The sequence below is a fragment of the Rousettus aegyptiacus genome, unplaced genomic scaffold, assembly GCF_014176215.1.
Source record: "Rousettus aegyptiacus isolate mRouAeg1 unplaced genomic scaffold, mRouAeg1.p scaffold_m13_p_12, whole genome shotgun sequence".
NCBI classification, from domain to species: Eukaryota; Metazoa; Chordata; class Mammalia; order Chiroptera; family Pteropodidae; genus Rousettus; species Rousettus aegyptiacus.
This window is the reverse complement of record NW_023416287.1, coordinates 56,916,161-57,060,339: the sequence shown is the minus strand read 5'-3', so window position 1 is coordinate 57,060,339 and position 144,179 is coordinate 56,916,161. Positions and strand designations below refer to the sequence as shown.

Sequence of the window (144,179 nt, the reverse complement as noted above, 5' to 3'; positions counted from 1 at the left end):
GTTTCCTTCAAGACTTTTACTTCTACCACATTTTTGACTCTTTGAAACTTCAGGTCTCTTCTGTGCACTCTATTCTTCTACATTAGCATTTTTTAGAGAATGTTCCTTGAATTCCTCTGAAGATGATTTCTATACATAATAGATTTTGGAAGCAACTGTTTTATTTTTGTCTTTATTGAAATATAAGACAATTAGTTGCTTGTATTACATTGTATAATTCAATGAGGATTTTTTTCACTTATAGTTGGCATACTATTATATACCAGTTTTAGTTGTATAGCATAGTGATCAGAGATCCACATAATTTGCAAAGTAATCACCCCACTAAATCTAGTACCCATGTTCCCCCTTACGTATTTATTACAACATTGTTAACCGTCTTCTCCATGCTACACTCTACATCACCACATCTATTCTGCAACTATTCATTTGTACTTTTTAATCTCTTTGCCTTTTTTTGACCTCAACTCCCTTCCCATCTAGTATCCCTCTAAATATTCTCTGTATCTATGAGTTTATTTCCTCCTTTGTTGTTGTCATTGTTGATTTTGTTCTTTAGATTCTACATGTATGCGAAATCATGTGATATTTGTCTTTATCTGACTCATTACATTCAGCGCAGTACCCTCTAGGTCCATTAAGGAAATACCTTTTTCCATCCCCTTCCTTTTAGCCTGTGTGTCTTTTAATCTAAAGTGAGTCTCTTGTAGGTCTTTTTTTCTTATCCATTCAGCTACTCTATTTTTTGGTTGGAGCACTTAATTCTTTTCCATTTGAGGTACTTGTTAATAGGAATGTAGTTATTACTATTCTTTATTCCTGTTTTTGATACATGTTTTTTCTTCTTAAAGAAGTCCTTCCAACATTTCCTGTAATACTGGTTTGGTGGTGATAAATTCCTTTAGCTTATTTTTGTCTGGGAAGCTCTTTATCCGTCCTACTCTAAATGATAGCTTTGCTGGATAAAGTATTCTTGGTTGTAGATCCTGGGTCTTCATCAAGTCAAATATTTTGTGCCAAGACCTTCTGTCCTGCATAGTTTCTTTTGAGAAATCAGCTGCCAGTCTTGTGGGTGCTCCCTTGTAGGTAACTATCTGCTTTTCTCTTGCTGCTTTTAAGATTCTCTCTTTGTATTTAAACTTTGGCATTTTAATTATGATGTGTCTTGGTGTGGGTCTCTTTGGGTTCCTCTTTCTTGGGACTCTCTGAGCTTCCCGTGGTTTTATGTCTATTTCCTTCACTAGGTTAGGAAAGTTTTCCATCATTATTTCTTCAAATATATATTCAACTTCTTGTTCTCCCTCTTCAGGTACTCCTATGATAATGGATAATTTTACTTTTAATAGTGTCCCATAGGCTTCTTAAATTATTATTATAGTCTTGGCTTTTTTTTCCTAGCCATTTTGATTGAGTGTCCTTGGCTTTCCCATCCTCTGTATAGGTCATTTGCTCCTCTTTTTTATTCACTTCGTTTATTCCATTTAATATACTTCTCATCTGAGATAATGTGTTCTTCACTTCTGACTGGTTCCATTTTATAATTTCCATTTCAATTTTTATGTTTCTTATCCTTTTTTTGAAATTCTCATTGAATTTATCTACACTTCCCATAAGTTCATTGACTATCTTTATAACAAGTGTTTTGAACTCTGCCTTTCTGTGTCTGTTTCTATGTACTAAGCAAAGCTCCTAAGTCTCCCAGTCTTAATAGTGTGGTTTTGTGTAGTAGGTGTCCAGTGGCACAGTCCTGAGAGGAGTTCAGCTGCAGGTCAAATTTAGCCCAAGCCTGTGCCCCCTCTGGAGCCACCTGTTAAGATTCAGCAAGCAATCCACAGATCCTGTGCTTATAGTTGCCTCAAAAGTCCACACCAGAAACTGAGGCCAGCTGCCTCCTCCAGTGTGAGTCTCAGCAACGAGCACCTGACTTACAGAGGATATATGGCTTGAGTGGGGCCATGAGTTGCGGGAGGTAGAGTTTCAGGGAATTGTTTAGGTGGAACAACCTTTGTTATCCAATTCGATGATGTCTCTGCTATGGCAGTGCTGAGTCCACACACTGGGAGAGAGGAGAGAGCTCAACAGAAGAACAATGGATACTGCTGGCACTTTTGTACAGAGTAAGTCATGCCTTGGCCCTCGCTCTGACAATTCGGTGTCCCCCTGTAAGTGTCTGGTACCTCTTGCGCTTCCAAACCAGCACTGGTGCTCAGAGCAAGCAGGTCCGTCACTGCAAAAATACACTCGCAGACACGGCTCCTTTAAGAGGCGTCTCTAGCTGCTGCCGCCTCCTCCGTCTCTCTCAGCTACCGAGGACCAGGCAGCCTCGTGTCCTTGCCCCATCCTACCTTCCGCTGTTGCAGGGTGATTTCTTAGATTCTCCCTAATTATATGGCTTGTTCATCTAGATCTCAGGCAATTTTTCCTTGCTGTTTGCTCCTTGTGTATGTCACAACTTTGATTTGGTTGCCAGAGGGATGAAAGAGCCTCTATCATCTACACCATTTTTTATTTCCACCTCCTGGAGCCTCTGTTTGATTTATATGGTCCTTCCGTCTTCACTTCTTTCCCCACCAGGCCTGGATTTCACTGATAATCCTAGTAATGCACTCAATTCCTTTCACTCTTTGCATGTTCATCACATTTACCCAATCGATCTTTCACTCTAGGTGCATCCTTCCTCCAGTGTTGGTGTTCTGCTCCATGTCTTAAGAATACTATATAGAAAAAACTATATGACTAACCAGACTGGTATTAATACAAACTTCTGCCAGGCCTTCCGCATAGCTCAGAAAATTTCTTACTTGTCTTTAGTAAGCTTGTGTTCTTTTTCCCCACAGCAGCTATTTTAAAATGTACTACTTTCTTTAGGAATATCCCTTTCATTCTTCTCATTCTCAGCCAGCAGTGTGTTCATAGTCTTTCCCTCTTCAAAGAGAAAATAGGGACCATCATCAGAAAGGCATTCTCTTCCTGTCTGCCTTAAAACTTTTCTATGGCAGATTGGATCTGTTCTCATAGCCTTATAGGAGGGAGGGCTCTCTATTATCTTGAGGTAAAATTCATCACCCTCTCATTCCCTCCCTCTTTCGTATCTTTCATTTCTTTCTTCTACTGGTTCTTTTTCCTCTAGATGTAAAAATGTCTGCAACTTAAAAAATATCTCTCCTCACTTTCACTATTTTCTGCCACCACTTTCTTTTACTTTCTCAATTCCCTTTGATTCCTTAATTCAATATAATTCTACCTCCAATGCAATTATTCTTAGTTTTATTTGAAAACTACTGAATAATCTCAACACTTAGAAAACATAAAACATGAAACAATTGTTTCCCTCTCCATTCATATAATATTCCAGAAGTGGATGGATTATATTAGAAATATTAACTTTTTGTCTCACTCTTTTACAGTGTTTTTACATTGTTTATGGTTTCATTTTCTATAGGGAAACTTCTGATTTCTATGTGGTCAGTATTCTCTTTTTCCCCTTTATGGCGTCTGAGTTTCTTGTTTAGGAAGATCTACATCTTAAGGCTATAAAAATATTTTACTATTTAAAATAGATAGTTTTTTTTTCTCATTTACTTCCTTATACATGACATATACTTTAGGATTTAACATTATTTTCTTCTACATGACTAACCACTAGTTCCTACTCCAACTTTTTAAAATAATCCATCTTTTCCCACTGAATCAAAGTGCTGTTTTTGTTAAATGCTAAATTTTAAATATACTCCAATTTGTCCTGTTTTCTGTTCCACTGATATACAGGCATATCTCAGATATATTTTGATTTTGGTTCTAGATGACCACAATAAAGTGAACATCAAAATAAAATGAGTCACATGAATTTTTTTGTTTCTCAGTACACATAAATATTATATTTACACTATACTGTACTCTTTTAAGTGCGCAATAACATTATGTCTAAAAAGTGTATATACCTTAATTAAAAAAGACTCTACTGCTAAAATTTGCTAACCATCACCTGAGCCTTTGGTGAGTCATAATCTTTTTGCTGGTGGAGGATCTTATCTTGATGTTGATAACTGCTGATTGATCGGGGTGGTGGTTGCTTAGAATGAAGTAGTGTGATAATTTCTTAAAATAAGGCATGAAGTTTGCCCCATCAGTTGACTCTTCCTTTCACTTGCATATGGCTTAGAGGCCATTATAAGGTTATTAATTGGCCTAATTTCAACATCATTGTGTCTTAGGGAATAGGGAGGCCTGAGAAGAGGTAGAGAGATCGGGAAACTGCTTTGTTTGTGGAACAGTCAGGACACACACATTTATTGATTAAATTTGCTGTCATATGATCATGGTTTATGGTGTCCCAAAACAATTAAAATAGCAACTTCAAAAATCACTGGTCACAGATCACCATAACAAATATAATAATAATGAAAAAAGTTTAAAATACTGAGAGAATTACCGAAATGTGACACAGAGACATAAAGTGAGCTGTCGAAAAAATAGAGCCGATAGACTTGCTTGACACAGGGTTGCCACAAACCTTCAGTTTGTAAAAATGAAATATCTGAGAAGAGCATAAAGTGAAGTGCAATAAAATGAGATATGCCAGTACTTGGTGTGCTAGGACTATAATTATTTGCTTACATAGTATTATGGTAGATTTAATATTTGGTAAGTTAGTCCCTTCATCACTATTCTTTTTCAAAAATTTTTAAGAAAATTGTGTACTTATTTTTTTCTGATAAATTTGAGTATTATTTTATCTAGTTCCAACCTCTACTTCATCCTCATATTTTTTCTAGTTCCAACCTCTATCTCATCCTCAAAACCAAAATCATGTTTTGGGACTCTAATTATTATTACATTAAATTTATGGATTTCAGAATGACAAATTTATTAATGCTATTAATTTTTTCTCCCTTCACATCCCAGGATTACAATGTTTTTCTTCACTTATTATATATTTTAAATAGGTCATATTTTTAATGTTAAATGTATTTCTAGGTTTTGTCATTATTTTAAATAGATTCTAATACCACCCCCATCCAACACACCATTTTCTTTTTGAACCGATCTCTGCTAATATAAAAATAATTAATTTTTAATATATTTATTTTCTATCTAGCTAACTTACTAAATTCTCCAATTAGGGTCAATAGCTTTTCAGTTGAATCTTTTGTATTTTTCAGGCATGTGCCAATTCTTCGGCAAATAATTATTTTTGTCTTTTCCCTCAATATTTATTGATTTATTCAATATATTTGTCATGTTTTGAAACTATTCTTATTTTTTAGAGTTTTTATTTTCAAACTCAGGAATCTCTGTTCCAGAATCTCATTTTTTTTTTTTTTTGGCATGTGTTCATGTGATCACATATATTAAACATTTTTTTTTTAATGTAATAAATTACACTAATATGTTTCTTAAAATTGGGACATCTTACTTTTCTGGAATAAACTTTACTTTGTCATAGAATATAAGTATTTCAACACATTACTAGATTTGACTTAATATTTGATTTCCGATTTTAATTTTTATTAATTGCAAGTGTTCTAGTTTTCTTTATTGGAGTATTTTTATCAAGTTTTGTCATAAGTATTATCATAGAATTGTAAGAAGAGTTAGGAAGCTTTCTGTTTTTTTTTTTCCCTCCATACTCTGAAATAGAATAACATGGGGAAATATTATTACTGAATTTAGAGATAACTTACTTGCAAATCTCCTGAATCTGGTGCCATTTTTAGCAGTAGAGCTTTAGTATACATTTTTCAAATTCTACTAATGTTGGATTCTTTCGGTATTCTACTTACCATTGAGTCAATTTTGGGAATTTATATTTTGATAGAATATCATCTGTTTCCTTCAGATTTTAAAGTTTGTTGGCAGAATAAAGTAGTAAATACAGTTTGTCAGTAACTTGTGGTCACAGAAGACATTTTGTGAGTAGAAAAATTTTCCATATATAAATGAGAATAATTTTTAAAAATGTAAATTGGATCATTTTGCTCACCTGTGAACTCTTCATTGATTTCGATTACTCATAAAGTAAAATACAAACACCTAACCATGGCCCTCAAGGCCTGTATGAGGTCCGGCCCCTGCTAACCTTTCCAAATCTCATCTTGTGTCACTCTCTCCTATCTTTCAGTCACAAGGGTCATCTCTACGTTCTGCCAACACAAGCTTTAAAGCCCCTTATGACATTTATCCCCACAGTCCCTTTTTTTTATCTGATTGTTCAGAATAAATACAATGCTTTGTTGGAGAAAAACAGTGGGAATCATAATTTAGACAGGCTCTTCTAAGGAGGAGACATTTAAGTTGTCATCTATAAGATGAGCAGACGCCAACTATGTAAAGGTCAGAAGAAAAAGGAATGCTTTCTAAATTATGATTCTCCATTGTTAGTCTCTAGGAAAGCATGCATACCATTCAATTTCCTTTACAGCAATTGTCACAATATTTAATATTTATTTATAATATTTAGTAACCTACAGAAATGCTTACTAATACATTTGGTATATTAATATATTCAGTATATTTGCTAAAATGTTTCGTAAACTATGTCAATACTTTCTAATCTCGATTTCCATATGTATAAGGTGACAGGTCAGATTTCCCTGGTTTTCCTAGGCTTTCATGTAGTAGGAAAATGGGCCATGCGGCTATTTCAGAAAACAGCAGGAAAGGTGCAATTAACAGTGCCATGCTCCACCGTTAAGGTTATATCCAGAAATTTACTGAGTTTTATATTCCCACTCGTAAATACATTTTAAAACCACACATTGTAAAATTCTGTCTTGTTTCCTTGTATCACTATTTAACTTTTAATTTTGTTTTCCAGGTAGACTGTGAGTTCCTCAAATGTAGAGATTCTCTGCTACACATTTTTACTCTCTTCACAGTGCTCAGCATCAAGTCAGAGTAAAAAGAACACTCTATTTGAAGCCATAGTAAAAGGAACACTACATTCAACAGACTGTATTGAAAGGCAGCTTCACTATGAGCTATGTGACTTTGGGCAAATTGGACTCTTTGGGCTTCAACTTCTTTTCTATAAATGGGGATAATACTTATTCTATTAGGTTTTCATATGGAACAAATGAGATAATAATCAAGAAATATTTTGGCAAAGAATAAAATGTATAAATGCAAGCTGTCATTATTATGTCCTTCAGGAATAATTATTGATTATATTGATTTAATTTAAACACTGCCTGCACAGTGAACACATGGTAGAGAATGTAGTGCAAATTACGTTTTTTTAGCCATAGGGCTCAAATTATATTTTTAAATGTAATAATCCTGGTGCCAGCTACAAAATGCCATTATTCTGCACCATAGTGGGAGAAATCCCTGGGCTCCTCCAGTGGTGAATGAGGAGAAAATTTTTTCACCACTTGAGACATGGTTATGGCCTGGGTTTTGCAGCTCTCATTAGTTCCCTATTGGTTTCAGATCCTGTTACTGTTTATCTCTGTGCTATTTCTGAAAATAGTCATCACAACGGCCATCTCAATATTTTAGAAAGTTACAACAGTACAAGGTTTAATGCAGTCATGAAGCCTCTACCTAAAGAGGGATCCAACAATAACATTTTGTTTTTATGTAAGCTTCAAGTTAAGCTTAAGAGTAGGAGTGAGGTGACTCTAAGGAGATAAAGAGAAATATTAAGAGAAAACCAACTGGAACAAAATGGGTAGTAAGAAATAATTTCATAGCACTTATTATGTGTCAGGCCCTATTCTACATGCTTTGCAAATATTGATTCATTTAATCCTCAACAATCCTATGTTGTCGTTTTAATTTTCATTTTATAGATGAGGAAACTGAGGCACAGGGAGGTAAGTATACAGTTACTGGGATAATGAGGATTCAGACTCAGACAGTGCGTATTTAGACTCCATGCTTTTAACCCCCATCCAGTGAAAAACATCTAAAATCAAGACTGCAGATGAAAAAACAAACAGATGCTGAGTCTCCACAAATCCCACAGCTACACATTGATTTTTGTGTACTAATAACCTTTTTATTTCATACCAATGCAAAAAATTAAATTAATTGGCTGAATTGGATAACTGTCTGGAAAATACATATTTTTTTTCAAGGACTATGAGGGAACAAGAAACCACTTACTCTATATTTGATCCTCAACAGAGTCAGAGGAACATGAAGACCTCTGGAAAATAGGTGTAATTATTTGTAACTTTTTCATGATTACACTTGAGCTTCTCATTCTCAATCTTAGGATGGGCTCTATGGAACTTAGAAGAGTGAGAAATGAAAACACGATACAAGGTTATACAATTTTTTGGGTCCAGTAATTGATTCGTGGGTGGGTTCTGTGGTTTATCAGTTCCTGGATCCTTTGTACATAGGTGAAGCAGTCACATAAAAGTGATTATCAAGTTGAAGATAGTGTGAGTAATGGCAAGTTCCAGAATGGCTGATGGGTTTTAACTGATGCCAACTTGGAATTGTTTCCAGCATTGTGGCAACCCTGCAACGGCAGCCTGGTGTGACATTCCAGAACAGAGCGGGCAGATCCTGTGGGTCCTTCCCAGTCCTATCCACATCTCCTGGATGGCACTGCTAACTTTTTCTCTGCATCCTCTGCAACATTTGTTATTACTTGTCCTGTTGATTATTTCTATTCTAACAGGTGTGAGATGGTATCTCACTATAGTTTCGATTTGCATTTCTCCAGTAGCTAGCGATGCTGACCATCTTTTCAAATATTTGCTGGCCATTTGTATGTCTTCTAGGGAGAAGTCTGTTCAGGCCCTCTGCCTATTTTTTGATTGGATCATTTGTTTTTTTTGTTGTTATTGAGTTGTATGAGTTCTTTGTATATTTTGGATATTAAGCCCTTATGGGAGACATTGCTTGCAAATATATTTTCCCATTCGAATGGTTGTCTCTTTACCTTGTTGACAATTTCTTTTGCTAAACAGAAGCTTTTTAGTTCGATGTAGTCTCATTCATTTATTTTAGCTTTTACTTCCCTTGCCTTTGAGGTCAAATTCATAAAATCCTCTTTAAGTCCAAGGTCCTTGAGTTTAGTTCCTACGTTTTCTTCTATGTATTTTATTGTTTCAGGTCTTATATTCAGGTTCTTAATCCATTTTGAGTTAATTTTGGTGTGTGGTGATAGACAATAGTCTAGTTTCATTCTTTTGTAGGTGGCTTTCCAGTTTCCCAGCACCATTTATTGAAGAGGTTTTCCTTTCTCCACTGTATGTTTTTAGCTTTTTTTTTGTCAAAAATTATTTGCCCGTGTAAATATGGGTTTACTTCTTGACTCTCAATTCTGTTCCACTGGTGAGTGTGTCTGTTTTGCTGCCAATACCATGCTGTTTTGATTACTATCTCTTTGTAGTATAATTTAAAATCGGGCAGAGTGATGCCTCCAGCCTCATTTATTTTTCTCTTGGGATGGCTTTGGCAGTTTGGAGTCTTTTGTGCTTCCTACAGATCTGAAGATTTTTTGTTCAGTCTTATAGTTTTCATTATATGGGTCCTTCACATGTTTTGTTAAATTTATTCCTAGGTATTCTATTCTTTTTGTTGCAACTAAAAAAGGAATTATTTTTTTCTGCTTCTTTTTCTGACACTTCATTATTAGAGTATAGGAACGCTATGGATTTTTGAATGTTGATTTTGTATCCAGAGACTTGATTATATTTCCTTATTGTTTCTAGTAGTGTTCTTGTGGAGTCTTTATGGTTTTCTATATAGAGTATCAAGTCATCCACAAATAGTGAGTTTGATTGCTTCATTTCCTATTCGATGCCTTTTATATCTTTCTCTAGTCTGATTGCACTTGCTAGGACCTCCAATGTTATATTGAATAACAGTGGTGATAGCGTACAGCCTTGTCTTGTTCCTGACCTTAAAGGGAAGGTTTTTAGTTTTTCAACATTAAGTATAATGTTGGCTGAGAGTTTGTTATATATGGCCTTTCTTATGTTAAGTTACTTTCCTTCTATACTGAATTTGTTAAGCGTTTTGATCATAAATGGCTGTTGTATCTTGTTGAAGGCTTTTTCTGAATCTATCTATATGATCATATGATTCTTATTTTTTAATTTGTTTATGTAGTATATCACATTAATCGATTTGCGTATGTTGCCTATGCCTCTGGGACGAAGCTCACTTGGTCATGGTGTATAACCTTTTAAATATGTTACTGTATTTGGTTTGCTAGTATCTTATTTAGGATTTTTGCATCTGTGTTCGTGAGAGATATTGGTCTGTAGTTTTCTTTTTTGTGTGTTATCTTTATCAGGTTTTAGTATCAGAGTAATATTTGCCTCATAAAATAAGCTGGGAAGTATTGCTTCCTCTTTGATTCTTTGGCAGAGTTCGAGGAGAATAGGTATTAAATCTTCTTTGAATGTTTGGTAGAATTCACTGGTGAAGCCATCTGGTCCTGGACTTTTCCTTTTTGGTAGGTTTTTGATGATTGTTTCAATTTCCATGCTGCTGCTCAGTCTGTTTAGAGTTTCCACTTCTTGATTCAGTCTAGGAAGATTGTATTTTTCTAAGTACTGGTCCACTTCTTCTAGGCTATTGGTGTTATATAATTTTTCATAGTATTCTTGTATGATCCTTTGTATTTCTGTGATGTCAGTCATGATTTCCCCCTTTTCACCCCTGATTTTGTTTATTTGTGTCCCTTCTCTCTCCTTTTTTTTTTTCTTGTGAGTCTAGCCGGAGGTTTCATTTGTCAATTTTATTAATCATCTCAAAGAATCAGCTCTTTTTTTTTACTATTTTATTTTATTTCATATTTTATTTTATTTTTATACACCTATAGCACCTAGTCTTCCTAGGTGGTCTCCCTTCCAAGTAATAACCAGGCCTGACCCTGATTAGCTTCCAAGATCACATGAGATCAGGTGTGTTCAGGATGGCATGACTGTAGACCAAAAAACCCAGCTCTTTGTTGCATTTATTTTTTCTATTTTTTTCAATTTCATTTATTTCTGCTCTAATTTTGATTATTTCTTTCCTTCTGCTGACTTTAGGCTTCATTTGTTTTTCCTTTTCTAGTTTTATAAGATGAAGCATTAGGTTGTTTGTCTGGGCTTATTCTTGTTTTTGGAGATAGGCCTGTAATGATATTAACTTTCCTCTTATGACTGCTTTTGCCATGTCCCAAAAGTTGATATGCTGTATTATCAATATCATTCATTTCTATGTATTGCTTGATCTCTCTTTTTTATTTTTTCCCTGACCCAGTTATTCTTCAGTAGCATGCTGTTTAATCTCTATATATTTGTGGTTCTTCTTGCTTTCTTTTTGCATTTGATCTCTAGTTTCAAAGTATTATGATCAGAGAACATGGTTGGTATGATTTCAACCCTCTTATATTTGTTGAGACTATCTCTGTGTCCCAGTATGTGGTTGCTTCTTGAGAATATTCCATGTGTACTAGAGAAGAATGTATAAACAGCTGTTTAATGGACCATTTTTCCACCTGGCTTTCAGCTTTTTTTCTCGAAAGAAGATTCATTATATAAAGCTCTCTCGTTAGCCTGTTGCAAAGGAGGCACTTTTGTTTTGGATTCCAGCAGGTGACATCTAAGCCTCTTGGATCCCTGCTTTATATAAAGCTTTAATCGTACCTTTTTATTTTCTTATAGATATTTAATCATGCTCACTACCCTGAGTTTCAGTCCCTGTCAGTGTCAGTCACAGTCTCGGCTTCATTTGCTCAGATTCCCCTGGAGCTGTGAGGTGTTTGGTCTTGGAGGGCATGGGGGAGGGAAATCCCTGGATTGGGAGTTGGGAGCTGCCACTCCACCTCGGTTTTGCAATTGGGGCTGGTAAATATCAGCTGTTGTTCTCTGCCGTCCTGCTTCTCTGCTTTCTGACCTGATAACTAGACCCTGCCGCCGGCTGCATGGAACTCACAACTCTCCCAGGAAGGGCTGTTCAGGGAACTTGCTGCACCTTTCCCCCTTCCCCTTCCTCCTACAGGGAGCTCCAGTGGCTGCTAGAGGCAACTTGTTTATTTTTCCCAGGTCACCACCCAACAGCCAGGATCCTGACCTGTGATAGCTGTTATGTGCAGATCCCATTCTCAGACATGCTGGTGTGCAGTTTGGTTGCTTTTTTTTGTTGAGTTTTAGATGTTCAGTTTATTGTTGTTTCAAGGGGAGAGACTGGGGACATCTCTCACTCTGCCATTTTTCTCTACCCTTCCAGCACAGGGTATTCAAGTCATTAAAATGGATTGGTTTTGTGGATAAAAGTGAGGTAAGACTTTTTCTCCCTATTTATGTTATCTGAGAGGGACTAGAAAAGTAAACAGACTTCTCTAGATTCATCTAAAGAGCAAAAAAGAAGAGAATCATCCTCACAGAATGGGTTCAAATGGGCAGTGAGAGGAAATGATAAAGTCGTTCTTTTTTTCTCGTTCTTTGGAGTCCCCCTCTTGCAATGCAATGCAAATTCAAGCCAGCAGCACATCTGAGGAAACTTTCTTCAAAATAAATTTTACTCAGAGTACTGAAGATTCAAAGCAAGCAAGAGCAGGCCTTCTTTTCTTTGCCTATATAAATCCACTACCACCCATTCAACTGTGAATCTGTTCTTCCTATATGTGTTTTATGTCTTTAGCATTGAAAAGCAAACTATTGATGGCAATGATTATACCAATCCCCTGCTTCTCTAGCAATCCCAGTTGATTGGGATGTTATAATGGCTTTTTGGGCTTCTAAAGATATCTCTAGGGAATTTGGGACCAAGATACTCATTATGTTTCTTTGTCCTTGACTTCAGTTACCTTCTTTTTGTGCTAGTTAGGTTAATACATGTTTGAGTACTCTGAGGCCCCACATTTATCCTTGGGTTCATTTAACTATAAGAAAGCTCTTAACTGAGTCAAATAATAGCCCCACCATTCACCTCTTGGTAGAAGAAACCCTGGATTTTTGAAGTATAGTAGCCTTTTCCTTTCCTTCTAGTTATTCCTCTCATGGTTTGAGGAAGATACATTTCCATGTTTCTGGCTGTTAGTTCTGCAGTTTTGAGAGTGGTCATGATATCGAGTATCAGAGACAGCAATTTTCTCCGAAAAAAAAGAAAAAATATGTTCACAGAATTAGAAAAATACCCACAAACGAAACCCGAAAAAAGAAGGACTCTAGGTTTCACTGCATTCCCCATCCCATCCTATATTAGAAGTGAAGCAAGACATCATGATGGGTTTTTCTTTTACTGAATATATCATAATGGAAATCCAATTATTAAAGATACATGGTCTGAAAACTTTTTAGGTAAACAAATTACCAATTTAGTTTAATCTCTGAAGCTTCTGTCTTTATAGGTCTTTGTATTCTTTGCTCTGGCTAATAGATCCTTGGATTTTTGTTTAGGGATCCTGCGTTGGGTTTGTTCTCAGCACATCATTTTTCTGAAAGGCCTAGTATGGCATTACTTCACCCTACAGTCCCCACAGGGTCTGGCCAATGTTCTTGGAAACATCAGGATGATCTCACCCAGTCGGAAGAAGGGCTTCATAATAGAATAATGGTACTTCTCTCTCTCAGGCCACTGCACACTGCTAAAATATATTGCTTCTTGACCTTTTGGCTGAGATCCTACGTAGAACAACTGAAATATTAGCTTCCTGTCAGCCTTACCACACTTGAGGCTATAATTTCTGACAGCTGTAAGAGATCTTGTGCTTTGTGGGGTCCCAGATGAGCCCCCTTGTGATAGCAGAGTTTGTCCAAATAGGTTGAATCATAAACTATCTGGTTCAATAATCCATGCTACGCTCAAGTTCTTACTATGATGTTGGCTGATTTTCCCCTGACTGGGTTGTCCAGCCCAGGCTTGTATACCACCAGTGAAGGTTAGGGAACTTGGAGGCAGATGATTTCATCTTTGCTATTTGAATGACTAGAAAAAATTCTTTCTCCTGTTGAGCTGAAATATGCCTCCCTAAAACACACTCATTAATCTCACTTCTTCCCCTATGAGTCTGAACAGAGTAGAAAGTCAAATCCCTTTTTAACTATTTGAAGATGGCTACCATTTTTTTCCCAAGTCTTGTCTCTGGGTTAATAACCTAATCCCTTGAACACATTCTCTTGGAATTTTGATTCAGGATTTTTTACCACGCATATCCCAGACATACTCTAATATGTGTACCCAGAGTTGAATTCGGTACTGAGTTATCCACTTTCTCATTCTCAATATTATTTATTTATGAAAACACCATAAAGAGCATTAGGTTTTTAATTGAATTATAACACACTTTTGACACATGTTGAGTTTATTATTAATTAAAATTCCTGTCTCTTACATACTTACTGCCACTAAACTTGCACAGTTAATTTTTGAACTCATGTTTATGATTTTGTACTTGTTTGTTCTAAGTTTTATTTGTTAGACTTGGTTCATTGTTATAGCCTCTCATTCTCTTGCTAAACCTTGATTCTTTTATCGAGAATATTTGCTGTCCTTCTTGGATATTTACCATCTGCACATTTTTGAACATGCCATCTATATTTGGGTTTTACTCATTGGTGTTAGAAGGGCACAGCTAAGTACAGAGGGAAAGTGAAAATGGAAATTACAGTCTAATATCGAAGTAACCTTACTAATCATTGAAATAATAATGAGTTCTAGGTGTAATAAGTGGAACAAGCCCTTGTGTAGTGGACCTGGTGTGGTGGGAAAGATCAATAATGTCTCCATAATCTATATTCCTTATCAGATTACTTCTTAATTTAAAAAAAAGTAAGAAATTAATGACAGCCTTTAAAGCAGAAGCAAAAAATATCCAATGGTGCATCATATTTTTTAAAAAAAGATAGCCCACCATTTCATTTGAAGCTCTGGTCACTTCCTCAAACCTCAACTGTTATTGTATTCAAAAAACAAAAATAAACAAAAATCTTTTTGCAGAATACAGTAAACTTTTCAAAGTTGAGTTTCTAGATCATCTGGTTCAGTTAATTGGTGGCTAAGGATGTGGTTTTGTTTAAACAACCCCATATGTATGCTTTCAACCCCCTCCCTTAAAACTAATTTCCATAATTCTTAACAATGACAGAAACATGCATGTAAGAAATGGAAAGAAACTCAATCTCAGTTGGTACATTCAGACTGAATAAAAAGAAAGGGTGGGCTTCAACTCATCCTTCAGGAGATACACTTGAAGGATGAGTTGAATTTTCCAATTAGGAATGGATGCCTCATGACTCTTCATGTTAAAGATTTCCAGGTAAGTTCAAGTAGAAAACAATTGGAGCTGAATTCCATAAGGAAGTAATAATTCCCTTTCTGATTAACGACTGTCTGTAGGCAACACTGCCAGGACAGACAAATTGTTGTACTTGATTCCAACTTCTAAAAAAAAAAATCTTTTCATCAGTCGGATACTTAAACCTATTTTACCTTAATATAATTAATGAAGTGCATGCCTGTATGAATGATCAGTAATGGGATCACTGTCCTTTATTTTCCTTTTGTTTATGCAGTGTCATAGCTACATTTTTGGCAATGTTTTGTGATGTTATGACTTAGATGACTGCAAACAAATTCCTAGTCAAACTGCTGTGGGTTATTTATAAAATAATTTTACAGTCTAGTTTGTTTTAACTTCCAGTCCTCCTCTGCTATATGTCTGTCTGTCTGTCTGTCTCTCTCTCCTCCCCACTCCACATACACCCCATCATCATCGTCGTTGTTGTCTTCGTCATCGTCATCATCATCATTATCTATCTCTCTCACATAATCATGAATAGATTTTTCTAGCACAAATATTTTAATTATAATTTATTCATGGCTGAATATTGTATTTTTGAAGCACTATCTATCCTTGAAGATTTCCTACTTTTAAGGCTTGGCTCATCAATATAGCATACAGATGGGTCAAAGTCATTCCTACCCTTGAATACTCTCTGCTTTAACCATAGTGAACTCCGGGTTTGTCTCCAAATGTGTTATTATGATATAACCTCCTCCAAAGCTTTGCATATGCTCTTCCCTTTGACTGAAATGTACCCTTTCTCTGGCTCAATAATTCTTACCTATTAAAATGAGGCTGAGTGCTTTCTAGGAAGATTTCCATAATTTCTAGTACTTGTTTGAATGCTCTTGTGCTTATTTTTATATATTGGGTGTTGCCATGTACTATAAATGTTAATTTCCTTTCATTTTTTAAGTCAATATGTGTACCTATAGATTATGTCATATGTAATAGGTGCTTCTACAAGTTGAGACATAATAGATGCTCAACAAATATAGTAAAGATTCTTTTTAAAGTAGGGGGCATTCCTTATTGTCCAGACTAGAATCAGTGCTTGTACTGTATTTTCTCATAAAGCACTGACCTTCTCTTTTGCAGAACTTTTATTTGTAACTAGGTACTCACTTGTGTAATTGTCTGCTTCTCCCCTTGCTTATAAACTTGAGGGTAGGGATCACCTTTCTGTTTTTTGTTTTAATATTTAAAAAATTTTCAGTTACAGTTGACATTCAATATTTTATTAGTTTCAGGTGTACAGCATAGTGGTTAAACATTTATATAATTTATGAGGTAATCCCTAACATCTTTTTTCCTTATTGTCCTATTCATATCCCTGGCACAGTGCCCAGCATAGGGTTATTTGCTCAGTAAGTATGGATTAAGTGAATGACCAGTTGAATGGGTGGATCTCTGTGAGAGATTTCTTAGGTTTTAGTTTAATGTCAGGGGTTGCAATGGCCAGGGGTAGGGAAAGTATGTTCTAGAAAAAGAGTAAGGATGTAAGAGGGTTTCTTGAAAATTGTAATACTAAAAGACAGAGTGGGGAGAAGGCAGCAGAAGTGAGGATGAACAGGATGGACAGGGCCCTGATGAAAAAAGTAATATAAAGAGAGGGTTTATACCCTAAGTTGTGACTGTGGGCCGCTGTGATGAAGGTCACGGGGAAGTGGGAGGTGGACAGAGTGGAGGTAAGTTTGAGATTATAAATAAGTCTTTGACTTAAAGACTTTTTTCATGGACTTAACAACTCCTCCTCCAAAGGCAGAATGGCACTGTAGAAAGAATTTTGATTTTGCTATCAGACGAAACTGGTTGCAATAGGCAGCTACAGTATGTACTAGCTGTCTGACTTTGAAGAAGACATTTGACATTTCTGAGCTTCAATTTCCTCATTCATAAGAAGAGGACAATTGTATTCACCTTGAAGAATTATATGCAATGAAACGAGAGGATGTTCATAATGCATCTAACTCAGTCCCTGACTCAGAACAATTACTAAACAAATGATAGTTGTTGTTATTAACCAGACTTAATTTTTATAGAACTTTGAAACGGTTCTGTTCTTGGTCCCAAATTGTTCAATATTCTTAGTCAATGAGTTGAAAGCATTGTTATCAAGTTTAAAGATGGCACAAAACAGAAAAACAGGCTAACAAGCCATAGACATCTCAGCAACTAAGAAGGATAGGCTAAAACTAACGTGATAAAATTAATAGGGACAAATTTAGATTCTTGCTTTTGTGTTTAAAGAATTATCTGAAACAAGAACAAGGAAGACATTGCTCAATAGTTTATAAGAGAAAAGCCCAAGGGTTTTAGCTGATTGTCAGCTTAACATAAGCCAACTAGGTGAGGGCTGCCAAAAAGCTCATGTGATCTAAGTTCATGTGACAGAAATAGAGCATCCAGAAGAAACAAGGTAATTGTCCAAGTGTCCTCGTGTTGGGAAGATATCAGGGCAATATACTCAGTTCTTGGCCTGTGCTTTAAGAGAGATAGATCCAGAAGAGGGTTAACAAGAGGGTCAGCATTCTGGAAGCCATGGCATATGAGCAATGGTCAAAGGAACCGAGATGTTTAGTCTGGAAAAGAGGAGACTGGAATAGTGCACGTTTGAGAGGAGGGAATGGATGGCATGGAGCATGCTGCACCCTTCAAATGTTTGAAGGGCTTTCATATGGATAAGAAATAGACTTTCTACACAATGTTTCAAAGGATGGAAGAAATATAATTGGAAATGGAAGAAAGGAAAATTTTGGTCGATGTAAGTCAAAGTATATCCATTGTAGCTGTACTCACTAGCATTTATAAACTCACTATATGCGAGGCGCTCTGCTAAGCTCTTCACATATAACTCTTCTTATTTATTACTTCTTTCATTTTTACATCAATTCTGCCAGATGGGTATTATTATCCTCATTTTATAGGTGAGAAAACGGAGGCTTAGAATGAAGAACTGATTTGCCCAAAACTGCATAACAGGTTAAAATATAAAGCAGGGGCTCTAACTCAGGTTGCTTATGACTACAAAGCCTGTGATTTTTTTTAGCCCTATGGCATATTTCACCTAGAGTTTCCTGGGGCACAGGACTTTTAGTGCTAAAACCAGGACAGTCTAGCTAGAATGGTTGATCACTTTAATTTCTTAGTATTTCCCTGCACCCAAGTTGGAGGAGCCTTTGCTTCCTAGAAAGCTAGGATTATAGCTCAGTGCCTAGTTTTGGCTCAAGTTTCAAAAGCACTTTCAGAAAATTTTCAGTGTTCAGATATGGAAACAATCTGCCCTAAGTGGCAATGCATACCCACTTCCTGGATATAGTCAAACAAAGGCTGGATGCCATCTGTCAGAGTTGCTGAGGATGAGAATTCTCTGTTGGGCTTGTTGTTAGTAAAGACCATTACCACAATCTCTTCCACCTCTGTCATTCGGTGATTCATACGGAGAGGGCTCCCTGCTTGGACCTTGAAGTGGTTCCCCAGGCTCTTTTTCTATAACTGAGACCATACTTGTAGGGCAGGTTTGAGATGGTGTCTTAAGAAGCCAGGAACGTGGACTCTTGCTTCTCTTCCCATAGTCATTACTTCCTGCTAAATGTAGCCAAAAGCTTGTGTATTAAAGTTCTGAGATCTTTGCCCTCAGAACACACATGCTTTGGATTTTTAACCCAGAGCTCTTCCAAGAAAGGTCCAGACGCCAATTTATTATGTATAGGTCATTGATGTGTTTATGCATTTAAAAATCATTTCAAACAGGAGAAACAAAACAGGTCTCAGTCCATCCTTTGGAATGCACTCATCAGTGAAATTTCATTTCATCAGTAGTCTTTAAAGGCTGTATGGCTGACTGTTTGGGAGCCCATTAGTATTCTGAGAAAGATTAAAAACTTTTCTAGACCCTTGAAATTAGTCCTGTGAGTATCTGTGTAGTGTTACCTTGGAAAAGTCATCTTTTTTTCTCGTAGCCTGCAGTGGAGTAAAATTGACGTAGCGTAAGCAAAGTGGGCAACATAACACATTTGCCCCCACATGCACAAGGACATCCTTGTTGACTGCTACATTACCTAGAGAACCCAGGGAGCTGTAAGATTGCATTTTCCATTGGGAGACCTTTGTCACACAGTGAGTTTCTCTTGTCAGTCGAGGGAGATGTCCTCTTGTCCCTGATAATTTTGTGTGTGAGGCAGGCTAACACAGGTGGTCAATACAGTGAATTCTCAATGGATAAAACTGAAAACAGAGCAAAATTTATAAAGAAAATATGGAAAACTACAGACGTCCACATTTTATTCACGGTATGTTCTTATTCTATGTATACCTTCCCTATACATAGGCCTAAGCAACATACACCAGAGTCATTTTTTATTTAAGTCTAACACTGCTTATGCTTATTTTCTTATATGCTTTGCTATTTTTTTCTTCACCAACAGCCATTTTTATTGAAGACTTAATACAGTCAAACACTGTATTAACTATCTTACATTATTTTCTTATTTATTCCTCACAACAACTCTCTGAGGTAGGTAATGCCATTCCCCTTTTATCAATTAGAAAAGTGAGACTCAGGAAGGTTAAATATCTTGTCTAGAGTCATACAGCCAGTAAATTAAAGAGTTTAGATTTGAACCCAGGTCTATCTAAAGCCCATTTCTGTTCATAATTTTACTCTGTTTCAATATGACCTGAATCTGACCTGCCCAAAGCCTACTGTAAATCTAAAATTTTTTCAAGACTTCTATCCCCTAATACTTGTGGTAGATCATTACCATCTTTTCCACAACTTACTGTCACTAAAATACTCTAATCCTTAGACCTCTGAAAAGCCTTCTTTCATACCAGAGCCTGGATCCTTACTGCCTAAAGACCTTCGCTCCTTGTCTACCATGCAACAGTGCCAATCCAACCAGATGTTTTGTTGTACTTGTTGTTTTTTAATATTATCCTCAGTTTCCTCTTTATTTACAGAAATCTTTTTAAGCCACTTGTCCATTTTCTGAGGACTAGTTTAGTTAAAACCCTAGGTAATGTGACTTGTAAGTTTACTTCTTGAAGCCTACATAAATTGAAATATGTGGTCAGTTAGGGAAAACAAGTAAACAAATGAGCATGTCCTGAAAGCATCTTTCCTTCATGGAGTTCACATTCTTCCCTTGGGATATCTCTTGTGGTGTATGTATGTGACACATGTCCAGTCAGACCACATGTGGGGGCCAACAGGTAATACGAATAAAATATAATTACTCTTTCATAGAATAAATGTAATAATGAATAGAGGTGCTAAGATATTCTTAAGGTGGAGGTAAGAAGAATTTATCTGCCAGCTCTCATCTCACTGGTCAAGGTTTACCCTTGGTCTTATGGGTTAGGTATGTGTGGCATTGAGCAGGTGCCTTGGTATCTCAACCTCCCAATGGCAACAGAAAAGCCACAGGGTAGGAGGCAACAGGCAACTGCCAGGTCTAAGATATGATTAACATGACCAACAGAGGCTGAGACCAAATTTCTTTAATTAATCTCATACAGAATTTAATTAAGATTTTATCTGTCTACAGGACTTCAAGCAGCAAGATAGGGCCAACCTGCAGCACTCCACAGGGTCCTGGACTCGGCCGAATGAGCAATTTCAACAAACTATCAGAGTCTACTTCAGAAAGCCTGGAGTAGATGGCTTTCTTCTGAAGTCTCTGTATTGACCTTTCCACTTGGCCCATGGCATTAGTGCAGGAGTAATAGGATGTATTCGGGATCGACAAGCTCTGCTTTGGGCTGTGAATAGGAAGTCTAGAGTAAATCTCATCATTAATAACTCTAGTCAGGGAGCTGAGGCTGACCTGAATGCCTTCAAAACTCAAAGTGGTGTCACTGATCTCTTCCGCTAAAGCCAGGGGGCACATTTCTTATCACCGTTTCTAATTGGATGACTCCTATTGGAGGGATAAACACCTACAGTATGTGGATAAACAATGAGTCAGTTATCCCTCTGGAGACCTTCCCCAAGTAACTAAGGGTGGTTATGTTTTCAGAGAGATCTCCCAGATGTCTAAAGATAGCATGATATATTGCTGATATTTCCTCAAATCCTTGAAGATGCTTATGACCAACTCTAGGGTGTATGTTGCTGTGGCCTTTGGAGGCAGACTGATTAATGTCTGTTGTCAACATAGGTATAGTCCTGGGGACATAATATGCTGCCTCTGTAAAGAAGGTTTATAATTATTAATATCCACCAAGTGGGACCTAAATTATTAATGGACATAGATTAACAGTGCCTTCAAAGTGGCTTCTCAGCAGGCTGGTAAACATTAGAGCATTCAACTCATTTTGGACAATTGAATGCAATTCTTATCTTTGGAGGGACTACCTGTGGGCAATTAGTCTGACCTGTTCTATTTGTCCATACTACAAATTGTGTGATGTTTGTTTGTCCCAGGAAATTATTGAGTGATGGCTATGAAAATAGGTGTGGGAGAGACATCCAGAAGTGATGATAGATGTTTTGAGTGGAAGCGGGAGCTGGGGCTATCCCCTGTTTCCAACTGACTTCTTATTATGTGAGCTTAGGAAGACTTATCCACTGGTACCATGACCCAAGGCTGAAAAATGGACAGAATAATACAAATACCAGGGTTTGAGGATACATATGCTGTGTTCTTTCTATTCTTTGTTTTCCCACCCTGTTTTGCCATGGATGTTGTTGTATTGACAGGAAGCATGCAAACATTTTCTGAAATGGTTAAAGCATTAGCTCAATTCATTTCCAACTGCCTCTCTGGAGTGTGTTCTAACTGACTTCTTTAAAAGCATTAATAAATGTTTTCAAGTTTATAACTTGTGGAAAAGGAGGAACAGAATGAAATGTCAAATAATATCTTGAGTTTTATGAAACTTTAGTCTTTGGGAGTTACCGTTACTTTGGATACAACATTCTTACTCAAGTGACATACTGAAATCCTACACCTTCTTTCCAGGGAGCAGCCTAGGAAAACATTCTGTGATGCAATAGGCTGTTTTTTGCTGAAATGTAGCCCAGGTTTTGGGAAATATGTTGTATATTAAATAGCTGGGACTCCTGGGATGGTGATGCACCAGACCATCTGTGAACCAAGACTTATTCAAGTATGGCTCTGAGAGACTCAGTTTCTCAATATGAACAGCCTAGAAGATAGTAATTTTCTACAAGCTTATTTTCCTGACTGTATTTGTACATACTATTTGAAATTTTACTCTTTTCTTTTATTTCAAGTGCGTTCATAATTGTCCATTGAAGCATTTTTATAATGGATGCTTTAAAATTCTTATCCGATAATTCCAACATCTGTGTCATTTCGACGTTGGCCTCTGTTGATTGTCTTTCCTCATTCAAATTGAGATTTTCCTGGTTCTTGGTATGAGAAGTCATTTTCATCTGTATCCTGGACATTTTAGGTATTGTGTTATGAGACTCTGGATCTTATTTAAATATTCTGTCTTAGTGGGGGAAGGAGGTCCTGCCTTATTACTGCCAAGTGTTGGTGGAAGTTCAGTACCCCACTCCCCTCTGTTGACCGTTCCAGAGGGAAGAAGACTCTTTGTTATTACTGGGGGTGGGTGGGGTCTGGCTTCCCCATAGGCTTCTGCTGACATCATCCTGGCTGAAAGGGAGAGGGGTTCTCCTTACTTCTATCTATTTACCTTCCACTGACACCGAGGGGAGAAAGGACTTACTATCTCCAGGAGGTAGTGAAACTCCTGGCTTCCCAGTCAGCCTCCTCTGACACCACTCTAGCAGGTGGCTGGGCCATGTGGCAGTAGCAGAATTCCATAATATAACTAGCTCTCATCTTTTCTTTCTTTCTTTTTTATTTAAAAAAAATACACAAAAGTGGAGAGAAACATATAATGAACTCCATATACCCATTTTTCAAGCTAAACAATTGTATTTTGCCAGTCTACTTTCATCAGTCTCCCCTAAACTTTTTTCCTTTTGCTTATATATTTTACAACAAACCCCAGATATTATTTTATTTGGTAATACATACTTCACATAGAATTAAAAAACATAATCTCAATTCTATTATCACTCTTAGCAAAATGAATAACAAGTCCCTAATTTCATTTTATATCAATTTTTATTCAAATTTTCATGCTTGTGCCAAAAAATTTTTTGCTGTTGGTTTTTTAAACTGTACCTCCAATCTTAAAAACAAACAAACACACAAACAAATAAACAACAAATAAACTCTCCTCTCTTGGTAGTTGCTGCTCATTTTTATATTTCCCTTTGTGATAAAATTCTGTAAAGGAGATGTCTAAACTTACTATTTCTCATTACTTAACTCTCATTTTCTTTTCTACTCACTTTGATCAAGATTTTCTTCCTGTAAGTTCAATGGAAGCACTCAGGGTCACCAACGGCCTCCATATTGTCAAATCTAATGGTTCTTCTTCAATATTTACTCAACTCCTAAGCAGCTGAGAAAGCTAATGTTTTCCTCCTTTTGGAAAACTTCACTTAGTTTCTTGGACAGTATGCTCACCTTGTTTTCCTATCTCACTAGCTGTTCCTCCCCTTTTTGATCTCTAATTTTTTGAATACTTTAGGTAAATATTTCATCTTCTTCTTTTCAGTATATGTATGTCTATCTTCAGTGATATCCAAAATTAATGAGTTCATCCCAACCTTTACCTGCTCTCCAAGAGATATGTCAAACTAGCTATATATGTACTTCTCCTGGGTAGCAAATAGGCATCTTAAACTTTACAGGTGAGGACACTGAGGACCAGAGAGGAGGGGTGACTTGCCAAAGTCTCTTTTTAAGTTGGTCACTGAGCCAGGACTCCACCTCTATCCTCTAGCCTCCTAGTCCAAGTTTTACTACATGATGTTGTCATAAGGCCCTGAGAATTCTATTAATCCCATTCCTCTGTAACTACAGAGCTTGCTGCATGTTATTTCACATCTTTAACAATAATGCAAGCTGGCTGGCACTTCCCAGGATTTCCCAAAGGGGAGAGGAGGAGCAGTACACCTCTGCTGGCTTCTCCTCTGAAATGGAGACTTTGCAACGTCAGCCACTGTACCATTGTTGGACAACAATATGTGTCTCAGAGGCAAGGAAAAGTTCCCACACTCTGTGCTTACCAGACGCCTGGCTGGTGAGCTCTGGTCTCCCTGTTACTCCTGGGTTCCTTGTTTCTTTTTCCTCTCTCTTTGTTAAGTCATCTATTCATGACTGGGGCAAGATGCCATGCTATTCTTTCTCAAAAATCTGGATTAGTCTGTTATTAGCTATTCTCCTTGGGTGCCCTATTCATGAAAACCTAGCCACCTCAGTTGCAGTAGGTGATTTCCATGGAAAAGTGCAAGGCACATTTTTCCTGCTTGGTTTGTGCCTTTCCTGTGATTCAGCAATCTTCAGAGGGAGATCTTCATCATATTATACCATCATGGTTTGTGTCTGTGGATCTGAGGATGCTAAATCCAGTCCAAATTTTGTGGACATACACTAGAAACCTATATAATTTTATTAATCAATGTAACCTCCAATAAATTTAATTTTAAAAAAGCTAAGTTGCAGCAAAGCGAATCTGTACGGTGGGTTTGCCTGAAGAGACTTGAAGATGAAAATGTTCTTGTGATAACAGCAAGGTGGTTCAGATGGTTAAACAAGTGATGTGCAGGTCACTTCAGGTTAAACTTTAATTCTTACCGGGTGTACCTTCTCCCCTATACACCACCCCCACTCCCAGCTCTAATCTTTTTCTAGAATACCCTGATTTCTGAACACCAATTTCTCCATTCAATAACTGGTTCTCAGAGTAACAGCCAACTTGATAAAAATATAGGGTTTGTATTGTGCTTTCAGCAATTTTTAGAAGGCAGCTGAATCCAGGCAGAGCATCCTTTCATCTGTAGAGCTTAAGTGCAGGATGTTGGGAGGTGGGACTCCAATTTATTTTACATGTGCTCAGTCTTTTTGCCTGTGAAGTCATATTTTTTTCCCAGCTCAGGACACACACACACACACACACACACACACACACACACACACACACGTGTGTGTGTTTGTAAATGAAAGAACTGAACTGAGTCTGAAATGCCTTTGTCAAATCATCAGATAAAGTAGAAACAGTATAGTATTGTGATTAAGAGCACAGAATCTGGGATTTAGAACCAGAAAGACCTGGTCTCAAACTCTTGCTGTTCATCTTGCATGCTTTTTTGACTTGGAAGAGGTTACTTTTTTTTTTTGTCTTGGTTTCCTTACATGCAAAATAAAGTTACTAATAATATCATAGAGTCAGCATGAGGATTAAATAATGTATATGTATATAGAAATGTATAAAATGCTTAGTATAGTTCTGATATATGGTTAGGTGTTCAATAAATATTAGCTATAATTATAATTATTAATGCCTCATAATATGCCATAGAATCATAAATAAAACAGAATTAAATATTTTCTAATGTATACCTTTCTCTTTAGAATTTCATTGGTGTTTCCTATCTCCACCAAGTTTCATAGTTTCCCCAGAACAAACCTCTCCAGATAAAGATATGTTCATAGTGGCCCTTTGAAGGAATCTCTTTATTGCTAGGTAGTCTTTTGGGAGACTCTTGCTGGAAGATGTTGGGTCATATTTCTATATCATTCACCTTAGATTATGCTGTTTCTGAGGATGTAAAAAGGGTACAAGTTATTGTGTGAGATTTACTCTCCCCAATTCATCCTTGTAAAAAAGTAAAATCAACCTCAAATGAATGTGATGGTCACTGCGGAGAGAAAAAGATGCATGAAAGAGGGTAAAGAAAAAAAGGAATGTGAACATGGTAGTTTACCAATTTGGAATGAACAATGGTGCTCAAACAAGAAAAAACTTTATTTATGTCATGTAGAAAAAGTTCTGGGGAAGGGTCCATGATTAGTATGGTACTTCCTAGTCTTCTGTGACTGGACTCTTCATATTTTATTTCTATCATGCTTAGTGTGTGACTGTAATTCTCTTTATGGTCCATGATGGCTGCTTGAGTCTTCATGTCCACATTCTTTGAAACATGATAAAATATATAAAATACAGGATGCCCAGTTAAGTTTTAATTTCAGATAAGCAAATACTTTTTTACTGTATATCCCAAACTGCACAGGACATACTTATGCAGGCATACCCCATTTCATCGAACTTTGCTTTATTGTGCTTCACAGATGTTGCACCTTTTACAAATTAAAGGCAAGACCCTCCATCGGCAAAAATATTACAACTTGCTTTATTACAATACTTGCTTTATTGTGGTGGTCTGGAATCAAACTCGCAATATATCTAAGGTATGCCTATAATAAAAAATTATTTGTTGTCTGAAATTCAAATTTAAATAAACATCCTGTGTTTTTGTTTGCTAAATCTGGCACCCTGACACATTCTAGGCAGAAAGAAGGAGGAAGAAGGGAGGGCAGGAGATCCCAAGGTCATTCCTCCCAATTGAGTAAGCTCCTTATACAAACTTCCACTTACGTCTATCTCACTGGTCACCGTTAGCTGCAAGGGAGGATGAATGGATGCCTAGAAGAAAACTGAAATTCTGTTATTAGAAGAAAGAGAGGATACATTTTAGATAAACAACCAGAAGTTTCTACCACTGGTGGAAATTTATTCCAATGCTTTTGTTGAGTAGATCTTTGTAGGGATCTTACAGTATTTTTAACTTTCTTAACTGGAGACACCTTAGAATCTTCCCTACAAGCTCACTACTTTCCATCAGGCTAGCAGAGTTAGATGCTCCAAAGAAGAGCCTGAGGGCATTGTTCATCTTTCCAAAGAACTGCTTCAGATCCTGTTCGTAAGATAGAAATTAATAGTAATAAAAAACTCTTAAGAATTTTTAGGAATGTCTCTAACTTTGAGGAGAGAAAAGAATGTATTTTGGATGTATGGTTTCGGGCTCTGTGCTAAATATTGATCTATTCCATATAGTTTCACCATCACAGCATTTTCTGAGATATAAACATGACATCCAAATAAACAACAACCTTACAATAGTTTAAAATAAATCAATAGGATTTAATCCAATAAAAAACAAAAATTGAACTTTCCAAGCCACCATACTTTATATTTTCTTGGCTCTTGGGGTAAGTCAATTTATGCTAAGATTTTTTTTTCATAATAAGAATTAATTTATTGTTAAAAAGAAAGGAACTTTCATGTACCACAGGAGGAGGTATTCAATATAGTTAAAGGAAACACTAGTCAGCAAACATAAAAAGAAGCTCATAAAGATGGTGTTTCTGAGTCCTTGGAGAGCTCATGTCTACAAACAACAAGCTTTATTAAGAATTTTGGTAAGAGATACAGAGGCGATGTAATATTTTGGTGGTGAATAATTCACGTGGTAGATTTGATGTTGGATAATACCATACACTGGCTAGGACTAGGTAGCAGCGGTGGCCTAAGGGTAACACAGTAGCACCCTTCCTCCATAAGTGGTGGCCCAATAACAAAAACATGTATATCTGGCCTAGAAAAAGGAGGAATGCAGGGCTGGGAGACTCAAAAGAGTGTCTGCTGGTGATATGAAGCAGTTAGTATATCTGAAGCATCACTCTAAACAGTGGTCCCCAACCTCCTTGGCACCAGGGACTGGTGCTCCTATGAGATTCTAAAGCCTGATTATCTGAGGTGGAGCTGAAGCAGTGATGCTAGTGCTAGGGAGCAGCGGGAAATACAGATGAAGCTTCACTGGCTCACCTGCCGCTCACCTCCTGCTGTGCAGCCTGGTCCCTAACAGGCCATAGACCAGTACTGGTCTGCGGCCCAGGGGTTAGGGACCCCTGCTCTAAGAGGACCAGGCAGAGACATAAACCCAGATACTTGCCCTGGTATCCAGGGGTTTTCTTAAAATCTGTAGAATAATGACTAGAACTTTTACACTGTGCATTTAGCCTTTCCTGAGGATGGGAAGATGCAATTAAGACACAGCACTGGTTTGGATAAGGGCCAAAGAGGCACAGCATAGTGCTTAGAAGTAGAGAAATTCTCATTTGCCTGAGACTCTGTCCTGGGACATGGGACTTTCAGTGAAAACCTGGGACAGTCCTGATCACCTTATGGAGGAAGAGGGTGTTTGAAGTCACAGGTGGACTTTGGGCCCAGTAAGTCTAACCAGTGAAGAATCATAAATTATCAGAATTAAAAGGGACCTCAGAGGATGGCCAAGTAAGCAAAAATTTTAACTCAAATTTTATCTCTCTAGACAACCCCTAACTGGCTGGCAGTCTCTTCTTGAACATTTCTGAATGGTTTGGCTTTTTAGCTATTATCATGCTACCAGAGAATTTTTAAGATGGTAGGTTGCAAGAAATAAGTCTCTTATTTTGATCAATCTAGGAGTAAAAGTCTCTTGTACACATTTGAGTCCCGAATAACTAAGCATCTGTTCATTGTATTATAATTACTTAAATGTCAACTTCAAAACAAACAGAGGTGCCTGGCAAGACAAGAGGATGTATACCCAGAAGTTGTGGGCTTGAGGTCCTGTTCCATTATGCATGAATTCTTTGACCACATTAGAGGATCAGAGAGATTAGGTAACCGATAGAGAAAAGCATGGCAACAAACTAGAATCCATGCCCAGAAAACCAAGCCCTCAGAAAACCAATTTCCTCAGACTAGTTGCTTTATAAACTGAAATTCCCTTGATGTGTTGGCTAACATAGTGCTAATGTTAAAACAGAAATCTGGGGATCCTACTGATATTCTTCAAACTATCATGACACCAAAGAATTTAAAGAGGACCACATCTTGATGACATATCTTTTCAGCTAAAAAAATGTGCATATTATTACTTTGCATGTGTAGCCCAGCCTGTAACTTCTCAGCTCACTTTAACAGTCCCATGACTGACACAGATGTTATTGCTCCCCAATTACAGTGTTTTCTGCTTGGAGGCATCTTGTCTTCTGTAATATATCATGAACCAGAGTCCCAGTGCTAAACATTAGCTAGTAATTTATGATCATACCGTCTGAGGCAGAGAGGGCAGCCATAGCTCACTTTGGACTTGGAAAAGCACTCCAGGTTTTCCCTCAGCTTTTTTTTCTCTTTTCTTTTTCTGCATATGCTCATTACTATATCTTTTCAATTTAGGGATGGCCTGGATCCTGCCATGTAAATCAAAGAAGAGAGGGTCTGACTCAGCCGCCTAGCCTGAGTCACCTGGAACCCATTACGATACAGGATCATAAACACCTCCATTTTCCCTTCAGAGAGAGACCAGACCCACTGAAGTTAAGCTACCTGCATAAGAGTTGAGTGCGATCAGCTGTACTTAATCTTTAAATGTCCAACCCACTGATAACCTTTGGTTTGCTTTGATAACTACGAAATAAATTCTCACTGCATCGGATACCAACATTCTGGTTTCTATTCAAGGCTGTGGTGCAGATGTCATGGAATCTTGGACTGGACAGCAGTCCTTGGAGATCTCTGGGGCCAGTTACTGGCTTTCAGACACTTAATTTCTAAGCTTCCTTCTGCCAACTCTAAATTTTCTCAGGGAATGAACGGCATTTGTGCTTTAGGTACTCTATGGGGTGAAAACATTTGGAGGTGGGAGAAAGGGGGGAAAAAGAAAGGTCCGTCAAATTCAAAGCTTTACAACACTGGTCTAAGAAAAACACTGGTCTAAGTTTCCAGAATTTTGGGTTTGAATCCAACTCTTCTATTCTCACCCCCCTCAGCCTCCCAGCTGTGCAATCTTGGGAAAAGGATATTAACACTTTTGGCCTTAATTTTTCTCCTTTATAAAATGAGAGGAATGGTCAGTGTTTCTCAAGCTTTTATGTAGATATGAATTATTTGGGGAATTGTAAATTTGTTGTGAGGATTAAATTAGTTAATATATAAAGCTGTAAGAAGAATGACTGGCTCATAACATTATAAATATCAGTTTTATTATTATTTAACATAATGAGAATTTCTTCATGTCATTTAAAAACACTCCAGAAAAATAACCTTATCTGGACTTTGAAATATCCTCTAGTATGACTATAACTTTAACAATTTATCCATTTTCTTATTTTTGTCATTTATAATGCTGTTCTTAAAATCTTCGTATATGATTCTTTGCCCATAGACATGAATTTCTTACAAGTAATAGGAAGTAAATCTAGTGGGTTTCACCAAGGTCCAAACTACAAACCATTGGTAGTGATCAAATTAATTTTAATCTCATTTCAACCTAACAGACATGTACTGCACCCTCCACTCTGCCCTACAAGTGAGGCGCTGTGCTGTGTGTCGGGGCAGACTGATAAACAACACAGGCATGAGCCCTGTCCTCAGAGATCTGATAAACTATAAGCAAAATCGAATGTTAAAGATATAATTACAACAAAGAGTGATGAGTGTTATGACAAGGAAACTAGAAGGAACACAGAACAAAAGGACCTAATTCTGAAGGAAATGCTGTTTAACTTTATTCTGGATGGAGAGGGAGGATTGGCCAGTGAAGGGGAAGAGCAAGTGGCTGAGGGAATGGTAGGTAGAGATAATTATTCACGTTCTTCAGTTTATATCCTAGAGGTTTATTTCTTCAGCTTGTGGCTACTGTCTTAATTTGAGTCTGTTAGAACATCAAAACTCCTGTCTATCAAAACAATAAATTATACTTCTGATTTTGCTCCTACTCCAAAGCCAAAGATAATTTAAATATTTGTAATAGAGTAGAAATACTTAATGAAGCAATTAAATAGAACAGACAGTTAAATAGGTTTGAATCAAGTGTTGACTAGGTCACTCTCTAATGAAACAATGACCATAATAGACACTAGTGGCAATAAATATGTGCCTTTGAAGCTGTAAAATAATAATGTAATTTAATTTTAAAGGTAAAAACAGCTATTTTTGAATGCTTATAAATAATAATTTGTTGGATTTTGTCTAGAAAATCAAATAGATTAGGCATCAAAGTTTTTCTCACATATGGTTGAAGTATATCATGTCACCACAGTAATGTAGCATCAGGACTTTGAATCCTAGAAATGTATTCCTCATTTGTTGGAATAAATCCTAGCTATTGGTGATCTTAGTTTAATGTAATTATATAAGCTTCAAAGTTATTTACTGTAATCAACTTGGGGGTGGAATCAAACTGATTAATTTATAGTTAATATTCACCAAAATTATAACAAAATGCAAATTCAGGATTCTCAATGCTTATGTACATATCTTTGATGATATTATTTCTGAAATTTGGGAATATTCAAGGTTATGATTTGTTATTGATATTAACCTGTGCTGGAAATGGAAGTGGGTAGAAGAGCTTGTTTCTGTTTTCTCTTTATCCTAAATTATTCATTCATTCAACAGGAGCCAAACGGTGTTATGGGGCACAACAAAGAGAAATCAGTGCAGTATTATTCTTATGCTTATTTTTAAGTCATAGAGATAAATTGATAAACTGGCTGGGCTTGAGTGACTCTCATTGTTGGTAAGAATAGGATATACATTTAAGCTGAAAATAATGACTCTATATATCTAGCAAAAGGTCAAGGAATATTTGATTGACCCTCATGATAGACATTTCTATCACTACCTGTGAGCAAATTAATGTCCAATAAATCTGTGCACTACTATAACTTCTTAGCATTGGGCTAAAATAATCTTAATTTATGTTTGTTTTTATTATAATTGTCACACAAATATCTTTATTGTGAATTTATATCAGATTATAGAGCCACTGTGGAATAGTAAAACTGCATGGATTTTTTTTTTATGTTTTAATAAAACTTTATTTACAAAAACAAATGGTGAGCCAGATTTGGTACATAAGCTGTAGTTTGCCAACTTCTGCTTTAGAAAATCAAAGGGCATTCTTTTTATCCTTGACAATTTGAGATTCCAAATGAACTGTCTATAGATTTTCTTTCCTTTTTTTTAATTGATCATGCTTGAATACCTGGTGAATCTTCAGTCCTGATACTCAAGCCCTTTAGATTTGATAAATTCCGTAGTTTTCTTTTCTTAATCTTTTTTAAAAAGTTATAATTACAGTTGTCATTTATTATACTAGTTTCAGGTGTACAGCATAGTGGGTTAGACATTTATTTACTTTATGAAGTGTTCTCCATGATTAGTGTGGTAGCCACATGGAACCATACATAGTTATTACAACATATTATTTTTTTAAAAAAAGACAAGTGAATTTATTTATGAATTTAGAGTAAGAAGAGATGCATAATCAGAAGTCAATGAATGAAAAGAATGATGATTATAGCTGATTAAAATGTTCCATGTTTCTGAAGCAAAACACCCTACAAAATTAAATTATATCAAACAGAAATAATTTTGCAACATATATTAGAAATGGCTTTCTTTTTTTAAAATAATTTTTCAATTTTTTAATTATGTTTGGCATACAATATTATATTAGTTTCAGATGTACAACATAGTGATTAGATATTTATATGACATACAAAGTGATCACCTGATAAATCTAGTGCCCATCTGACACCATACATAGTTAGTACAATATTATTGACTATATTCCCATTCCTTATGCTATACTTTATATCCCCATGACTATTTTGTAACTATCAATTTGTAACTCTTAATCTCTTCCCTTTTTTCACTTAAGCCTCAATCTTCCTCCCATCTGACAACCATCAAAATGTTCTCCGTATCTATGAAATTGTTTCTGTTTTCCTCGTTTATTTATTGTTTCTTAGATTTCACATGTAGATGAAATCATACAGCATTTGTCTTTTCTGTCTCATGTACTTCACTCAGCACAAAAGCCTCTAGGTCCTGTGTATTATTGCAAGTGCAAGATTTCATTCGTTTTCACGGCTGAGTAATATTCCATCATATATTATATATATCTTTATCCATTCATTCATTGATGGACACCCAGGTTGCCTTCATATCTTGACTATTGTAAATAATGCTGCAATTATTATATGGATGTACATGTCCCTTTGATGTAGTAGTTTAGGTTTCTTTGGATAAACACTCAGAAGTGAGATTACTGAGCCTTTCTTTGTCTCTTGTTATAGCTTTTGTTTTAAGTCTATTTTGCCTGGTATTTATATTACTACCACAGCTTTGTTTATTTCCATTTTTATGAAATATCTTCTTTCATCCCTTTACTTTCAGTCTCTGTGTGTCTTTCAATCTGAACTGAGTCTCTTGTAAGCAGCATATGTAAGGGTCTTGTTTTCTTATCCATTCAGTCACCCTATGTCTTTTAATTGGAGCATTTACTGGTCACCTGAGCTAGGTGCTCCAGGTGTGTCCCTTGTATTGGTTGTGTGTGTCCTCCTGTTGTGGTTGAGGCTTAGTTGCTGTTTGCATTTCAATGGGAGGGATTGACCTTCATGCTGATTGGCTTTGAGGACTGGCCAGTAAGGGGCTGACCTTATGCAGCAGTATTCACTTTAGCAGGGCTTTGGTGCCTGTCCAGTTTGTCCTTTGGGTGTGTCATCCTTGGATGCTATCTTGGTTCAAAGCTGGCTACTGGGTGTGCCTGCTGGCCCTGGGGCTTCTGGGGAAGGTCCTTACTACAGGCCTAGTTTTGCCTCTGCCCTGCCCAAGACCATCTGGAAAGAGTCACCAAGCAATCCCCAGATGGCCACCACCAACTCTGGACTCAAGGTGCCTCGAGAGGCCAAGCTGCAATCTGAGGGTGGCTGCTGCTAGTGCCAGGCTTGGAGCTGCTCAGCAAGAAGTAAAGGGCATGCCAAGGCCAGATGCTGCTTGTTTGGGTTTTGTAAACCTTTGAGAGATTTTAGAAAAGTCTGTGGCATGAGCCAAGATATACCACTTGTATGGAAAAGCCACTGAAATGGCTTGGGTGTGCCTGCAAGTTGGGAAGGGTGAGGTCTCAGAGAATCACTGGGGCTGAGTGACCAGTGTTAGCCAGGTTGATGGAGACTCAGACACAGTGGCTGACTGCCTGAATGCACACCAGAAGTGGGGAGGGCTCACCAAAAGAACAGTGTATTCTGCTAATGCTTCTGTCTGGGAGAAAGCTGCCCCTCCAGTCCTTGTCCTGAGGCCAGACAACTTAGTTCCTCCCCATATATTTCTGATGCCTTTCAAGCTGTTGCCCCAGCAATGGAGCTCAGAGTGAGTGAGTCTATCACCAAGTAAGTCTGCCTGCGGGCCACTAAAGAGAAATGTCTGTGACTCTAGCTACCCTCCATTTCACTCAACCATAATCTCCACTGATTTTCACAGCCAGAAGTTGTGGGGACTTCTCTTCCTGGCACTGGAACCCTGGGCTGGAGAGCCCAGTGTGGGGCTCCTCCCAGGATGAGGGAGTACCTTCACAGAGAGATATCGCTCCTGAATTTTAACTGCCACACATGAGTGTGTGATCCACCTATTATGCATTTTGACTCCTTCTAACACTCTCAAGGTGGCTTCTTCTTTATGTCCTCAGTTGTAGAACTTCTGTTCACTTGTAGACTTCATGTGACTCCTAATGATGGCATTTATGTAGTTTAGCTATAATTTTGATGTGGTTGTGAGAGAAGGCAAGCATAGCATTTACCTACTCCACCATCTTGACTGGACCTTACAATATTATTGACTATATTTCCTATGCTGTACTTTATATCCCCATGAATATTTTCTAACTGCCAATTTGTACTTTTTAACCTCTTCACCATTTTCACCTAGCCCTCCAACCTCCCTCCTAGCTGGCAAATTGCATGGATTTTTAAGTCATACAGATATCAGTTCCAATCTTGGCTCCACCACTTATGAATTATCTGATATTGAGGCAAATAAAAAATCCTGCATTGTCGGTTTTCTCATTTATAAAATGTTTGTATGTATACAAACATATAAATTTCTATCTAGCATTTATCTATCTATTTATTTATCTATCTATCTATCTATCTACACAAATAGTGGTAGATATTCTTCTAAATTAGTTATTAAATTGTATGTAATTAATCAAGTGTATTATTAGAGTTATTATAATGCAATCTGATATCTAAGAGACTATACAGCTTGAAATTAAAAGTCTTTGAAATTGGTAAGTTAAAAAATGAATAGTAATGTGTTGACTAAATTTCAGTGATTTAATAATCAAACCAGACTAAAACATAACCAGTGCTATCATATAGAAGTATAAGACCAAATCTGTTGAGCTTATTTTATTATACTCCCTCTCTCTCTTTAGTATCTAAAAATGGAATGAAGTCCCTTTCTCTGGATCCAGCATGACTCTTCCATAGTCACGCCAGTCCTCTCTGGGTTTTAGGAACTTGCTTTAATCATTTTCACCTTTATGTAGGTTTCTGTTTTCAGAAAACAAATGCTTCTAATATAGTGGAGAAGAAGGACATTAAACAAAGCAATTATTTTAAAGTTTTATGAGTGTTATATGAAATTTATAGTGTGTCATAACAACAGAGAGCAGGGTAGCCTAATCCGGCATTTCTGAGAATTGCCATTTATTCATTCAACAAATATTTGATAAACACTTAGTATTGGCCGGACATGTATTAAGCATAGTCAGGTATTTAAAAGGAAAGATAGTAGACAGTGATATTGTACCATAATGATGTAATGTGATAAACAGTGCTCTAATGCCAATCATATTACAATATATCAGTGTATCAAAGTAGCACCTTTAGTAGACCTTAAATTTACAAAATGTAACATGTCAAATCTATCAAATAAAAAAAAACAAAAGGAAGCATAATAGACATAGTCTGTAAAATTAATGTTTAGGCTGATATCTGTAGGATAAATAGGAAATAACTATGTGATAGGAGGTAGGGAAGGAAGATGATTTTCAGGGGCGAGCTGGAGAACTGAGTGATGGTTTAATGTGGGGTAAGAGAAAGAATGAGCTGAGTGGAAGCTAGTCCTGGGTTTCTGTATTGGGCAGTTGGGTAGATAAGGGTGTCGTTTACTGAAATGATGAATAGCAGGTTTGAGGAGTTAGGGGTTGGATATTCATTCATTTATTTATTTATTCCACAGTTACTTATCGACTGCATCCTATGTACCAGGACTTGTTCTAGGCATTGGGAATACAATAATGCACAAAAGAAACCCAAATGCCAGTGATGGTGTAGCCTAAAACCTAGTGGAGAGAAATAGACAATAAACAAAGGATAGAGTATGTCAGATATTTATAAATGTTATAAAGACAAAGAAATCAGGAAAGGAAGGAATGCTAGGTCATAAGTTGTGATTGTGTATAAAATTTTAATGGTAAGCCTTTCCAAGAGGTGATAGTTGACTAAAGCTTCAAGGATATGAGAGAGCAAGTGCTTCTATCTGGAGGAAGAGCAGACAGAGGAAAAGCAAGTACAAAGGCCCTGGGGTGGGAGCATGTTGGGCCAGTATGGCTGGAGTGGTCTGAATAAAGGCAGGGTAGAAGGAAATAAGGTCAGAGGAGAAGAATAGAGACAGATTATATAGGGCCATGAAGGCTATTATAATGCCTTAGGCTTTTACCTAGAGCAGGATGAGTAAACTTTGAAGAATTTTGTGCAAAAGGATGATATCTGGTGTTCATTTAAAAAAATATCACTGTATCAAGTTCAGCTTTGGACTTGCTGAATTTGGATCATCTCAATGGGTTATTCGAAGAGAATTGAATACATGAGTCTAGAGCTCAGGAGGTCTGCAGAGAGTCACATATGTGGGTCATCAATGGTTGAGTGATAATGGCAGCTATGAGAATCAATGAGACAATTCAGGGGAATGTACAGAATGCAAGGTGCAATGGTCTTAGTATGGTGCCTTGAGGGGGTGGGATGGGGAAGGGAAATCTGTGACAGAGGTGGAAGAAGGCATTAGGGAATGCAGCAGACAGTGGTGTCAGGAAGCCCTGGGAAGAGCCCTGAGATGGATGGGAGTAACAGTGCCCAAAATAATCCAAGAGGGCACACAAGGACAGAAAAGTGTCCATTGGATTAGTGATATGGAGACCACTGATGACTGTGGCAAAAGCAGTCTTCAGTGGAGTGGTGATGGAAATGATGGAAGAGGAAAGTAAAAAAATTAATGAACAAGCACTTCATTTCCAAGTTTGGCCATGAAAGGGGAGAAGAAGATAGGGTAACAGTTGGAAGAAGGGATTATGTAAGATAGAAAAGACTCAAGTCTGATTTAAAAATTGATAAAAGAAGGTACCACCAAAGGGAAAGAAGTTTAAATCTCAGAGAGAATGAGCAATAGATAATATGAGATTGTTAAGAAGGTATGAAGGAGAGCATGAGATCCAGGGCAGAGTGGAAGGATTAGGCTAGGGAGGAGAAGTACTTGAGGAAACAACAGAGGGATGGGAGAGTGATTACTACTTGGTGAGACTCAGAAGTCTTGGTAGTATTTGACCCATATACATAATTATTTCATACACATGGGGACACGGATCCTTATGGCAGGTCAAGCATGGGAAGTGAGAGGCAGCTACCAAAGCTACTGATCATCGCATGATAGAGATAGTTACTACTGAACTGTCTTTCAGGAACCCAAGAGAATGGACATATTCTTGGGCGAGCCTTCTTTTTGCTTGCAAAATATCAGTTGACCATCTGACAGAATCTGGCTTAATATCAAGAAAGAACAATCATTTCTACCCCCATCATCTTGTACTGATTATTATTTCAGTTCAGCATATATTTTGCAATAGTGATTTTGCAAGGATTGATATTACATGCTCTTAAAAATACTTCTACTAAACTAAATATATTTTACAACACTTTTACATTAACTTTTGAAACATGACTAATTTGTTAGCTCTAGTTATGATTCAGTCAAATGAAATTTTCTCAATTCTCTCTAAAATCCACTCAAAAAATTAATATAGTTTAGCAAATGTCCTTTTTTTTTTTTTTTTTTGCTTCAAAGGACTCATTTTAACAGGCATAGGTAAAAAGAAATCTAAACTTAAATATAAACTTGACTTTAGTTAGAGTATTATCAATTATTTTAATTACTTGGTCTACATATTTTTATCTTTAATTTTGTCCTCGTAGTGAATTTCTCAAAATCAGATAATACCTTGCCACTTCACATGGGAGAATTACAAAGGGATTTTTCTTTATATATAAATGGGAATAATCATAATATGAACCATACACTATCTAATACGTTTTTAAGATTCAACTCTAAGCTTAATTTCAATGAAATCACTTTAGGAGTTCAAAGGAGCTGTTCACATTGATGAATTGATCTTGCCAAACCATTTCTAGCCTTGAGTTAAAGTCCTTCACAATGAGAGATGGGGTAAAGATGAAAATTCATATTTAAAAGTATGGTGAATTCTTTTCTTTTCCTCCAAAGAGATGTCTCTTATTTCTTTTGTGTAACTTGGTATAAACTCTTGTATTAAGTCACTTGAAGATAGATTAAAACATTTTTGAGCGGGTTGGCTTTAATGCTTGATATAAGAAGAGACCTAGGAAAACAGTCAGTTCCAATGACCATCAAATATTTCTTTTAAGGAAATTTGTAAGCACACCTTTCTCTTTCTTTTGGCTTCTTTGTGAGAAACTGTACACACTCTTTTATCTAATGAAGTGTGATAATTAGTGAGACATTCTAGGGTACTGGTGATACCACTTTTAAAGGACCTGCCTTCTCAAGAAAGTAGTAGAAGGAAGTTGACTGCTGAACTGCTTGTCTAAGCAGGAAGACTCACATCACTCTCAGAGAGTTGTGTTGGTTCAACGAAAGTATTATTCATAGGGAAGGAGACTGGAAGATCCAAGAATAGTTGACCCTTGAAGTGAAGTCACTGCCTTTTTAAGTTTGAAGTCATAGATACATAATTGTATTAATTAGTGCATGGGGAAGACTTTACTTCTTAACATTAAAAATTATTGTCTTTATATTTCTGTTTATAGGATTTCAAGACTTCTCCAAAGTGGAAATCTGAAAAAAAAAAGTTGCGTTATAAATTATTTGGAAGTTTCTCTTTGTAGAACTAAGCAACATGTCAAACATTTCATATATCTCATGACTCAGGCACCTACTTAAAACTTTCTCCTCTTGTGTTTGATTATAAAAGGAGTCCTTGAATAAGAAAATGAAGACATTCGCTGGTATCCCTGGAGCTTTAATCAGTTGATATCCGACAGGTGCTTTTATTTTCCTGGCCTTGAAATCTTTCTGGATGGGATGTGGGAGAAATATTTGCAAATGTCCTCTTGGTTAGCATATAAATCTTTGTTCTTTTCATTTTCTTTTTTCCTGTATACTTAGCTCATCATCCTCCCTCAACACACACTCATATGCATGCCTCCAAAGTTCCTTTCCCTTTATCAAGGGGAGAAAAAAGCTTTTAGAATGGGCTGATTTGTAATCATTCATTCATAACACAGCTGAGGACACAACCTAAATGTCTTCAGGTTCTATAACCTATGAGTAAAAATGAGGTCACCTAGCATTAACACCTGGATTCTATTGCCCATAATTGTTTACCCCCTGAATCATGCAGTGCCCTGTGAATCTCTCCTATGCATTCCTGGAAGTTTATAGGGCTGTCTTGCATTTTACTAGACTGTACCAGTTTTAGCTGGGAATGGTTACCTTTGGGCCTCTAGGTGGTATTCTTGTTGCTATATACTCAGCTTGGCTGTGTCCAGTGCTCTACTATTTCCTTCACTATCCTCTCTGACAGAGTAGCCCTGCACTAGTCTAGAGGCTGTCTTTTTCATATATTTTGTTTTTTTGCCTCTAATCCCATATCTTCGGAATAGATCAAAAAGCTCAGTTAACAAGGTTGGGTGGAAAACCAGATGTCTCCAGTTCCCTACTTTTCTCCCTTTTCAGTCTAATGCAAAAGCCCTCAAGAAGAGTAAACTCATGCAAAATATTAGAATCACACATGAGGTTTATGTGGGGTACTTTAATACAGCCATATCTTAGCCTCCTAAGGTAAAACATCCATTGAAATGAAATAAACATTTCTTGAGCACCTACTTGTGCTTCGCACTGTGCTAGGTACTTATCTTTGTTATTATGTGTAATTCTTATAGTCCTTTGTATTATGTTGTTTGTTGTTATTCCCATTTTAGAGATGAGAAAACTGAGGCTCAGAGGGGCTAAGGAATTCACCTATCAAAGATCACAATGCTGATAAGGGAGTTAGGATCTGGTTCCAGGATCCACGTTCAACCTCTTGTATGTTTCTTCTCACTCTGGAAAATCAGTTACTTTCATCACAGCAAAATACACCTTAGCTTTTAAGGAGAAAAACTCTAAAAAAGACATAAATAACTCGACTTTTGCGTAAACCTAAAATTGATCAAAATAAAGTCTATTACTTAAAGATAAACATTCAGCTAAAGCAAGTTAAGTGGTGTGTTTACCCATCATCATCATCATCATCACTATTATTTTAGTAATTCATAAGAATAAATGACATAGTTCATGTAAATGTGCTTAGAAGACACCACATTATTATGTGAAGATTGCAGTATGAGAATGTGTAAGGAATTACCTTTTTACATGGAATTTACATTATCCTAGTCTTGTAGCTTGGTAGGATATTTGTATAGTATTGAAAATCTTTACCTGCTACATGAATAAACATAAACTCAGACTTTGTGGCTGCTGATCAGACATTTTTCACCAACACAAAATTGTCTTACAATATTCTTTCCAATAAACTTAATATATTTAGATCTTTTATTCTTGTTCCAGAAGCCAAAACCTTGAGTCTCTGTTCTGTTGAATGAAATATAATATGAGAGAGTTAATCTTGCAATAGTTCCTGTAACTATGACTTGGGAAAAGAAAAGGAGTGGAGCTTCGCCGAAAACCCCCAACCACAGAGAATGTGTGTGTGAGGGAGGGAGGCTGGAGCCTGTGCAGAAACTGAGGGAGCAAGAAGGACACTGGAAGGCTGTCTTCCCCGGACAGAGCTGCTTTCCTGATGAGGCTGGAGTCTGGGGCCCAATTTGGCAATTTGGTTTCATTACTAACTGATAGCTGTAAGAAAGGAAGTTGTTTCACCTTTTTATAGAAAAAATACTAGTTTTACTTTCTTTTTTACTTCCTTTGGAGATATGAGGGGGATCTTTATACTTTACAGATTCCAACGGATTTCCAAGGCTATATCCTTTCTAATTCTTAGAACAAGGCAACATATTAAGTTGTTATTCTTCCTCTTTCTTTTTGGTAGGTGGAAAATATGATTTAAAGAATAAGTGACTCATAACAGCTTCTGGAACATAAGAATCTGTAGACTAGATCCCCTCCTCTGGTGACCCAGAGCACATTCGCAAATTTGGGAACATTTTCTCTCCTCTGTGCACCCTTGGCTTCAATAGTGCTAAAAGACCATATTGAGTGCAATTGTAATAAAGTGTTAATATTTTTCAGATGACATTTAAGAGAGATGGCTAAAATATATTTTTAAAAACCCATAAATCACTAAAAATGGTGCACTGTTCCAATCTCTCACTCTTCTACAAGGAGCAGCCCCACTATTCTCCTAATCTACCAGTTAAAAAAAGTCATTCTTTGACTACATCCCTTCCTCGTTTTGCTCTATATCACTGGTCTTAACTGGTGTCATGGAAGGCATGTGGCAAATATGCTGTCACAGGCTTTCGGTTCATTATTGCCAATATGGTACTTACCGTATGATGGTATTGTTATTATTTCATGCTTTTTGACTACTTTTATTCCAGAGTGGACATACAGAGTATTAGAACAAATGTGTCTGCCTTGGAAATTCCCTGATTATGAGGAAGAGTAGATGACAGATACATAGAGTTATGGAAATTAGAATTGACACTCTATTTACAACTTTCCCTTCTATGTAGAAAAAAAATCAGTTTTGATCATTAGCTTTGACACATCTGCAAAGACGTAGAAATAAAATTACTTTTAACATTGTAGTTTTCCCTCACTAGCTTAGAATCAACATGATAAGAGAAATGTTGAATGCTGAACTAAGTAACAATTCAAATGAATCCCACAAGAACAGGAAACCAAGTGGAAGCTGTACCCTAAAGTTGCCATCAATAATCCTGAAGTGAAAACAATGAAATTAGAATATTGTTTGGGTTGCCCTCCCACCTGATAACTGACCAGGAATCAGCCTATTTTCATCATTTCCAGTTCAAGAGCTAACGAGGTGGAGAAAGTCCAACAGAAACTGGGCAGTGACGTTTGCGCCTTTGTCAATGACAAACCATGTAGCAATTTCCTGGCCTGCAAAAACATCCCAATAAATCTCCTCTGTATACCATTAGGAAGAAGTTGTGTGGAACTGGGTGGACTTCAGAAGGCTGCTAACCTTGGGCAGCTCTGCTGTTATCCTGCTCTTGTTACTCAATGGAAAACTCAGCGGAATCACTAAGTAACAGGAGTCTAGGTTCAGGGCCATAAATCTTCAAGAGATGCTCACTGACATTCATGGTGCTCTGCAGAATGAGTTTACCAAGGTCATTCTTGCTGAGCTTCCTTTGAGTTGGAGGCTCCAGCTTACTGTCAGGCCCAGAGCCAGGCTCTTAATCATCAAGGAAACCAGAGGGTGAGGGGTGCGGAGGCCATGAAAGGTAACTTTAGACCTAGTCCCAGTGTCAGGTGGAGGCTGGGAGGAAGCCTTGTACAAAACGACATCCTTTGGGAGTCTCCCCACTAGGGCTGAGCGCCTTCTCTGCACCTGTTGCTTTAGCCTTATTACTCTGTCCTCTGGGGACTTCCCACCATTTATTGAATCAAAAATAAACTTTTGGCTACTATCTTCATAGTCATCTCATTATACTTTAAACATTTGCACATATCTTCTACTCATTCTTGGAGTTAGCCAGAGTGATTTAATATCTGCATCTGGCTGTCTCCTTTCTAAAGTTTAGTTGCCCATTGAGGGAAAGACTGAGTTCCCTTCCTTTGAATTTGTCGTGGGTGACAAAAATACCAAAGGAAAGGAGAGACTAGCAGGGCCAAAGGAAACCCCTTTGTAGCAGCAGTGAGAGGGGATGAGAATTCAACCAAGGTAAAGAGTCCAGTCAACAAGAAGATTGGACTCACTCTACCTCTGGAAGGTAGAAGGTGTCTTGGAGCTGCTGTAGATTTGCAATGGGAAGATTAGGGACTCTAGAGCACTGGAGCCTTGTGTTTGTGGTTTAAGAATACTGAGGTGTTATTTTATTTGGTCCTCATGGCAGTGTCATGAGATAGGCAAAACAGGCATTATTATTTCAATTTTTGAGGTTATAAATTAGGATTTTGAGTGATTATAAAACCTTGGCCATTAAGTCCGAATGCCAGTCTTGTAAATCATTAATTATATCTATTTTATGCTAGGGGTTAGCAGTCTCTTTTTTAAAATCCCAGGCTATAACTATTTTAGGCTTTTCGGCCACATGGTCTCTGTCACAACCACTTACCTCTGCCATTGTAGTATCAAAGCATTAATTGATAATATATAAACAAATGGGCGTGACTGCGCTCCAATAAAACCTTATTTACAAAAATAGGCAGTGGGTCAGATATGGTCTATGGGCCATAGTTTGTGGATTCTTATCCTATGCCATAAAGTTGTAACTGAACTTTTGTCAAGAAAAAGGAATCATTTGCTACTAAATACTTTTATAAATTTGAATTTTCAAAATGTGTATACTAAATAACAGAGTGTAAAGGTACAACAGCCTAACCTAATGTGAGTCAGGTAAAAAGGAAAGGTCACAGGGAAGTTAGTCAGTGTGCATGTAACTTAATAGTGAGGTGACTCAGAGGATACCCACAGCAGATAAGGGAAGTGGGTGATGCTGACCAGTTGATTTTCCAGGGGCCTCTGTAGTGTAAGTGCCCTGGGAACTCCATGGATCTTTTCTTAGCTCTCTACCTTACTGGAGACTTGGTCATTCCTCAGCTAAGTTGTAAGCCTTGCATTTTCTAATATGAGCAATTCTCCCAGAAGCAATCATTTCCCTTCTGATATGACAAATATCCTGGAACTAGCTTCTTGGAGAGAAAATACAGTCTCTTTCATAAGACGTGACCAGAAGACTTGACAGTGAAGTGGAGCCGGGAGATAGAAACAGGTCTTTGCCATCTTTTGCCCTTCTAGTTCCAGCTCGATGATCTTATTATTTGGTGACACTTCTGTTCACCAACTTGACTAGCTCTGCCACTAGGTGGGAACATAGGAGAAATACTAAGACGAACTCCTTCTTTGAACATTATGAATTTCTATTTTTACTCAGAAAAATAGGCTTGTTAGCAGACACAAGGGGTCTCAAACTCCCACTATGGTTTTCAATGTACATTTCCGGTCACATCTCATCTTTATTGCTCTCTGCTCTTTCTGTTATCTAGGTGATTTTCCTTCATCCTTCTCTCTTCCCCTCCACCTATCCCATTCCTGCCCAGCTTTAAAGCCCAACTCATGATAGATTTGCTCTCTCCTTCACAAAGCTTTCTCTGTTCAGTTTTTTACCCTCTGTACCATTCATTTAGCATTTTAGTTTAAGCTGATTTATGATCTATCATGTGAATTAACTTTTCATATATCTCTTGTTTTGCAATGATAATTCAGCTATGTAAACACATTGGCTGGGCCTTTATATTGTCTGTATCTTCTAGCACGTGCTAGACTTACACTACAAACTCATTTTGAAAGGGCTATACCCATAACTATAACTATGACCTTTCGATAGGCCTCTACCATGAGGTTTCTCTTCTCTGTGTCTTAATCCTTTTAGTGTTAAAACTCTCTTATTTGCCTAGCTCTTTTGGTTTGTTCTCTTCTCTCGGAATTTGACACAAGTTCCCCCAAGGGCAGGTCGGAAAACAGGAGTGGCAGCACATGTGAAATGATCACTTTCCCTTGAATTTTACCTTGTCCAAATTTAATTAGTGATCTGTAAAACCCATGAGAGTCTAGTGCCTCACCATTAGACTGTTTCTCACCTTCATATTTCCTTCATTGAGCAAGTGTCTGGCACATAGTGAATGCTTAATAATTAGTGGTTGAATAAAAGAACAAGTGAACAAATATTTTCTTGATTTAGTCCTGGGAGATTCCCTTGCTTTGTGGGAAGGGAGCTGATTGTCAAGAAATGAGGATATAACCTTAGTTGTCCTTCTTTGTCAGAGCATCTCATCCCCTTGGAGGATGCTCTCACATGAGGCCTATCAGACCACATGCAGGTAGAATGTTTGATGGCTGAGCCCAACCTACCTAATCCCCACGGACCAGATCAGCATTATTTTCCCAACAGGCAATGAACAGAGAGCCAAAAACTAAAGTCACTTTCTGGAATCCTACCTCCTGATATAACCCACAAGAGCTTGCTTCATAGTTTTCTGACCTCTGTTTCCCACATTTATCCATCAAGTTGCTGCTCTCTGGAAATCCCTCCACAGAGTGGGTGGGTCACATGTGCAGTGAGCGTTCAGTGGTGGCCATTTGCTGGTCTGATTATTAAAGTAAAAGCCAATTTAAAGGCTCGAATATTGTATCTGTAGCCACTTGATCATCCATGTGGTAAAATACCCCATTTTCAAAAATAACACTTTAATAAAAGTATTTTCCTCTTTTGGGCATATGTAATCATACACTCAAGAAAAGAGCTGTATTTATTTAATTGACTCTTGTGCATGATTCCCACAAGGTGGCAGTATAACAGCCCCTACTTGCTTATTATGGACATGGGGATCTTTTAAACTGAGGTAGTGAAAAGAGATTTTTTTCACTCAAGTTTTCAATATTGGTCATAATTTTAAAATTATGTCCATATGACCTAATTTGTATCTAGGTAGATTTTGTAATTAAGTACATAAGTCTACATACTCACAAATTTCTCATATATAACCTGTTTCATATGAGAGGATGAATATGCTGTGTGTTCTGTCCGGCACGTAGTTAACCATGTATCAGTCATATGTATTAACAATTAAGCAATTTCTTCTATAAGCAGGAAAAATCAATTGAAAAACTTGTTAATGAAACTTTTAAGAGAGTATACCAAGAATAACCCATTTCGGGGTGACATTGTTATTGCAGACGAGATGACTCAGGAGTTCTGAGTTGGGATGGGGAGGGATTCTGTAGAAGGAAGGTCTATGAAGCTGGTGGGAAGAGTTGCATAGGGAACTAGTCATCATCTTTTGGCTATAAACATCAACCAAGCACAAATTGTTCATTATTTTATTGTCTAAAAGCTGGCCTTGCCTTTTTAAGAGTTCAAGATTCAATGTTATAAACAACGAAGGAAAAAACCCAGCAAACAAGTGAAAAAACAAGACCATTGTCTGAAGAGGGAAGTAAAAAAAAAAAAAAAAAAAACAAAACCCACTGATTTTGTTTTTCCAAGGAGTGAGAGAAGATAGTAGAAACAAGTAGTATGGAATGGTCAAAAGATCATGGGAATAATAGAAAGGAGGCCTGCTCTTGTCTCAGCAATGCTTCTCACCATTCTAGAACACCTCGGTTTCTTCATGTACAGAAGGATGCATTTGGACTCGAGTCTTGAAAGCATTAACAGAAATATGTTTTGTCAACAGTTGATGTTAACAAGTACTCTTCAAAAAGGATTTGTGTTGAAATAAGTTTGAGGAAAGCAAATTAGATTGCATCTCATCCTTCTCTCCTTCCCCTCAGAGAATCACATGTATGTTAGGTATTAAAGGCCTAGAGTGAGAAAACTGGCTTAGCTTTGTTTAATCTGGCATTTCAAACTTATTTTAACCATTGCACACAATTCCTCCCTCTACTACACTGGAGAAACAACAATTAAGAAATTAAGAAGTTTTTAAACCCTGTTACAGGTCTAGAATCTAGGTAAGAAGCTCCATAGGGCAGAAAACCATGTCTGACTTATTTACTCCTTACCATTAGTGCTTGGCATAAGTAACCAATAATGTTTGCAAAATCAATGAATGAACTGTGGAGGTATAGGTTTTCCCCTCCCTCTCCTTCTAGGACACATTGGCTATGTTCATCTTCCTTCTGAAGTTATGTTCATATCAAGTTAGAGCAACTCCAGCTACAGGAAGAATACAAAGATACCTTTAGTCTAAAAACACAGGGGAATTATGCTAAGTCTTTCTTGGCAATGTGAAGTGTGATTGTCTTGAAGACATTTTATCCTGATGGGATTGATTTTCCATTTCTCCTTTGTCTTCATGAGTCTCACCTAGATCCATCTAGAAAAAAAAAAAATCGAATGGAAGGAAATGACTGGCAACCTAATTCTGAAGATGAGCATAAAGAAAGGAATCCCAAATGATGGCAGGCCTGGGGGGGTGAGAATTAGAGGTTTTTGAGAAACCAAGAGGATCATGGTAGTGGAGGATGAAAACAGAGAGAGATCTTGAAGGAGAGGAAAGCTTCCTAGAGGATGGGGACATGGTGACCAAGCGTTGGCTCCAAAATTAAGAAAGAAGTTTGAGAATCTGGTAGAATGAGCTGAATAAGGTAGAGGAACTATTCCATATGCTAGTTAAACTCTGTATGGATTACAATGGGTATCTTGAGTCAGAAGTAAAGAACTCATAAGTGTATATTCTGTATATGTGAGTATTCAGTTAAAAGCAAAACTTTTCTCAGAAACTAGACAGTGCCATTCTGTTATTAAGGGCATAATAAGGGATGAGACAAAATGCTAAAAAAAGCCATCTCTACTGATAGAACAAGTACTATAGAGTGGGATTTCAGGCTGCACCCATCCTAAGGTATTTATTGCTTCGTAGGAACTCCTTTGGTTAAGACAAGCTCTGGAAAGTACCTGTTAAAATGAAATATGTGACCAGAGGAGAAACAGCAGATTGACCCATTAGTGCAGAGAACACAATCCTAGGAAACAGAACACTGAACAGGTAAATTTTGTTGGGGAAAGAGAAACTGCAGTGTGGGACAATATTATAGGTTTGCACTGCAGAGGCCGTGGTAGTCAGGAGTCAGAACTGTGGATGCCAAATGTTGCAGGGGGATCCCAAATAGAAGATGTGGGAGACACCAAAGGTATGCTTTATCTGCTTTACAATTTTGTTTATATGTGACATAAAAAAGACAATGTAGAAAACAAAAAGTCTTGACAGACAGCCCAGGACTCTCATTTCTGCTTTATATCAACTATCCTGATCTTATTAAGTAATTTATCTCTAATAATCAAATATCAATGTTTATAATTATTAAATATTTATACAAATATTTGTAAACTATATTAATTATCATACAAGTATATAATGACTATTTTAAAAAGTAAATTAAATCAAATTCAAGGTTCAAGGTTATTCTTTCAATTCTTCATCCTTCTTCACTTTCATTCCAACATGATTTCTTAATAAAGAGATAAAGGAATGAGATTTCAGTTGGCACTCTGGAATTGCATATAACCTGTAGTATGCAGTATTTCCATCAAAAAGTAGTAGACTCTGGCACTGATGTGAAGTTAATAACTATAGTGACTATACATTATCCCACTGCTTGACTTCCCCTCCAAGTTATTTTGAATTTCATCACCATGTATGTCTTCTATAGAGGTATAATATGTATGTGAATGTCACTTTTCACCTAGTACCGAGCATCTATAATGCTGCAAAAAAAGGCTGACACTGGATCAAGTCCATCTCTCCATCAGTCAGAGGCAGCAGCACTGCAGATTTAAAATGGAACAAATCCTTAGTGATGTGGACGCCATTCTTAAAACAACATAGGTTTGTAACAGTTCTGTATCAACAAAATTTTCCATCTATTTTGATATAATCCATGGTATGTTTTACATAGTATGTGCTATTTTTCCTAAGTTTTTTCAACCTGGGGGGCAGGAGGAGGAAACACACCAAACACCAATATAGTACTTAGCTTGTGGTGATTCCCATTAAAGAAAGATAAACTAACAGGTTTCAAAGCATAAACAGAATATTGAACTACTATATATTATTTGTGTCAACGTCAAGTGTTAATTTTTTTCCAACAGGAAAAGACCTACTCGAGGTATTTATTTTGTCTGCTTATTACAGTTTACTTATAAGAAAAAAACTGAGTGAAAGGACGTTATTTATACTACTGTCCTTGGTTACACTAAAGATTTAAATGTTATGTCAAAATTTCAACATTCAAAGTAGAAAGAAATGCAAGCATGAAATTTTCATTAAGGAGAATTAATAGCTCTTTCAAGTTCCAATGTCACCATCCTCCTTAGCAAAACAACCCAAAAGCAAGAAGTACCCATATATTCGCTTGTTGAAATGTTACAACTATGTTTTTGGCTTTTCAGGATATAGTTATTTACCTTTTTATACAAAGAAATATTTCTCAGTTTGGGAGTTTCAGGTTCCAATAGAAATCTCCAAGCGATATTACATGATTTAGATTGATGGTTAAGAATCCTGTGCAAGTCATGTAAGAGGACACAGAGGTGGGGGTGGTGGTAATATAGACGGGACACGCTATATATATGCAACAGATAGAAAATGTTCCCTAGAAATGTCCTTGTCTTAATCCCCAGATATGTGAATATGTTACCTTATATTAAAAAAGGACTTTGCAAGTATGATCAAGGATCTTGAGATGGAGAGATTATCTTGGTGGGCCCCATGTAATCACAAGGGTTTGTATAAATGAGAGGTAAAAGGATCGAAGTCAGAAAAAGGAAGTGTAACGAGGGAAGCAGAGATTAGAGTGATGTATCTGAACATGTAAGAGGGCCATGAGGAAAGGAATGTGGGTGGTCCCTAGAAGCTGGAAAAGGCAGGAAATGACTCTCACCTAGAGGCTCCATCAGGACGCAGCTCTGTCAAACCTTGCTTTTATCCCAGTGAGACCCATTTCAGATTTTTCTGACTTCCGGAACTGTAGGATGATAAACCTGTGTTGCTTTAAACTGCTAAGTATGGTGGTTTGTTACAACATCAAAAGGAAACTAACACCTATGAGACCCCAAAACTCCCTTTTTCTTCAGGGAAAACTCCTGAGAGGTGAAGGAGAAAGAGAAGTTGGATTTCAATGTGTTGTTGTTCAAATCCTGATTTTGCCAGTTTCTGTCTATGTGAACTTAAATAAGTTTTTTAACTTCTGTGACTCTAATTTTTTTCATCAGGAAAAAGAGTTGTAATGGTGGTTAAATATGATATGTGAAATGCCCAGAATAATGCGTAGGTGATTACCTTCAAGATACATCTTCAAAAAATGTTATCCTCACTCTCCACCAGAATGCTGAATATTTATTGCACAAAATGGCCCATTTGGCAATTTCTACCCTGTGTTAGGAGTCCCCAGAGCCGTGAGAAGATACCTATCCTAGCTTCTCAGTGTGTGTCAAGGCAAAAAGGCTGGTTTAGAGATTGTGTCCAAACCTGAAAGCCAGAAAGAGCTGAGATATGCTCGCTGAGGTGAGGGTTTGGCATTCCCTTGTGAACTTATGACCTTTCCTGTTACACCATGTCCATCTACAACCCAGGGACAGCACTCTCTTACCTCAGTAGCACTGTGCTAATTCATGAAGAGGGTAAAGAGCTGGGGCATGACCACACTCATATGCAGCTGCCTGAATTTTAAGATTAAATCCCGGCTTTTGGGCTCTGTGACTTAGGCAACACAAGCCATTGCCTGCTTGCAAGTCCGGTCTGCTAGACACACTCAGTGATAGCAAATTAGGGGCCCACATTTCCAATCATGGGCTCAGGTGCCCTGGAGAACTTTGACTGCTTTATGAAGCTATTTTCATTAGGAAATATGGAGTGATCCCAGCAACCAATATTTGGTTGGAAGAAAAAACAATTTGAAAGGATCACACGTAAGAAATAAAGGTAGTTTCTTTCTCATAATCCAAGGTGGGGCGCAAGAAGGACATATCTTTGCTGCTAAATATCTTTAGGAGATGCATTGAAGTTTGTTTCTTTCTGTATGCGCATTTTGAAGACAATTGGCTTTTGTTTGTACTGTTTCCTCTAATCTTCAAAAAAAATTTTAAGTCATTTTTCATAAATTTAAAGAACACAATTCAGTGCTGTAATCAAACCCACAGCAAAGTTAATTTGATCTGCATTTAATAACCTGCATAATTGTCATTGTACCACATGGTAATTAGGCATAAATGGTATGCAGTTCACATAGATTCCTATAATTTTTATTACTTGTATACTCCTACAAAGCCATATTTTTATGACTTTTTGGTTTTGATTTCTTAGCTCAGAGTGGCCTATAAAATAGCATTGTCGCAGTTTAGGTAGACTTAAGTTTCATCGAACACTGTGTAGGTTCTGCTCCTCTAAGAGGCAGATACCAAGGTGGGATTTGATGTGCTGGAGATTTACTAGTGAAAAAACCTGTGAAGCATAAAAAAAAGAGAACAGGAGAAGGTAGAGAGGGTCTTTAAATCAAGATGCAGGTCTGACACCTGTGAAAAAGGGCAGGGGAGGGAAAGAAGATTGTGTGGAAGAATCCCAGCCTGTAGAGCAATTTCAAAGATGGTTTGGCCAGGCTAATGGGAGTGTTGGAGCTCAAAGCACCTGTTAAAGAAGCCCCAGTTCTCACAGGAATAGGCTGGCACTTTTCCCTTGATGCTTGTTCACTGGCTTAGAGCAGCCTGCTAGAAGCATGGCCTCGGCTCAAACATCGTGGTGGATCCAGCAGGGCTGTAGATGGGCCATAAGTCAGGTACACTGCTTGTAGCAGGATAGCTGAGCGGGACATTTTCACGGCCACCCCTGCCCCTTCCCTACCCCATGGATGCTTACACATATAAAAAAGCAAGATCTGTATGTAGACTCTACAATCAGTTTCTGGGGTCCCTTATTCCTATACTCTTTACCCGTTTCCAAGATCTGAGGTGCTCTTTGTCACCCTTCAGGGTTTTTCCACCAGAGTTGATCCTGGGCTGTGAATTTTGCTTCTTTCTATCTACAGAGAAAAAGCGAGGCCCAGATGTGCTAGCTCTATAAGGATTCCTAGGACAAGGGCATGGTTTTCTTATGTGATGAAAGCGGGGAGGGGCTGAGAGAGAACACTGGATTCTTGGCCTCTGGGAGTCTTGGATTAAAGGGAAGTATTCAGTGGATCCAGCGTCTGTGGTGGGAACAAGAGCCGTGGTTGAAAGGAGAGATGGAGTACTTACAAGAACTAGGCCACTAATGTCACAGAGGATGGGCTTGTCATTCCAGAGGGAATATGGGGAAACCAGAAGGGGAAAGTCAGCTTCATCTGTTGTGATACCTGCTGGGCACCCTTCCACAATCCAGGCATGCACCCCTCAAGGTAGCCTGTATCTACCACCCTATCACTAAATAACTATTTAGGTGTCAGTTAATGTCTAAAACTCCTTTGGCTGGTATAAAGCCTTAAATTTTATAATTAAGAAAGTTTTAAAGTAGTCTTCTAATTCGCTATACTTTGGTCAACTGCCTGGTCCCATTTCTAGAATGGGAGTTCTTTTGGTGCAGAGACTATGTCTTTTTCAATTTTCAGCACCTACAAAATGCCTGGTACAAAACTGATTTGCAATACATTTTTTTATTCTAAATAAATTTTTGTTAAATTGAATGAAATTGAAAAGATACAGATACTTCTGGGAGAGGTAGCATAGCAACCAAGCTAGAATCACATGTAGGTGGATAGATACCTGAGAGTGCAAACCTGGGGACATTCAGATATTATAAATTCATGAGACCTGTAAGACTGTGGATGAACACTTGTTATATTATTTTATCTTTTTTGTGGGGACTTAGGATTTAGTTTAAAGGTAGTCAATGCTTGGAACCGGGAGAGAATATAAAGAGTGGGATTTTAGGGACACCCAAGTCTGCCTGGGCATGGAAGTATTGTTAGAAGGGAAAGAATGTAGATATGGTCATTTGTTCACTCTCTCATGCACTCACATCATTCATTCATTCACTCATTCATTCATCTACTTGGAACAAATGTTTGAATACCTTTGTATATTAGACATGTCCCCAGAAGCTTATTTTGAGGAGGAAATGACAGCATGGTCCCCATCTCTGTGGGAAGGCATTACAAACCCACTCAGCAACCTGTATATGAATTCAGGAAAACCTGGTATCTGTGCTGAAAAGATATAAAGAAAAAGGAAAGACGACAGTTGGGGAAAGATAAGTGTCAAGTATGCTTACAACTTGCCTAAGGTGTCTGTGTGTGGAATTTATGTAAACTAAATACTCAGTAAAACCCTTTGTAAATAGTCCTGGGAAAGGAGTCTCTATAGACATTCTTCAGTGATGTCTCTGTGAGAGAGCTGCTTAGGTTTCGTCCCTGCTTAGATTCAGTGGTGTGCAGGTAGTTCTTGGAAGCTTAGTTTCACCAAATGAAGCATCCTCATTTCTTGCTAAAAGACCTGCTAGCTATGACTTAATGAATGTGATGCTAGCAGGAGGCCAGAAGTCTGTAGGATGCCTGGACTACGGAACTAGCTCAGAACTCTGAGGGCCATAGGTAGCTCCCTGTGTTTGACTTCAGCAGTAGAGGTGGTTACATGTGATTTATTTGTAAGGCCCTTTGTCAACATTAGGTTATGGTGTTAAGGAGAAAAGTCAATAAGCCCAAAACTGTGCATTGTTCAATTCAATAAACACCTAATGGATTGAACTGAGGCTGAATAGAAAAGCGTTCAGGTGACTTTTCCTCTCCAAATGACTTTCTGTGCCTAGTAACTGAATACTTGAGTTGATGTCATGCCAAGGTTTAACTGTTACTCATATATTTTCTAGATAAATGACACTAGTTCCCCCTTTGGATTTCAAAGAAGGAAAAGGATTTTGAATTTGGGATGAGACCCTGAGGGCCTTCTTAAGTAGTGCTGACAAGTCTCCAGATGGGTTAAGGATATTCTTGATATTAGAAACTGAACATTACAGCCCCACAAGTGTGCATGCATACTACCAAATCTTATGAGACCATTTGGTAACAATATATTTTGTTATGTTTTTAAGATGACTTCTTGGGTGGCCGGAAGATTAGCCATCAGCTGTAAGCTGGGACGGGGTGATAAAAACTCCATACTTTTATGTAAAAACAGAAATCAAAGTCAAAACAGAATCTATTTCCTCTAATCCCATTCCCTCCCCTTGTCCCCTACTTACATGTTTTCATTGCACTCATGGTCACTATGCCCATTTACATTTTTTCTTAAAGGCCAATGAGGTTCGAAGGCCTGTGCCTATCCATATTCTATATTTGACATGAGTGATTCCAGGAACTTATGTGAGATTTGGATACTCCTACAAATAAAGCCATTATCTCTGAGTCTGCATTGCTCTGTTCAGGATCTTGGGGAAGAAAGAAACAATGCTGATATAAAGATTACCCAGCTCCCTTCCCTAAGCACCTGCACATCCCTATAATGACCCAATGGTTTTCAAGTGAGCTATGAAGAGAACTGCCCTGTCAGGGGTTTTAAAGTATATGTAAGGATATTTTGCAAGAGTAGCACAACAGAAACAAGTTCAAAAGGACAGAGGAAAAAATGCTCCAAATCTGTGGCAAACAGGATTTCACTGAAATTTACAGGATTCCTTGGATGTCTTTGATTCATACACTGATTTCCCAACACTTTGAAACTATTTCAAGTGATGTTTAAAGTAATGAAAACTTTTCCCTGTAATGGAAAATAAATTATTCTACTTTCATAGACAAACTGAAAAATGACTATTGCTTAATTTCTTTCATAGGCTGTGCTTTTTTTTTTTTTTAAATTGGGGAATGGTTAGAAACTCTCCCCCACTCTTTCTCTCTCTCTCTCTCTCTCTCTCTCTCTCTCTCTCTTTCTCTCTCTCTCTTATTTTAACTGCAAATGAAAAACATACTTTTTGATTTAACCAAAGAAAGTTAAGGATAAGTCTTTGGGGAGACAAAGTATTGTAACTGGTTATCATGCTAATCTTTCATTATAGGTGTTGGGCCCAAAGCCAGATTTGCTGCTTATAGCAAATGATCAGAACGTGAATAATCAAAAAAAATCTCCTAAACTTTCATACCTGGTGCCCGTAGTCCAGCTTGATTTGTTTTCTAGCATCCTTCTCCTTTCCAAATACTAAATACCTAAAGTGAAATTCAGATTATTAAAATAAAATGCCTCCTCCTTTTTCCCCTTCAGTAAGTGTCTCTGTGTAGTTAATCATGACCATAAGCCACTCAGAATTGCACTTTTATGTCAGTTTTTTCTTGACATTTTTTTCTCATCTTGGTCTCAATTTTTCTATATGTTAATAGGAACAATAAAAGGCAGACCGAAGAGGGCATTTGTATAGCATGGAAGTAGAGATGTAGTTTAAATGGTGGGGAAGTTGATTCTCATTTTCTGCTTGATTCTAGGTTTGTTATTGATTTGAGTATCTGAAATTCCTATTTTCATCAGATCTCAGTTTCTTTATCTGAGTTGAGTTCAATAATTTAGATTTGTGATGGTGGTAGAAGTGAATATTATTTTATTGTTGAAAAATCCTAAGATAAAAGGAATGATTTAAAAACTAGGAAGAATTGGGGGATACCAGGAGATAGCATGGCATCTATTTTCTCTACCAGTAACCATCTATGAGTCTTTCAGTAGGTCTCTCAATAGCTCTAAATTGGTTTTCTCAAACAGGACATAATAAAATTATAGTAAATAACCTCTAAGATCCCTGAAAGATTTGATTGAATTGACATTATTCTGCCTTCTAGCTCTTGATTCACTATAGCTTCACTTTTTTATTTATTCAGTAGATATTGACTAAATGTCTACTTTGTGCTAGGCCTATTCTAGTAGGTAGAGATTCAGCAGTCAACAAAACTGACAAAATTCCTCTTTATGGAGATTACAGTCTAGTGTGGGGTAGACAGACAATGAGTGTATAAAGAAATACATGTGTATGTCAGTGGTAAGTGATGTTAGGGAAAATAAAGCATCGTATGTGACTAGAGACTGGTAGTGATTGTGGGGCAGTGGAGCTCTCTTATATGAGGTGGTGAGGAAAGTTCTCCTTCATAAGGTCACATTTGAACAGGGTCCTTAAGAGAGTGAGGTGGCAGAGCCTGCAGTGATCTGAGGGAAGAACAATCCAGGTGGAAGGAACAGCAGATGCAAAAGCCCTACGGTGGGAACATACTATATCTTTTCAAGGCTTAGCAAAGATGCCAGTGGCTGGATCAGAGTGAATAAGAAGAATAATGATGAAAGATGAGCCTGGGGAAGCATGGTGGGTCATGACGATGGCAGTCACAGAAAGACCTCTGGCTTTTCTCTGAGATGAGAAGCCACTAAAAGGTTTTGAGCAGTGGAGTGACATGATTTAATCCACTTTTTTTTGAAGCATCAGTCAACTGCTCTGTTAAAAAATGGTTGTAGGAAAGTAAGAACAGAAGCAGCAAGATTAGTTAGAAAGCTACACTGACAATTTAGATCAGAGATGATGGTGACTTGAGTCAAGATGGTACTGATGGAGGTGGTGAGAAGTGGTTGGATCCTGGATAGATTCTGAAAGTAGGATCAACAGAATTTACTGATGGATTGAAACGTATTATAAGAAAAAGAGAGGTATTAGGGATGACTCTAATATTCTTGTGTTAGGTAACTGGAAGATTGAGCAACTAGATATTTGAATCTGGAGTTCAGAAGCAAAATTCAGGCTAGATCCATTATATTGATATTGTTTAAAGCTATCGGACTGGATGAGAGCATACTGGGCCCAGGCTATCTGTTCTTAATCTTGGCTACACATTAGAATTACTGTGAGACCTTAAAATATGTGTAGGTGACTGGGCCCTGCCCATCCTAGACCAATTAGGTCATAACTCTAGAGAGCAGCTTCAGACACTTGGGAGTTTTTAAAAGCTCTCCAAGTCATTATCATGTAAACCAGAGTTGAAAATCACTAATCTACAGAGTGAATGTAGATCGAGAAAGGAAGAGTCCTGTTTCCTGCTCACCTATAGAGTTTAGAGATCAAGAAATTGGAAGGAATCAGCAAAAGGGAATGAGTAGGAGCTGGCAATGAGGTAAAGAAAGTGTTGTGTCCTAGAAATCAAATATAGAAACTCTTTAAAGAAGGAGAGAGTAATAAACTGTATAAAATGCTGCTCTTGGTTTACCATAGCTCCACTTTTCGAATAATGTCAATTGTGTTGAATCTTTCAGGACTTAAGAGGTCATTTATCATGTCATGTTTGAGAAAACCAACTTAGAGTCATTGAGAGACAAACTGAAAGACTGACAGCTAGTTGGTTACTGGTAGAGATTAAGGAATGGGAAGAGATCACTGGATTCCATAACATGGAGGCCACTGGTGACCTTTACAGGAGCATTTTGATGTGATAGAAGTGAAGCCTGATTCTATTGTCTTATAGATGATGGGAGAGATAGAATTGGAAACAGTGAATAAGAGTGCAAAGAAATTAGGTGAAAGCTGTTGGGGGAAAGTGGTGTCAAGGGAGAGTTTGTTTTTGTTTTTTTTTAGAGTGTAGTTTTTTTTCTCATCTTTATTGACATATAATAGACAACTAGTTGCTTGTATTTACATTGTACAATTCAATGAGAATTTTTCCCCAATTATAGTTGGCATACAATAATATACCAGTTTCAGTTGTATAGCATAGTGATCAGAGATCCATATAACTCGCAAAGTGATCACCCCACTAAATCTAGTACCCTTCTTCCCTTTACATATTTATTGCATTGTTAACCATCTTCCCCATGCTACATTCTATATCGCCATGTCTATTCTGCAGCTATCCATTTGTGCCTCTTAACCCTTTGCCTTTTTTGTCCCCCCCATTCCCTTTCCATCTAGTATCTCTCTAAATATTCTCTGTATCTATGAGTTTATTTCTACTTTTGTTATTGTTGTTGTTCATTGTGTTCTTTAGATTCCACATGTATGTGAAATCATATATTTGTCTTTCTCTATCTGACCCATTTCATTCAGCACAGTACCCTCCAGGTCCATCAAGGCAATATCTTTTTCCAACTCCTTCCTTTTAGTCTGTGTTCCTTTAATCTGAAGTGAGTTTCTTATAGGCAGTATACTAAGGGGTCTTGTTTTCTTATCCATTCAGCCACTCTATCTTTTGTTTGGAGCACCTCCGTTTGAGGTACTTGTTGATAGGAATGTAGTTATTACCATCCTTTATTCCTGTTTTTGATACTTTTTTTCTCTTAAAGAAGTCCCTCCAACATTTCCTGTAATACTGGCTTGGTACTGATAAATTCCTTTAGCTTATTTTTGTCTGGGAAGCTCTTTTTTGTCCTTCAACTCTGAATGATGGCTTTTCTGGATAAAGTATTTTTGGTTGTAGATCTTAGGTTTTCATCACAGTGAATATTTTGTGCCAAGCCCTTCTATTCTGCATAGTTTCTTTTGAGAAATTGGCTGCCAGTCTTATGGGAGCTTTCTTGTAGGTAACCAACTGCTTTTCTCTGGCTGCTTTTAAGATTATCTCTCTGTATTTAAGTTTTGGCATTTTAATTATGATATGTCTTAGTGTGGGCCTCTTTGGGTTCCTCTTTCTTGGGATACTCTGAGCTTCCTGGGGTTTTATGTCTATTTCCTCCACCAGGTTAGGAAAGTTTTCCATCATTATGTCTTCAAATAGCTCTTCGACATCTTGTTTTCCTTCTGGTACCCCTATGACATGGATATTTTTACATTTAATAATGTTCCATAGTCTCCTTAAGTTATTATTATAGTCTTGGCTTCTTTTTCTTTGCCATTCTGATTGGGTATTGTTGGCTTTCCCATCCTCCATAAAGGTTGTTTGATCCCCTTCTTTATTCACTTTGTTTATTCCATTTAATATACTTATCTTCTCAGATAATGTATTCTTCATTTCTGACTAGTTCTCTTTTATCATTTCCATTTCCATTTTTAAGTTTTTTTTCTCTTTGTTAAACTTCTCACTGAATTCATCTGTACTTTCCATAAGTTAATTGAGTATTTTTGTAACCAGTGTTTTGAACTCTACATCTATTTGATTGCTTGACTCCACTATTTCTGGATCTCTATTCTCTAACATGGTTTCTGCTTGTTTGTCTTCCCATTTTGGCTGCCTTTCCATGTCTGTTTCTATATACTAAGCAAAGCTCTTAAGTCTCCAAGTCTTATTAGTACAGCTTTGCGTAGTAGGTGTCTAGTGGCACAGTCTTGAGAGGGGTTCAGTTGCAGGCCAAATTTAGTCCCCACCTGTGCCCCTCTGGGACTACCTATTAAGATTCAGCAAGAAACCCACAGATGCTGTGCTTATAGTCGCCTCAAAAGGCCGCACCAGAAACTGAGGCCAGCTGCCTCCAGTGTGAGTTTAGGCACTGCTCAGCAAAGGGAACATAACTGAATGTGGCTTGGGTGGGGCCATGAGTTGGGGGAGGCAGAATTTCAGGGAATCTTCTGGGTGGAGCAACCTCTATTATCCTGTTTGATGATGTTACAGCTATGGTGGCACTGTGTATACACTCTGGTAGTGGGGAGGACTCAACAGGGAACAATGGATACCACCAGCATTTCTGTCTAGAGCAAGTCATGCCTCACCCTCACTCTAACAATTCAGTTTCCCCCGGTAAGTCCCTGGTGCCCGCCGCATAGCCAAACCGTCACTGGTGCTCAGAGCAAGCAGGTCTGTTACTGCGAAAGTCCGCTTGCGGGCATGCCCCATTAAGAAGCATCCACTGGCTGCGGCTGCCGCTGCCTCGATCTCACTCAGCCACTGGGCCAGGGCAGCATTGCATCCTCACCCTGTCCTACCTTCTGCTATTGCAGGGTGATTTCTTGAATTTCTCCCTAGCCGTATGACTTGTTCATCTAGATCCCAGGTGATTTTCTTTGCCGTTTGCTCCTTGTTTCTGTCACAACTTTGATTTGGTCGCCAGAGGGATGAGCAGAGCCTCTATCATCTACACAAGAGAGTTTTTTTCTCTCCTAAAGAGAGAATTTTTTTAAGATGAGAGATAATTCAACATGTTTGAAGGTGGTAAGAGGGAGAAAAACTGATGATGCAGGAGAGAAAGAGGTGCCAATTGTAAGAGTAAAGTCCTTAAGAAGTACTGAGGGAATGGGATCCAGGGCATGAGTAAAGGGGTTGTCCTTAGATTGGTTCATTCTTTGTAGCAGGAAAAAAGGCGGAACACATGTATACATATGTGGATAAACTGGTGGATTTGGTAGTGGGGTGTGTAGAAGTTTATTTTATCCTCAGTGTTAGAACTTTTGTACTTGGAGGTTTGGAACACACTAGATTAGTAAATTACATAGTCTTGAGAATATGGGTGCTTGTAGTCTTGGGAGGCATACAAATAGTATGTCAGAGAAACAGATGGAAAGTAAAAAGGCACTATATTAATATAATTTACTATTATGTAGATATTTAAAATCATGTTTGGAATAGTCAATAAATGAGAAGTGTTTTTAGTATACTGTTAAAAAAGCATTTTTCCCAAAGGTATAAATAGTATTCTAAAAAAAAACCCCCCAAACTTACTGTAGTTAAAGAAAGACTACAAAATATTAAATATTATCAGCTCCTTCTGGATGGTGGGACTATAGATACCTTTTGTTTTCTTCTTTGTGCTTTTCAATAAATTATTAACTTTACACACTAATTATGTTTTTAGAAAAAACAAATTATATAAAGTAGAATATATTCAAAACAAAAATACAAAAAATAGAATTATTTTTTTACCATTTCAGAATTATTGTTCACAATGGAAGTATAAAATTATAGAATTTGACTCTATGAATTGAATTAAGATTTAGAATGAACTCACATCTCAGAGGAGATACACTCACAGGTTCTGATTTGGCTTATTTATGGAAAATATTTAATAACTAAATTAGTTCCAACTTAGTGATCTTGCATCTATCTCAGAAAAGCACTGTAATTAAATTTACTATTACTAGATTGTAATTGGGGATTGAAATTTTAAAAATTTTTGTTGATATAGAATGCTCAGTGTACTTGTTACCTTTGCCAACCAAGTGTGTGTTTCTATGTTCTTCTTCTACAGTTTTGAGATATTTATGAGATTCTCTCTCTTATCCTCATTTTAGTATAGATTATAGCTGTGCTTCTGGACTAAATGAGATGACCACAAATAGGAGACCGAACTTTTCAATTTTATAAAATAGAGCTAGCAATGAACTGACCTCCCAAGTTAATGTCATTGTGATGTAGTAATCATTAAGTCTGGTTGTCAAATGTCACCACCTTCTGGCTTCCTGATGCTTGTGAGCAAAGAACAATTCTTCTGTTTGGGATATGATTTAATCGATTCTCCAACAGAACCCAAATGAAGAATAAAAATGTGCTGTAGAGAAGAGAAGTCTTAGAGGACTGTGCAAACAAAGAGGCCTTTGAAGAACTGACTGAAGAAAAAGTACATTTGGGGATAAAACATGACCGTTTGGCTGGCCCAGAATAGAGAGAAGAAAGAATAATGTGACCTCCAATAAAATGAATTATGTTTTCCCTGTCCCTTCCATAGAATCAGAAAAGGTTATAGACCTGGTATCACAAACTGTAAAGTTACAGGTAAGCAGTCAACAGTCGGTGCCATAGATCCTTCAAAGACGGCACCTGTAAATAAATCATAGACCGAAGGTCTAGAGACTGACTGTTGCCATCAGAGTGGCACCATTTTATTCATGACATCAAATAGGACAGCAGGGCAACTCCAAAGCCTGAATCAAGAATCAGCATGGACTCCCAAGAAAGAAACGAGTTCCACTTTGGCTTTTTCTTACAAATGTAACTTAGAAAAATCAGTGTGAATCTAATGTTGGATATATAGATACTATATAATATATTCTCATATATATGTATATATTATATAATATAGTTTTAGAGAATAATACCAAATATATTCTTATAGAATTCTGTAAATTTAGTGTAGTCTTGGCAATGTTGCTATTACAGGATAAATATTACTTAGTGAATTAAAAGGAACTGGAGCAGTGAGCTCTGTATTTAGTGCAGTCATCAAAGCCGATCGTGGTGTACTGCTGCCAACAGACCTCTCCACACCAACAGGTGCCAGGCACGGAGAGCACCGCTCCCTCAGACATTGACCCCGTGTTAGGGAATACGCTGACGCATTGTGTTTACTCCAGGAATGAACAGGGAGGCTAATGCCCCACTCCTCGAGGAGCAGCCCACGTACCATAAAGGTTTTATAGCTGTCCAAGATAGACTTCAGGTTCATTCTTTCCCGATTCATTCACAGGGAGGGAGAAAGAAAGGGAGGGCATGGCAACAGTATAGCAATGTTTAACTCAACAGATTCCAGTGTCTTAGTGGTGAAGATGATCAAAACCCCCAACTCCCCACCCTGTTAGCTCCACAAACAGAAAACGTCAGGTGTGGGCACCCTGCCAGATGTTTGAGCCAGCAGTTGAACTGAAACAGACCTGCCTTAGGGAGGGAGGGAGAGAAATATGGCCAACGAAACCTAAGAAGGAAGAAATGGCAAACTATCCCGATAACTTTGCTACTGACCCATCTAATTGTTTGTTAAGGTGAGAATTAAAATATCTCTGAAATGTTGTCATTACTATTATTATATTTAGCTAAAGTAATAATTATTATGTGTCATATACCAGGTTAGGCATTTATGTGCATTTTCTCTACTGTTCTTCCTATCCTATCAGCTAGGTTTTCCTTATCATCTCCATTTTATAGGAGAAGAAACTGAGATTGAATAATTTACTATTTAGTGAAAGAGTCTGAATTTGAAGATAGGTCTGTTAGAAGTGATTGAAACTTGAGATATGTGTATCAAGAATGATGAAACAATGTGCACATTACAGTTGCTTTAAGTCGCGGATCCTCAGGATAAAAATAACTCCATCTTTTGGCTACCATGCACTTTAAAAAAATATTTTAAAAAATTTTCCTGTAAAGTAGATATTAATTTCTCTATTTTAAGGTAGAGTCAGGAATTAAATTTAGGTTTGCCTGAATCCAAAGACTCCCTGTTTCCAAAACACCTTTCTGGGAGGAAAGGGAAATGGAAAGGAACACCCATTTTCAGTGAAAATGGTGAGGTGATGCATGCCATAGAAGGGCCAATTTCACAGATGTTCCAATCTCATTTTAAGCTGTAGTTTCAACTTCCTCTCATGAGATATACTACTTGATTTGAAGTTCAAGCTGCTAATAAACAATAAAAATCTTAAGATATGTAGAATAGGAAAAATACAAAACCTACTTTGAATTTGTAACTTGTTTTAGTTTACAAAGCATTTTTTTAAACTCCATGATGATTCTGCCAGTCCACTTTTATAAATTTTTAGTCTCCATTTGTTTTTATAATGAGAAAGCCATACTAAATCTATAAATATTTATTACATTGTGGTTACAGTATAGCCGGCCTTACTGTATGTGCATCAGGGACTTTAACAGGCATTATCTTGTTGGCCCTTCACAACAACACAGTGAAGTGGGCAGCTTTTTTTGATCAGTGAGGAAATTGAGCTTTAGAATGGTTCAGTAGTTTGCCCAAGGGCACAAAGCTAATAACTGAAAAAGCCAGGATTTATCTAGCTTGGCCAGTGTCCTTTCTCCTACATTATACCAGTTTTCCCCTCAAGGGTCAAAGCAGGAAAGCTGGATAATCAGCCCCTTGTTAATGGAAAGTTGGCTGGAAAATATAAAGCACTTAGAAAAAATGTTTATCTCTTTACCCACTTTTACATATACTGTCATGAGACGCTTATATTCTGAGACACACATCGTTAGGTGTTTTCCTTGTTGTGTGGACATCATAGAGTGTACTTACACAATTTTAGATGGTATAGCATACTACACACCTAGGGTATATGGTATATCCTATTGCTCCTAGGTTACAAACCTGTATAGCTTGCTACTGTACTGAATACTGTAGGCATTTTTAACACAATGATAAGTGTTTATGTATCTAAACATAAAGGTACAGTAAAAATATGACATGAAAGATAAAAAAATGGTATAGGGCACCTGTATAGGGCACTTATCATGAATAAAGCTTGAAGGAAGATGCTCTGGGTGAGTCAGTGAGCAAGTGGAGAATTACCTTGAAGGTCTAGGACTTTGCCATACACTACCATAGACTTTATAAACACTGTACACTTAGCTTACACTCAATTTATGAAACAGCATGAGATTAAATTAAGCACAAAAGAAAATATGCAATCAAGGGACAGTGAACTCAAGCTATATGAGACTGGTTCTGTTGTTAATGGCATACTGTTTTATAGCAAACTTTTTTTTAATAAGTAGAAATACACTCTAAAATAATGATAAAAAGTGTAGTATAGTAAATGCATAAATCATTAACAGCCATTTATTGTTATCAAGTATTATGTACTGAACATAATTGTATGTGTTATACTTATATATGAATGGTAGTGCAGTAGGTTTGTTTATACCAGCATCACCAAAAATGTGTGAGTTGTGCTGTAATGTCACTAGGCGATAGATATTTTTCAGCTCTATTATGATGTTATGAAACCACTGTTGTATATGTGGTCCATTGTTGACCAAAACCTTGCTTTGTGGTACCTGACTATATTGAAGGCAGAGAGCAAATGACTTACTTATTCACATCAGCTCTTTCAACAAATTCTTATTTGAATATTGAAAAATATTTTTTTTAGTTTTAGATTTTTTTGGTACTAATGATTGGTTTCCTTGGAGACATGTTTTTATAACAAAAGTTGAAAGAAATATGACAAATTAGAAAAGAGAGGGAGAATAAAAACAAGAATGAGAAATGAATAACAGGAGAACACAGCTAAAGAAACAAGTGAATCAACAATGAAGAGACTAGAGAGAGTAATTACCATCTACACAGGCATTCCTCAGAGATATTGCAGATTTAGTTCCAGACCACTACAATAAAGTGAGTATCACAATAAAAGGAATTATAATCTTTGCTGATGGAGAGTCTTGCCTTCAATTTGTAAAAAAGCAACATCTGGGAAGTGTAATAAAATGAGTATGCCTCTCTTTTGCACAAGCGAAAAACCTGAGCACATAGAAATGGGAGAACTTATCCCATGAATGAAATACAGGTGAGAATTCTCTTGGGCCTTCTCCTTAATTGTCCTAAACCTAGCTTGAAAACAAGATTTCAAGTTTCCAGAGTCTAGATGTGCGTTTGAGAATAAGATATAAATTTCAATTAACTTTCGTTGTCCTTGTCCCTTTCCAAAGGTATACATTTTAATGACCGGTCTACCTTGCTGTTTCTGAGGGCCTGCTCTCCCATTCCCTATAGCCGGAAATGCCTTTGTGTAGGTTCAGTGCCATTCCAGATGCTTGAAACAGTCAGGATTTTAATAAAAGCAAATAATAGGGCCCTTCAATGAATGGGTTCACAATGCATTGTCGCCAGTCTTTCCAGCATTTGCTGTCATTTCTGGATATTAAAACCAAGCCCCTCCCCTATTCCTCAATTTCCAGTCCCCTAATTGACCCTATACTCCTCAAAAATAACACCAATGCAAAGCAAGTTAATTCTCGTTGCAGTATGAGAAAGCATTATTTTGAGAGAGTCTTAGTAGTGTCTCATAGTGGAGAGGGCAAAATTGGGATATTTATGACATTTTGCGGTTTAGTTTAATGTAGGTCTTTTAATCTCAGGGCTTGATTACAGCTGAGTAAAGGCCGCCATAATACAAGTCTAGAACTGGAAAACACAGTAAGGCAAGGATTTGAAGCTGACGATTCAAAACAAAGTTAGGTTGATAATACAATGACAAGATTATATATAATATAATATAACAGATATAATATAGAATATATAATATAATATATAATGTGTTATATATATAATATATAGATATACACTACTATTAGAGCTGTAACTCTCTAACAGGGAAAGGATTCAATTTATCCTGAGAAGAAGCAAACGATAAGTTGGACACATTCCAAACCCAGTGTAGGAGTACCTGTCTGAAATCCATTTGAATATATCGAAAAGGACCCTGAGGATAGGGCTTTTATGCATATTCACCTTTACAGTTTTACCAGGATTATGCTAGTGATAGATGAGACATGCACTAGAGTCACCCTCAGACATTTTAGTAAAATTTTATCATCAATGTTCATTGAGTTTAGTGGCCAATTTGTCCTTGTATTGGTAGGTAATTTCATGTAAGGCTCTTTTAAATTTCCATTTGAGGTTTTCCAGTACTTTTAAGCAGCCATTCTTAGAGTGGCTACTTTGATTATCCTCATGCAGTTTATATCTGGATTTCTTCAGGAACATTTTTCTGATTTTGGACCCAATGACTGGCATTTTGTAAAATCCTTTTGAAAGTTGCTCAAGTTTTAATCTCTCAGGTTACCATAAGGGCTAGGATCTTGGTAAATGCTGTTATCTGGCATAAAGAGAGGGAGAAAATAGAATTTTACATGAGGTAAGCCTACTTGCTAAGAAGAAGCAAAGACTATATAGCATGAGTAACCATCAAATTTAAAGAAGACCCTAAAACCAAGTTGGCATACATCTCCACTGGTTTAACTGGTATGATTATTCAGCAGATGGGTAGGCTTTTGCCACTGAGTCAAGAAGTTGAGTTTGAATGCCATGAGCTGTCCAGACTTCTCATGCACAAAAAGATAGAAAGGTGGATGTGGTTCCATAGTGTAGGGGTTAGTATGTCTGCTTTACATGTAGAAGCTCCTTGGTTCATTCCTGTGAAGCCATAGTCAATGGTCTATGGCCATGCCACCCTGAACAAGCCCGATGTCTGATCTCAGAAGCTAAGCGGGATCAGGCCTGGTTAGTACTTGGATGGGAGACCACCTAGGAAGACCAGGTGCTTTAGGCATAAATAATAATAATAAATAAACAAAAAAGGTAGAAAGATTTATGATAATTAGATAAGCCAAGAGTAGAAGACTGTTGGAGAGCAGATAAGTAGACCTGTTGTGTTTACATTTCCAGAGAAAAGGTTTAGTTCCTGAGACTCGATTAAATCATATAGTGGAGTAGCAATTAGAAAAGTTGAGAACACATTGCACTGGGTCAGTGAGACTGACATGTCCTCTTCATTGTCTCTGGCCTAGTAAAGTTTTGATGGCCTGTAGTTGGTTAGGAGGAAGGGGCTGACTTCACTGGGGTAAATCATATCCTAGAGCAGGGCATAACTTTTACTTTTTCTGTACAGGACCAGATAGTAAATATACCTTATGGGGAATACAGTCTGTGTCACAACTATTCAACTCAGTTGTTGTAGTGTTAAAGCAACAATAGATAATATAGAAATGAATGGGTGTGATCGTGTTCCAAAGAAATTTTATTTACAAAGATAGGCAGATTTAATGGCTGTAATTTGCCAGTTCCTGTCCTACGTAGTGAAATTACATTGTACCTTCTTTTTGGAAATATGCCTTTGTTGAGCTAAAATAGTAAGTAGATAGTCTCAGAGTTTACCTCATTTTAGAACACCACAAAAGGTCCTGGTTAAGGATATATGAAAAGTAGCAGATGCCTAAGTAAACCCCTGGGGCATAACAATCCAGACCTATTGCTGATTTTCCTTAGAGAAGGCAAACAGCTATTGACTCATTTGACCTAAAAGGACATTAAAGAAAGCAGAACACATGTCTACAACTGTATAATATGTGGTCTTAGGAGACACCTAACAAAATAGTATTGAGGTTTAGTACTACAGGGAATCCCTGAATGACTATTTTATTTATGGCCCTGAAAGTTTAATATTTCTACATCCTTGCCTGTTGGAGTTTTCACTTGGGAGGACAGTAGTGTTGCAAAGACCAGGGTAATGTATGATGACTCTTTTCTTATAAGACTTTCTATAATCTATAACCAGTCTTCAGTTTTTCGTTTAAGAAAATTTTGTGCAAATTTGGAGAAAAAATGAGTTAAGACAGATCTTGGGTCATCACAGTGAGAAGGGCTTGATTGGATTTTGATGGACCTCCAATATTGTCAAGTGCCGGATTCCTGAAAATATCACCGAAACAACTTGCAAATAAGATAAAGGTAAGGTTTTTTTTTTCTGATCCTATAAGGAGATGACTACCTTCACAGAGTTTTAGTAGTATCTCAGAAAGTGGGAAGGAAAAGTTAGAATATTTATAAGTATTTGGAATGTGGTTTAAGGGGGAGTGGGTCTTATAATAGGAGGGTTTGATTAGGATTAGATAAAAATTTTGACTTAATAGTTTAGGACTGGTAGACATAGGAAGATGAGGATTTTGAGATGAGAGGATTCAAAGAACCTTATGAAGTAAATTATCATTTGATACTATTTATTATAGAGACGAACAAATGATCTTCACTTAAATAATATAGTTGCTTGGAATGTTTATCTTCCTGAGCAAAATGTTCCTGGAATAATAATGTCATTCTGATGAAGATGGTGCATTAGTAAAGCCATGTTAATGTAATCCTTGAGTCGTGTGGGTATAGATGGCTTCCATTTTCACTTTTTATGTCAGAATTCCTGGTTTGGTTTCCTGTCTGATATCATGGTTCTTAAAGGATTCAGGTGCTGTCAGGCTGCTAAAACTCTATCCTACCTTTTATTCCATTCCTTGCTCTTTGCTCTCCATGGTTTTCCACAGCACCACTCTTCTCAACTTTCACCTGGCCCTATCTATAATCCATCTATTTGCTGTAACTTTATCTGTTCTTTTTTTATTGCATTTTTCTTGACTTTGACTGACTACAAAAAATTCTGTCAAAACCTCTACCTTTGACCTTCTTCCAAATTCCCAGCATGGTAAAATGAATTTGAATCTGGGCTGTGTTACTTACCAGCTGCAATACATTTACCCTTTGCCTCATTTTTTTCCTTTTTTTTTTTTTGACCATAGTGTGACCTTCCATGATTTTCTGACTCACCCGATTAGGTCTGTCTGATCTCTGACTCATGGCTACCTCACACTTGGTCAGTCTTGTGCAGGCAGAGATTCTATGTAGAAACTAATGTTGTGAGTGAAAATCTAAACTTTAGAAAATCCAGTCTTGATTTGAAATATATTACAATTGATGCTGTTTCTTTTGCAAATAAAGCCTCAAAATTCTTATATCTAAGTACCACATCTGCCATTATCTATCTGTGTGACCTTGAACCAGTCACTATTTTCTCTCTAAATCTCACTTAATTCCTCAGTTTTAAATTTTTAATTGCAATTTTGCAGATCTGCCATTATCTACCTGTGTGACCTTGAACCAGTCACTGTTTTCTCTCTAAATCTCACTTAAGTCAATGGCCATGCCACCTGAATGTGCTGGATCTCATGTGATCTTGGAAGATAAGCAGGGTCAGGCCTGATTATTACTTGGAGGGGATTCCACCTAGGAATACCAGGTGCTGTAGGCGTAAATAAATAAATAAATAAATAAATACATCGATCAATCAATCTCACTTCATTCCTTAATTGCAATTTTGACCTGACAGGAGGATGTTACCATAATTCAGGTAAGAGACAATGAATGATGGTAGGGAGATAAAGATAGAACCTGAAAATCAGCATTTTAAACAAGTTTAGGGTAATTTTTATTCTAGCTGAAACTTGAGATCTTTTATATATTTTAAAGCTATATTTTTAGGTATTAAAAGGTTTAAACTTTTACATCTTCTCATTGAAGTAAGGCTTTTATCTCTATGAAATAGTCCTCGTTTTATGTTTAATACTATTTGCTTTTAAATTTCCTATTGTATAATAGTAATATATTACACTTGTTTCTCTTTGTTAACATCATCTTGCTACATCTTTATCTTTGTTTTCAATTTTTCTGATTTTTGACTTGAAATCGAAAATTAGATTTTGGAAAAAATTTCAAAAATTACTTTGTTTCATGTGCAACACATGTACATGACATATAATTAGATTTTATCCTCCTACAAACTGATTGAGAAGTTTAGCACAGCTGTATTTCTTGTGATTAATGACATATTTGAATATGATACTGACATCTTACTTTATAGTTTTGTTTGCTATGCCTTTCTTCTCATTTTTCTCATATACCTTTTCCTTCCTTCTTCCCCTTCCTTTCCTCCTCTTTCTATTTTTTATTCCTTTCCTGTTTTTTTTGGATGTATTGATCACATTTTCTTTATTGCATTTTTTTCCTCTAGTGGTTTGGAAGTTCAATATTCTATTTTTAATTTTCTCATAGTTTCACTTAAATTTTGAAGCACATATTTAAATTTATCTTATTATCTAGATAGCGCAGATTAATCAGCATATATGTGTATATATTACATATACATATGTAATACATATGATATGTATATACATGATATATATTCCTACTCTTGTTGCATCAATGAAAGAAATTTAGCATGCTTTCAGTTCTCTTTTCCTCCATTAAGTCTGCCTATAACCCTTCACATTAAGACTATCTAGAATTTTTAGTTGTATAATTTTTATGGCAATTATTATTTTATGTACCAATTTTATGTATTAATAAGTATTTAATAATTATTTAGGTGTTAAATATACTGGCTTATTTGTTCTTTACTTTTTAATTTATATCTTGCATTCTGAATCATTTTTTATTTTTATGGAGTATGTTTAAATAATTCTTTTAGAGAATATGTGTTGTGAGTTTATTGAGTATTGTATTCCTAATGAACTTTTAATTTTGCACCTTCACTTTGATGATAGTTTGACTGAGTATAAGATTCTAGGTTCAAATTTCCTTTAAAACTTTTGAAAATGAATTACAAAAAGATGACAAAAAACTTAACTTCCTGGAATTTTAGAGATACTCTTCTAATTAACCCTCAGATCAGAGAAGTAATTGAAATGAAAAATTCCAACTAACTAAGACATTACATAAAGGAAAAAACTTTATACAAGAACTTATGTTATACAGATAAAGCCAAAAATCAAAGGAAATTTTATAGCGTTAAGTATCTTATTAAAGAAATAACATTGAAAATAGCAGAGGCACTTGGCAGTTGGACTGGAGTTGGGAACAGAGGGAAGCAGGAATCCATTCAAGTCACCATCTTCCTTGCTTCTAGCACTTTTACTGCTTGGTTTTTCTTATTTAAAATTTTGAACCATTTGGACTTTATTTTGGTTTAAGATATCAGAATGAATCTCACTTCATTTCCTTCCAAATGTCTAACTAGTTGTTTCAATAACATTTATTGCATAGTCCACACTTTTCATTCTGATATAAAATTTTATTTCAATCATAGAGTTAATTCTCAAATGAACTTAGTCTAATCTTACCACCATAAATACTGCCTATTCTGTGTTATTTATCTGCATATACATTTTGGCATAGTTCCTGGCTATTACTATAGCTTGTAATGCATTTTGATATCTAGTATAATAGATCATTTTTCACGCTTATTTTTTATATATATCTGGTAAGCTCTTTGTCACATTTTCAATCATTTTGATGAGTTTAAAATATTTTTTTTTTCAAATTCAAAAAAACAAATGGGAATTTGAATGGAACGTATTATAATGGAAATTATTATTATTAAATAAAGGGGAATTGATATCTACTGTGTTACATCTTCCCAAGAACAAAAACATTTATTCTTATGAGTTAAAAAAAAATGGTTTAGACTTCTAGTTTTTCCTTCAACATAAAAAGATCTGGAAAGTTGTCACTCCCATACTCACAACAAGAAAAAAAGCTGAACTAGCTGAAAATCAGTAATTCTTCTTAGATCCATCAGAGAACTGAGGTCACCAGGCAAAACAACAGTCCCAAAACTGAAGAGATAGGCCAATACGGAGGATCACAGCTTGGTGGGAGCAGTAGACACTGGAGCCAGGAACTGTCAAGAAAACTGAAACTTTAATTGGTGAACTGCTGGAGACTGAGCGTAGACTAGCTTGAGAGTTAAAAAGTTGGTGTGTGGGGTGGGGGTGGGGAGGTGAGTCTCCTACACTTTCATGAGTTATACTTCTAGAAGCCCCAGAAGATTCTCTTTCACAGTGAAGATTAAAGAACAATCCCCTATGCTTTCAGCAAGCAGATGAGGGTGGCAACCATTTTGAAATATGCCCAAGGGAAAAGTAGCCATTTTGAAATAAGCCTGGAGCATTCTGTTCTCTGGCTATTCTCAAAGGAATTTGTTTTACAGAATCTAACTGAAGTAGGAGAAAGGAAATATTTAACTGTGGCTCCTGCTAAACTTCCTATCTAATCTGAATGGGGGTTAAAACTGAGAAGCATTTGTGAATGTCACAGACCAGGATCACAGCCCCACTAAAAGACTGAGACCTAATCATAGGATTATAGAATACTTGCCCCCTTCATACACCTTATCACAATGTCAGGGCTTGTGCATAATAACAGAGGATTACAGCTGAAAGGACTGCAAGATTCACACTCTTTTTAAGAGGGAGTTTTTAAGGTAACCAAACACAATAGGGGAGACAAAAGCAAGGACATTAAAAAAGACTGAAACCTCAGACACCCATTGCTACAGCAAACAATAGACGCAGTGTAACTCCTAGACCGATGAATTTTCACACTAAGGCCTACTTAGCTCTGTTTCTATTACCCAATAAATAATATCTGGTTTTCAACAACATTTGGAAGGAATGCTAAAGACAACAAAAATTATGTAAAGACAAAACAAGGAACAGAACCAGACTCACATTTGACAGATATTTTGGAAGTATCAGAAAAAAAAAATGTTTAAGTGTTATTACATTTACTTATTTATATTATTATTTTATATTAATTTCAGGTATATAGTACAATGGTTAGACATTTACATAATTTATGTGTGAGCCTCCCAATTACTCTAGCACTCATCTGGCACTACATACCAGAAAAATAACGTAAAATAACTATGATTAATATGCTGAGAGCTCTTATGGTAAAAGTGAACCAACATGGACAATATGCAAGATTGTTTGATATAAGCAAAGAGATGAAAATTCTAAGATAGAATCAAAAGGAAATGCTAGAAATCAAAAACACTGTGTCAAAAATAAAGAATGACTCAATGGACTCATCAGTATATTGCACTAGTCCAAGAAAAGAATCAGTGAACTTGAAGATATGTCAATAGAAACTTCTCAAAATGAAAAGCAACAAACAAACAGAACAAACAAACTCATTAACACAGACAACAGTATGGTGGTTACCCTAGGGGATGGCAGTGTGGGGAGAGGATAAAAAGGATTAAGGGAATCAACTATATGATGAAGGAAGGAGACCAGACTTTGGGTGGTGAGCACACAATGGAATATACGGATGATATATTATAAAGTTCTACACCTGAAACTTATTAACCAATGTTACCCCCAATAAATTTAAATAAAAAAAGAAGGAAACTTCTCAAACTGAAAGGCAAAGAGAAAAAAAGAATGAAAAAAATGGGAATATTCAAGAAATATTCAAGAAATGTGGGCCAATTACAAAAAGGAATCATGTAATGGGAATACCATAAGCAGAAGAAAGAGAAAAAAGAGAAGAAATATTTGAAGTGACAGTGGCTGAGAATTTTCCACAATTAATGACAGACACTAAACCACAGATCCAAGAAACTCAGAATATCAAAAAGATACATACCTAAATGTTTACACCTAGACATATGTATTCAAACTGCAGAAAACCTAAGACAAAGAAAAAATCTTTAAGCCAGAGGGGGAAAACACCTTACCTACAGAGAAACAAGGAAAAGAATACACAGGATACACAGGACTTCTCTTCATAAACCAAGTAAACAAAAAGAGAGTAGAGGGAAATATTTGAAGTCTTGAAAAAAGTCACCGACCTGGACTTCTGTATCCAGTGAAATTATTCTTCAAAAATGAAGGAGAAATAAAGACTTTCTCAGACAAATAAAAATTGAGAGAATTTGTCACTGGTGAACTTGCCTTCCAAGAAATATTAAAAGAAGTTCTTCAGAGAGTAGAAAAATAAAAATAGGTCGGAAACTTGGATTTACATAAAGAAAGGAAAATGTTAGAGAAGGAATAAATTAAGGTAAAATAAAACTTTTTAATTTTTATTCTTAGTTACTTAAAATAATAATATCTATTGGGTGATTATAGCTTATGAACAAGTGAAATGAATGACAACAATGTTATAAGAGATGGAGAAATTGGGAATACCCTGTTATAAAATATCTACACTACCCTTGAAATATTATTGTGTCATTTGAAAGTGGACTCAGATTAATTCTAAATGTATATTGCAAATTCTAGAACAACCATTAAAAAATTAAAAGAGAATAATGATTGCTTTTACTAAAAGAGGACAGAAGATAGAATCACTGGAAAGTTCAACTAAGAAGGCAGAAAAAGGGGAGAAGATAAAAAAGCAACAAAGAACAAATACAACAAAGAACAAAAATTTTGAGAAATAAAAAATATCCTTAGCATCAAAGAAGATTATACTTATTAAATTTATATGGAACAAAGGGATGGAACTTTTTTGTGGGAGGAGGGGGTGCGGATATTACTATAAATCTGGTGTTCTACCTCCCCACTATTTTCTTTCACAAAGGATAAACTCTGTTAATCTATGAAACAATCAGAAGTTTGATGTCTCTTTTGCACAAATCTATTCCAGCATCTCTAGGATTGAAGAACTTGCCATTGCTACCTTTGGTTACAAGTAATTCTAAGCCCTGGCCCACTGATGGACTAGTGTGTATCTTTCTTCTCTACTGGAGATCTGAAAGACTGGGGGATAGGACAAAGTCTCTTCCTTCTTCTTTTTACTCTGTTTCTAGTAGTCTGTAGAAGGAGAGAGAGAGAGAGAGAGAGAGAGAGAGAGAGAGAGAGAGAGAGAGAGAGAGAGAGAGAGAGAGAGAAAGAGAGAGAGAGAGAGAGAGAGATGGTATTTTTTCCTTTTCATAACACAGGAGTGTCTTTCATAGCTAAAGAACACAAACATAGGAACAGAGGGAAACTAAGTGTGGAGAACCCAGTGTTTAGAGAAGATTTGTGTGATATGTATTGTTAAGCCCTAAGGAAAGGGACTCAGGAGTCAAAATTATAAAGATTGGAGAAAAGAAAATAGGATGTTAAAGAGCTGGTAAGGATTATATAGAATTATAGAGTGGGCCAAACAAGTGAGGTATGAATAATCAGTATGTATACTAGAAACTGGACTGAGAATTATGTTTCACATAAACAGCAAAATAAAACAGAACTGCTGGATAATATCTTTAGCTTTTATTTAGTATAATGCCTTAATTATGTGATGTAATTGCTTCTAAAACACTTGGAAATACAGCTCTTGGATAGGTATATCTGTTAGGGTTTTATTCAGCTACAACTACCAGACAAGTCTACTTTAGTGGTTTATAAAAATGTAATTGATTTTTCTCATATGCAAGACATTTGCAGGCAGGTAAACTATTGACTGTGGTGCAGCAACTTGATACTGTCATGACCTGTGTCTCCTTGATTCTCTTGGCCTTTCCCTAATCATCACAAAATATCTCCAGACGTTGTGTTCATGTTTATGGTGGGAAGGAAGAAAGGATTGTACCAGCCTGTTCTGTTTGTCAGAGAAATAAAAAGTCTTAAAAGAGATTGTTTTATTAAAGCTTTCCTAGAAAATTGAGACTTTTGGCAAGATTAAAGTGCTAATGCCTTATTGGAAGGTAGTGAGAGTAAAATAAAGAAGAAATGAGGAGGGAAAAAAGTGAAACAATATATTTCTAAGACAGTCACTACTCCTCTGCACAAAGCACTAAAAGACACAACTGTAGTTTGAACAAGTCTATCCTTTCGGTCCTGTGAGATGTCATCAGACTGACAATATAGAAAAACCATGCCTTAGAATAATCTAATAGATAAATGGATGAAAAGAGAATTTATCTTCCGATTTTCTCTCATTTCCTGTCTTTCACTGGTTTAAGTTTTAACCTATGAGAGTTAACTAGCTCACATTTCTGGGCTGCGTTACCGGGCCTTTTCAACAACTACTAGGGAAACCAATGTTCACATCCTGAAATGTGGCCCTTCCTCAGAGTTTAGAGTGGTAGAAGAAGCCAGAGCCCTTTAGAGACTCCAGATATTGAATTTAGGCAGCAGAACTTCACACAGCATCAAGCTCATCACCACAGCAAAAATTGAAATGGAACAAGTGGCTGAGAGTCTAGAAAACAGGTGATGCTGAAATAATATGAGGAGATACACAAGGTGTATCTAGTAAAATACATTAGCAGACTTCTCTTTACAGGTTATTAGCCAGATCTGTGTCCTATGGACATGCTTAGCAAAATGGGAGGTGGAAATGTGAGTAGCTTGCCTGGAGCTGAGAAAATGGCAGATCTTTCAAAAATCTGGATTCAAGTAGCAAGAATGGTGAGGGAATAGATATTGTGTAAGTAACAATAAGTGTGGCAAGCAGGGACTTTTGTTATGTACAATAGTAACCAATTTTTCTAAATTTAAGGGAAAGGAGAAGAAATTTGTTGGAATAATATCAGTAGTTCTCGGGAATGCTCAATAGGAAGGCTGGAGAACCAGATTTGGAAAATAAGCAGGAGCTATAGAAATCTAGAGCAATGGAACCACATTTATGGTCATGTCACATTTGAGGAGTAGCACAGTTGTGGTGTTGCTGGTGCCACCCCAGAGAAGAGATATTTGTCATCGGTGTTGTGCCAATGGACACTGGATGCTGCTATCTTATCAGTGGAACAAATCAATTACTTATTTGCAGATATTTCTTTAGATTCAAATTGCTAGTAAGAGCATCTGATTGGTTGAGCTAGGTGTTCATGCCTTCAATGGAGAAATCTTTGAGAAAAAATTATCTTTCAGTTTCCATTGAAGTGAACAAGGCCCTGCCTCCCACCAAGATCACACGATACTTAGTAAGGAATTCAGATGCTAGCCTAAACTCCCATTGTTCCTCAAAACCATGTCCCTGGTAAATATAATATTAACTACCACTCAAACAAGCAAGAAAATACTTGTCCTTTTTCTCATAGTGAGGCAACACAAAGTTTCATCAGTTATCGCATTCAATTACATGAGCAGAATCTTTGGCAGATGTCCATTCCTCTTTCAGTTCTGACACAAAACTGTCTCAATGGTCTGTGCTATATGGGCTATATCATAAGCTTAACCCACATTCCTATTGTCTGAGACACATCTTCTGAGTTACTTCACACTCTCTCAACTTAAATGTATCAGGTGCCCTTGGCCATTTCCTTGTCCTTAACAATTGCTGCAGTATCAAACTGTGTGGGGGCTCAAGTTGACTTCATATGAGTGTAACCCAATAGGGTGAAGTGGCCTATCGTAGAGATATACAAGGTTTCTGGGTAGTGGCAAATGACTCAGTTCATTGGTTAGAGGCCTGGATGGAATAATAAAAGATAGGGGGCAAATAGGGAAGGAGGATGTAGACAGATCCATGGGGGTGGGCATAAAGCATATGTATCTTTATATCTCATATTAAAACCCCCAAAGAATGTCTACTACAAATGAGACTCTCAGCCTTGGAGCCATCCATAATTACTTTTTTTCTCACACCCCACTTCCAATCCATCTGGAGATCTTAATGGATCTACCTTCAAATTATATCTGGAATCCAAACACTGCTTATAAGTTCCTGTTACTACTCTGGTCTAAGGAAACATAAATTTTCTTCTGGGTTATTGAAATAGTATCCTAAATGCTTTTATTGACTCTGTATCTGTTATCCACTTCATTTAATGCTTTACTACAACAAACAAATTGATCTTTATGGTAAGATATAAGCCAGGTATTGCTATTTCTCTACTCAAAATGCCCCCATGGCTTTCCATTTTATTTAAAGTAAAATTCAAAAGTTTTCTAAAGTTCCTTCAAGACCCTACCTACATGCTTTGGGTCCCTGTGCACCTCTGCCTCATCTCCCACTCTCCGATGAATTCTCTCTGCTCCAGCCACTGTTCATTGTGTACTGCCCTTAATGCACCAGCCATGCTTCCACCCTCGGGTCTCTGCAGTAGCTGTTTTTTTCTACCTGGATCACTCATCCTAAGGTATTCTTATAGCTTACTCTTTTACCTCCTTCAAGTCTTTGCTCAAATGTCACCTTTGCAAAGAAGCAAAGCCTAAACCTACTACTGAAAATTTTAATCCTTGCCAATATACTAGCACTCCTTATCTCATAACCTGCTCTATTTTCTGTAGGTGTTTATACTTTCTATATATTTCACTTATTTTTAATGTTTATTGTCCATATTCCCACACTATGATGTAAGCTCCACGAAAGGAGAAACTTTTTCCATTTTGACACTGCTAGATCCTTGGCCGTAGAGCACTGCCCGGAATAGAGTAGGTGGATAAATATTTGTTGAATGGATGAATGTACTTGAGCAAAACTATTTATTTTCAATAGTTTGTATCTTGCTAGTGCCAGCATATTTTGTGAACCTCCTGTAAACTAAGCTCAGTCAGCTGCTCATAGGGAAATCATCAGTGGACATAACCTGAGTTGAAATAGATGTGGCCTAAGAAGGCCTTTTGAAAGAGAAATGTGTGTTTTGGTACTTTCTAGGCTTCATTTGAAGCCTAACAATGTATTACTGTAGAATCAGAGGAGTAGACTGTAAATGAGGAAACTGAGGCCCTTGGAAGTTCAGAGACATGTCCCAGGTCACATAGCTATTGAGCAGCAGAATTAGTGTATTTTCCCTAAACAGAGCATTAGTGTACTTCCTTTTGTTTTTGTTAAGGCGAGATTAAAATAAAAATGACTTTACAAATCATAGTTAGTGGTCCTGACATGTGGGTGTGCACTTAAAAATTCCCCAAATGCATAATGCTCTCATCTGCCTAGCTTCAGGAAGTGTTTTATATTTCTATCATTTGGAGTGCTATGACACCATTAGGATGGCTATAGCAGCTAAGAAAACATAGAAAACACGTAGCACGGAAAAAGACTCAGTCACAACAAAAACTAGCTTTCCTTATCGGCATAAACTCAAGAACCCAGTGAACACCCCAAAATATACATTGATGATGGCATTGTGAGTCATTGGATGACTCATAGCTCACTGACCACCACAAAACAGAAACTTGAGGAATAATTTATTGCCCAGGCCAAGAGCACTTAAAAGAACTTTCCCACTCACCATCTGAGTGATATATCAAATTAGGGATAAGGCGCCATCCATTTCTTCTTCTTGGAGTGTGCTAACTCTCCCTTTCTGTGCATCTCCCCTGAGGCACAGGGCCAGATAAGCCTCTGGTTTCACTAATAATCTCTCAGTGAACCATTCTATTCCTGTACCTGCCTACTTGGGTTTGTTCTGCAAAGAAATCTAACTCATAAGAGTGCCTCAGCACACAAAAATGTACTTCATCACTCCTCAGAGCAAGATGGCTTCTTGGATCAGCATTTTATGCCTTCCCTCCCTTAACTGTGACACTAAACAGACCCATAATAAACCATCCTCGACTGCACAAGAAAGTATTCTTAGGGCCAAGACAGTTTGTTCTCCAAGACGTTTCTCTTGTACAAATCAAGGACCCAGGAATCATGATTTGGGGGCATAGAAAAGATTAGTGGAAAGGTTTATTTTTCTAAAGGAATAAAGAGTTTTAGTCTCCAGCCCTTTCTCAGTGGGGCTGCTCTTATGTTTGCATGATCTATGTAGCTGGCTCAGTCTTGTTTCTGCTTTACCCAGGAGGTTCCTGAGGAGGTTTATGACCTGTGTTCACAGAGGCAAGTCCTCTCAGGAGCTAGGAGTGTGCACTTCAAAGTTCCTCTTTCCGGCTGTGCTCGACACCCACTTAAGCTATTTTCCTGGGCTTTACTGTATCAGTCCAAATAGTGATGGTAAAATAGGCCTTCTGGTGTTAGGAGGAGTCTGGTATCTGAGTTTTTCTCTAATTTAGAAGACAGCACTGTTAAAAATATTCTTGTACATCTACAAAGTGTCCCCTGCTTTTTGTGCAATGGGTGTTCTGTAAGGAAATACCCCAAGAAGAGAGTATTCTTTCCTCATCCCTGTTGTTCCTTCCACACTAATAGAAACCTCTTTTTCTCCAGCTTTATTGAGGCATAATTGACAAATAAAATTGTAAGATATGTAAAGCATACATTGTGATGATTTGGTATATGTATACATTGTAAAAGGATTCCTTTCATATAGTTAATTAATGCACCCATCACTTAACATATGTATAGATACATCTTTTGATGAGAACTTTTAAGTTATCTTTTAGCAAATTTCAATTATACAGTATTGTGTTATCACCTATAGTCACCCCATTATACATTAGATCCTCAGACCTTATTCATCTTATAGCTGAGAATTTGTATCTTTTCACTAACCTCTTCCTATTTTCCCAATCCCCAGCCCCTGGCAACCACTTTTATACTCTCTATTTTTAGATTTCATATATAAGTAATATCATACAGAGTTTCTTTTTCTCTGTCTGGCTTATTTCACTTAGCATAATGCCCTTAAGTTCCATCCATATTATCACAAATGGTAGGATTTCCTTTTTTTATTTTTTATTTTTTTTAAGACTGAGTAATATTCCATCGTGTATACATACCACATCTCTTTTTTATCCTTTAATCTGTTGTATAGCAATTAGTTTGTTTCCTCAAAAGCTTTTCTGTCTGACATCTAGTGCTGCTCAGGGATCATTAGAAATAAAGTAGTAATAGGCAATCTGCAAGTACACTCTGGTTCTGCCTGATGCAGGGGCCACCCTAGCTTGTTTGCACACCCATGATTATTCGAAAGAACCTGCAGATGAGAAATCATTTGGTGTCCGTATTTTTCTGAGTATCAAAATACATTAAGACTTAGGTGAAGTGAGCCCTGGAGCAGGTGGCCAGTATTCTTCCTTCATTGAAATTTCCTTGTCATTTTCATCACTGCTTAAGTGAGCATCAGTTGAATTTCTACTTTGTTGGAAATTAAGCTAAGCATAGAGATACAGAGCTAAATACTGTCCTAAATAGAACAAGAAGAACCAGAGAGGTGAGGTTGGTCTACATCTGTTGAGAGTGATTGAACCAGTAAAACTTAAATGAAGTTTAAGTCCAAACATCAGAAGGAAGGGCTGGAGTCAAGAGTTTGGGCAATTGTCAGGGTTGAGGCTGAGGTTTTTTAGGTTTGCCTATCTTGGCTTAGATCAGTACATATAGGTATACCTCAGAGATGTCGCAGGTTTGGTTCCAGACCACCACAATACAGCAAATATTGTAATAAAGTGATTGGTAATCCTATTGTTGGCAGATGGTCTTGCCTTCAATTTGTAAAAAATGCAACATCTGCAAAGTGCAATAAAGTGAAGTGTAATAAAACAAGGTATGCCTGTACTTTTGCTTTAAATATTGAATAATATCTACATATGGTCAGCTTGGTGGAACTCACTTCATTTAATTTATAGTTTAAATATAGTACATGTAATTGATACTAGTTAATACAAACTATTGATTGATTTTTCAACTTAAAAGTTCATCATTTATGTAATGATATGATATCAGTTATTTACTTTAATTAGAAAAATAGATGGGGTACATATGAGACAAAACAGACCACGAATTGAAAATTGTTTGAGTTGGGTGATGGGTACATGAGAGTTCTTTCTTTAATTTTCTCTGTTCAGATAGGTAAATGCTTAGTAGCACTTTTTTTTTTTAAAGCAGGTTCCAAGCATATATGAGTTAATTTGAAAAGAACAAAACCTAGTTCTGCCATAGTCCAGCTAAATGACATTTGACAGACTCAACTATTCTAGGACACTGTGTTCATTGCAAATGGTGATTAACTACAATTGATTGCCTTTAGGACTTAAGAAAAAAAATGTACTATTCTAGAGAAATGTCCACCAATAAGATATGAATTTTATTTTATCTTGCTTTATCTATAGACAAAATAAATAACCATATGCTTATAAATGTGATCACTGTATAAGATACTTAATGCTTGTTTTTAGAAAACAAGAATGCTGGAAAACATGTATATGTGTGTGATCCAGTCAGGGATAAGAATAGAAATAAAAATATGAAACAAAACTTTGAGAAGAATCCCTAAAGATTAATTACTAGCAAGAACAATGAAGATGCAGATTTTAATGTAAATAAAATCTAACCTAGAAGTGATTTTTTTCAACCACTGGACAAATCATCCAGGAAAGGCATGAAAATGGCTAGCAGTTACTCAGGAGAATTTCTACAGACAGCAAAGAAATTGGAGAAAATTTGCTAAATGAATGCTGGAGATATTCCAAGGGAGAATAGAATGATTAATTAGGGAATTAGATTTTACAAAGAGGATAGTTGAACTTGGAAAATCTTGGCATTGGGTAACCTAAAAGTAAAGCTTAAAAATTTAAGTTTGACTTCTGAGAAAAGATAGTGGATGAATCACATACTTTCTCTCAATCCCATCTAATGGCAATAAAGGATTTTTTTTTAAGTTAAATCTACAAGAAAGAAAAGATTGAAAGAGAAGACAATGAAAATAAAATTCTGCAAACAGTGAAGCAGGTGAAGACGAGTGACAAATTCTTAGCAGACCTAAGAAAAAGGAATCCTAAGCCAGCAATGAGGAAAGCAGAAATCCACCTGATTTACATAGAGGAATTCTCCAAAGACTCAGGGATTTGTGGTGCTAGATTCCTCTGGAAGTAGGGCTGGAAGTACAAATTGAAAACGGAGGATTGTTTGAAATTCTGTTTGAGCACTATCCAGATCTCAGATTGCCTCCCACACTCGGATGAGACACCAGATGAATGGTTTATTCTTTCACCCTGGAAAAAGAATAAAGTTATATTCTCTTGAGATGATAAGCATATAGAACTTCGAGTTCAGTAGAGGATGAAGGTACTGGACAGAATAAAGGGGGAATTAGATAGTATTTGCATCCTGAATTCTGAGACATCCCAGATCTCTTCCTTTATTCATGTCTAAGAGTGTTGACTTTCATCCTTCAAAGAGGAGGAGACTGGAGATTTTTTCCCTAGAAAATATAATTGGCCTAAAAGGAAATACCTAAAAATATTTTAAAGTTTCTCCATTTAAACAACCCAACCAGATCACAATAAAGGTCAGAATAAACAAACTCTTTTACACACTTGTAGATTTTTAGTGCCCCTGTCATAAATATGAATATCTGACCAATGAAGAGCAGATGACAGAGGAAAATATCTAATATAAAAAAAAATGGCAAAATCAGCAGAAAGAAAATAACACAGAGAAAACAAAGTTTGGAGTTTTAAAAACATGTTTACTAGTTCTCTGACACTTCTTACATCAAAAGGTGAAGTGCAAGTCCTCGCTCCTTGAATATGAGATGATTTTAGTGACTTGCTTCTGAAGAATATAATGTGATAAAGTTGGGCTGTGTGATTTTTGAGGGCAAGGTAGAAAAGATGATGTAGCTCTCACATGACTTTCTATTTCTAAACACCTGTCTTTGGGAACCCAGTCACTATTCTATAAAGAAGCCAAGTCTCCAAATGAAAAGATGGGATGAAGTGTTCTGATAACAGCCTGACCTGAGATCCTAGCCAATAGCCAAGAATCAATGGCTAGACATGTGAATGAGGGAGTATTCAGATGATTCCATCTCCCAGAGTTTGAGTCATCAACTAATACCAGATGGAGGAAAGATGAGTTGCCCTTACAGAGTTTTGTACAACTACAAATTCATGAGCAAAATAAATGCTACTGTTGTGCTAATCTAATAATTTTTGAAGTGATTTGTTATATAGCAATAAAAAACTTGAACACAAAAACTCTGCAGGGAGAAGAAATTTTCAAAATTCATGACCAACTCTTCTGGCCAAGGTAAAGTAATGGAGACTGGATTTATCTTCCCGCCTGAAATAGCTGAATATCTGAACAAAAATATATAAAACGATGGTTCTTGGGATATTGAACATAGCCTATGAAAAACATGGATCCCAAAGAATAGGGAGACAAGTGAAGTGAGCCCTAAAATTGTCCCAGACTACTACCTGGAGAGTTTCCAGTCTGTGTCCTAAGGAGAAGTAACTCAAACATAGCCTTAAGTTGAGAAAACAGAGCCGAAAACTTGGGGAGGCCAAAGAGGCTAAAGTTTTCAGATTAGAGTACTGGAGAGAAGAGAGATGCACAGAGAGAGGGAGCTTTGGAGATCTACATAAGGTATGTCTCCTAGAGTATTCAGCTAAGTACTTGTCAGTGCATGCCTGTGAAGAAATTACTCAAGGCCAGGGGGCAAGGTGCACAAAGTGACTACAGTGAATAATCCTCAGAGCTTACAAAAGCTACAGAAATAATAACTGTCCCACTAGCCAGAATAGAAAGTCTCATAAATCATAGGACATCAAGTAGAGCACAAAGGAGGGTTTTGCCTCAGTTATAATGAAAAATTAGTCCTAGATTAAATGCTTCTCTGATCTTATTCAGTAAAATTTAAAAGCACAATCTAAAAGAATTAACCTCTTTCCAAGTAACTTAACTGCATTCCAGAATGAAGCACAAAATGTTTATAGGAATACAACAAAAATTAGCAAGGTAAAATTAATCATTAAAAATGAGAATAATTTTTTTCTCCTTGAGACAACCCAGGAAGCAATAGAAAGAGAAGACAGAAAATGTGTCATCATTTGCTCTTGTCAAATGCAATTTATAATATGACTAGAGAGCAGGCGAATAGTGCATCTGCCCATGAAAGAGCTTAAATCTCCTTTTTTTTGAACAGAGTATTTTTTGCTTCCATTTTATGCCCTTTTTACCTAATTAGCTGACTGTTAGCAAATGTTATCTAAATCCCCCTATGATTGGTTTAGGGCTTATAAAATACATGTCGATTATTTCAGTTTGCCTTCAAGTGATATAAGATATTTTACATATCTTATAAATTCCACAATACCTTGTTACTGTTATTTTTGTTATAAACAATAAACTATCTTTTAAAGACATTTAAATAATTTAAAAAATGCTTTTTTTTTAATTTAGTTTTTTACCATTTCTGGTGCTCTTCATTTTTTGTTTAGATCAGGGTTTGCATCTGGTGCCATTTCTCTTCTGCTTGAAAGACTTTCTTTAACATTTCCAGTTGTGCAGACCTGATGATAATCAATTCTTTCACTTTTTATATGTAATTTTGAAAGATATTTTTGCTGGGCGAAAAATTATAAGTTGACAATTTTTTCTTTCAGTCCATTTTAAATGTGTTTCTCCATCATTTGTAATGAGAAATCTGCTCTGAGGCTAATTTTTAATGATTACATAGAAGCTTAATTTTGGCATAGATTAACATTTCTCTAGATGTCAGCAAAGATAATTAGTATTCCACTAGTTTAAAAGCTACAAAGTTTTGGCATATATGTCTAAGGCAGAATGCAGACTTTTTCTCTCTAGTGAATTTTGAAAGTAGTCTAATTTCATAGAATCTTGGATGTTCACATTAGATGGAACCTTAGACATAATCTATATATATATTTGATGTTTTCATCAAATATATATATAGAAGTTGAGGGAGTTGATATGATGTGTTCCAGGTCAAATGGACTAGTGGCTGAATTAGAACTAGAACACAGGTTTTCTTTCTCTTCTTTTTCTTTATTCCCAGTTATTTTGGTCTTTTCTTTTCTGAAGAATTGAAAATGAACTAGATGACTTTATAGCATTAGAATTCTGTGGAGCAGATTATAGTTGAGGAATTTTGATGAACTTGCCATTGAGGTAAATTTCTGAAAAAATAGAATTGTTTGCTTTTAATTGTATAAAATAGCAGAGAAATTATTCCACTATTAACAATTCATTATTGCCAATTAGCTGAAGTATGCCATTAAAAAAAATACTAGTTCTAGTCTGCAAGCTCTACTGGATACATTCAATCCTATACTTTAGGAAAAGATATCAGGGAACTAATTATTATAGATAAATTTTTCTTTGGAGAGACTAGTTTATTCTCAGAAAATGAAGAGTATTACTATTATTTGAGAACCTGGGAAAATAATATCAGTCTTTAGGGTTCTGCTTATTTTATGGGACAGAAGTGAACAATAGCTCTGGCTCCAGGCTCAGAGGAATGATCTAGATAATTAGGACAACACTATCAATGACATTACATCATCTTGCATTAATGGTGACCTGATTAGTTTATAAACTTTTAGTAGCATTAACATGATGGCTCTTAGTTATAGTGATGGGACACTAACTTGCATGTTCTAATCCCTCTATTGCTAATTGGACCATCCTTGATTTAAACATAGATGTTGATATTTAGAAGATAAATCTAACCTATTAGCCATATACTGATCAGAATCATGAATCAGAAAACTGGTGTTTGGAAAGCACTTTGTGTCCCTGGAAGAATAAGATTTCTGCTTTGATGGTGTGCCACTAGACTTGATATTAATTTTTAATTATTATCATTGACTTCTATCAATGAAGACAGGGGCTTCTGAGGAAGAAAAAGATTGCCTTGTTCAGAAAGTAATGTAGATAAGTAAGCAAGGCTGAACCTCTCAGTGGCTGTTTTGTTTGTTGCACCCTAATTGATTTTGGAGAAAAACAACCCAGAAAATCCACAGTACCAAAAATGTTCAGCACTGTGCTTGAGTTATTTGACATTCTTGTATCCTCTGTTCTGGCTCTTTCATGCTATTTTTAAGCCCCTGTTCTCCAAGAAACTGCAGAGGAAGGAGAGGTGAGCACAGGCACAAATCCTAAAGGTCTAAGTTACTTTTTGAATAATAAATCAATCTACTGGGTTGCCATAGCCTCCAGTGTTTTATGTTGGATATAAAGGGATTTGTTCTGTTTTCTGACTGCCTCAGTCCTTTACAAAACCAGTTTCTTAATAATACTCTTTCTTTGACATAAGACTATCCCTAAACAATTTAGTTTTCCCTTGCTGGAGGAGCTGCAGCTGTTTTGATATTCCCCAGAACCCTCTTCTCCCTGTCTCCTTCATTTGTTGCTTGGGAAAGGAAAAGCAACTTCCTTCCTTGGGGAACCTTAATCATTATTTGTATTTCTATTTTGAAGCAGAACTCAGTACGTTTTGTCATGTTGTCACTCACAAAGACAGAGGGACCCCTCTCTATAGCTTTGAAGAGGACAGAAGTAGTAGCCAGAGGAAATTAATTGGTTGACAGAGACTGGAAGTATAAAAGCCATCTCTATATTGTTTGTTGCTAATACCTTTCTTAATTCCTGTTGTCGATTAGGTGTTTTCTTTATTCACCACAGCCTGAGGTTTCTGCACATAGGGATTTTCTCTGTGAATGTCTTGGTGCTCTTTCTGTCTTTGGTGAAAGTGTTTGACCTAGTCATGACAGGCTGATGAGTTGGCTTCATCTGTAGTGTGGAACAGGGACTGTTGGCTGAGAAAATTGTGAATGCTGAAGCTGAGGGCAGAGTTGGCTCATGGAACATTTTATCTGTTCTCTGAGTTTCTTGTCTCAGTACGTCAACAAATTTGTTTTTGTTTAAAGACTTTCCCACACAAGTTTCTGCCAAGTTCAGAAGACTGCTTTTGAGATTGATCTTGGTTTTCTTGGAACAAGAGCTGAGATTATAAAATACACTCAGTTGGTCTCAGAGAGAGAAAGTTGGGAGATTCTATTTCCATAAACATCAGCCAGATCTGGGCATAGAAAAAGAAAGAAATGCCTGGAAACTAGGTGGGTAGAGGTGAGAGGTGGGAGGAAAAGTGATTTTAATTGTGTACTTTTCTCACTTGTTTTGAGGCTCTCTGGGTCATTCAGTAGTAAGGCAATGAGGTTACTATGTTCCATGGTGAGATTGACTTTTGCCACAATCTCATTTGATTTGAATTAAATTGTTTTGTTAGAAAAGGGTTTTTAGGTTCTGCTTTCTTTGAGGTCTAACAAGCACTCCATTATGATAATTGCACTTGCTGGGAACTACTTACAAGAAAGAACCTACAAAAAGTGCAATTTAATGGATAAATTAGAATCTCCTTAGTTCTTTTGCAAAGTAAGTGATAAGTATTAGGGTAGAATCACAAGCTGTGCAGAATTGTCATTTAATAAGGGCTTATAGAATCAGGTGGGCTGGGAAATGGCTCTTCCCTGTTGAAGGAAGGCATTGGTTGATGACTGTGCGATGTCATGTGTTTCTTGAGATTGGTTTGTGGCCTTAGGCCATGGGACAGTAGAATGAGAGGAACTTGGCAATTTATTAGGGATAGAAGATAGGGGACCACAGCGGCTATTGTGAGTGCTAATTCTAGCACAGGTTTTCAGGGACGAAATAGCTGTCCATCATGCCCACATTCAGAGAGCAGCACCTCCTTGGGATCTTACTAACTTCTGCAAATTTCAGACAGATTGGTAGCACTGTTGAGGTTGGAGGGGGACCCAATAAACACAGTTCTTTCCTGACTAATTTTGTGACGTAAGACAAAGAGTAAGTCAGATAGAAACCCAAATTTCATCTGTTAGAAGCTTAGATGTACAACAAAAATGGGCAGCTTAACACTAATACTTAATATTTGGAGTGAGACTGAGCCACCTACTCTTAAGCAACACTGTTTTTCTGCAGGCTGCCCTGTATGGGGTTTGCCCTGTAAAACTTCTGGCATGGAGGAGCATGGCTGGCTCACAAGAGGAAAGGGATGATAAAAAGATGCTGAATGGTACGTCCAACTGCTCTCACGGACTCTTCATATCAGGTAACTCACTCTATTTTGATGGCAAAAAGTAAGAGATGGGTCAATAAGCCAGAAGTGTTTAGGGAAAAGCCCGTCCTCAGAGCAAAAGAGGAGTGAGAAAAGTGTGTTCCTTCCTCTTAACAAGTTCTCTTGGCATAGACACCAGCATTTTCATGATTGAACATTAGTTTTTTCGGGCTGCTTCAGTTACCATAGCATAACAACAGAGAAGATAAATATTTAAAGAATATTCATTTTTCTCAGCATTGTCAGTGTTTTCAGATTGCCAGGTGTTCTGATTACATTAGCCCATGAAAGTGATGCATGGGTGGGTTCAGGAGAAAGAGAATAAAGTTATGAAGAATACGATAAGTTCATTTACAATCCTATAAAATTCACATATTATCAAAAAATGGGGGTTTTGATACATTTTTTGAACACTCACAGCTCATAAAGAGTTCATAACCTAATGGAGAAGATAAAAACCAATAAATGCAAGAGAAATATAAAATTTTATTTTATTTCAAATTCTCAGTGATTTTGCTAGTGGGCAGGGTTAACCAGGCAACATTTGTAAAGAAAGTGAATCTTGATCTGCGATGATGAAAAGATGAGGAATGTGGGAACAATGGCCCTGAAGTTTCAGGCATATAGTGAAAACCCATAGAAACATGCTGGAGAGTCTCTGATATCACCCAAGGTTGAACATGAAGCATTATGAGGCTGCTGCCGCTGCTGCTGTTGATGGAAGGAAGATAAATGTGACAGACGCCCACAAAGTTTTTGGCAAGATATAAAATTCCATTTAGTATGATGCATTTCAAGGGAATGACCTTTAGCATCATGCAGATGTGGCATATTTTTGACTCATTGCTGAACTATGGGGTTTAGGATCTATGCAAATGTGGAAGGCATCAGGTTGAAATACACTATCTCCTGGCCAATGTAATTGACAAAGTGAAAATTGCAACAATTCCCCACATACATGTTGAAACAACAGAAATAACATTCAAACTACCAGGAAGTGGTTTCTCAAAAAAAAAGATAAAGAAAAGAAAAGACAAAGGGAGAAAGTGCATTAAAACATATGCTAAAGGAGAAGATGACAAAAGAGAAGAAAAGAATATGCATATATTGTACAAATAGAGAAATTCAAACTGAAATGGATAGAAGTTTTTAAGTGGGAGTATAAATTGGCACAAACGCTTTAGGAAACAGTTCAATGTTTCCTGGTAAAGTTAAATGAATGAATATCCTATTACCCAGAAAATCTACCCCTAGTTACATACTCAATAGAAATACTTGTCATATGCACTAAGAGATAGGTACAAAAATGTTCATAGTAGCATTACTTACAAAACACCCCAAAACTAGAAATATTGCACAGACAATAAACACTAAGATGGATAAATTAATTATGATGTATTCATACAGTATAAAAAATGGCAGTGAAAGGAATACACTACAGCTACATGCTACAACATGAATCAATTCTGCATACATGCTATTAAATTTAAAAAGCCAGACACAGAAGAATCAAGTTGTACGCTTTCACTGAATTTGGGGATGGGCCTGAATGGCTGGAAGTCTATAGTGCCTGCAGCTAGGAGGGAACACTCAGTGACAGGTGGGGGAGAATAAGGACAGACTGAACCCTATGCAGAAACACTGGAACCATCAAGGACAACCTGGGTCTCATAAGGACAAAGTGCTACCTGTATTTTTCTCTTATTCTTTGTCATGGAGCTATACACACACCTGACCTAAAACTAGAAGCTGAAGGATGAGGTTGGTGGGAGCTGAAGGAGCTGTAGGCCTTTCTTTTGCCTCATATCAACAAGGGGATCCAGCAGGTCCGTGTCAGTGCCACAGTGACTGGTGCCCTCCAGTGACTTTCACAGGACAATTGCTACTATTTTATTTGTCTTCCAAATCTTGAACAAATTTCTCTTATGACCAAATTCTAACCTAAAATTCTGAGAAATGCAATTCTAACTTACCTTACATGACAGTATAAGACACCATAAGAGTGGCCTGCTTTTGATGAAGAGGGCAAGAGGAAGATTGCGAGAATTCTTTCTTTTGGGGGCATCTGGCATACCAACAATGTTTTATTTCTTTGCCTAGGCGATGGTCACATGGTATGCATTTCGTGAAAATCCATTTAACAAAATATCTAGGTTTTATATATTTTCTTTACATATAATACACCCTCATACATACTCTCCAAAAAAAGTTTAATGAAAAGGAGTATATGTTTTGAAGTAAAAAAAAGCATGATTCCAGTTACTAATCCTGCCGATTTCTAGCTGTTGAAATTTGGGCAAATTATGTAATCGTTATTAGTAATGTAGGTTAATAATAATTCCTACACCATAGATTTTGTGTTTAATGAGATGATTAAATTAGCACTATGACATATAACAAACACACAAAAAGTTTGCTTTCATTATTGTTCTAAACATATTACTAACTTATATTATCTATATTTTCTATATTATAATATATGGTACATGGCAATAATAATTATCATTTTGAGCATTTACTGTTTCAGGCACTATTATAAGAAATTTTCATTCATCTACTCACTGGAATTTCATAATAGTTTGAAGTAGATTTTATCATTACCTCCACAATACAAATGACTAAATTGAGTCAAAAGAGGCTAAGTTAACTATCCCAAGATTAAACATCTTATAAATTATGGAGCCAAAGATTCATATCCAGAGCTCATAGTAGAAAGTAGGTTGGGGCAGGTGGATATTTTCATGGTGCAATATGCATTAGTCAGGGCTGTTTTGGTTAGAACTCTTCAAAATACAATTCCATCCATTAGCTGAGGCAAAATGGGTAGTTTAGAGGAAGATTATTGAACTATTTCATATGACTGTAGGAAAGACAAAGATACAGTGAGGCCCAGGTCCACTGGAAACAAGAGTTCAAGTCACTTGGCCTCTCTTTTTCACATGTCTTATTTGTACTTGTCTCTATGAATTATTGCCTTAATTCTTTTCTACTGCAAATGATCTCTCTCCCCATAGCAGGAAACATGGCAGCCAACAGCTTTTGGGTTTCACATTATGTTTCCTATCCCAGAAACAGGTTACCAATCTTCCCTTACTTCTGGGACAAAAATTTGGAGTAAGCACTGATTAGTTCAGATCAAGTCAGCCATCAACCCACACCCATGGTTAGAGGAACAGAGTATTATAAATAGACATGGTCTGTGTATGGGTCCATTCCCAGAGAAAGAGGAAGTGATTATCAGTTACAGGTTCACTGTTGGGAAAGGCAGCTTTGTGCATGCAATCTTTTAACTCCCACTCAGCCACACGAGGATGGATCTTGGGCCTGGAACACTTCCTTACCAAGTTAAAGGGTCTTTACAGCTTGTGGTGGGCTTGTAGCTTTGTGTTGGGACTATTTTGCCCTATTTCAGACTCAATATGTACTCCTTTATTCTGCTTAAATGGCACCTGGTCCACTACTGTATCTGTCTCCTGCAGGGAGGGCATTGGGGTCTTTCATTCTGAGGCACAAGAGGGGTATACGCAGGCCAATTGCAGTTTGCAGGGACCCGCTGGGCACGCTGGACCAACACTCACCACTGAAGCTGATCCTGTTCTGTGTCCTTCCCTATGTGAGTAAAGTAGTGTTCCATCTAGTGTTTAACTGCATTGGGTTTTCCTTGGCAACTCAGATACCAAATGCAGTGAGGAGGATTGTGTCACTTGCTTGACAGTCACAAAGACTGGTACCTACTGTGAGTGATATAGAAAATAAAGCCAAATAGCAAATGCATGGATTGGCCTGGTATAAAACCTACATCTGCGGGAAGAGTGTCATTTCTCATCTGTATTCCAGGACTTTCAATGTAATGATCATATTTCCTGGTAGACAAAGATTTGAAGATGAACCAGATCAAGGGTGAAAGAGAAACTGTAGCTGTATTACTTTGCTGACTCATATTCTAATGCAGGATATCTAATAAGCAAAGGAAAAAACCGGATACCATGGAGTCAATAATCATTCTGGAAAACAGGTTCTGAAAACAAATGTGCTCATAAACTGCAGGAAGTCTCTTTCCAGCTATTCATACTACATAGCATCTCTGAAAACTAAGGCAGGTAAGTTAACAATTTATTCTCAGACAATTTGCCAAGTGAGTTTGTGAAAACATTTAGGGAATTTATGAAAATTAACCTTTAGATTGAAGTCTCTTTTTGTGTGGTTAAAATATTTTCTTGAACTTTAAGTACCAATGAGAAAAGAATGTAGTTTGGGTTGTGGGTCAAATTGGGAGTATCGGGTGAAAGAAGAAGGAGTGATGTCACAGTGAAGCACACTTAATTCAGGAAAAAAAGTGCCTTATTTCCCAGAATATTTGCTAGGGAAAGGTGGAAAGAAAAGGGGAAGCTACCCACGCAAATTCTGCTGGCTTACACTTGATATTCTATTACCATGCCTAAATGATGATTTACAACAATAACATTTAGTGTCAGAAATGTATTTTTAATCAATTTTTGATGATTCAAGGCAAAAAGAGAGAAACATACAATTTAAAAGATATTCTTACTTGATCTTGGAAATTGGTCTGCAAATTAACACAAATTTGCATACCATATATGTTATTCTTCATTTTTTTAAGTTAAAATTTATCTGGATAACTTATCTGTAACAGTACATAGATACTATATGAACTATAATTTCTTTATCCAATTGTCTGTTGATGGACATTTAGGTTGCTTCCATATCTTGGCTATTATAAATTGTGCTGCCATGAATATTGGAGTGCATAGATCTTTACGAATTATTGTTTTGATTTTCTTTGGATAAATAACCAGAAGTGCAATTACTGGGTCAAAAGATTTATCCATTTTTAATTTTTTGAGGAACCTTCATACTGTTTTCCATAGCAGCTATACCAATTTGCAATCCCACCAACAATGTATCCTCTTTTCTCTGCATCCTCACCAACACTTGTGTTTTTCGATTTATGGATGATAGGTTATTGATTTATTGGTGATAGGTTATTGATTTAGTGATTTATTCTTACAAGAGTGAGGTGATATCTAATTGTGGTTGTAATTTGCATTCCTCTGATGATTAGCAACCTTGAGCATCTTCTCATATGTCTGTTAGCCATCTGTATTTCCTCTTTGGAGAAGTATTTGTTCAGGTCTTCTGCCTATATTTGTAATTGGATTGTTTACTTTTTGGTGTTAAGTTGTATAAGTTCTTTTTAAATTTTGGACATTAACCCCTTATCAGATGTATCGTTAATGAATGTCTTCTCCCAAACAGTTGATTGTCTTTTTGTTTTGTCGATGGTTTTCTTTGCTGTATAAAAACTTTTTAGTTTGATGTAGTCTCATTTGTTAATTTTTTCTTTTGTTTCCCTTGCCCAAGGAGATATATCTGAAAAGAAATTTCTGTTAGTAATTCAGAGAGTTTACTGCCTACGTTTTCTTCCAAAAGTTTTATCACTTCGGGTCTTACATTTAAATCTTTAATCCATTTTTAGTCTAATATTGCATATGGTGTAAGAAGATGGTCCAGCTTCTTTTTTATTTTTTTGTATGTATCTGTCCAATTTTTCCAACACCATTTATTGAAGAGACTGTCTTTACCCCATTGTATATGCTTACCTCCTTTGTCATATAGTACATAAGCATATAGACATGGATTTATTTCTGGGCTCTCTATTCTATTTCATTGATCAATGTATCTGTTTTTATGTCAGTACCATGCTGCTTTGATTACTACAGCTTTGTAGTATAGTTTGATATCAAGTACTGTGATACCTCCAACTTTGTCCTTCTTTCTCAAGATTGCCCTGGCTATTTGGTGTTTTTTATGGCTCCATATTAATTTTAGGATTGGCTGTTCTAGCTCTCTGAAAAATGCCATTGGTATTTTGATAGGGATTGCATCAAATCTATAGATTGCTTTGGATAGTATAGCCATTTTAACAATGTTGATTCTTCCTACCCATGAACAGAGTATATGCTTCCATTTATTTGTATCTTCTTCAATTTCTTTTTTCAATGACTGATAATTTTCTGAAAACAGATCTTCTACCTTCTTGGTTAATTTGATTCCCAGGTATTTTATCGTTTGCAACACAATTGAAAATGGGATTGTTTTCTTAATTTTTTATTCTAAAAGTTTCATCACTGGTGCATAAAAATGCCATTGACTTCTGAATATTTATTTTGTAACCTACTACTTTACTGAATTCATTGATTCGTTCTAAAAGTTTTTTGGTGGAATCGTTAGGGTTCTCTATACATAGTATCATGTCATCAGCAAATAACGAGAGTTTTACTTCTTTCTTTCCAATTCAGATGCCTTTTATTACTCTTTCTTGTCTAATTGCTGTGGCTAAGACTTCCAATACAATGTTGAGGAGGAGTGATGAAAGTGGGCATCCTTGTCTTGTTCCTGATCTTAAGGAAAATACTTTTAGCCTTTCACCATTGAGTATAATGTTAGTTGTAGGTTTGTCATATGTGATCTTTATTACATCGAGGTATGTTCCTTCTATTCCTACTTTGCTAAGATTTTTTATCATAAATGAATACTGGCTTTTGTCGAATGCTTTCTCTGCATCTATTGATATGATCGTACAGTTTTTTCTTTCAATTTGTTAACGTGGTGTATCACATTAATTAATTTGCGGATATTGAACCAACCTTGCATTCCAGGAATAACTCTAACTTGATCATGGTATATGATATTTTTAACGCATTGCTGAATTTGGTTGACTAATGTTTTGCTGAAGATTTTTGCATCAATGTTTATAAAAGATATCGGTCTATAATTTTCTTTTTTTGTAATGTCTTTGCTTGGTTTTGGAATCAAGGTAATGGTGGCCTCATAAAAGGAGTTAGGAAGCCTTCCCTCTTCTTGAATTTTTTGGAATAGTTTGAGAAGAATAGGCGATAATTTTTCTTTGAATGTTTGGTAAAGTTCACCTATGAAGCCGTCTGGTCCAGAACTTGTTTTTTGAGAGGTTTTGATTACCAATTCTATTTCATTGGTGGTAATCAGTTAGTTCATATTTTTTGTTTGTTCTTGACTCAGTCTTGGGAGATTGTATGTTTCTAGGAATGTGTCCATTTCTTCCAGATTGTCCAGTTTGTTGGTGTATAATTGCTCATAATATTTTCTTATCATCCATTGTATTTCTGCGGAGTCCATGGTTATTTCTCCTCTTTCATTTCTGATTTTATTTATTTGAGTCCTCTTTTTTTTTCCTTCATGAGTCTAGCTAAGGATCTGCCAATTTTATTTATCCTTTCAAAGAACCAATTCTTGGTTTCATTCATCTTTTGTATCGTTTTTCTAGACTCTATTTCATTTATTTCCCCTCTGATCTTTATTATTTCTTTCCTTCTATTCACTTTGGGCTTTATTTGCTGTTCTTTTTCTAGTTCTTTTAATTGTAAGGTTAGATTGTTTGAGCTTTTTCTTATTTCTTGAGGCAGGCCTGTATTGCTATGAATTTCTCTCTTAGGACTGTTTTCATTGTGTCCCATAAATTTTGAGTCATTGTGTTTTCATTTTTATTTATTTCTAGGTATCTTTTGATTTCTTTCTTGTCTCATTAATAACCCATTCATTGTTTAGTAGCATGTTATTTAGCCATTGTATGTTTGTGTATTTTCCAGTTCTTTTCTTGTAGTTGATTACTAGTTTCATACCATTGTAATCAGAGAAAATGGTTGATTTGATTTCAATCTTCTTAAATTTATTGAGACTTGTGCACTTGAGAAGAATGTATATTTTGCTGCTTTGGAGTAAAATGCTCTGAAAATATCTGTTTCCTTATTTTTTAATTGGTATACTTAGACCATTTATATTTAAGGTAGTTATTGAAATGTTAAGACTTAAGTTTGCCATTTTTTCCTGTTTTCTGTTTGCTTCCTTGTTTCTTGATCCTCTGTTTCTCTCTCTCTCTCTCTCTCTCTCTCTCTCTCTCTCTTTCTCTCTCTCGCCTTTCTATGGGTTATTTGCATATTTTTAGAATGCATTTTTGATTTATTTTTATTGTTTTTGAGTATATCTCTTTATTTAATTTTCTTATTTGTTGCTCTGGGTATTACAATATAGTCATGTGACCTTTCACATTCTAGTATCATTTTGCTATTTTTGGTGAAGTGTGGAAATCTAATTTTCAGTTAGGTTCCTTTACCTTACTCGCTTTAAAAAATCTTAAATGTTATCTGGTATTATAAGTTTCATTTACTATCATTCAAATTTATGATTTATAAAATTCACAAGGAGAAGAATAGTCTATCATATATATCCACATTTCTGTTCTTTCTATTGTTCTTTCTTCCATTCCGATGCTCTAAGTTTCCTTCTTTTATTATTTCCTTTCTGTTTGAAGAATAGCTTTTAGCTATTTTTTAAGGCTAGGTCTTCTAATGACAAATTCTATTTATTGGACTTTATGTGAGAATGCCTTTATTTCTGCTTCATTCTTGAAGAAATTATAAAATCTAGAATTCATAATTGACAGTTTTTTTTTCAGCACCTGAAAACACGTCACTTCCTCTGGCATCTGGTTTCAGACAAGAAATTCAGTCAATATTCTTTTCTCCTATGAGTAAGATGTTTTTCTGGCTGCCTTCAAAAGTTGGTCTTTGTCCCTAGTTTTCAGAAGTTTAATTATAATGTGTCTTGACATGACTTTCCTTGGGTTGATTCTATTTGTAGTTTTTTCAGCTTCTTGAATCTGTGTGTGAATTTTACCAAATTTGTGATGTTTTCAGCCATAATTTTTTTGAATATCCTTTGAGCACATTCTCTTTCTCTTTTCCTTCTGGGACTTAGGTGACAGACAGAAATGTTCAAACTTTTTTGTATTCCCTCAAGTTCTGAAGTCACTGTTCATTTTTCTTTAGTTTCTTTCCTCTCTTTTGTTTAGGTTGGATATACCCTATTGACCCATCCTTAAGTTCACTGATTTTATCCTTTGTCATTTCTACTATTAAGCTTATCCAGTGGGTTTTTATTTCTGTTATTCTACAATTCTCATTTGATTCTTTATTATAACTTAAAGTTCTTTGTTGAGATTTTCTTTTTTAAAAAAATATGTTTCAAGAGCATTTGTAATTATAGAAGCATTTTTATGATAAATGCTTTAAAATTCTTGTCAGATTATTCTAACATCTTACTCATCTTGGTGTTAACATTAGTTGTCTTATTCAACTGTGGTTATCCTGATTCTTGTTGCAACTGATGATTTTTTAATTGCATCTGGACATTTTGGCTATTATGTTAGGAGACACTGGGTCCTATTTAATCTTTTATTTGGGGCAGTCACCATGTTTAGGTCCTGGCTTATGTTTTGGGCTGTGGTTTTAATGACAATTTAATTTCCAGAGCTTTATGGTGTTATTTTAGTCTTCATGGTTGATCTGGTGCTACCAGGGCTCACACTCGTTCCTGCTGGTGCTGCTTAAAGGAGCAGAAAATACTTTAACAGCCTGAGCTCCTGGGCATCTCAAGCTAGGGGAAAGGAGTCTCTGGCCCATGGGGGTAAGTAGGCTTCCTGCTGAGCATTATTATTGTATGATATACTTTCTGATGGCCTTGCCATTCAATGCCCCTTTTATAAGAGAAGTGTGCGTCAGGCATGGTGTGGAAGGAACCAGCTGCTCTGACTGCTTATTGTCAGCAGAGCGTCCTTTGATCCCCACTCCCCTGGCCCAATCTGTTAGGCTCACTTTAATGTTGTGGCACTCCATTGTATCTAGGGAAAGAATGCGCCTGCCTGGACTGCTTCTGTTGCTAAGTTAGGACTCAGGATATACAGACTGTAGGTCATCTTCTTGGGTAGAGGAGGGCTTGGTTGTAAAGTACTTTGCCTCAATGCCATTGTTCCAGTACTGGGGTCCCTAATCAGTCCATTTTCCCTTTCTACCTCTCCGGGATTCTTCCAAACAAATAGTAAAGCTGCATTTCCTAGTCTCGTTTTGGTTGGGTGAAACCATGTGACTAGTTCTAACTAGTGAGTTGTGAATGGATTTGTGAATGGGAACTCTCTGGAGCTCTATTTCCCTCTGTGAAAATTCAAGATGGAACTTCTCCATCAGCCTGGATCTCTGGGTAACAAAAATGAGCAGATAATTCCAACTCCCTCCCCCCACACTTAGGTACTAAGTGTGATCTAAGAAAAATTGTATTTTTTTAAGCCACTGAGGTTTTGCAGTTGTTAGTAACTATAGCTTCATTTAGCCTATCCTGTAATATAATATTAAATAGTATTTTAAAGGGGGCGTATAGTTAATATATACGTTTTAAAGCCTTGTATATTTGAAAATGTTTTCATATGAAAACCAAGTTAATTGGAGAAAAAAAGGTTTGGAGGTCACTCTTTTCCCTCCAAATTTTGTGTATGTTTCTCTACTATCTTCTGATATTTATTGTTACATAGAAGAAATATTAGGCTAACCTTTATAAACTTTTTTTCCCCTGAATTCTTCTTCAATATGATAATGTTTTTTAAAACCAGGATATGTAGGTTTAGGCTTCAGGTTTTTTGGGGGGGGGGGGGGTGGCGCCTGGAATAGAATGAATCTTTTCAATAGGCATATACAAAACTTTCTGTAAGTCACAAAAGTGTTTTTGTCCTCTTTTTATTTTTGTTTTTTCTAATTTATTTTTTATTTTTCAATTTGAGTTGATATTCAATATTATTTTATATTAGCTTCAGGTGTATGGCGTAGTGGTTAGACATTTATAATTTACAAAGTGATCCTCCTGATGAGTCTAGTGCCCACCTGGCACTATACATAGTTATTATAATATTGTTGCCTATATTCTTATGCTGTATTTCACATCCTCATGAATATTTTTATAACTACCAATTTGTACTTTTAATCCTTTCATCTTTTTCACCTAGCCCCTCAACTTTCCTATCATTTGGGAATCATAGGTTTGTTCTCTATATCTGTGAGTCTATTTCTGTTCTGTTTGTTCATTTATTTTGTTCTTTGGATTCCACATGTAAATGAGATCATGTGGTATTTGTCTTTTTTTCTGTCTGACTTATTTCACTTAGCATAATATCCTCTTGGTCCATCCATGTCATCACAAATGGTAAGATTTTATTTTATTTTTTTATGGCTGAGTAGTATTCCATTGTATATATGAACCACATCTTCATGACCCAGTTGTCTATTGATGGGCACTTAGGTTGCTACCACATTTTGGCTATTGTAAATAGCACTGTAGTGAACAAAGGAATACATATATCTCTTCGAATTACCATTTTGAATTTTCTTGGATAAATATTCAAAAGTGAAATTACTGGGTCATAAGGTAGTTCTACTTTTAATTTTTTGAGGAATCTCCTAACTGTTTTCCATAGTGGCTATACCAATTTGCAACCCCACCAACAGTACACAAGGGATTCTTTTTTTCCACATCCTCACCAACACTTGTTATTTTTTGATTTATTGATGATAGCCTTTCTGACAAGTGTGAGGTAATACCTCAATAGGTTTTCATTTGTTTTTCTGTAATGATTAGTGATGTTGAGCATCTTTTCATATATCTATTGGCCATCTAGCTATATGTCCTCTTTGAAGAAATCTCTATTCTGGTTTTCTGCAGATTTTTAAATCAGATGTCCATACTACCCAAAGCAATCTATAGATTCAATGCAATATCTATCAAAATATCAGTGGCGAGTTGAGTTGTATGAGTTCTTTATAAATTTGGGATATTAACACCTTCTCAGATATATCATTGGCAATTATCTTCTCCCATTCAGTATGTTGTCTTTTCTTTTTGTTGATGGTTTTCTATGCTGTGTAAAAACATTTTAGTTTGATGTAGTCTCACTTGTTTATTTTTTCTCTATTTCCCTTGCTCAAGGAGACATATTTAAAAAATATCAGAAAATTTACTGTCTTGTTTTCATCTAGGAGTTTTATGGTTTGGGGTTTTACGTTTAAGTCTTTTATCCATTTTTGTATTTATTATTGTATATGGTATAAGAAGGTGGCCAAGTTTCTTTTTTCTTTTTTGCATGTTTCTGTCCAGTTTTCCCAACACCATTTATTGAATAGATTGTCTTTACTGCATTGTATATTCTTGTCTCCTTTGTCATAGATTAAATGGCCATATAGATGTGGGCTTATTTATGGGCTCTCTATTCTGTTCCATTGATCCGTGTGTCTGTTTTTATGCCAATACCATGCTGTTTTTTATTATCATAACCTTGAAATTTAGTTTGATATCAGGTAGCATGATACTTCCAACTTTATTCTTTTTTCTCAAGATTGCCATGGCTATTCGAGGTCTTTTATGGTTCCATATAAATGTTATGATTATTTATTCTAGTTCTGTGAAAAATGCCACTGATATTTTGATAGATATTGCATTGAATCTATGGATTGCTTTGGGTAGTATGGACATTTTAACAATATTGGTTCCATCAATGAGCACGATATATGCTTCCATCGATTTGTATCTTCTTCAAGTTCTTCCTTCAACGTCTTATAATTTTCCAAGTATAGGTTTTTTTACCACCTTGGTTAAATTTATACCTAAGTATTTTTCTATGCAATCATAAGTGGGATTGTTTTCTTAATTTCATTTTCTGATAGTTCATTATTGATGTATAGAAATACAACCAATTTCTGAATATGAATTTTGTATCCTGCTACTTTACTGAATTCCTTTATCAGCTGTAAGAATTTTTTGGTGAACCATCCCTGTACCCCTGGGATGAAGCCTACTTGATCATGGTGTATAATCTTTTTAATATGTCACTGTATTTGGTTCACTAGTATCATATTTAGGATTTTTGCATCTGTGTTCATGAGGGATATTGGTCTGTAGTTTTCCTTTTTGTGTGTTATCTCTACCAGGTTTTAGTATCAGAGTAATATTTGCCTCATAAAATGTGTTGAGAAGTATTGCCTCCTCTTCAATTTTTTGGCAGGATTTGAGGAGAATAGGTATTAAATCTTTGAATATTTGGTAAAATTCACTGGTGAAGCCATCTGGTCCTGGACTTTTCCTTTTTGGTAGGTTCTGATGATTGAATTTCCACACTGCTGATCAGTCTATTTAGATTTTCCAGATCGTATTTATTTTTCCTAGTATTTTTTTTGTTTCCAATTTCATTTATTTCTGCATGAATTTTGATGATTTCTTCCCTTCTGCTGACTTTAGGCTTCCTTTGTTCTTCCTTTTCTAGTTTTTTAAAGATGAAGCATTAGGTTGTTTACTTGGGCTCATTCTTGTTTTTGGAGATAGGCCTGTAAAGGCATGGCTTTCCTCTTATGACCACTTTTGCTGTGTCCCAAAAATTTTAATATGCTGTACTGTCATTATTATTCATTTCTATGTATCTCTTGTTCTTTCTTTTTATTTCTTCCTTGACCTATTTACTCTTCAGTAGCATGTTGTTTAATCTCCATGTACTTGTGGTTCTTCTTGAGTTCTTTTTTGCAGTTGATCTCTAGTTTCAAAGCATTATGATCAGAGAACATGGTTGGTATAATTTCAACCCTCTTATATTTGTTTAGACTATCTCTGTGTCCCAGTACGTAGTTGATTCTTGAGAATACTCCATATGCACTAGAGAAGAATGTATAAGCAGCTGTTTTGGAATGGAAGGCTCTGTATATGTCAATTATGTCCAGTTGGTATAATGTGTCATTTAAGGATGCTATTTCCTTATTGATTTTCTGTTTGGATGATCTGTCCATATCTGACAGTGGGGTATTTATGTTCCCTACTATGATAGTGTTTTGGTCTGTTTCTCTCTTTAGTTCTGTTAGGAATTGCTTTACATATTTCAAGGCTCCCTGATTGGGAGCATAGTAATTAAGCGTTATGTCTTCTTGGTGCATGATTCCCTTTATCATTATGAAGTGCCCCTCAGTATCTTTCTTTACCTGTTTTATTTTGAAACCTATTTCATCCGATAGTAGTACCACTATTCTCACTTTTCTCCGAATGCCATTTACTTGAAGTATCATTTTTCACTCTTTTACTATGAGTCTATATTTGTCTTTGAAGCTGAGATGTGTCTCCTAGAGGTAGCATATGGTTGGGTTCTGTTTTTTGACCCATTCTGCACCTCTGCGCCTTTTTATTGGTGAGTTCAATCCATTTACATTTAGAGTGATTATTGAAATATGAGGTCTTCTTATAGCCATTTTATCTTTTGCTTTGTGGTAGCTTGGTGTTTCCACTGCTTCCTTGTCCTTGTGTTTCTGATTTCTTTATTTTGATTGACTTTTGTGGGTTTTGCCTCTGGTTCTTCTTGTTTTATGTTATATACTTCAGTTCTGAATCTTTTGTGTGTGGTTACTATTATGAATATGAAAAGGATAGTTATATATACATAGTTGTCCATTTTCTTCTGCACGTGCCTTATCTCCATTCCCCTTTGTGAATTTGTATCTTTGAATCCTCCCCTTTTCCGTCATTGTTATCTCAATTTGTCCCTATGTATGCTGAACATTCATTACTATCTTGCTATAGCAATTCTCTTCTTATTATTTAAGCTTATAATGCCCTGTTCTTAGTAAGGGTTGCACTCCTCTGCTTCTATTTGCTTGATAGTCACTTCACTCCTAATTATGTATTTTTTGTTTTGATTTGTCATTTTGTTTTAGATGAACTGACCCCTTTCAATATTTCCTATAGTGCAGGCCTCAGAGTAGAGAATTCCCTCAAGTTTTGTATGTCTGGAAAGGTTTTAATCTCTCCTTAATTTCTAAAGGAGAGCTTAGCTGGATATATTATTCTAGGCTGGTAGTTCCTTTTGCTTAATAGTTTATTTGATTCCATTCCTTTCTGGCTTGTAAGGATTGCGCTGAGAAGTCCAACGATAACCTAATGGGTTTTTCTTTATAAGTTACCATTTCTTCTCTCTGGCTTGCCTGAGAATTCTGTCTCTGTTATTGATTTTTGATAATTTTAATACAATGTGTCTTGGTGAAGGCTTTTTTGGATTGAGATAATTGGATGTTCTGTCGGCTTCTTGAATTCCAAGCTCCAGCTCATTCCTTAGATTGGGGAAATTCTCATCCACTGTTTGTCTGAAATGCTTTGTAGTCCCTTCTCCTTTTCCTCGACTTTGATAATGCCCATTAATCTTATGTTTCCTCTCCTGATGGTATCAGCTAGTTCTTGTATTTCTCTTTTATTATTTTTCATTCTCTCTTCTTCCTTCTAATTTATTTCTAGATTTCCGTTTTCGATATTACTGATCCTTTCCTCCATTTGGATGACTCTGTTTCCCAAGCTTGCTATCTCATTTCTCAACTCTTGCATGTGTGTGTGTGTGTGTGTGTGTGTGTGTGTGTGTGTGTTTTATCTTCAGAAGATCTATTCTATTCTTTTTGAGGGTTTCAATCTCCTTGCTCTGCTCATCTAGTTTCTTCTTCAATTCCTGAAATTGTTGATATAACTCGTTTTGGAACTCACTGAGTTTTTTTAGAAGTACCGTCCTGAATTCTCTTTCATTTAAGTCACATATTTCTATGTCTGTAAGCTTATTTTCTGAAGATTTTTCTCTTTCTTTCTGAGATGCCTTGTCACTTTGGTTGTTCATGGTGTTTAATGGACCATTTCTCCGCCTGGCTTTCGACTTCTTTTCTGGAATGAAGATTTGTTACATAAAGATCTCTCATTAGCCTGTTGCAAAAAAGGCGCTTTTGTTTTGGTTTCCAGTAGGTGGCATCTAAGCCTCTTGGATTCCTGCTTTATATAAAGCCTTAATCATACCTTTTTTATTTTCTTGTAGATATTTAATCATGCTCACTGCTGCCAGCTGCATGGAACTCACAACTCTCCCAGGCAGGGCTGTTTAGAGAACTCGCTGCACCTTTCCCCCCTCTTCTTCCTCCTGCAGGGAGCTCCAGTGGCTGTGAGAGCCAGGTTCTTTATTTCTCCCAGTCCACCACCCAACATCCAGGTTTCTGACCTTGGTAGCTCTTATGTGCAGATCCCATTCTCAGACATGCTGGTACGCAGTTTGGGTGTTTTTAGTTGAGTTTTAGATATTCAGCTTTTGTTGTTTCAAAGGGAGAGATCTGAGGACGTCTCTCACTTTGCCATGTTTTCATCATTAATTTTGACAGCCTTACTAAGTAGAATAGTCTTAGTTTTAGGTTCTTGCTTTTCACTACTTTGAATATTTTAAGCAATCCATTTTGGCCTGCAGTTTCTGTTGAGAAATCAGCTGACAGTTTTATAGGAGTACCCTTGTAAGTAACTAGCTTCTTTTCTCTTGTGCTTTTATAATTCTCCCTTTGTTTTTAACTCTTGTCATTTTAATTATGATGTGCCTTGGTGTTGGCCTGCTTGGGTTCGTTTTGTTTGAGACTCTCTGCACTTCCTGGACTTGTATGTCTTTTTTTTTTTTTTTTTTTGCCAGGTTAGGGAAGTTTTCAGTCATTATTTCTTCAAATAGTCTCTCTATTTCTTACTCCTTCTCTTCTCCTTCTGGTATCCCTATGATGCGAATGTTGTTACCCTTAATATTATTCCAGAGGTCCCTTAAAGTATCCTCATTTAAACTTTTTTTTTCTTTTTGTTGTTCTGATTGGGCGTTTTCTGCTACCTACGAGATCAGATATGTTCAGGATGGTATGGCCGTAGACAACTACCTTGTATTCAAATTGCTGATTTGATCCTCTGCTTCATTTAATGCACTGTTGATTTCTTCTTGTATATTCTTCATTTCAGTTATAGTATTCTTCATATCTGACTGGTTCTTTCTTATGGTTTCTATGTCCTTTTTATGCTTATTATTTCTTTGTTGAAATTCTCACTAAGTTCATCGAGCATCCTTATAACTATTGTTTTGAACTCTATATCTGGTATGTTGTTAGTCCATTTCATTTAGTTCTATTTCTGGAGTTTTCTCCTGTTCTTTCATTTGGGATATGTTTCTTTGTTTCCTCATTTTGGCTGCCTCTCCGTGTTTGTTTCTATGTATTAGGTAGATTTGCTTCATCTCCCAGTTTTGACCAAGTGGCCTTATATAGTATGTGCCCTGTGTAACCCAGTGCCACGGTCTCCCTAATCACCTGTGCTGGGTGCTCCAGGAGTATCTCTTGTATGTATTGTGTGCCTTCTCGTTGTCATTGAGACTTGATTGTTGTTGGCATGTCAGTTGGAGGGAATAACTCTTGAGCTTACTGAATTCGAGTATTGGCTATGCCTACAGTGTGTGAGCTGCTGTGCGAGTGCTGACCCCAGGAAGTGGGGAGTCACTCCAGTGTGTTCATGTGCCTATTGATAACACCCTCTGTAGGGCTAATCAAGTAGTGCTCTGTTATGGTTTGAAGCCAATCTCTAGGTGTATTGGTTCTAGTGACCCTTGGGAGTGGTTCCCGTTCAGTCCAAGGTTAGCCACTGCTGGTGACTGGCCTGGGGCTACCTAGTAACAGCTACAAGGTTATCCATGCTTGGTCACTGCTTGTGCTGGACCTGGAGTTGTGTAGGAGAGGCCATGTTGCTAACCAGAGCCCGTTGTCACCAGTATCAGGCCTGGGGAAGTTCAGCAAAAGGCCGGGGGCACTCTGAGATCTGACATCATTCTAGCTGCCTATAAGGCTCAGCCACCGAAAGAGTTAGGTGAGGCAGGTGTCCCAGGGAATCATCAGGGTGGGCAAATGGTGTTCATCAGGTAAATGCAGAATCAGGTTTTGCATCGGTGCTGAACCTGGGGCCACTCACAAAAATTTCAGAACACATCGAGGCCAGTACCACCTACCTTGGGCCCCAGACCTCTGAGAATTGTCAGAGAAAAACTTTAGCATGGGCCAGGGCTGGTTGCCTGCCAATAAAAGTGTGTCTGGCACCACTTGAGCCAAGGCCTTCTGGTTGCTACTGAAAGAGCCTCTTAGCATGCATGGTGTGGGGCTCGTTGCCTAACCATTGAAAGTGCCTCCAGCAGTGGGTGCATTGGATAGGATAGAGTCCAAGGGAGTTACCATGGTGGGGCAAAGTGGTTAATCAGGTTAATGCAGATTCAGGCTTGGCACTAGTGCTGACCCTAGAGTGATTCTGCAAATGCCCAGAGCATTCTGAGGCCAGTCATACTCCTGCCCCCTGCCTTAAATCTGCAGACCCCTGAGTTTTCCAAGAAAGACTATAGCACAGGATGGGGCTGGTTGCCCCCCACCAAAAGTACCTCTGGAGGCTCACAAGCCAAGGCCAGTTTCTTGCTGCTGAAAGAGTCTCCTGCAGTGGGCAGGTCAAGGCTAGTTGTCTAACTGCCAAAAGTGCCTCTGTTGGTACATGAGTTGAGTAGGGTGGAGTCTCAGGGAGTCTTCAAGGTGGAGCAGATGGTCCTTACCACACCAGTGCAGATGCAGTTTTGGCCTTGTAGGGGGAGAGTTCAACCCAGGAAAGATAGCATCCACCTGTAGGCTGCACAGGAGGAGAGCTCAATACAGGGATAGTGGCAGCTGTCCCTCCAACAATTGTCCTGAAGCTACGTGACTTGTTCTTTCCCTGTAGATCTCTGGAGCTTCCCAAATCGCTTTATCCCTGTCAGAGCCCAGAGTGAGTGCTTGTGAGTAGTGAGTCTGTGGGTGAATCCTTTAAAGGGTTGTCTGGGTTTCCAGCAGCCTTCTGTCTTATGCCGTTGGACAGAATCTCTGCATACTTTTACAGCCAGATTTTGTGGGATTCCTTTTCCAGGCACTGAAACCCTGAGTTGGAGAGTCCATGTGTGGGCCTGGGGCCCCTCAGTCTTCTGTGAGGACTGCTGTAGCTGAGATATCTATGCTCAATGAGCACTCATGGGTGTGGGGCCAGCCTGTTTTACATCTCTGCCCCTCCTGCCAGTCTTGATGTGACCTCTTATTTATATCCTTAGTTATAGGAGTTCTGTTCAGCTAGTCTTCAGATGGTTCTTCAGGTTGATAGTTCTATAATTTAGTTGTAATTTTAATGTAGTCATGGGAGAAGGCAAGCACAGCATTTATTTACTCAGCCATCTTGCCCAGAACCTTGTGCTCTTTGATTATCACTTCATTCACTTATTCATCCACTTATTCATAAGCATGTATTTAGCACATAGTATGTGGCAGAAACTGTGCTGGGTGCTAAAAGTCAATCAGGGAACAGGTTATATGATTTTAAAAATATTTTAACAGCTTTATTGAGGTATGACTTACATATAAAATTCACCCACTGTAAGTATACAACTCAACAATTTTCAGTAAATTTATAGAGTTCTGCAACCATTACCACAATCCAGCGATAGAACACTTAAATCACCCAAGGAATATCTCTTGTGCCCATTTTCCATCACTCTCCATTCCCTTTGATTCCTGTCCCTGGGCAACCATGATTCTAATTTCTGTCTCCATAGATTTACCTTTTTTGAATATTTTATGTAGATAGAATCATATAATATGTGACATTTCTCATCTGATTTCTTTCACTTAGCATGTTTCCCATGTTTCCCGTGTTTATCCATTTTGTGTCATGTGTCAGTCTTTCATTATTTTTTTATGGCCAAAAAATTTTCATTCTATGGCTATGCCACAGAAAATGCGTACATTTTCCTGTTTTCAACTTCTTTGTATCATGTGATGGTTACATTCCTTTATTTACACATTCCCTTATCTAGAGCTCAGAGGACAATTTTTCAGAGGGCTACTGGTCCACTTTCCAGTTTCTAGCTATCATTCTCCTATGATAATATTGATTTATTGAGGTGGCATCTTTATGTACTCATTATTTGTTTCCTCATACCCAGAACTGATGGAGTACACTAAAACCTACAGTTTCTACACAGTAAAAAGCTATAGATTTTCTTCCTCTCTTTGCCCCTGGTTGGAAGCACAAAAATGTGAATATTAATCTTCAACCTACTTATTGCACAATTTTTCTCTGGAAATTGTGTTCTCTGAATGAATGTAAGAAGAGAAGCAAGCAAAAGAGACATGGAATATTTCTCTGGCTGCCTCAGGAATCTGGGTCTATGTAGTAAAGAAATAGTTGCAGAATTTTCCAAGTTTCTACCAAATTTGGGCCCTGGATCACAGGGCAGGAAGCGGAAGAAGTATGGCATGTATTTTTACTTTTTTTTTTTTTTTTTAGTATGACTTCATTTCACAAGATGTCTGGGCATGCTTTAATTTAATAAATTAAATTAAGTGAATGGATGATTTGGTAGAAGGAACCACCAGCGTTCTTCTGTTCCCTTCTGCTGTTTTCATGGTAGGGATAGTAAACATTTTTAGCACCAGGGAACTTTTTTCTTTTTTGAGTTCCATGTTTTGAAATATTTTTCTCCTATCAAACTACAGTTTTAATTTCTTCCAATAATTGGTTCATCGATATCATGTATTACATCAACCAGAACTTCTTATAAGTAAGAATTAGTTAGGATAATTCAAAGAATTCATAAAATTCAAAACTAAAGAAGGCAGACTGTTTGCTCATTGCAGTCTTTGTAGAAAATGTACAATTTCCATTAGGCTTTTTAAAACATCAACACTGTATCAGAACACACTGTTTTTAACTTCGTGAAGTCCTAGCAGTCTCAGACTCATGGTAGGAAACTGCTGCATCTTCAAGGATCTGAAGTGGCAGAAATTGGGCAAAGTCTGGGTTGGCCAGCATAAATGTACAGCAAGCTCCCACAGTGCTGATGTATACTTAAGAGACCAGTCTCCCCACTTTAAGCTTTAGAATAGGTTAATACAACACAAGGCATAACAGTCTGACAGATTAAGGCAGATTATCAGCTAATTGCAGAGAATAACATCATTACTTTGTTTTCAGTTCAGCATTTATCTTTTAAAAAATACATATATATTATTAAATATATGTGTATCTATGAGTGTGTATACATATGTAAGTACACACACACTCACACACAGTCTCTGAATTAGTTTCAATAAAACCTGCATCCGTGCAGAGGTACTCATGGAGTGCCTTCAATAAAAAAGTCACTGTGTGTTATGTGATAACATTGAACAGACTCCAGACAGCCTCTTATCTTAGATATACAACAAGGTAGCATAACTCAAGCCTAACAGAGAAGTTAAAGCATTAGGTAACAGTAGCAACAGTAGCATGTTAGTGGAGTAATAACTCTCCTGGAGGATAACCTAGGATGGGTTTTATTGAATTCAGTTTATTTAGCTGGGATAAACCCAGATAGGCATCTCATTTACAAGAAGGTGCTAGCAAGAGGGCACGTTATTACAAGCACATTTAGAAGATAAGCAATAGAAAATTGAATAAAATCAAACATCAGGAAAGGAGCAGAAGTGGTTCCTGCTTCAACTAACTTCTTGCCTTGGACAGGTCTGTATTTACTACAACTGAAAATAATAATTGCCTTCTCAGAGATATGCAAGGATGAATAGCACATTGGCTCTTAAGAACCCACTAAATTACCCTTATTGACAAGCTTGCTTTATGGCTACTTGAAGTCCTTTTTACTTTTTTTCTTTTTCAATTTAAGTGTATTTCCTTTGTTTCTCTGCTCTTTGGAGGATGAAAATAATTATTTGATGTCTCTTCATAATAATTCTTTTAAAAACATGGTGATAGTTATCAATCTCTTAGTTTCCCCAGCTCCCTAGACAAATTACCCAACTGTAAAATTGAAACGATGCTATTTTTCTACCTTTTCTATTTTCAAGGGTTGTTGTTTCCTCCTTTTCCTTCATTCATTCATTTCTCTCCTTTTTAAATTTAAATATGACAGATATTTACTTGGTTATTTCTATATGTGAACCTTTGTCCCTAGGCACTGCTGCTGACATAGGTAAATGCATAGATTCTCTCTTAAAAGGTTATTTTGCATGGGCCTTTATTTGGAAGTTGGTTTTCTAGAGAAAACACATCTACTTGTCTGATAGCTAACTTCTTTGGATGCTTCATCTTTTCTCTTGTCCCATTTAGGCTTCTCCTCCTTTCCTAAAGATCATGTGTTCAAATCAGAAAATATTCATTAAATGTCTACTCTGTGAAAGCTGCAGTGCATGTCACTGAGGATAATAGAAAACAAATACAAAAAGGTCCTCTCTTCTGAGATTTTGCAGTCTAGGCAGAGAGACATATATATATCCAAATAACTTCAACATGTAGGGTGGACCATGTGAAATGCTTTAGTTAAGAAAAAAAAGTGTTGTTAGTTGGATTAGGTACTGACCTATCAAGGGAGTTTAAGGGGCAGTCATAAATTTTTATTTTTTTAAATCTACTTTCTTTAAAATCTTATATAAAATCAAATTGGTGGTTGCTTCTACCAAATCATTTATTCACTTAAAAAATAACTTTATTGAGGTATAATTTATGTACCATAAAATTCACCCATTTCAAATATAGAATTCAATGATTTTTGTACATTTACCCAACTGTGTAATCATCACCATCATCTAATTTTAAAACATTCTTATTCTTCCAATAAGAGTCCTCATTCCCATTTATAATTGGTCCCCATTCCCAGTCCCAGCACTCCTCAAACACTCTTTTACTTTCTGTTTCTATAGATTTACTTTTGCAGGACACTTTCTACAAATGAAATTGTGTAATATATGGTTTTTTTGTGTCATCTCCTCTCAGTATAATATTTTTTGAAGTCCATCCATATTATAGTATATATTAGTATTTTATTCCTTTTGAGATTGCCAAATAGCATTCAACTATATGAGCATAGCAGATTTTATTTATCTATCCACCAGTCATCCATTCACTTATGTTAATTTTCTTTCTCCCTCCTTCCTTTCTCTCTCCCAATAAAGAGTACTATACAAGATTATACTATCTTAAATATATTCCAGAATCTTAGTCCATGTCCAACTGTTATTTTTCTAGGAAAATCTGATTGAAGTCTTTAAACATTGTTAACACTCCAAATTGTCTCTATATAGATGAGGAGGTCATGTGGCCTAGGTAGAAAGCTCTCACCCACTCTTCATTTTTAATTTAATGATTTAAAAAAGAGTCCAATTCTAGTAGTATATTTATGTTTTAAACCGAGGAATATACTCTGAATTCTGGAAAAAGAATATACATTAACCTTTGGAAGTCATCGGAACATATTACCCACACAAATGCTTCTGCTGAGTTAGTTACCTTTCAATGACTGCTGTGCCCACTATCAGCCATATTGGAGTTTTGTGGTATGTGGTATGCACTCAAGATTTTAAAGTATTAGAGACATTTCCTTCTTTCAGTGTAAAGCAGGGTGACCCAATGTCTCTGAAAGGTAAATAAGAACCCTCTCTCTCGTTTGAAAGAGTTATTGAGCTATGTTTACAGTGGGTCCCCTTTGTCTGCAGTACACATACTTTACATTTTCTTAAGGATAATGGGCTACCTGCCAATGACATTTCACAGTTCTCAAGCTGCACGGTTTCTTCAGGAATATAATTCCTCATCTGCTTTGCCCTTTCCCTTTGAGTTTTATGTTTCATCCTTGCTCTGTGTGATGCACCAGTCAACACAGATTCAGGCAACTCCTCATTTCTCCTTCCTTTGATGGCCTTGAAGCTCTTCATCTGGCCAGTCCATCACGCCCAGAGGAATGTGGCAGGATGTGCCCCTGCAGTAGTGCTGCAAAATCCGGTTTGCTGCTCTATCATTTTGTAATTGTCTCACTCTTTCTTCTCATGTTCCTTTCCCACCCAAAATAATACAATAATAATATAATAATCATAAAAAGAAAGAAAATCAAGGCTATGAATACCTCAAAATGAACAAAATTGGTCATTGTTATTACAGGAGAACTTTATACAGAATACAAGCAATAATCTGCTTATATACACACCATTCTTTTACACAATAACTTCTCTGTCATCACTCTTTTCCTATGCTTGGCAAAAGCAGTGAGTTCTACCTGCTCATTCCCATCCTATTTATGCACTCACGAAAAAAAAAAGTCAACCGAGCTTCCTTTTGTTTTTGTTTTTGTTTTGTTTGTTGGTTTATATCTGGGTCCCAGCATGGGGCAAGCAGCTGGAGGGCAACTTTTGCTGGTAACTTCTGTAGAGGGAGCTCTCGTGTTTTATATGTAGAGCTTGTGGCTTTCTCACAGTGAGAGTGGAGTCTGTAAAAAGCAAAACGGCTTCCTTTCTTTCGAGACATCAAAATGGTAATGGAGACCCTATCAAAGTTTAGGGAGATGTTGTGGCAGATCGGCAGGCATCCCTTTATAGAAAATGTATTAGATAAAAAAGCAACTACTAGATCCCTACAGTCAATATGAAGTTTCCTAAGTACTGAGTTAAACTTCCTTATGGGCACCCCGAAGATACTGAATAAGCTGTATATGTTCTATATGCATCACTTCTTTTATTTCCATGGAGAAGTACACCTTTCTATATTTTCTCATACCTTCTTCAGAAGTGCATCATAAATTCCCAAGTCAAGGCTTTATTTAGAATTAGCTTTATTAGAAGTGATTTTGGAAAGAAATATTTACAAATACAAATAAAAATGAACAATTTGCCTGGATATTTTAAATTTGCAAAATGACTGATGCTTTGCAATGGAAACCTTTCTTATGCAAATTTGAAGTTGCAGATGAACTCCACGTAGGATTCCTGACCTAGGAAAGAAACAAAGAACTGGAGCATTTTAAAGTACATTAATGGCCATTTTAATATTTCTCATCTGTTCTTAATTTAAGATAGACGTAATCTCTTCTGAGCTAAGACTTGCTACTTTTAGTATTATTTTCAGTTGTTAATAAAATCTTCTCAATGCTTTGGCTCCCAACTAGAGCTAAGAAACATTTAGCAATAGCTAAAGAGTCAGCTGAATAATGATGGAGTCAGATCAATTCAATCTTTTTTTTTTTTTTAATGTCCCTGTTGCAGGCAAGGCACTGACTTGAGGATCATGGAGGTTAAGAAGGAGGAGAAAGGAACAGATGCTTATCTCAAGAAGCTAGCAGCCTGATTAGGAATCTAAGATAACTTAGCGTTTCCATTCAAGACATTAAAAAGGTACAAATAAAGTATTTCTAAGGGTTTCAGTTTATGGTAACCTAGGAAACATAAAAGTAAAGGATGAGTTTTAAAATGTGTGCTTAGAAATGGAAATTTTTCTAAGATCAATGACCAGTCCTTTTTTTTTCTTCTTTTTTTTTTTTTAATGTCAGTCTGGAGACAGCAAGCTTTCATCTTCTGTGCCTCATCCATATAGAGAGTGCTTGGGTTACTTTATTAGAATGAGCAACAGTTTATGGGAGCCAGACAGAAAGACTGATTTACTTCAATTCTCTCTCAAGTATCAGTGCAAAAACTCATGTGGAGATTTGACTGTTAAAAAACTTTTTAGACATATTTTTGTGGTTGAGTTTGGGTTAATCTATAAGACTGTTTTAGAGTTAAATGCTTTGATGAAAGGGCCATAGATCTTAAGAAAGAAAAGAGCTATAAGAAAATTGATCTAATTCCTTGTTTTCCAATACGTAAGTTGTTTTTATTCCTCATTTCATGGACACTATCCAGAGGTTAAATATATTACCTAAAATTGCAAGCACAGGAAGGCTAGATTCCTGGCCTTCTGCCTCCCAGGAGAGACCTGTTCCACCTTAGAACATCTTGTAGATGAGAAAAAAACCCCACAAACATGCTGTGAGTTTCTAGAAAACTCTCTCTTTCTCTCTCTCTCTTTTTTTTTTGCTTATAAATCTAAATATCAAGAAAATAATACTAGTTTTGGAGACCTTTGTTGCACTCTATTATCATTATTTATTTAAGATTTATACCACATCGATGTCCAAAAAAGAACTTAAATATGTTGGAACTGTATACACATTACAAAATAAAATACCCCAAAAAACAGAGTAAAACTTTTTTTTCTAAATCAGAGAAATAGTTAGTAAGTGTATAAATGGAAAACACTGATTAATCCAGAGAATGCAATTTAGTTTTGGGTTTCTTGAGAGATGAAATAAAATTATAAGCATGTGGAGCTGTGTTATTCTCATTATCTTACCTCTTAGCTTTGAATTGGGTTCTCAAATTTAACAGAACACATAAGAGGAGAAAAGTATTTTTAAAAGATTTTGTAGATATCTTTGGGTTTTGACTTGTATAAAGCATGAGAGTGAAAATAAATGCATAAGAACCATTACTCTACGATACATTTGTGCACATGTTTTTTAAAAACCGGTGGTGGAGAGCATTTTTTCTCAACCTGCAGCATGTACTAAGAAAGTTTCTCTTTTGTGAGAGGGTTGGTCCTAAGTCTTTCCCTAATTATTTTTAGACTACCAACTTTTTTTTTTCTCAAAAGAATATCAGTGTTGACAGTTTTCCAGCCACAAAATTATGAGAGATGTGGCTGCTAATCCTATTTGAATCATGATGAGGAATCAATCAAAATATATAATGATTATGAAGATGCTTTGAACACTACGAGTGCTATAGAAGTGTGAAGTATTTTTGAATATTTAAACTCTTGGATCCTTTATTTATTTAAAGGGTTACATAGCCTTTATTTAATATCTCCATATTGTGATCCCTCAGCCATCTGAGATTAAATAAACCCTGCAACAAAGATGAATCTCCAGCCTCCCTCTGCCTCTCTCCTCTCAGGTGCTGTTCTGGAGCTAGGCCCAGTAGTGATGTGCAGGAATTTAGGCCTTTGTATTTGTTTTTGGTGTTTGACCTGACAGCCTTGGTCACTGATTGGCTTCCTTTTTCTAGATGAATGTATTCTATTCCTTTATGATGAGGTGACAAAAATTAGACAAAAATGTCAAAATGAGCAACCCAGAAAAGTTGCTATGGTTCCTAAATCAGCTTTAAAAAAAAAATCCTTCTAATCGCTCATAGCTCTGAACATAATCGACTGGTTCCCAGAAGTACAATAAAAGGAAACCAGAAGTATTTTAGTCCCTGGTTGTTTATGAATCAACCCGATTTTCTTTTTCAGACTTTTAAGGTCACTGAATCAAATCATGTGGAGCCTCAAAAGGGGGATTCCCTTCCCATCAGTCTTCCTGCCCACCCTTTCTCCCTAGGACTCTTAGAACTGGGGTTTCACTAGATTTAAGCAAAACATTGTTCAGAATTTCCAGGGGTTCCTAATCAAAGCAAGTCACAATGAAAGCTACTGTGGAAATTACTGGAAGGGAAGAAAAGTGGCAATAAAACCGATCTCTGGATACCTTTAGTGTATAGCAATGCTGTTTCTCTCCTAGTACACAGGTTTGGGAATTCCGTTGGTCTCAGTGGGAGTCCAAGGAAGAGTAAGCCTACTACACTCATCTCTCCAAGTAAGCCAGGATATTTCGCATCTGGAATAAAGCCAATAAAGCATGGTACCATGGCTCATGGGATTGGATTTATGTAGGAAGTGGATTTTTACGGCTGAGTCTTAGACACACGCAGGAAGGTGAAAGAAAACATAATGACATTTATTATTTTCTAGAGCTCTAAAGAACCTCAGTGTCCTCACTATAATGTGACCATTAGAGAACACAGCAAAAATGTTGGCATATTGCTTGGCATTTAGAAGTACATGGATAATGTAAAATTTCTTTCTTGTTTCTTTTACTTTTTCTTTTTACTATATAATATTATCAAATAGTATAATTTTGATTTTACTTTCCAGATTAGTCAGTGATATATCTGTTGTTTCTTAACATAAACAATTTCACACTGCTTATATTTCTTTTTTTGGGACTTAACGAATAGCAAAGAAATATTTTTATAATCAACAAGCTTGATATGTAATTTCAGAAACTTCCCATCAATGCTTCTTATATCCAATTGGTACACTTAAGCTTAAGTTAAAAAAGTAATATCCAAAATAAGAATAAAGATGTATCAATTGCCAACTACGTGCACAACATGGTACTGTGTGCTGTATGTTAGATATTCCATTTAACCCTCAAAACAACCCTAAATGTGTGACTATTTCCCATCTCCATATAAAAAAGTAAGCTCAGAGAGATCCTACCCATCTCACAGTTAGTGAGTGTCAAAGCTGCTGCTGAAGTCTGAGTTCTTTGTATCTGACAATAATGCCTAGGTGGTACTGGAAGTCCAGAAAGTTAAAACAGAAGAGCTTCTCACTGCCTTACACAACTGGGTCTCCTCAAGAGTGTCTGAAGAAGGAAACCAATTACACCAAATTAGACAGGTCTAGAAGGTGGAGTGAGGGTAATCTTTTCCCCACTATCCTCATCAACTGTATCTTAGATATTTCTGGGGATTGAGGAGGCTTCCAGTAATAGAAGTTAAAGTGAGCCCTTGCAAGTGGTTCTGATGTTTGCAGGTTTTGTTTTGTTTTGTTTTGTTTTATTTTTGTTTATTTGTTTTTGAGAACAAAATGGGGAGGGCAAAGCAGGGAAGCAGAAGTCAGATTACAGGAGAGTCTCCTCAAACTTTTCTAAGAAAGGATTCAGCATAAGGAAAGGGGTGTCAGGTATGGTGAATCTGATTCAGTAATAAAGTAGATTAAGCTGCGGTTGAAGAAAAGGTACAGTTCTAAGAATGGCCAACTGGGTTTTTCTTGAACCTGTCCCTATCCTAGCACTCGGGAGGGCTCTGCACATCCTGGAGTGGGAAGGGCTATCTGTACAAAAGAAGATGTTCCATGAGCCAGCTTTCCAGCATCTCTGAACCCAGGTTGCCCTGCCATGGAGCCCTCTCACAGTGGGAACTTGCCGTGTAGGTGGAAGAGTATCTTTTCATTTTTCAGCTAACTGCTGAGTAACCAAGTACCCAGAATATTGATGCCAGTACTCAGGCAAGGGAGGCAGAGATCAACAGGAGTGTGCAGTGACCATGGACATGTGGCATAGGGCAGCAAAGTTAGAAATAAAGAGAGGCCTGGATCTCTATGTCAGGCTACAGGGGTGGTAGTCAAGATTCACTCTAGACTGATTCACAAGAATGTCTGACATATCTCTATGGACTTCATGAAATTATTAGGTCTGGGTGGAGAAACAAATCTTGAAAAGGGATTGGGTTCCTTCCGTGCGAGTGGGGGCCATAGCACATGAGAGTTAGCCTTGAATGTTACTATATCTGTCTAAACAGCAGAGGCCTGGAATTACTCAAGGTATACGAGCAATGAAAATCTAGAATAGCAGGTCTGGCATAGTGAATATGTCTTGTGAGCTCACACCACCTTAGCCAGATAAACTGGGCAAAAATCTCTAATGGCCATGCACACCTCCCAGTGTTAACAACGCAGATCCCTTCTGATCCTAGCTTGACTATTTCCCAAATGGAGGACAACAGAGAGATGCTCAAGTTGGCTGTCATGTTGTGTAGAATCTGTTCATAGTTGCCACTTAAATGTACTATGAAATCAGGCTTGATAATTGTATGTAGAGCAGCTCATCTTGACCATGCTCTCTTTAAAGTTAACTAGATAGCCAGAGGCAAAGTCTCGGAGGTGAGTAGTATGGGTGTGTACCTACAAAGCAGCCCTGAGGAGTTCTGGTGTGAGGTTTATTGAGAAGGAACACTAGTGCACATACAGTGAGACATACAGTTCCTAAGGTAAGTGTGAAGGTGTGAGTCAGCCTTGATAGCAGCCCTGCAAGATGTATAATGAGCATAGCTTTCCAGGCCTCCTCAGTTTCTCACCGGACATGGCCTTGACTTCTGGTCCTTCATACTCTTCCTGCCAAGAGTAAAGTCCCAACAAGTAAAGGGAAGGCCCAGGTCAGGTTACCAAACCTTTTATACACCCTCAAGACTCCGACTCCAGCAAAATGGCATCTGGGCTCTTAACTTTTATTGGTATATGAACCCCTTTGGCAATCTGGTGAAACCCATGGATTACTTTTCAGAATAATGTTTTTAAATGCATAAAATAATGTGCTTAACATCACAAAGGCAATATAGTCTGAAATAGTTGCAGGGACTTCAAAAAATAATTAGGGCTATGTAGAAATAAAGATCTTAAAGGGGGGTGGGTTCCTTCTATTTAAGTAGGGGCCTACAAAATCAAAATACTTAAAAAATAATGTTGTGATATAAAAGATATGTGCTTTCTTAATAATTCAATAAATAACAAGACTTAACAGTAGGCCTAATAATTACCATAATTCCAAGTAGTGATGGTCATGAATTGTATTTTAAAATATCTACTACAACCACAATGTGATTTGAAAATCTTGTGGCTTTTATTGGTGACAAAAATCACTGATACTGTAATGGTCATATAGCATGCTGCCTACATTGATAATTGAAAGAAATGCTAAATTTTAATTAAAGGTAATGAAAGTAAAGATGAAAATTTCTCCCATCCTATCTTAATGGACCCCCTAAATTCTATGTATAGACCTCAGATTAAGACTTCCTGTCTTATATGTTTGTGGAAAGTGCATTTAAGAAGTCACATTTTTAGGTACGTTTTCTTACCTTAACACCAGTACCACTGAGCTGCAATGTCCCGTTATGTAATGATGACGAGGCAATACCTGAACCAATTGCAAGAGCCAGTCTGTGGGCATGTGAAATGAGTTATCTACAAAAACTTGGAGGATTAAGCAGGCCCAAACACCAGCACCAGGCACAAATTCTGTGTCATTTATGGCAACAGTCCCCAACCTTTTTTGGTACCAGGGACCGGTGCTCCTATGAGAATCTAATGCCTGATTATCTCCAGTGGAGCTGAAGCAGTGATGCTAGTGCTGGGGGGTGGCTACAAATATAGATGAAGCTTTGCTTGTGCCCACTGCTCACCTCCTCTTGTGAGGCCCAGTTCCTAACATGCCACTGGCTGGTATTGGTCCACAGCCCGGGGGTTGGGAACCCTGGTTTATGGGGAACAAAGGAAAGTTCTAGTAATTCTATAAGATGGGGCAATACTACAAACTACATAGCTGGACAAAGACTAGTTTGGGTCATTTCTGTAAAGAATAGGAATGAGGAAAAGAAAATTGGACCTTAATTTGAGCACAGAGTGGAATGTTGGAAAATATGTCAGATTTGAACTTGACTCCTGGTTCTATCCTTGACAGCTGGGTAACTTCAGGCAATTAAAAAAGTTCTCTGTTTTTGACACCTGTTGGTAAAACGGGTCACATATCTCGCAAGGTATTTGTGATGGACTCATACAGTAATTATGTGTGTGTGTGTGCGTGTGTGTGTGTGTATAAAACCTGCTGTGTAAACTATAAAGCCCTGTACGTATATTTGTTATTATTATCCAGTTACAAACTGCCTCATGTTTAGCTTTATTTAAAATAACTGGGCAGCAATCTCAATGCAACACTCTCACCGAAGTCTGCAAGTTGAGGCAAGTCCTTTGTGGTTTCTGTCACTTTGCCCTTTCTGGGGACATTGCCATGACTGGCAACTCTGACAGACTGACTGACTCTATCACCCAAAGGCCAGTAAAGGTGACCTTTGGTTCTCCTGAGAGTCCTGTGTCCCTGCTTTTCTGAGGAAACTCCCTTTGACCTCTATTCCTCTGGCTTTCCTTTCTGTTAGCTTCCCTTCCCTCCTCTGGTGCTGGCCTCTGTCCAAGGCCCTGGGATGAAGGCGAGGGGCGGGTGGACTGGCCGCGTGGGCTGGGGAGAGAATGGAATGGCAAGAGGAAAGGAGAGAGGCCCTAATCCTGTGGCTGCCTCCCCAGGCTTGCAGAGTGCGGTTTCCATAAAGAGCCAGCAGCAAAAGTGCGCAGAATAAAGTGTACTGAAGTCATTCAGCTTTGAACACTTCCTGTATACTTTTAAGCTGCCCATGACATCATTTTATTGGGCGGCTCAGAACAATAAGCGGGGGAGGTCTGAAATGAACCAAATCTACAAAGCAACAAGAACAGAGTAAGACGTTGAAACAGAAACTGCCACAGTCGATGTGGACATTCCCAGACTGAGACAGAATTGGCCCCCAAGTTTTCAAAGATGGTCCAAGAGAGCGCCCCTCGGCCTACCAGCCCCCACACGCCCTCTCGGAGCCTGTGACCTCTCTCTGTGGAAAAACAACAGCCGACACACAGGGAAAGTCACGTGACTTCTAAACTGTTCATCCATCCAAGTTCAATAAATTAGCAGCCAAAAATTTTAATCAGATATTTAATCTTTCCTCCCTGTAAGGGAGATTGGGTGTTTACTGTGGCTCTCTGCCAGGTTAATCTCAGAGAAGAAAGATTGCTTGCCGCGTCCTTGGTGCCGGGAGGCCCTAAACAGTCACTCTTGCCTGTTGAGCCCTCCCCAGCTAGTAGGTTAGCTCTTGTCCCTTGTAACTCTCTGCAGTTTGCATCAACATTGAACAGTGACTGGACAGGGGATTTCCACCTCCTATAAACTCGCTTGATAGGGACCAACCAAGGGAAGGCCTGCAATAATCAATAGAGACAGTCTCATCTGATGACTGTTCTCAGTCTCCTCCCCGCCTTCCCTCCTCCCTCATCTCTTCTTCCCACCTTCTTTTCACCTTCTGTCTCCTGAATGCCAGAGTTATCCCCATGGAGGAAAAGAGCTTGAGGGAATCCTACCAAGAAGATCCTAACTGTGGTAGCAGGACTTATCTACTTTATGAATAATTAACTGATATCTAAATTGCTGACTATGATTAAAATTTATTAATTCATTCAAAAATTAATATGGAGTGCCAAGCACACTTCTAGGCTCTTGAGACAAATCAGAGAACAAAAGAAACAAACTCGTCTGCCCTCTTGCAGTTTATACTCTAAGGATGAGAGACAGATACTTAATAATAAACAGATAAACCAACTCATAATATAAAATTAGAAGGTGGTAAGAGTTATGAAAAAAAGAAATGTACCAGATGAGGTGGGCTTGGCATCTATGTAAGAGGATATTATTTTTGTAAAATAATTCACTACAACATTCTCATGGAGAGGTGCCTGTTACTTTAGTGGATGTTAATAGATGCCATGGAGGTGGAGTAAGGAATGGGCTCCATGGTTAAGGTGTGTAAACAGAGTCAGGGGAAATAAGTGAGAAGTAGAGACATTTTGGAGGCTATTGTAGAAGACATGAAAATCTGCGAAGTCTGTAAATGGAAATGAAGATGAAAAGCCATGCAGGAGAGACATCCAAGGAGAGGAGAGAGAACAGCCTGGCCCCCACTGTACAGGGTAGAAATGGCAAAAAGAAGAATCAGGCTCTAAGTGTCTAGACTTTTCCTATGTCCAGTTTTAAGCCTGAGTGACTATGAGAATGAATGGACTTTTAACCCAAATGTGAAAGTTAAGAGAGGCATATTTGGGGGAGCTTAGTTGATATCAGATTTTCAGATTCAGAGTCATGATTGTGGTGTTGATGGATAAAACCATTGGAGTGGGAAAAAGTAGCAAGTGACAGATACTGAGAAGTGATCAAGAGGTAGGAGGAGATATTGGATAGCACCGTATCTCAGGACTATGGCAAGTAATGGTTTTGAACCAGTGCTTCTTAAACTTTGCTGTTTTGGATTATCTGGGGGAGATATAGACATTTCAATTCCCAAGTCATACCTCATACTGTTATGTCAGAACTTCTGGGAGTAGGACCCCAAAATCAGTAGTTGTTAAAGCTTTCCGGGTGATGATGATTTGCAGTCAAGGCCAAGAACCAATGTTTTAAAGTGGGAAGAAAGAATAACAGCTGCAGAGAGATGAAGACAGATGAGGGTTGAAAAAAGGTGGTCAAATTTGGGGGGTAGAAGAGCATTAATGGCCCTTTCTGGAATGAATTGCTACTTAACCTGTGATCCTCAGTCTACAACAGCAAGGTTACCTGGGAGCTTTAGTAATGCAGGACCTTAGCCCCTCCTCAGACTTACTCAATTCAAATCTTCACTTTAACAGGATTCCTGGGCATTTAAAAACATGCTTGGGGCCCCACCCCAGTCCAACTAAATCAGAATCTCAGGAGTGGTGGTCCAGGAATTAGTATTTGAAAAAAAAAAAAAATTTCCAGGAATCTTATATTTATTCAGGATAAAGAACCATTGATTTAGAGTAGTGCATCTCAAACTTTAATGTGAATGTGGATCACATTGATCTCGTTTAAATGCAGATTCTGGGTCAGTAGTTCCGAGGTAGAGCCTGGATTCTGCATCTGTGATAACTCCTTGGTACATATGATGCCGTTGGCTCACAGACCACATTGTGGATGCAAAAGGGGTGCTGTCATAAATCTAACTGAAAATAACCTTGCAAGATGATCTGATCATAAATGGAGACAAGTCATGGTGGGTAGCCCAGGCATATAACTTCTTTAGTAAAAGGTTTATCTTTGCCTTAAACAAACCCTGTCCGTTGTTTCTGTGCATCTAGATTAACACATCTTTGAAATGCCTTTTTCAGACCCCCTGGGAGTACAACCACTCTTAAGAGAGCTTATAATCTTGTTACCTATCCTGTAATCCAATCTCTGCTTGCTTTTTCCCATCTTCATGTAATCTTCCTTATGGTCCCACCTTAACTCCAAATGCACAAAAGAAACTGCACTGTCATTTTGAAAAATATTTTTGTCTCTGTTGAGATCTTGCTTCTAGGAGTATTTTCTTTTTGGCTCACACGAACTCTAATAAATTCTTATAAAATTTTTCTACAGGTTTGGACATTCTTTGGATGTCAACAACTAGGCTCTGGAGCAGTAGTTCTTGTAGTGTTTCAGGAAAAAGTCATCAGTGTCCCCTGAGAACTTGTTAAAAGTAAAATTCTCAGCCTTAATACAGACTTAATCAGAAGTTTAGGGTAGAGACACAGAAATCTGAGTTTTAGCAAACCATCTAGGTGTTGAAGAGTGAATGACAAAAGCAAGATTACCCATCCACTCCCTTTTTTCCAGAAATTGGTGGTAAAGGAGATAGGAGAGCTAGAACCTTGTCATTTGAAAAGGTGAAATTTCCCCAATGTAAAAGAAGGCATATCAAATTCCTGTGTGGTGTTGTCAAATATCCATCATACTCAAGATCTGTTGCTTACTTTCTTCCTGTTCCTGAGTTGTAATCCCTCTGCTGCAACCTTCTGTAGGTGTTTTCAAGGCCAGGGGAGTCCTGAGCAGGTGAGAAGCCAGGTGGAAAGGAGTCCACAAAGAAGAAGGAGTAATAGGAGCTGAAGAACAGCACCCGAATGGCTCGGAGCCCAGAGAAAGGGGAATAAAATGTATTTATAAACTGAGGAAGAAGGATTCACTTTGAAAAGGAGGATGAAAGGGCATAGGTAAAGATAAAGACAAGATAAGGAGGCAGAGAAAATAGTATGCTAAAAGAGAAAGAAGGTAGAAATAACTAACTACCAATTTGCGATTTACCTACCAGCTATTATACTTGTTATTTTACACACAGGAACCCTAATCATCAGAAAAACCAGGGATCCCCAACTCCTGGGCCTTGGACTGGTATCGGTCTGTGGCTTATTAGTAACTGGGCTACAGAATAGGAGAGGAGCAGCGGGCAAGTGAGTGAAGCTTCATCAGTATTTGCAGTCACCCCCCAGCACTAGCAACACCACCTCAGCTCCACCTCAGGTCATCAGGCATTAGATTCACAAGGGGCACTGGTTCCTGGTGCCAGAAAGGTTGGGGACTGCTGCACTACAGGATGGATTTTCAATCTATTGTTCCCATTCAACAGGTAAAGATATTTAGGCCAAAATGAGATTAGTAACTTCCCCATGGTCCCATGGGTAGGAAAAGACAGAACTGAGATTGGATTCTGGCCTTTCTGGCACCAAAGCCCATATTCTTTTCACTCCATCATGTTGAGCTAGATATTGGAGAATTAGGGAAATTTTTACCAGATATGCTTTTTGTTGGTGGAATAATTGTTAATGATAACCCATGACTTGATAGGTCAAAGTACAGGTAAACTAAAGAGGGATAAGGAGTTAAAGTTTCCTTTTTCTGGATTATAGTCAGACCTTTATCATTAACTGTATGAATTCCTATCTTGGGCTTTCTTTCATTTTCTCATTTATAAAATAAAGGAATTGAATTTTCTAGACTTAAGAGTTCTAGATATTTACAAAATCCTATGGTTTGAAGAGTCTGTGAGAGAGGAGTGCAAAGGACCATCAATATGAAATGAATTCAAGAACCAATGAGTAGCACTGGGAGCCCCCTGAGGTCAGATAGCATGGCTCTGGAGCACAGAGTCCTCAGAGTTCGATGACTTGCTGCTGCGAATCAGTGAAAGGGTTAGAGTGAGGATGTTAGTTGTAAAGGAAATGATTGCCAGAAAAATGTCCAAGATGACTTTGAGGACACGAGACTGACTCTGAGCTGGGGGTTAGAATGGTGGACAAGACAGGTCAGGAGTGTAGAGTGACCTAGTTTGCTAGTTAGACCCATGCTGAAATGCCTGTTGTGGGAGCCGAGGCTATAGATGGGAATGAATGAGACATGAGCTGATGGAATGAGGAAGGAAGAAAAGCATGAATGAGCTAGAGGTCAAATGAGGTCAAGTAGCAGAGGGAGAAATAATAATTAAGGAAGCAATGGATGCTGTTAAAAAAACCACTTTTTGAATCTAAAATAAGAGATTGGACCAAATGGTGTCTAAGAACACTTTTAGCTCTTTCTCATATTTTCTGATGCCACTGAATCTTTGGAGAATAAATAACTTCCTTGCAATCGAAAGAAGGTTTCATAAGGAATCTAAGCTTCTGTTTGGAAATACCTCCTTTTGTTAGGCATTCTAAATATGGCACTAAAGCACATCACTTTAAGAGGAAAAGTTTTCTGTTATTTCATTTTATTATTATTTTTTTTGATAATGTGTTAAATGGTAAAGGCTGAATGACAAGGAAGAAGAACACTTCTACATTTTACTCAATGGATCTACAACTTTTTAATTAAATCGTTACAACCTCTTCATTGGTTTCTTATATGAAACATGTAATCTTTCAATTCTTCTAAAAATTCTTTCCCAGGTCTTTGATTGCCACAACCTAATTTTGTTTGTTCACATGACTTGATTAGGATGATGAATATCGTATCAGGTCTGTGAACGCTCTTTTACCTTGACACTAAAACAACAGTAGTGACAAAGAACAGGTTAAGGCATAATGGACCTCTCTCTTCCATGGAATTACCCAAGACAGAGTAATAGAATCATCAGATACTGCACTCAATTATTGTGAAACTTTGTTCATCATGATTGCTTCTGAAAACTGCATCATGGAAAAGCATTTATTCTGAGTCTTCTTGGTTTGCAAAAACGAAAAGTATCAAATGTGCCCTTCTCATCTTAGTGCTTCTGTTGACAAAAGCAAAACAAAGCCAGGAACTAAATGACATCTGGAAAATCTGACCCACAGAGTCAACAAGATGGAAAAGTGCTGTCCTTAGGATTCTTTGTTTTTTTTTGAACATTAGGGTTTATTCGTTTGCTTGTTTGTTTGTTTTTCCTCCCTCCTCTGCCTCTCATTATCTGTTCTTTGGTTAATTATCTTATGTTTTCATCAATTTATTCATCAAATATTCATTGATATCTGCTCTACCAGCTGCTGTACAAGGCACTGGAGATTTAGCAGATTTAGCAAGAGAAATGTTGAATCTTCACTTTGACTTAACAGTTTAATGAATAAGATATTAAATAAGTAATTATAAATGAAACAATGAGGGTTATTATAAGACAAATAAATACAAGACATTATGAGAGTGTCAGGATGGTGCAAACCAACTCTGTTTTTTGGGAGACCTCTCTGAGAAAGAAAGGTAAGTGAGTTATGAAGGATAAGTATATATTAGCTAGAGGTAGAGGATATGTGGGGTGAAGGGCAAATATTCTAAATCAAGAGAAGAATAATTGCAATGGTTCATATGTGAGAAAGACCATGACATACTTGAAGAACATTGGAAATTATTTAGTAATGCTGAAGCATAACATAGAAATTGGGAAATGGTGAAAAATGATGCTGGAGAGGTAGGCAAGGATGAGAGTAGGCCCTGCAAGTTTGTGGCTTATTTGATCAAATTCATGTTAAGAAAATCAGTCTGGCAACAATGAAGAATGGATGGCAGATGTCAAAAGTGGAGGGAATAAACTTATGTTTCTAGCTATGAGGAATAAATAGGGTCTAGACTTATCCTTCCCTTGTAAACAATAAGAAAAGTGGACAAAATATAAGGAACAGCTATTTTCAGATATTGTACAACAGGTGGCTAAAGATGTGATCACTGAGTAAAAAGAAATAGTTGATGTAAATCCTACTATCATTAAAGCTTTTTTGTCTGGAGGTGATTTCCACTCTAGGTGCAGGAAGCAGGAACTCAAACAGAATTCAGCAATCTTTCTGAGCTGAAAAGAAAGAGATCAAAGTTCCAGGAAGCTGAGGCATTTAGAATTTGGGAGGGCACAGTACTCAAGAAAAGAGAGTTATTCAAAGAAAGAGGTCCAGAAATCTGCATAAATGTTTCCTTAAGTCTTTGGCTGAATATCAATACACACATGCATAAGGTAAAACTCATGAGGCCAAGCAAGAATAAATCTCAAAGAAAGCAGTTTTACTGGGAAACTGATATAAGAGATATTCACAGCTCAAACAGAACTGCACATTATCCTAATTCCCTTCAGCCAAGAGGAGAGACCTTATTAAATAGTGTGGCATTTAATGGAGACCGCAGAAGAGCGATGCCTTATAAAGGAGGCTAAATTATCTTCCGATAAGGGCTACACTACATCTACCCTAAGAGAATTTTAAAATAAGCCTCAAAATATCAATACAATTTGCAAAGACCTTTCTCCCAGAAAAAGACAAGCCTAAAAACAATAGAAAATCCAGCACTCAACAATATGCAATTCAAAATGTCTAGCAACCATTAAGCAATTACTAGACATACAAAGAAGTAGAAAATTGGCTCATTGTCAGGAAAAAAAATAAGTAAATAGAAACAAATAGAAATAACAGAGATAATATGATTAGCAGACAAGGACATTAAAAGAATTATTATAAATATGCTCAGGTGCAAAGGAAATGTAAGATATAATGAGAAAAGAAATGGAAATTAAAATTAAGCCTGAAGTAAGTAGAAGAAAGACAATAAAGAGTAATAGAAATGAAAAAAAATAGAAAAACAATAGAGAAAAAATATGAAACCATTTAATTTTGAAGAAAATTAATAAAATTATTGAAGTGCTAGGTAGACTGACTATAATGAAAAATGACATTACTACAGATCTTATAGATATTAAGAGAATAATAAGGAAATATTTTTTTTAAATAAGTTGGAAAACTTAAATGAAAAGGAAAAATTCTTTGAAAGACAGTTTATCAAAACTGACTCAAGTAGAAGTAGAAAGTTTGAAGATCCCTAATGTATTGAGGAAACTGAATTAATATTTGAAATCTTTAAAACACACATGCAACCTTGATCCAATGGGTTTACTGGAATATTCTGTTCAAATTTAAGAAAGAAATAACATCAAGTCTACACAAACTCATTCAGAAAAAGAGGAGGAGGTAATGCTTTACAAATAACTTTTGAGGTCAGCTTTACTCTTCTACCAAACATATAAAAGTATTACAAAAAAGGGAAAACTAAAGACCAGTACACCCCATAGACATGATTGTAAAAAACCTTACAACTTATTAGTAAATAAAATTTAATAATGTATAAAATGATGTCATGCTCATTTGAGATAAAAACTTTCAAGAAACTAGGAATAGAAAGGAACTCCTTCAACCTGATACTTATAGAGTATCTATGAAAAACCTATTGTTAACATTATGATTAATTCTAAAAAACTGAATAATTTCTTACTCAGTTTGGGCAAGGATGCCCATGCTCACCATTTATACTTGATATTATACTAAAGGCAACAGAAAGTAAAAAAGGCATATAAATTGGAATGAAAATATAATTATTTTGTTTCTGTTTTTGCAAATAATGTGATTATGTTGGAAGAAAATCTTTAAAGAATCTACAAAAAGCTGCTAGAATTTATAAATAAATTTAACAAAGTTGCAGAATACAAAGTCAGTATATGAAAAAATCAATTATACCTTTGCATACCAGTAATGAACAATTATAGATTGAAATTAAAATATCAATTATAAGAATATCAAAAAGTATGAATTTTCTAACTTGATTCTAAAATTTTTAAGGAAATTCAAAAACTATAAAACTTATATAGAAAAAATATAGGTGAAAATCTTTATGTTTCAGGGGTAGGCAAAGATTTCTTAGGATGCAAAAAGCATAAACCATAAAAGAAATATTTGATAAATTTAACTTCAGCAGAATTTATGACATTTGCTTTTTAAAAAATATTGTCAAGAATATAAAAGTTCATACCAAAGACTGGGAGAAAATATTCAAAATATATATAACAGCCAAAACAATTGTATCGGACTACATTAAAACATTATAGAATACGTTACAACTGAACAATAAGTAGATAACTTGATTTTAAAATTAGTGATATATTTGAATAATCAAAATAGATATACTAATAATAACATCAAAATATACTCAATATTATTAGCCATAAGAGAAATACAAGTTTAAACTACAATAATATATCAATATATACTCATTTAGAATAGCTAATGTTAAAGAGATTAACAATATCTAGCATTGACAAGGATGCTGGCATGTGAAATTTTTATATGTGCTGGAAGAAATGCAACATGGTACATTCACTTTTGAAAAGATTTTGTCAGTTGTTTATGAAGTTAAATATATATGTAGCATATAATTCGGCAATTCCACACCTAGGTATTTACCCAATGGAAATCAAAGCACATGTCTACACAAAAGACTAATATATGAATATTATTAGTGGATTTATTTATAATAGCCCAAACCTGGAAACGACTCTAGTGTCCATCAGGAAGGGAATAGATAAATAAGATGTGGTATTTCCATATACTGGGTCTACTAGGATGGGACATAAAGGGAACTTTTGAAGTGATGAAAATATTCTAGATGATTATGGTGATTATGCTTGCACTGAGGTATAACTTGTCAAAGCTCATTGAAAGGTACAACTAAGTAGGTGCACTCTATTTTGTATAAGCTATATTCTAACAAGGATTTTTTTTAATGGATGGAGGGAATCAGTTAGGGAATTGTAGCTGTGTCCAGGTTTGAGATGACAGTGGCCTGGATTAGAGAAGTGGCAATGGGGAGGGAGAAATGTGACCAAAAAATGGATGAATTTGAAAGATGTTTGAAACTCTGCAACACACCTAATATTTTAAAAATGGAGAAGTCAGAGTAGAGAAAAGATTTCCGGAATATTTTGTTAGGATGGACAGATAATTTACTCAGAAAATAGGGAGTGACCCTATTTTCTGAGTTCTGAAGGGCCCGCTGAAGAAGTTTTAGAAACATATGTGGCTATGAAATTTCTAAAATATGTCAGATGATATCAACTTACATGAAAAAAGCATAATTATCATTAATTAAATATAATTATGCATTATTATTATTATAATAAACAGTGGCATCAGATTTTTATGTAATCAAATTACTTTATCTGCATCCTGTAAGTAGGAATTAATGACTATTTTCTTACCTACCCATACAGAGCAAAGATTTTATTTAGAATCTCCTTATGCACTCTTCAAATTGTGTATGCCAGAAATAAATTAACTATATATGCTGGAAAATTAGGTGGAAGGTTTCATAATAAATGTCAGAAGATCAAAAATTTATTTTATGTTGGTAAGGGGGAAAATTATAGAAGTAAAGATTGTTCTTAAACTTTTTAAAAATATAATTTTCAAGTTTTATATACTCATTAAACAAAATTGAAAATATAGAAAATCAAAGAGAAAAAAATCAAATTACTCATAATCTCATCATCTAACCAACTTTTGTTAACATTTTCTTTTATTTTCTTCTGAGCCTTTCTTTCTTTAATGCTCGGTCTTACAAAATAGTTGTAATGATATTGTCTACATGACTTTATAGCTTACTTTTTACCATCAACATTTTAACCTAGCACACTAATTTAATTGTTCATTCATAGAAACATTCATTCAGCAAATATTTATTGAAAGTTTGCTATGTACCAAGTACAGAGGAAAACAAAAATGATACAATTTCTTCCCTCAGGTAGCTCCCCATCTAGTAGAAAGAGAGAGATTAAACAGATATATAACAACCAGAAGATAAATGTGCTAATTACAAATTGTTTCCAGAAAGAAAACAAATGGGATATTATGAGAGAGAGTAACTGGGGGAAATGAATTAGATTGGGAAATCAGGAAAGGCTGGATTGAAAAAGTAAATTGAAGTGGAAAAATGAAGGGTGTGTAGGATTGGTCAGTTGATGAGTGAAGAGTGGAACATTCCAGGCAGAGCACATGACAGGAGGGAAGATATAGGATAGTGTCAAGAGGTCAGTGATGCCGGAGCAGAGCGTGATGGGGAGAATGGCCTGGCAGGAGACCAGAGTTGTAGGCAAGAGTCTGATTATGCAGGGCTTTTGTGGCCAGGCTAAGAAGTCTGCGATATATTCTAAGAGCAATAGGGAACCATTGATGAACTTTAAAATGGGGTGCAGAAATAAGAGTGGAAATAAGATGAGTTAAGGTGGCATTATTTGATAGGGGGTGCAGCAGAGAAGAAAACAGACGGTCTGAGAAATATTTTGCATATAGAAACATACATTGAATCATACAAAATCATAACTTTGTAGTCAAAGATGTCCCATATTGGCAATTTCACACAGTTCTGTTTGATAATAGGATTTAGTATCGCACTGAATGTGGAGGCAAGGACATGGGGCATTTGAGGGTTGGTTCTACTTTTTTGGCTTGAGTTAACTGAATACAGAGACCACTGAGATGGAGAAAATTGAAAGACCAGGCATGGTGGCCATGTAGGTCAGCTCCTATAATACATTCAACCCCTCTCCAACTGTGTAGCAGGGATGTAGTTTCAAGAATTAACTCCAGTTCTGTGGGATAATTAGTAACTGGTCTAGGCCAATCTTGGCTTTCCCATTTTACTTCCAATGGCTGGTTTAGAAACTCAGGCTTAGCTTGTCTGCATATGCACTGGACATTGCCCCTAGTCCAGTAGTGAGTGTCTTGGCTCACTCATTTTGAAGGGAAAGACTTATTCCATTAGTGAGATGTTTATTCATAAAATTTCCATAACCTTTCCTTTTTTTTTTTTTCAATAAAATGGATTCCCAGAGATAGGAACAGTGAATTAAAGGGCTTGAAAACTTGAAAGGCTTTTAATATATACCATTAAATTGCTTTAGAAAACAACTGTATCAATAAACCTTTACATTAGCAAAGTATGAAAATGTCAATTATACTATACACTTTCACAGTGTCAGTTATCCTCATTAAAAACAATCTTAGCTAATTTGTCTAACAACATATTATTTTATTTATAATTACTTTTATTTTATTAATAGTATGATTGAGCATTTTTCCATCAGATTATTTTTAAAATTGCTAACCAATATAGAATATAGACTGCAAACTTAAAACATTCTTCTCTGGTACCACCTCAAAGGATGTTTCAGAATATCTTTTGAGTAGACAACTTATATTTATTTATTTGCCTTACTACATACTCTTATTGAATTATAACCCAAATACTGATAACTTTTACTTCCTTGATTTCCTAGCCTAAGAAATAATTTGTATGTTTGTATAAGTCAAATCAATATATAAGTCAAAGTTTCAAAACTGTCTAACTTTGTTCACAGCATTTAGAAATTGAGATCACAGGATTTTCATGATGGAAATTTCAATGTTGGATTTACAAGATAATGCAAGACTTCACATTATTGCACAATGCTGTAATGTTTTCTTTGCATTCTGTAAAACCTACCAAGTGAAGGTTCTTAATGTAATCTGAATTATTATGCTTTTGGAACAAAGAAATGAGATATTCTGACTAGGCTGTTGTATTGTCTTTAATCCTCAAAGTTTTAGTTTGTTTCATTTATTTTTTATCTTTTTGCAAATTGAATAGACAGAAACCATTATTAATTCATTTATTAGTTTTAATATTTTTATTTTTTACAATGAGCGACATATTCTCTAAGTTGACAGTATTCTGAGACATCTATCTTCCATATTATTAGGAGGATTTTTTCTGGAAGTTTATAGAAATCTATTTTTTATAATTTATCTTGGTCCCAGCATCAAAGAAGAAGCAGCAAGAACTACCCTCTCTCCCCAGTTTTCACAAGTTCAAGATAGAATTTTACATGGAATCAGATAATGGATCATGTTTCTCTTTGCTCTTTGCTCCAAATGATGTGCAAGTTACTGTGGTAATCTGCTTATTTACATCATTCATGTGCTCTTATTTTATATTATCTTATAATATTATTTGATTATATGTATTTTACTAAATTATATGTTTTTTACAAACAGGGATTTGTTTCATTTTTATTTTTTTGGTAATTCCTCTAACATTAGTGCAAGAACAGAGAAGTCACTTAAAAAACACCATCTTAATATAGTTGAGATATAGTTGAAAACATCAGCAGACTTTTCCGAGAAATCTGTTTTGCCTGGAACTCTTTGCACTTCAGTCCTGCAAGATATAATTCTAGGTATTTATGAAATAGAATAATAAAGAATATTAAGGAAAATTAGACATCTGGTTAACTCTCTTCAACTTGGCTTTTCTCTAAGATCCTAATGCTGCTGATTAATATCCTTGTCAATAAAAGTGTCTTCCTTTGTATTCTCTAAAAGTTGTTCTAATAGTCAAAGCAAAGTTTTATGAGGAAAAAACTAGAACTGGGATCCAACTCGTCAGGCTTTGAGGTTTGCATCACTCTTTGGTGTGTTGCCCCCCAAAAAAATACAGTTTGCTTCAAAGAACTGACAGCTTCCAGAACAGCAAAGGGGTACATGCTGAGACTTTTGGTGGTTTCTGAAAGTTTGACCAGACACATCCTTTCCTTGCAGAGATGGTGTTGCTCCATAAGCTTATGGTCTTTGTTTTGCATGGATACCTTCTAGATTAGAAATTCATAAATATAGAAATCTTCCCCCAATGGGAAAGAAATAGCAAGTAGATATTACTCCTCATGCCACCTCTGCTACCTCAGGCTTTAAGCTCCATCTACATGTCATTTCTTTCTTACACATTAAATTGGCCACTTTTTTACAGTCTTAGGAAGAGTAAGAGAGAAACCACTTCCTCACCTCCCACAGTAACTTGATGTCATCTTTTCTGCTTCTTCCATCCTCCCCCATTTCTCCCGCAGAGATTAAAATCTACACTACTGTGATATCATACCAACTAAATTTCTCACTAAATGTGTGGTCGGTTCAAAAAAACAACAAATCCTTCAATCTAGTTAAAAGCCAACATTTGAAATTTGTCCTTCCACCCTGGATATATTAATAAATGATCCATGTGAAATTCCGAAGTCATATAAAAATTAATTTGCCTGTTTCTTGTATTTTTCTCTCCTTTTTACTAAATGGCTGCACATACTATGTATGCTATTTATTACTGATTTGTCTAGTCTTCCACTAGTCTCTTTAGACTTTAATATCTGCTAGAACTTTTCCCCTTATTATTATCCCTCTCCCCTATTTATCTTATATACTTATTTTTTTTTCATATAAATCAGCTTATCTGGCATAAAAGGACATTTCTGTATTTTTATTGGGTTTGCATTTTATTATTAGACTACATTTTGAAGGATGGTTAGGGTTAGGAAAATCATCTATATATGATGACACTTACCAGCCAATGGTATGCTTTTTCATTTGTTAAATTCTTCTATCATGTCTTTCAGTAATTTTTTGAAGTTCTATTTTTCATATACCTATTACCCATTTTTCTAGGTGTTTAATCCTTTGGATCCTACGGTAATGTTTTCCTCCATTATAACTTCCATTACTTAAGACATTTCGTTACAGAAAAATTCAAACATACCAAAAGGAGAGAAAGTAGAATAATAAAGCTCCTTATACCCATCACACAATTCATGGCCAATTTCATCAATTTCCCAACTCTGTTCTCTGTTCAACCAGATTATTGTGAAGCAAATCCAAGACTTCATAGCATTTCCTCTGTAAATATTTAAGTATATCTCTCTGAAAGACAGTAACTTGAAAACAATACAACCATATGACTATTTAGATCTTAAAATATTTCCCCAAAGCTTTTTAATATCTTCAAATGTTCCATCGATATATGTATTTCTGTCTTTTTTTCCTAGCTCATTTGATTAGAATCCAAATATCCAAATAAAATTCAGATATCACAATTATTTAATATGTATTTGAGTCTCTTTTAATCTGTAGGTTCACCTTCTTGCTCTTTCTTACTTTATAAATTTTCATTGAAGAAACTGGATCATTTATTCTGTACATGTTCTATATTTTAGATTTTGCTGATTGGCTCCCCATGGGGTTATCATATTCCTTTATTCCTCTGTATTTCCTATAGATTGGTAATTAAATCTAGAGAAATAATTGAATTCAGGTTTGATTTTTTTGGCTGGAAGACTAAATATTATTGGCTTATTTTTCTTTTTGTGCTATTAGATAACTATTTCCTGAGTCTATTGATTACAAAATGGTGATATTTTAATTTTACCATTTTTATTCACTTATTAGATAGAATAGTTCTACACAGGGATACTTCCTTTATCAACTATTTGCATACATTCTGAAGTACAATCACTTGAGGTGCTTGTATTTATATGGGAAAAGCAGGACAGACATTCGATTCTTTCTCTTTATTTATTAGTTTGCAAAACAACAATTTGGTTCTCAACATTTATCAGAGATAACCAGTGACATTTGTTCTGTCTTGTTTTGTATCATCATGAATGAATGGATTTTAAACATATTTGATGTGTGTTAGTCCATTGAAATTATTGTCCTTATTGATCCTCAAATTGTTCTGTTTTCGACTAGTATGTATCTAATTGAAATTAACTCCTGAGTTCTTTAGACATGATAAAAATCATTGATAGTTTCTCTACTTACTTGTTTGACAAGATATTCCAGGCTGTTTTTGCACATCTCCTCTCCCAGATCTGGAAATGGACATTTGTTCAATTTAGCGAGAAATTATTTTTAGAAACTACAATCTAGACATTAGGGGTATTGTTGCTCTTATGCTGGCTATCATCTCTAGGCCTGTTCAGTGGAAAGAGCTGTAAAAATCTGTGCATGTATCAAAGATGAATATATTAGTATTTCCAGTTCAAATTTAGGACAGATTTTTATTTAACCTCACTGATACTAAATCTCTCTCTCTCTCTCTCTCTCTCTCTCCCCTCTCCCTCTCTTTTCTTTCTTCAAAATTCTGGTTCCAATAGGGAAGTTAATACCACAAAGAAAGAAGAACAAGAGAGTCTAGATATATATGAAGGAGTAGTTATAATTATGAATCGCAGAATTTAACTTAGGTAAAAGAAAGTTAGAAGGTGATGGAGATGAAAAGATGAGGATTGTTTCTTGCTTTTATTTATTTACTCAATCCTATACTTTTAACATTATTGACATTAATAGTTAGATACCTAGTTTATTTATTCTAACTGCAGCATAAAATATTTCATCACTCAATAGTTCACTTTCCTAGCTGACGCTATCTAGGTCTCCACATTTCTAAGATAGGCACATGCTATATTTCTCTAAAGATGACCAGATTGCTTTTCAGAGCATCTATACCAGTTTACACATTCACTAACAGTGCACTGAAATATTAATATTCTCACATCCTAGTCAACATTTATATTATTCATTTTTCCAATTTGTTCCCATTCTTATGAATGTCAAGTGGTATCTCATTGTTTTAATTTATTTTTGTTTTTATTTTTTTTGTTTTGTTTTGTTTGATTACTAGTGAGTCTGAAATTCTCCTCATTAGGTATCTGCCTTTTTTCTTTGTTTATGGTGTCCTTCATTAAACAAAATTTCTTACCTTTGATTTTTTAAGTGGTTTTGTTTTGGAGGTTTGTGTAAAAAGATTTTATTCTATATTCTATATTCTATTTTCTTTTATAGATGTGCTGTGAATCATAACTCCATCTAGAGTCCACTCTGATTTATGGTGTAAGGTAGTGATCCAATTTTTTTTCCATAAAAAACGTCTGTTTTTCCAGTGTCACCATCTGATGAATGCTTCTCTTATTATAGTGTTAAATTTTGTCACACATAGATCCATTTTTGAGCTCTCTATCTCTCTATTTTTTCCATTGTTATATATATCTGTGCACCAAAACCTTACTGGAGTTTTGTACTAAAGTGCTGCAATATATCTTGATAAACAGTAAAGAGTCCACTCTCGCTGCTCTCCTTTTCCATGTTTAACTTAGCTATTTGAGTTCCTGGACATTTATTCTTCTATATTCATTTGAGAGTAAGTTTGTTGAATTCTGGAAAAAATCCAAGTGGAAGCTTAGTTTACATTGAAGTAATAGATTAATGTGGTAAGAAATGACTTATTATGTTAAATCATTTGCGAACATAATATATACCTTTATTTATTTAGAGCTTATATTGCTTACTGGAGCTTTACATTTTTCTGCTCACCAAGGTTTTAAAATTTATGATGAAATATTTGCTCAAAATTTTCAACTAATTTTCTCTCAATATTGTTCTGATGAATTTTTTAATCTTTTTTTTTCTTTGGTTTTTATATAATGAAATCCTATACTTCTCATTTTCATTGTTGCTCATCTGGTAATGAACATAGTTCTTCCTAGATCAACTATGTGTAGGACCTTTACATGGGTTAGGAAGAGGGTCATCCAGATCAGCAATTATGACACATAGCTGAGATTGTCTCAAGAGTTCTTCCAGCCTTATTTCTTGCAAACCAACCAAAATCAAAACTGTAAGGCAACTCAGAAGTCATTCCTTTTCTTCTCCCTGCTTCCTTGACAGACTTTCTTACAGACATATCTGTGTGATTCCTAGTATAACTTGACTTTTCTGTTTCTGTTTCTTCTGGGACCTAAACCAAATCAAGAGAAGGGGGCCTTTGACCAACTGGTATAGCCCATACATATTGATTGGAAAAATAAATTTGTGATTTACATTTCAAGGTGTATGCCTTATCATATTTCTTATCTTAAAAAGAGATGCTAACTCTTTAAATAAATTTAGCTACTTCATTCACATTCCTGCTTGACACCTATTCTTTTCTATGGTCTTCCTTGCATTCCGTGATTTTAGATTTCAGATGTTTCTTGGTTTTGTTAATGATTGAATTTAAAATTTTGTTTTTTATTCCTTGATGGTTTTGAATAACTTTTGAAAAAAGACATTTTAAAACTAAAAATCAAAGGAGAGTATTTTCTTTTCATTTTAAAGATAAGGAAATTGAAGCCAAGAGAAGTTAAATATCTTGCCCAAAGTTTGTTAATTTTTCTAAGATTATTTAAGTCTAGAAAGAGAGAATTAGTAGTACAAAAGAATTAACTTTATCACCTAATAAAGCCTATGTCACCTACCCACTATTTTATAAGTAGAGTAAAACAAGATACAGAGAACCAAGTCGATTTGCACCTTTACCAAATTATTGATAGGTCAGGAAATTTTCAAAAATAAATAAGCATGATTTACACTCCCACATAATAAAACCCATTATATAGATATAATTTGTAGAATGTCACACTGGGAAAAAGCAATGAACCTTAAAAGCTTTGAAACAAATCCTGATATTAACACTTTTTTAACACTTTTCTTAACACTTTTTTTTTTTAATGAGGCTTCCAAATTTGTGTGAAGGGAATGAAATTAGTGTGAGAAAATGAATATGGGTCAAATGGTTAACTGGTGGAACACAGAACAAAAACAAAATTATATTCTTAATTCCACTCCTTCATACATATAAAGGGGATTATAATACTAAATTTTTTAAAAAAGAAGAAATCTTAAAAGAAACAGAAAATACTTAGGTGGTTTTCTTCTTTGAAATTGAAGTTGGAAAGTCTTTCCTAAGCAAAAATAAAAAAAAATTGCAAAGTACTTGACTTTATGATAGTTTTAACAGTTTTATACATTAAATAAATACTGACAAAAAAGCAAAGAATAAACTGAAAATAAATATTCGAAACATATATGACTAACAGAATATATATTTAACACATATAGTGCAAATCATAAAAAAGGTGTACAATAGAAGAACTGGCAAAAGAGGTAAGCAAATAATTCACAAAAGAATATAAAAATCCTAATTAGTATATTGATACACATTTCAACTTTATTTGTAATCAAAGCAATGTAAATTAAAATATTTTCCCAAACTGGCAGTATTTAATACTCAATATGAGGTGAGATGAGAATAAATGAATGATCTTAGTTTGCCACTGGGAATGTACTTCAGCACATCTGAAGAGCAAGTTGACAATGTATAGCCGAATCTTGAAAAATTCTTAACCTTGGGTCTAGTCATTTCACTGCTAGGAATTTATCCAATAGAACTAATCAGGGATGTGTAAAAAGATTTATTTACATAAGTTTTTATTGTTGCAATACTTATAGCATGAAAAATTGGATAAACCTAAATAACCCAAAAAGAACATTAAATAATTTATTATACATTACTATGATTGAATGCTAGGCAGTAATTTTTAAAATGTATTTTTAAAAATATTTAATGGCATGAGAAAATGTACAGAATATAATGTGAACTGGAAAGAGTACATTATGGAACATTACATAAAATATAACCTTAATTTAATTTTATTTATTTACATTTTTTAATCTAAAAGAATTTTAATATAGGTTTTTTTAACATTATTATTATTTTTATTTTTTATTTTTCCCCCTCCTCCTTCTCCCTTTCTGTCTGGTAATAATCTTAATTTTATAATAATATACCACTTATAAATAACATTTAAATGTCTTTATATTTATTTATTTTATACATTGTACATATGGAAGACTAAAAAATACAACAAAATGTTGTATGTATATGTATATATTTATCAACCATATATTATACATTTAATAACAAAGTTGAGAATAAAAATACACCAGAGTGTTAGCCATTATTATAGCTGAGTGGTGATATTATATTTAATTTTAAAAATGTTTTATTACCTTATACATTTTCAAAATTTCTTATATTGAGCCTTTTAGAACCATAAATTATGACAAACTTTTCTAAAAAGGTTTCAACTCTAGATAAGAGAGGTCCTTCATTTTTAGTGCCTTTCTCTCCTAACTGTGATGAATTGCTGCAATTCAACAAGCATTTTTCAAATGCCTATTCTGTAAAACTAGGTTAGTTCATTAAAGCTGATTTTAGGTGCAAGCCAGATAAGTCAGTTTGCTTTTACCTTTCCACACCTTATATCCTCTGTCTCTATAACATCTCACACATCTCTTTTTCATCATTCAGTCAGCAAATATTGACTGAGAACCACATGTCTGGTACTGGGGACACAGCAGAAAATAAGAAACACGGTCCTCGCCCTTGTAGAATTACAGCTTAGCTGAAAGAAACAGGCAATAAACAAGCAAACAAACAAGTAATCACGAATCATCATAATCACTGTAAAGAGAGACAAGCATGTTACTGTGATAAGAATAAAATCAATAGAGTGGAGAAATCTAAGTTAAATTAGGTAACTGAAAAACTTTCTGAGAAGATGACCTTCAAACTGAACTCAGAATCATTTTCCGAGGATGAGGAGCTCTGCATAAATACTACCAAAAGAAGAGCATTCCAGACAGAGGAAAACTAGGAGCTAAGACCCTGAGGCTGAAATGAGGGTATATTCAAGGCACTGAAATAAAACCCATGTAATGAGCACAAGGGGCTGGGTGGTGAGTGGCAGGAAGTGAGGTTGGTGAGGTAGGCGTGGACCAGATAATGTAGGACCCTGAGGCCAAGTTATAAATCTTGAATTTTATTCAAAGTACAATACAAAGCCTCTGAAGAGTTTTAAGAATTATGTAACATAATTCATGTTTGTAACTGGCTACTCTAGCTGCTGTGAAACAATTGTTTGAGGCCAGAAAAGTGAATGGAGGTCAAGACTGGAAATATAAAGACTATTTAGAGGTTGTGGGACTTAGACTAAGGAGGTAGAAATCCAGGTGATGTATTCCTAGGATGTGATCACTTTCATTGTTGACTGTACCACTGCCTTCTAATATCCTGCCATGAGTGGGGGGAGAGTTTCATGGGCAGAGCAAGAAGAATACTCTCATTTATGCAAGAAATATCTGTTTTTCATCCAATGACTTAAGACTAACCTGAGAGAGACTGACATCACCACAATAATTAAAAGAAAGAAAGAACTTTATTTTCAGTAGGAAGCAATAGTCATTAAAACTCCAGAGATAGTTAAGCCTCCCCTCTGGAGACTGCCTGCCATGTGACATGATTGAAGGAAAGGGATGAGATGACCAACTTGGTGCCACTTCCTGGGGGTGGACAAGGTAGAAGATGCATGCCACTACCACTTCTGCTGCCTTTAAGGGCTGTAGACCAGAGGCAGCACCACAGTCAGTTCATGGATGAATGACAGCCAACACAAAGACCACACATGCAGCTCAAGACCGAGGGTCAGTGGTAGATCATCAGCAGCCTAGAGTCCTGGACTTGTACTGTGTCACCCCAAACCATCATATCAATGCCATTCTGGTGGCCCGCTCTTGCACCATTCTGCAAATTAAACACCATTCCAGTCAGCAGGAGTTATACTCTTACAAGATCCCCTTTCTGGAATCAGGACCCATTCAGGGGACCCTAGGATGACCTTGTGGGTGAGAGTCCAGGTGCTCCCCAGGGTATATGATTGATCCCTTGTGTGGAGGTAGAGAACTCCCTTTCTCAAAAACAAACTCTGACAGATCCCATGCAGGGTGCTACCCTGGCTCAAGGGTCCTGGACAGCACCACCAGCCCCAGGGGCCTAAGGAAGACTGGAGGCACTCCAAAGGGTGGAGCCTCCTAAAACACGTGGTTTGGGGCAGGGGTCCACTTGCCTATGTCTCAAGGTCATACTGCATCCATTGGATTTATAAAAACTGTGTTGCAGCAATGCAAGGGGCAAAAGAATAAATTCTGCTAAAGCAAATGCATATATATCTATAAACAAGTGAAGCTTGATTCCCTCCTCTTTTCATTCACAAAAAAAAAAATCACTTTCAGGTGACTCATAAGCCAAAATGTAAAAGGTAAAGCATTAAAACCTATAGAAATAAACATAAGATTTGAGAATAGGCAAAGAGTCCTAAAAAGTACTAACCATAAAGGAAAAGATTGACTAAAATGAACTTCATTAAAATTGAGACCATTTTTAAATAAGAAAATGCCATTAAAGGTAAAAAAAAGGCAAGTAGATTTGTAGATCTTTGCAATACACAGTATACAAGCAAAAGCTTGTTTTACAGTATTTAAAGAATTTTTATCTGTCAATAAGAAAAATGCAGATAAATGAGTAACCTAATTATAAAAAAGTGGAGTAAAATCTTTGAATAAGAATTTTTCAAGAAAAGACATTCAGGCTAATAAAGCATATTCAGTGTGTAATATTACTAGTTATCAGTGAAATGAAAGTTAGAACCACAATGAGAAATCACTACATAAGTACCTGAATGGCTAACTTAAAAATAAGTAACTGACACTACGTAAAGCTTGGTGAAGATGTGACATGTCAAGCAACAGAAGCTCTCATGCAATGCTATTGGGAATGTTCCTTTGTCAGTCTCTTTTGAAAGCTATTTTACAGTATCTACTAGGTGTACCCAATGATCCAGCAATTTCACTCCTAGTGGAATATATGCTACAACAATACATATGTATGTACACATATACAAGAATGCTCAGTACATACTATTTATAACAATCCTAAGCTGGAAACAACCCGCATGTCCATTGAAAGTAGAATAGAAACATTGGGGAATATTCATGCCACATTATCTTATAAATAATGAAAAGAAAATGAACCACTGCTACACACTATCATATGGATGAACTCATAGATATACGTTGAGTGTAATGGCTAGCCATAAGGAAGTACACAAAGTATGATTTCATTTATAAAGTTCAAAAATAGACATAACTAATCTATGGTGAGAGAAGTCAGAATAGTGGTTGCCTGTTGGGAGTGATGACTGAGAGAGGGCCTGAGGGAGACTTATGGAATGCCAGTGATATTATGCATACTACACTGAGTGCTGATCACAAAGATATGGCTACTTTGTAAAAATTGGTCAAGCTTGAGATCTGCAATTTTAATTCCTCAAAATCAGCTAGGAGGTCTCAAAAAAAAAAGAGATAGGACCGGATCACATGTGGGTTACAGTCAAGATTCAGAAGACCCTATCTGGATAGCCCTGGTGCCCCTTCTGGATGGTCCTGGTACCAGATGGAGACTTTGAGAATTTCAAGGAAGATGCTCCAAAGTGCTAGAACCTCCTAAGGGATGGGATCATGGGCAGGGGCCCTGCCTGCCTGGGTCTAACAGTGGTACTGGCCCTTGAGTTTTTACTGTATAAGCAATATGTCAAAAGATAATGGAACAATGTCTACAGAAGTTTGAGAAGAAATGATATGACCTAAAAAATTTGCATATTTCTATGTTCTGATTTTTCTATGACGATTGCAGAAAAACATAGTCAGCTATTTAATAATTCAAGAGGTACAGCAGCTACGTGCCTATATTAAAGGAATTGCTTTAAAATACTCTTCTTTCAACCTAGATATGAATTAGGGTACATAATTTAAACTAACAATTAAATACAAATAATCATAAAAATTAGAACACTAAGCTTCCTATAAATCTTTGATAAATCAAAAGATTATAGAAATATTTTTAATATTTTTACTTAAAAATGAAACAAAGGTTCTATTAAAAAACAAAAAGATGACAATATCAATTGTAGGAAAAACTAAAGAGCATTAAATAAAAGAAAAGCTATTCATAAATAAAAATTCCATAATGAAATATAGTAACCATCAATTAGGTGAGCTTTGTCTATATATAAACAAAAGTTCTTGGCAGAAGAGAAGTGATCAGAAACACAATTGTCATGGGAGAATTCTAAGTCTTTGTCAGGTCATATAGAAAAAAACGAGGATAAGAAATTTGAATCATATCGTAAGTCTGGATTTGATTTATATTCAACTTTATACTGTATAGGTACCATACTTTCTCAAATTTCTATGAAACAATTATTAAAAATATTATGTACATAATCACAAAAAAATCTCAAATCTCAGCAAACTCTAAAATGTAAAATATATCTATTCATATTCTGTGACAAAATATAATAAATCAAAAAATTAGCAAAATTTAAATAGCAATTCTTCCAACCTTTTTAATATTTTAAAAAATATTTAAACATATGTGTCAGTGAGAAAGTCAATGCCAGAATAACAGAATTTTTAGAACATTAAGAAAAAAAAGCAACAGTATAAAGTCATTGCTCTTATCAGTGGTTTCACTGTCAATGGTTACTGTTACTTTTGGTCTTCTGTGATCTGACAATATTAAATGGAAAATTCCACCTCACTTCATCTCATCACATAGGCATTGTATCATCCACATCATCACAGGAAGAAGGGTGAGTGCATTACAATAAGATATTTTCAGAGAGAGAACAAGAGATCACATTTATATAACTTTTATTACAGTATATTGTTATAACCTCTCTATTTTATTATTAGTGTAGTTAATCTCTTACTGTGCTAA

At 36.4% G+C, this 144,179-nt stretch overlaps 1 long non-coding RNA gene and 1 pseudogene across 5 annotated transcripts; one reads left to right on the top strand and one right to left on the bottom strand.

Moving 5' to 3' along the window:
- Positions 1 to 10,783: 10,783 nt before the first annotated feature.
- LOC118610619 lies at positions 10,784 to 10,902 on the bottom strand (annotated as a pseudogene).
- A 51,553-nt stretch (positions 10,903 to 62,455) lies between these two features.
- On the top strand, positions 62,456 to 128,649 carry LOC107520144. Of its 5 annotated transcripts, none has more exons than XR_004953686.1 (5): positions 62,456 to 62,635; positions 68,018 to 68,112; positions 88,555 to 88,684; positions 92,643 to 92,790; positions 113,506 to 128,649. It is a non-coding gene; the product is annotated as an uncharacterized LOC107520144 (long non-coding RNA). The 5 variants fall into 5 exon arrangements; XR_004953688.1 differs by having other exon boundaries at positions 67,947 to 68,112; XR_004953689.1 differs by having other exon boundaries at positions 67,940 to 68,112.
- Positions 128,650 to 144,179: the final 15,530 nt, after the last annotated feature.